The sequence below is a fragment of the Chionomys nivalis genome, chromosome 6, assembly GCF_950005125.1.
Source record: "Chionomys nivalis chromosome 6, mChiNiv1.1, whole genome shotgun sequence".
Taxonomy (NCBI): Eukaryota; Metazoa; Chordata; class Mammalia; order Rodentia; family Cricetidae; genus Chionomys; species Chionomys nivalis.
Genome location: NC_080091.1, coordinates 48,878,984 through 49,023,162, shown reverse-complemented (window position 1 = coordinate 49,023,162; position 144,179 = coordinate 48,878,984). Strand labels below are relative to the sequence as shown.

Sequence of the window (144,179 nt, the reverse complement as noted above, 5' to 3'; positions counted from 1 at the left end):
AAGGTCACACCCCAGAGCGACCAAAGCTTGGAGTGTCCCACATAGAAGGGCCATGTTGGGGGGCATACCACCTTTCCAGGCTTCAGTTTCTGCCCTCATGGGGTGTGGAGTCGGTAGACCTGATAGAAAATTGCCGTCAACTGTCTGGCCTATGCAACAGAAACTTAGTGCCTCTTAGCTCTGGAGGCTGACAGTGCTAAAAGGTGTGCGTGGGTGGCTTCCTTCTGAGGCCTGTGAGGGTGAGATGTGTCCCTGCCTCTTAGGCCACCATCTTCTCTCTAACTCTTGAGATCACCTTTCTTCTGGACACACCTATCCATGTGTCTGAATGTCCTTTCTTATATGAAAGTGGGGACAGGTGGTCTTGTAGAGAGTTAGGAGCCAACCACTTGACTTCATTTTAGTTTGGCAGTTACCTCCTTAAAGACTTTGTCCCTAAACTAGGTTACATTCTGAAGTCCTGTGACTGTGGACGTCAACATGTGAGTTCTGGGGTAGGGCACACAGTTTAAACCCTTGCCGTGGTGGCATGCCCTCAAGTTCCATTTGACATTATGGTCATTTGTTTCTGCTCTTGCTCTCTTTGATCCCACCTGGGTGTCAGCTCCATGAGGGACGAAACAGTGCCTCATTCACCGTTGACACTTAAGAGCCTGGCGCACAAGAGGTAGTTGAGAAACAACCATGAACAAATGATTGAAGGTAGATTTGTCGGTTTCACTTCTTCTAGAGTTGTAAGACGCTCTTCGTGGAGGGTTGGACAGAGGAGCGGTTGAATAGCCATTCTGTCCCACCTCATCATTTCGAGACTAGCTCTCCATCTCTCGCCACTCTCTCTCTGTCACTGTCTTTCCTTTTACTTCAGTATCTCTGTCGCTCTTATTTGCCATCTCCCTGAGGAGATTCAGTCCCTCCTAGGTATGTTCATCCCTCTTCCCTTGGTATCCAAGGGCGAATGATTTTGGGACAACCATGGATGCTGAAATCCATGAATGCTTAAGAATAAATAATTAAATAATTATAATTATAAATAAAAAATAAAATCTGTGTGGCACTCTCCTCTTGTGTGATTTAAACCATCGCTCCCTATACTGCGGAGAGAATATTATGTAGTTCTTTAGGAACTAGTGAACAGAAAGTAAAGTCTGTAGCCATATCTTTAAAAGATTTATTTTTCCTTATGTGTACATGTTGGTGAGAAACATGTGCTGGGTGCATGCCAGTGCCATGGAAGCCGGAGACTATGTGAGATCCCCAGGAGCTGGAGTTACAAGCAGTTGTGAGCCACCTGACGTGGGCGCTGGGAACTGAGTGTGTCCTCTGATCGTGGAGCCACCTCTCCTGCCCCACGGCCACAACTTTTCTGTCAGATATCTTCAGCTCACACTGTGTTGAGTCCCGAGATGCGCCTCCCATGATACAGGGACCCACTGTATTTTATTCCTTACAATACGTTCACTCTCCCTTGACTCTGGCCTCGGGGCGCCTCTGCCAGTGTCTTCTCCTCACTGTGGCTTTCTGAAAAGCTCATTCTTCATTAAACCCAGAACTCTCTGGTCTTTCTAGTCTCATGGAGACTCATTAACTTTTTTGTGAAACCATATTAAAGGAACTTAGCATTGGGATCCCAGCACACTTCCTTCCTACTCAGGTGAAGATGTATTTCATCTGCCTTGAAGGACAAAGAAAGGTTCCATTTGCACCTGGAAGACGGAATCTTAAGGGCATGAGAGAACATTTATGTCTCCAGGACTTTGCACATAACACATAGTCAATATTTGCTCAGCTGAACAAAACTCACTGACAGTCTCTGAGAATCGAGTGGGGAAATGGAAATGGATTTATATGTGCGTCACATGCAACAGAGAGCTAATGATGTCGTTATGCACTTTGGTCCCAGTGAGCCTCCATACAGTCTTTTCAGATGTGCTACCACCTCTGGTTCAGAGAAGTTAGATGAACTTCCCAGGGTCACACAACATGGATCAAGGTTTGAAGACAGGCACATATTTAACAACAAATTGGCCTATATTCCTTTAAATTCATTTGATCCCTATACATCAAAGAATTTAAAAAAAGAAAATAGCTACAAATAAATAGGCATGAGTTGGTAAGGCAGACTTTAATGTACCCAACCTTAAATCATCGTGTCTTAGTTCCCATCCTGCACAGTGTGTCATTTGCCACAAGATTAAGAATAATCTTATATAGTCCTCTTTTTGGATGAGGAGTCTCTGAACTACACAGACACAGCCCAGGAAGAATTGAATTATGATGTATATAACTCCATGCCACTCAATACTGATGCATGAGGGACATTTTTCTCAGGTATAGGACTGGAAAGAGGCACTCAGAGCTTCAAGGAACAAGGAAGAAAGAGAGAGAGAGAGAGAGAGAGAGAGAGAGAGAGAGAGAGAGAGAGAGAGAGAGAGAGAGAGAGAGAGAGAGAAAGAGAATTCATTACTATGATTCCTGTGCCTGTTAAGTTTATTCTAGAAAATCTTACAGTGTTATACGTAATCACTGTCATATTGAGCTCACCAGCTGCTGAAGCAACAGTTTAAAAATATTATCTTTAAAAACCAGGGCCTCACTGAAGTTAAGAATAGAAATACAGAGGGTACTTAAGAATAGGAAAAGATGGAAGGGAGTTTAAGGGTAAGTTTAGCTCACTGAATTTGGCTTGTCCTCCAAAAGGGGGAAAAAAGCCCACAATAGTTTTAAGTGTTGTAAACATCAATGCTATGCAAGAAAAACACCCTCTTGAGGGACACGGCCTGCCCTGGAATGGAGAAGAGCCCATTCCTTCTTAAAGGAATTCCTTCCATTCATTCTTCCACGGCGACACTTACACAAGGAAAATGAATGAGGTTTTAAACTTTCAGCTGTTCTCCCGAAAAAGAAAATGGCTCTAAAGTGTCTCACCTATAACCCCAAGCCACTGAGGCATTTTTAAAGAATGTACAAAAAAACCCACAAAAAAACACAATCCCCCCCCAAAAAAACAAAATAAAACATAAAAATCAAGACTGAGAAGAGAGACTATTTAATTCTTGTGATTCGTTTTTCTGAGAGAAAGGCTTTTTCATAGCAAATTAGGAAAATACAGAGAAACAAAAATGAAAAAGAATATTGACCCACTGAGCAGAGGGAAGGGTGTTTTGGTGTGCGGTTGAATTTTCTTTCTACTTTGCCTGCTTTCCCCGTAAACTTGGTTTTCATAATTTTTGCATTTGCAGTTGTTGGTTACTTTATTCTAAGCAACAGCAATGACCTTGCTGAGGGAGACACAAGCCAGCAGGACGCGGAAGCTGAGCTGCTCCAGGTTCTCTGACCGCAGATGAGTCCTTCCTCTTCGTCATCTCTGGGCCAGAGGCTTACATGGTCCAGTTGAGAAACTGAAAGTAGCCACGGTTGCTCCCTCCACACAGACACGCATAGACTCAGGCTGTGACATTCAAGGCCGTGTCCAAGCCTGTTAAGATATGATCCAGGAGGGCTGGAGAGACGGCTCAGTGGGTAAGAACGCTGGTGGCTCCTGGGTTCAGTTCCCACAGGGCAGCTCACAAGTGTCTGTAACTCCAGTTCCAAGAGATCTGACAGCCCCGCCTCCCCCCCCACCCAATGCACATAAAATAAAGAGAAGGAGAAGAAGAATGATGTATGGGTCTTCTCCTCCTGATTGCAGGGCAGTGGTGGCACACACCTTTAATACCAACACTCGGGAGGCAGAGGCAGGCTGATCTCTGAGTTTGAGTCCAGCCTGGTCTATAGAGTGAGTTCCAGGACAGCCAGGGCTACACAGAGAAATCCTATCTTGAAAAACAAAACAAAAAACGAAAAGAAAAAAGGAAAGAAGGAAGGAAGGAAGGAAGGAAGGAAGGAAGGAAGGAAGGAAGGAAGGAAGGAAGGAAATGATCTAGGTAAAACGCTGGTTTTTAGAAACACATTCTTCTGTAGCTGAAATTTATATGACCTTGAAATTTGCAAGTCCTTTCAGATCTTGCTGCCTCAACCTCCTGAGCTCTGGCCTTACAGATATATGTCTCTACCCATGGTTTATACATTACTGGAGATCAAACACAGCTTCGTGCTGGACAAGCAGTCTACCAACTGAGCGATGTCAGCCAGGATATTTTAAAAGGTCCTTTGGCGGGTTGTGAGCCCACCCTCCTATAGAAGCTTGCACCTCCCCACTTATTAAGTCTCTGTGAGTTCAAAAGAGGGGATGGGGGAGGAGTGGAAAGGACTTTAGGAAGCCCGACTGGTGCCTCTCCACTATAAATGGCGTAGGACGTGACCTTTGATGAGAAGGGAAGTCAACAGGTTCTCTCAGCACCATCCTGAGCCCACAAGCCAAGGGGCAGTCAAGCATCCAGAGAGCATTAACCCTTTCTCTCCCTACAAAACGATTCCGGCTCACAATGGACCTGACACACTTCTCGTGCCCCCCTGGTGTGCTCATCACGTCTGGAGGATCTGACCACACAGTTCAGAGTGTTCGGAGACACGGGGGCAGTGATATGCCCCAAGAGGGGCCAACCTCCAAACCATGTCCACTACAAGGTGGCGACATCTGTCCCCCAGCTGGGGAAACAGCCAACAACTGGCATTGTCGTTGGCTAAAATAGCAGAAGTGCTGGGTGCAGACAAGATGGATGGCTGCTTTTAGGGGTTGAGTGGGAGCATTAGAGAGCTCTTCCCTGGAACAAGCTTCGAACTGGGAGTCTGCAAGGAGCATGGGGCAGAAATGGACCAGTTAGCACTTTGCCATGCCCAATGCTATATTGTAGCAATTCTATTTTTTCAGCTTTTCAATGTTCATTTGAGGGATTATTCAGCCACAGATACACCAAACACTTTCTGAGGTTCCATGTCAGACACTGGGGCAACAGCAGAGACTGGAAGGTTAGTTCCCTGCTCTGGAGCTTGCTTCTAACAGGGGTCCCTGAGAAAGAGGCAGAAAGATGTGTGCATAAGGTCACTGCATTAAAGGAGAACACAGTGGCCCAGAGGGACAGAGAGTAAAGAACTAATAAGCAAAGGTCAGAGAGAGGCTGCTATGTGGGTATGGTGACGCTCCGTGCAGACACAGAAAGAATGGGTACTGAACGTTTAGGGGCAGTGGGGAGGGAGGGTGGCTGGTGTGTAGCTGAAGGCAGAAGGCGTGGGAGTTGGGGACAGTAGGCACGGTACACTTTGGACTTTATGCCCTCTCTTACAGGGCATAAAGTCCATCGATGGTTGTAGAGCAGAAGGTGACAGGATTCACCTTCCGTTTTGATAGCGTCATGATGGCAGTTTGGATTAGGTCTTTTTTTTTTTTTTTTTTAATGGTTTTTTGAGTCAAGGTTTCTCTGAGTTGTTTTGGAGCGTATCCTGAAACTAGCTCTGTAGACCAGGCTGGCCTTGAACTCACAGAGATCCTCTTGACTTTGCCTCCTGAGTGCTGGGATTAAAGGCATGAGCCACCCACTCAGACCACAAATGGACAAAGGGAAATGTCTGAGAACTCGCATTTGCAGATGAAAACTCACAGTGTATCTTAGGCATTGCCATAGCTGACCTACTCTTCAGACCCCTGCCCCTCCCCTTACAGTTAGGACAGAGCCTGGGGACCTGTGAGAGCCTGCATATACCATTCAGCATTTCCTCATGTAACTGTCATATACAATCTTCTCTTGACTCTCTGGAGGCCGATGTTTCTGACACCTCCATGGCCTTGCACACTTGCTCCGATGCCCAAAGCACTCTCCTCTGCCTCATCACCTGACTGAATTGTCCTGAGCCTCTGCATCCTCAGCCATCTTGTCTCAGAAGAGCAGCCTCCAGGTGAACTCGGTGCCCCTGCAATGCCTCACTTCCATTTTGGTCTACTTCTTACATCTAAGCATCCCTTCCATCTGTTGGCTTCCCCTTTTGTTCCCAACTGCTAAGAGCCAGTTGGAGTCCCTTTGTTCCGGAAAGCGCTTAGGCCTGGTGCCCAGGCTTATGAATCTACTGTCCAGAGTCTTTGAACATTTGGTGTCCAACACTTGCCCAATGTCATAGGAAAAATCAGGGCTAAAGCATCTGATTCTAATTTTCTGTTTGTCCCTCTGTTCATCCTCCCTTCCCCTTTGTGAGTTAGAGTCTTTTTCTCTGGTACAGGCTAGCCTAAAACTTACCACGTAGCCTCCATGAAACCTGCTAACCTTGAACTCTGGGAAAACATGCTCCACAACCTCCCACATAATCCTGCAGGTGTGAGGCGCCAAACACAGCTTCATTCTGACTTTTTTATGTCCCAGCAAGCCATGGTTTAGCCCTAGCTTTCCATAGTTGATAAATGAGATACACAGTTTTTCTGGAACTCAAGTTTCCCCAAACAAGTAAGTATTCCTGAATATTTCCCACAGCCTAAGACATTTCCAAAGAATACTTACTTCTGGCCTGGGGAGTTTGGCTCAGGTAGAGTGCTTGTTAATATACACAAAGCCCTGAATTCCAAATCCTCCGAACTGCAAAACCTGAGTGTGGTACTGTAATACCAGTACTCAGGGTAGAGACAGAAGGATTAGCCATTTGATATCACTCTTGGCTACTTAGTGAGTTTGAGGCTAGCCTGGGCTAGCCTGGGCTGCTTGAGACCCCCATTTCAAAGACAAAATCACAACAAACAAGCAAACAAACAAACAAAAGTATTTGTTTCTGACCCCACGCCAACCTATAGGACCATAGTTCCTGATCAGAACCATAGTTCCTGATCAGACTGGAGATCTGGATGATTGCTCAGTTATCATTGTCCTTGGGTGATTTCTGGTCCAAAGGAGACCCCAATTCCCCATACTCCAAAAGACAGACAAAATAGCCAGAACTGGGCTCAGTCTGAATTATAGAAGGATTTCTGGCAGTTAGGTAAAAACCAGCATTCCCGGGGAACTTATGAAGCCAGTTCCCTTCTACCAACCTTGTCCCTGGCAGAAGGGACACATGACTACCTGTGGTGCCTGTTTGCATAGCGAGTGCCTGCTGGCCTTTAGGCTCCCTCAGCAGCTACACAAATACAGAAGGACCTCCTACACTATACTAAAGCATAACTTTTCCTTTCTTGTTTATCCTCAACACTTAGCATTAGTATAACAATGGGAAACACAGTCCAACTTTAAAAGTTCCAACTTTTAAAGAATTGCAACACTTTAAAACTTTAATCCCTCTAAAGCCCAGGGTCTTAACCATGAGCTCCTGTAACACTTGAAGTAAATTAAACACTTTGTACTCCAAGAGAAAAGAACCAGGGTATATTTCATATCAAAGCAAAATCAAAGTCTCAAAGTGGGATTTACTGTTTTCTGGGGTCCAAAAGACTTGAACAGTTTACTTCTCTGGCCCTTCCAATTCCAACATATAGTTGATCTGCCTAGGATCAGGCTGGCTCGATTCTACACCGGCCACTGTTCTTAGCGAACATCCCTTGGTTCTAGAGTCTTCAATAGCCTTACGTTTCTGCTGCCACTGAGGCTACACCTTTCTCAGTGACCTCCCCAGCCTCTCTGCAGGGACTCCGATCCTGCCATACAGTGTCAAACCTCAGCTGCTCTCCTTGACCCCCTTCAATCCTGTAGCTCTCATGTGTCCAAAATCAGTACCATTTGGGAGACTCTTACACATTAAGAAATTTAGCTCCCAGATTGAAATGCAGCCTTGATCCTCCAGACCATGGTTCTGTGTCCTGATCCTGGGGAAAACACCCCAGAAGATTTCACCTTAACCATTCTCGGCTCTTATTAATCATAGCAGAATTTCAGTCACAACTAACCAGTAGAGATTGTCCTGGTAACACAAAGGTGTTACTTAGGTGGTTCTGGTCTCTTGTTAATCCCATTTGATTCTTCAATTCCAACAGACCAGAAAATGAGGGTTATTAATTTAAAATCTCACATGAACACCCCAGATATAATCTTTGAGGGACTCTCCAACTTCCCTCTATAATTTCACAAGCATCTAAATACTTTTTAACCTTCTTTTCCAAGTTCCAGAGAAACATACTCAGTTCTGAGTACTCAAAGCCTTTTCTAGCCCAGCGCTCTAAACACGTCACAATCTGCCCCCCAAAGCAGTAAATACCTACTTCTCTGGGACAAGTCTCAGTCCTAGTTGGCTTCCTAGCTCTGTCATAAATACCATGACCAATAGCAACTGAGCGGGGGCGGGGTGGGGAGGAGAGAAAGCATTTATTTCTACTGACAGGTTACAGTGCATCATCCAGGGTGGTCAGGGCAATGGGCTCAAGGCAGGGGCCTGGAGGCAGGAGCTGAAGTAGAGACCATAGAGGGAAGCTGCTTTCTGACTTGCTTAGCTTAATTTCTTATATTACCCAGAATGATCAGGGGTGCACTCATCCATAGTGACATGGACCTTCCATAGCTCTCACCGATCAGTACACCCCACAAGCTTGCCTCCTGCTGCGTCTGATGAAAGGAAATCCTCAGCCAGGCGCTTCCTTTCCAGGTGTCCAGTTTGTGTCAAGCTGATTACAAACTAGTCAGCAGAGGAGGCCTCGCGGAGGGCGGCTGTTTTCCCACCGAGTGTGTAATATCTGAGCACTCTCAATAGCACTGTCCTGTCAAGCTCTGACCAGGTCTAGATTAAGGTTATGAGAAAAAGAAAAGCATAGGAAGACATGCAGAGTTCATTTTAGAGCCCACCTGTGGTCCAGAGATGTTAACCAATCTACTTGAGGACACACAGCTGATAAGGTGGTAGAGATAGGCGTTCTGTGTTCTGTGTCCCTGACTTGTATTTTCCCTTCCCAGCTGTAAATGGTGGAGCTAGGCGGTGGGAGTTCCACACAGACAAATGTGGGGCCCATGCTACGTAGCAAATGATGCTTTATCCACCCTGCATGAGTGGCAACTTCCCCCAGGAGCAACCACCGATAACTGTCCTCTGACTGGCTAATTTCACCACTCCTCACCCCATCATGGGAATGGGGCATTTTTCAGACCTGTGGATCACCTACCTTGTTGGAGTAGCTCGATGCAATACATCAAATGGAGCTACACTGGATAATTAAAAAATATAATTCTAAATATAGAATACTGGCCCGACAAAGACAGACTCATCTTTAGTCTTTCATTTCCTTACCTCCTGACCCTCAGTTTTCTCATCTGGAAGCAAAAGTCCTGTCCCCATCATTGTGCAGTCAATGAGGGTTAAGTCAGACACTAAACAGGGCCTGGCAGAGGGTCACTCACTGCTGACTTAGCAGGACAGACAGATGCATGGAAAGAGGTGATGGGCTTGCTCTGCCCTGTTTGGGATCCCATCCTCTGTCCCTCCAGAAACTCTTTATTTCCTTCCATCAACTGTGGACCTGATCCAAGTGATGAATCTGCGGTTTGGGTGACAAAGAAATCTAAAATACATTACGTGAACATGTCTAACATGTGAACAAAGACAAAGGCTCACACAGAACCCTCCTGCTTCCACTGAGTGAGATACGCTAGAATTGCATTACTCATGGGGAACTTTGGTCGCTAGTAATAGAAAACTCTCCAAGACTGTGCCTAGATGCCTAGGAAGCTGGTCATTTGTGTCCCCAGCTGTTAAAAAAAAAAAGCCAGTGCAGGCTAGAGAGACTGTTGCCTCAGGCACCTACCATTTTCATAGGCTGGTGTGTGCGAAATTATTGTTTTCAATATCAACTGATGGGCCACAATGACTTTAGAGGTGCAGCCATCAATCAAGATTTGGATCAGCAGATAGGAGGAAGAACTGAAAGGGGTGGGGTGGGCTCTTTTCCTCTGAGAATTTTTCCATTTGGCCCGAATTTAGTTACGGGCACACTTAGCTGCAGAGAAATTTGGAAAATAAAATCTTTGCCCTAGGAAGTCTGCTTTGTTCTAAGTCTCTATGAACAAGGAAAGCAGAGAGAATGGATGTTGGGAGACTCGTCTTAACTACCTCCTTAATATATTTCGGTGCTTGGCTGCTAGCCAAACCCAGCGCTTTACTGATGCTAGTCATTTTCCGATGCTGAGCTGGAGGCACGTGACAGAACACTTTCTTTCTTGGGGAAAAATTGTGTTAGGAGTTTACCGTCTTTGTCTGACACAGCTGCATCTGACTGCTTTGAAATGAACTGGAAATCTGAGGATGGCTTCCCAGTTACTCTCCAGGGCTCTGTGTGGGGTAGCTGGCAGGTCACCCTCTCAGTGAGCCCTTCACTATGGAAATAGAGAAAAAGCCATCTCCCCCAGCTCAGTGCCCATGGTGCTCACCACTCTCGTGACCACGCAAGTCATGGCTTTGGGGAGGGCTGGGGGCATTTCCCATTGGCAATCAAACAGCTCTGCAGCAGCCTCCAGCCGAGCTCGTCTAGTCCAGTTCTGCTTTGCCATTCTTCATGATGACAACGACATCAGATCTCACAGGCTGAGGACCCTGTTCCCAAGACGTCTAGATCCTACATGAGCCCCAGCTCGCTTAGTCTGTACTGCTGATGATAGCCTACACATTAGCGATCCCTCACCTCTTTAGATTCTACTAACTTGCTGGAATAGTGGACAGAAAAAGAAATTTTTTTTATTAATTAATTTATTTAATTATTAAAGATTTCTGCCTCTTCCCCGCCACCACCTCCCATTCCCTCCCCCTCCCCCAATCAAGTCTTCCTTCCTCCTCAGCCCAAAGAGCAAGCAGGTTTCTCTGCCCTGTGGGAGGTCCAAGGACCACCCACCTCCATCCAGGTCTATTAAGGTGAGCATCCAAACTACCTGGGCTCCCACAAAGCCATTACGTGCAATAGGATCAAGAACCCATTGCCATTGTTCTTCAGTTCTCAGTAGTCCTCATTGTCCATTATGTTCAGCGAGACCGGTTTTGTCCCATGCTTTTTCAGTCCCCGGCCAGCTGGCCTTGGTGAGTTCCCGATAGAACATCCCCATTGCCTCAGTGTGTGGGTGCACCCCTCGCAGTCCTGAGTTCCTTGCTCGTGCTCACTCTCCTTCTGCTCCTCCTTTGGATCATGAGACTTCAGTCCAGTGCTCCAATGTTGGTCTCTGTCTCTGTCTTCTTTCATCGTCTGATGAAGGTTAATATTCAGGGGGATGCTTATATGTTTTTCTTTGGGTTCACCTTCTTATTTAGCTTCTCTAGAATCACGAATTATAGTCTCAATGTCCTTTATTTATGGCTAGAAACCAAATATGAGTGAGTACATCCCATGTTCCTCTTTTTGGGTCTGGCTTACCTCACTCAGGATAGTATTTTCAATTTCCGTCCATTTGTATGCAAAATTCAAGAAGTCATTGTTTTTTACTGCTGAGTAGTACTCTAATATGTATATATTCCATACTTTCTTCATCCATTCTTCCATTGAAGGACATCTAGGTTGTTTCCAGGTTCTGGCTATTACAAACAATGCTGCTATGAACATAGTTGAGCATATACTTTTGTTGTATGTTTGGGCATCTCTTGGGTATATTCCCAATAGTGGTATTGCTGGGTCGAGAGGTAGGTTGAACCCGACTTTCCTGAGAAACCGCCACACTGCTTTCCAAAGTGGTTGCACAAGTTTGCAATCCCACCAGCAATGGATGAGAGTGCCCCTTTCTCTACAACCTCTCCAGCAGAGGCTATCATTGGTGTTTTTGATTTTAGCCATTCTGACCGGTGTAAGATGGTATCTTAATGTTGTCTTGATTTGCATTTCCCTGATTGCTAAGGAAGTTGAGCACGATCTTAAGTGTCTTTTGGCCATTTGAACTTCTTCTGTTGAAAAGTCTCTGTTCAGCTCAGTGCCCCATTTTATAATTGGATTGATTAACCTTTTACGGTCTAATTTCTTGAGTTCTTTGTATATTTTGAATTTGCTACTTATTATAGTGGATGTAACGAGGACTACAGGTGAGAGACGTCCAGAGTGATGTCTGAGAAGATGCTTGGCATCCCAAGCCCTCCTTGCCTGCCACCCTTTGGGGACCTCCATGAAGTAGCATACTCCATGCTGTGCCACCCGTGTCCTTTCGGTTTCTGCGGGGCCTTCATTACGTACGCATAATTGAAACTTGGGCAAGTGTGCGGAAATGTGACTGACTGGACCAAGAGGATAACACATACTAATTGTAGAGCAAGTGAGAACAAGCTCAGCCCGCCTTCACAAGTGTTCCTGGCCTCTCCTTGACACTTTTCCCTCTAGGGTACAGGGTAGCAGTCCTTTGGAAATGGGAGCCCAATAACCAATTGGGCAATGGAGACCAGAGAAATCCTTTCTCACCAGCGCCCAGACAGAAGGATGGAAGAAGATTAGAATTTTCACGGGAGAGGGAAACCAAGACAAGAGCTATAGGCTTTGTGTGTGTGTGTGAACATATATGTAAGTAAATACATACACACATACACACGCACATGTAGCATCACACTTTCTGTGGATGGATGGCATGACAGGCTTTGCATGAAGAGTGACTTTTGCTGATGCATGTTCTTATAATGTGTTTCATTTCAAAGCTCAGAACTCGAGAACCAGGAAGAACAATCAATTTGCCTAACGTCATGGTTAGGTGCACAGTGTTTTTAATGTGTATAAACGTATTTAATACTTACAATATTTTTCCATGTCAGGAACTAGTTCTAACATATAGACTCAGGGACTGAAATGCAAAGAGGTTAAATAATCCTGTTTTGCATAACCATTTGACACTTTGATGCAATGTTATCCACAAAATACATACTGAATTGTACAACTGAGCTATCAAACAACAAAAACATGTCTCCCCATCTCATGTTTCAAATAAGTTTATGGTTTTGTGTTGGGACATGTTCATAGTCACCCTGAGGTGTGTGGATTTTGGAGAACACATTTTAGACATTCCTGGAAAGCCTTCATTTGAATGCTGGGGTTAAGACCAAGGTGTGACTGATGTCTTTATTCTCAGAAGTTCTCCAGGGCTCATGTTGGATCAAGGAAACTGAAGAGGAGGCAGAGATGGGTGAGCTAGAGGAGAGTGGGGAGTCCAGGCAAGACAGAGGCTCAAGACCATGCATCTCAACAGGTGGTGGTGGCACATGCCTTTAATCCCAACACTCAGAAGGCAGAGATGACAGGTGGATCTCCATGAGTTCAAGGGCAGCCTGGCCTACAAAGTGAGTTTCAGGGCTCCAAAGCTACAGAGAAACGCTGTCTTGAAAACAAACAAATAAACAAACAAAATAAAAAAAAATAATTCAAACAAACAAAAAAAAGAGAACATGCACCTTCTGAGAGCAGCGCAGTCGGCCATACAGTGGAACTATTGTGGGGACTCCCGTGCTTTCTGTGCTGGTAACACTGAAATGTGTGCCATGAGGAGACACGCACAAGAACACACAGTGTGCAGCGGTAGCCGTTTTGAAACTAGCTCAGTGTGGCTCTCAAAATCTGCTCTCCTTTCCACACCTACTCTCTGTCTTTATCTGCAGCCATTCCACAGAATACACACTTGTCATATGAAGACGTCTTCAAGGACCCACGTAACCATGCCTCCAGAGTGTGAGGTTTCTTACAGTGTCCTCGAACCATCATCAACAAGGCCATGGCTACACAAAACTTCATGACATACACAAAGCTAGAGTGGCCTGGAAGTCCCTGAAGAACGGGGTAGCTGGGTCGTATAATACAAGCTCGCACATAAATGATATCCAGTATTAACATGCTGTAACACCACGAGGTTTTTTATTTATGGCCCAGAACAAATGAAGCTGCCGAATAGCCCAATGGTGTCGTTTTCCAAATTAAAATATGCATCACAGACTTGCCTCAGTGTTATACTCACCTTGGAGAGAGGTGGAACATAAATTCCAGGCATGAAGAAGAACCCATTCCACACTCAGATCAGGAAGTGGATATCCAATGATCTTAGGCAGTTCTCTCAGCATCTGCGTCTGACCAGGGCCAGAGTCAGGCCCCAAACCTCCAGTCCCTGCCTCATTCGGCATCTAGCATTAGTCCAGAGCCCAGACAAAAGCAGACCCCACCCATGGTGCACATTGATCCTCATGTTGGATCAAGGAGGCAAAGATGGGAGAGCTGGAGGAGAGTGGAGAGTCCAGGCAAGACAGAGGCTCGAGAACATGCAACTCCCCGGTGGTTTATTATTAATTTATTCCCTTCCCTTTCCTCTGTGGTTGCTAGCACCATCTGCAAGCTTTCTTCTCTTCTGTTGGAATGCTGTATGTCCTGAACACTTGAACACTGGGAGGGATGTCCGACAAGCGTGCTCCATAAATGATTTTATAGAAGGAAGGGAGGGAAGGAGGGAGGGAGGAAGACAGGGACACAGGGAAGGAAAAAGGGAAGGAGGGAGGGAGGGAGAGAGGAAGGAAGGATGAAGAAACACCTGTTAGCACCTGCTGTGTGTTGTGTCTGTCCCCGTGATTGTAGTCATTCTGTTGATTCACCACTTGCTTTGTTTCTTCAGTTCAACTGCGTGCTTCATTTCCAGCATGGAAACACATGCAGAAGAGAAAAGCGATGGGACTAATGTGACTCAGCCATGCAGAGAGGAGAGGCTGGTATGGGTGCTTACGTCAACTATATTCCATCTACATGCCTCCTGATTGCCAGAGGTAAGCATTGCTTCATCCAGCATGAATTTACTGAGCTCCAGTTCTACATCGGGTGCAGTCAGTTCTAGGCTCATGGGGTATCCTATTGAACGAAACCAGATGAAGAGCCTTGTCCTTGTGAGGCAAGAAAAATGACAGTTTAACATTCCAGCAATGCGCAACAGAGGCAAGCATGATGGCTTTAAATTGAAATATGAGGGAGGAATCATCCCCTCTGAGGATGTTCTTGGTCAGCCAAGAACATCCTTTTCCTTGTACGCTCAGGCACAGGATGCTTTGCAGAGTGGGGCTTCAGAGAGCCTTCTGCCACAAAGAACTTCAGCTTTTGGCATCTTGGTGGGATGAACAACTGAATGCTGAACAGTTGTCTAAAGAAGAAATGGACCATGCGATTAATTAAGTAATTTCCAGCAGGACATCTAGTTCTACAGTGAGCTCAAACCCTTTAATGAAGGGAAGCAAACATGTTGAACACTAAGGTAGAACACGAGCTCCTGGGCTGAGGTACAAGAGAGGAAAGGCAGAGAGGAGACTGAGAACAGCAGAGAGGCCCAAGGCTTTTCTCTTGCCCATATCCGCATAAAGCTCTGGTGTTTGCTCAGAGGAATAAGATCGCAAGAGCAACAAAACCATGCCCAAGCTTCTTAGGAATGTTCCGGATAGTGCATAGGGGTCTTGACTTCTGAATTATAGGTCAGATCTGTGGGAGATTCTCTTCTCCCCACATCCATGCAGCTCCTGGAGCCCAGGACTCTGGATGAATATGTGATGGCTGTTAGCAGGGCTCTGAGTGTCCCAGAAGGTTCAGCGGAAACGTTCTTTAGGTGGTTTGGGGGTGGAGGTGCACAGATCTTAAGAACACAAACAATTCTGAGTGGTGTGCAATACAGGGGTGGAGTGTGAGTGAATTCCATGGTTCTAGACTTGCCGACATACCTAACAAGTACCTAAGAAGAAGGCCACACTCCTGCATACATGGAGATGGGGCAAAGCCATGGTCTCTGTCCAGTTGAAACACTGAGGTAAATTACATTTTATTGTATTGGTCTCTTTTGAATTGTTGTGACCAAATACCTGACAGAAAGAAGTCAAAGCAGGTTTTTGTACTGCTTTGCCTACAGTATCAAAGGTTCCGGCAATGGTTGCTGGACCCCGTGCACTTTGGGGAAACATCGTGCTGTAGGATGTTCCTCAGCTCACAGAGGATAGGAAGCAGCGTACAGGAAAGGTCAAGAACCTACTTCCTCAACTAGACTCCACCTACTGAGTTTTCCAGTCACCAGGAAGAGATTAAGTCTCCAACACAGGAGACTTTGAGGGCATGCGAGTTACCTTTCTCATTGCTGTAATAAAATACCCAGTGAGAGAAAAGGAAAGTAGGAGGAGGGAGGCGTTTGCTTAGCACACAGTGTGAGGGTGCAGTCATATCAGAGAAAACATGGCACCAGGAGAGTGAGGCAGCCGGTCGCATTGAGTTCACCTGCAGCCAGGGAGGAGAGAATGCTAAATTCTGGTGTTTAGTTAGCTTCCTTCTCTTTATTCAGTCCAGGGTCTTAGCCCATGGAGTGGGGCTATCCATAGCTAGGGTAGCTTTTCTTACTTTACCTAACTTAATCTAGGAACTTCTTCACAGACATACCCAGAGGTTTGTTTTCATGATGATTCTAAGTCCCATCAAGTTGACAATCAAGATTAATACCTCATACGAGCAATAAGTCACATCTAAGGCTTAACAACACTAGCTTGTTGTAATGAGTCTTTCTCTGTCATGCCAGCTTCCAAATAATGAGATGGAGACTTATTAGTTATGAAAGCCCAGCCTATAGCTTATGTTTGTTTCTAACTAGCTCTTATAATTTAAATTAAACCATTTATATTAATTTAAGTGCTGGGTATTACATTTTCTCCTGCACATTCTGCTTTGCTCTGAATCTCCTGGTGTCTTTTCTTTCTTTTCTTTGCCTGGAAATCCCACTTATCTCCCCTGCCTACCTACTGGCCATTCAGCTTTTTATTATGTCAATCACAGTTCTATACCTTCACACAGTGCACAAATATCCCACAACATCTTCCACTTTTTGTCTAAATGTAAGGAAAGGTTTTTAACTCTAACATTAAAACCATATACAGTAAGAACAGTTACCAAGTAAGAATTACATTCACAATGTTCAGTACATTTGCACCTTACAGAATGAGGCTTTTAAGGGTAGAGATGTTGACACAGTGTGGCAATTGTACTTTCTTTGCCAGCAGTCCAGAGGGGAGAGGTACAGAAAAGGTTTAATTGGGATTGTTTCAGGCTCCTCTTAGGACACCTCAGCTCTTGTGAACCAGGCCCAGGGACTCAGGTGTGTTTCCTGCCTGGTCCCTCATTCCTCACACTGCTTTTATCCTCCTTGGCCTCTTTCTGGAAAGAGCATTGTAAAACTGATGTCAAATCAGCACTGCCACACTGTAAAACCTCCTACAGGTTCCTTGTCACCTCGGGTGGTCCTGGTCCTTTGGCTTGACAAGTAAGCCTCCTTAGAAGTGAGTCCTCCATGCCGGGCGGTGGTGGCGCACGCCTTTAATCCCAGCACTCGGGAGGCAGAGGCAGGCGGATCTCTGTGAGTTCGAGACCAGCCTGGTCTACAGAGCTAGTTCCAGGACAGGCTCCAAAACCACAGAGAAACCCTGTCTTGAAAAACCAAAAAAAAAAAAAAAAAAAAAAAAAAAAAAAAAAAAAAGTGAGTCCTCCACCTGGAGTTCTGGATTCCTTTCACTCCTTATTTTCATTTGCTGCATTGTGTTCCAGCACATTGCTGTTCAGTCATCCTCTGTCTCTAATATATCTCTATATCCATGTCTCTTAAATAGACACAAAACTCCCTCCCTCCCTCGCCCATCAGGGACTGAACCTAAGGCCTTGTATATAGTAGGCAAATGCTCTAGAATCTGCCTACCTCGGCCTTCTTTTTTGCTTCCTATTTTGAGACAGGGTTTTACTAAGTTTCTCAAGCTGGCCTTGACCTCATTCTGTACCCCATTCAGGCCTTGAACTTGTAATTCTCTGCTTCAGCCTTGTTAGCAGCTGAGATGACAGGCCCGAGCCAGCAAGTACAGTCCCCGGGAAACGGGTTCTGATCCACTGAAGGCCAAACCTGCTACTCTGGTCTCTTGCCTGTCACCATGCACTCCTCCATGGTTGGTGCCTCTAAAGTTCACACTAGCATGTACCTGTTTTCCCTGCTGCACAGAGACATGTTCCCCGGCTAGACAGGAAGTATCAAACTAGACGACAACTGAGAGCCTCTCTAGTGATAAACTGTACCATCAGAAAGTCAGGGAATTGCAATAAATCACATGTGCCATGGTGAATTATGGGTGTGTCCAAGAGAGACAAAAGTGTTTGAAGATGAGGATTGTTGAGTTGTTTTGGAATAATCACCTTTACCTCCAGGATCAGATGTCATCACCCTCAGGTTGACCAGGCAATTGCTGGGTGGACTTCTACGTAGAGGTAACTGTGTACAAGGTTGTTGTGGCTTTTGTGCAAAGTCCTGGTTTTGACTTTGTTTTGAGGAAGTTCCTGCTATCAGACTGTGGTTGGTATCTGAAGATCCACGCTCTGTGGTTGGTATCTGAAGATCCACGCTCTGTGGTTGGTATCTGAAGTTCCACGCTCTGTGGTTGGTATCTGAAGATCCACGCTCTGTGGTTGGTATCTGAAGATCCACGCTCTGTGGTTGGTATCTGAAGTTCCACGCTCTGTGGTTGGTATCTGAAGATCCACGCTCTGTGGTTGGTATCTGAAGATCCACGCTCTGTGGTTGGTATCTGAAGATCCACGCTCTGTGGTTGGTATCTGAAGTTCCACGCTCTGTGGTTGGTATCTGAAGTTCCACGCTCTGTGGTTGGTATCTGAAGTTCCATGCTCTGTGGTTGGTATCTGAAGATCCACGCTCTGTGGCTTTTCATGGCTCCATTTTGTCAGGGGGTGTTATAAATGACTACGCTTTCACTCAGACAACCTTCACATTGCAAACCAGCTCCGTGTCCTCTTAGCAAAGCAGAGTTGAGCACAGAGCACAACACTAAAGAATCTGACGAGTGGATGAGTGTGTGAACGTGGTTGAGTGTTTCCTTGGGTCACTGTTGCACATGGTTGTGTAAGGGGCAAATGAGACACCCAAACTGGTCAGTAAAGGCCAATGGCATTTAATGCAGTTTTAAATGTTTTAAAGAACTGTTTATACCCAGATTCTGTTTCAGAGTGTTGGATAAAGCAGGACCTGGCTTCGAACCTGCGTTTCAGCACCCTTGCTGGTTCCAGGTCCTGGCACTGAGCCCAGAGGGAGAGCCCAGACATTGCATGTGCTGAGCAGCTGAATTAACGCCACCACACGGAGACTATCGAGCAAGGGCAGGATTAGAAAATGCAGTGAAAGAGCTGTCAGAGGTGTGTAGTTGTCAATCAGAGCTCTATAAAAGCCATTCCTAGCTTAACTTAGACTATGTCAGAAAGGTACTGGATCGCTCCAGGCCTAGGCTGGAGTCTGGAGGGTAGAATCAGAAACAAGCATGGGTACAGCCTGCTCAGGGACACAACACTGGCATGTGGTCCCACCCACACCTAGATCACCATGGCTATTGGTCAGGTTAGGTCACACATCCAGGGGCAAAGTCCTGTGTGGAAGTGGCCTTTGGCAGGATACCAAAAGGGTGTGAATAGGAAATTCATGGCTTGGCTCTTTGACTATCCAGTCTGGACTGGATAGAGCAAGTGCTGCACAAGGAGTTTCCTCCAGGTGGGGAAAGGGTCACGTTTGGGAGATGATGAAAATGGTAAAGAATGTAGAAAAGATAGAACTCTTCTGTTTGGCATCTGATTGAGGTCATTAATTTAAAAAAAAAAAAAAAAGACACCTCCAGTGAAAGATCTGTGGGGAGGACATTCTAGAACAAATTCTCAACAGAGATTTTGGTTTTCCTTTTGGAACGTGGAAATTTGCAGAAGGAAAATGCAGTTCTCCCTTGGGATCCGTGGAGGAATGGTAGCAGAAGCCCTCTTAGACACCAGATCTTCAGCCCCTCAGCCCCCTCAAGGAGAAGAAGGTAGTGGTTGAGCATAATATTCACACTCCCTCCTGGATCCAATCATCTCTAGCTAATTACAATACCAAATGCAATGTAAATGCCATGTAAACAGCTGTCCTTCCATGTTGTTCAGAGAACAATGGCAAGAAAGAGAGTTCAGAACAGACTTGGCCACTCAGGGAGACTGCACCGCACACTTCAGCAGAAGTATGGGTTTTTTTGATGAATATTTTCCGTCTATAATATTTGTAATATTTTATCTTGAATATTTCGATTCGGAGCCCATGGGTATGGAAGGCCAACTGCGCTCAAGTGCTTCCATTTTTAGGAATGTGTTTGGTACCATCAGTGCTTGTGAAGGCTAGAAAGTGTACGGGCCTGTTTCCTCTGGTGAGGATGGCTGTTGAAGGCAGGTGGTCCTCTTCACGTGGCCAAGCGTGGTGCAGCAGGAGGGATGCCTCCTTGGTCTAAGGCCAGAGCTCTCTTGACCCCATAGAGCTGTATCATCTTTCTGGTATCACTTTGTCCGGCTTCTTCCATCAGTCACACACTTCTAGGATGGGAGGAGGGAGCGGCCAGCAGCTGAGGAAAAGTCATTTTGTGTCACCCAGGTTGCAGGCCTCAAGAAGGTCTACTCCTATTAGACCTCTCTACCATGTTACTGCCGTTGCCTTGGGAGTCCAATGGGACACAGAAAATTAGGTGTGTCATAGTGAGAGTGAGTCCCAGGTTGGTCCGTTTAAAGACAGAGAGTAGGCTTATTTACTAAGCTCAGAGTGCACTTGACATTTTCCTTCACAAGAAATACTTTATGCGCTGGGCATGGTGGTGCACACTTTTAATCCCGTTGTTTGGAAAGCAGAGGCAGACAGAGCTCTGTGGTGAGTTTGAGGCCATCCTCGCAAGCAGCATGTCAGCCGGAACTACATAGTGAGGCCTAGACTCAAAAGAAGGGGCAGAGAGAAGAGGAGGGGAGACAGGGTCAGGGGTTAGAAGAGTACCCACACAGGTGATAGAAAGCAGCTTCAGGACAGCCCTCTTCTTGTCCCTGCCTTTGCTCTTTGACTCTAGATGACCTCTGGCCTTGCCTCCTTCCAGCTGCTTTCGTATCCCCCAAGTAAGCATTGGCATTCCTCAGGGTCCAAGTCACCCACTTTCCATATTTTCCTTTGTCTTTTTATAATGGCACATTTCAGAACTGTACCAAGCACCCCGGCACCCATTACCCAGGGTCAGTGATTTCTCTGACCCAAGTCTGACAGCTGTGTTCACAGTGTGCCCCGACATTCCCACAGAGCTACCTCTCCTTAGCAGGGGACTTCTGGACAGAAGCTGGTATTGGTTTTCCTTTCTCTGTGGTTCCTACCTCTTTGAGGTAAGCAAGGGATGAGGTTTTAAGTCTTTGCACATTGAGAATAAAACCAGTTCCTGAAATCTTACGCAGGATGAATGCCCATCAATGTCTCTAATGCAGACTCGTGACTCTCTGCCTTTGTGTTTCTGTTAATCTCTAGACTCCTCCAATCTCAGTCAGTTTCCCAAGGCCTTGGTTCTCCAGCCTGACAGTCATCACTGGGTTGCCTTCAGGCAGATCTAGGAACTAAGACAGATCTAGGGACTAAAGGAAAAATGTATTCGTTTGTTTTTATGTGGCCCTGGGGAACACACCCGGGGCTTGCTCCTACTAGGCAAGCGCCCTGTCGCTGAACTGTGTCCTGAGTCTACATTTTCCTCTTAAGTTATTAGCTTGTTTTTAATCTGCCGTTTAATAGAACTTAATTGATCAACTATAAGTGCATGAGTCTCCAGGCCCAAGCAATGAGTTTCTCATCAACATGGACTGACGTCACTCTGTGTCTCAGAGTGCCCAAGGCAAGGCCTGCCTGGCACATTCTGAGTGCTTCTTAAAAGCTAAAGCTTTCTTCCAGTCCAAGATTTCAGCTCCTCCATCTCTGTTCTTGTACTAAAAGCCTCCAACTTGGAAGTAAGAAGAGGGATTTGGAAGTGGATTCGCTGCTAATTGACATTGACTTGGGCATGCCTGCCATTCTCTGGCTAGCACTGGGTCTCGTGGGAGCTTCCAGGCCAGGCCAGCCTGCTCGTTCTCATGCCTTCTGCCTGTGGTTCCCTTCTTCCTGACCACCTGGTTTGCACCTCGTCCTCTGCTCATTGAGACCCGTTTCAGGCACCGTGCTCAGGACAGTGTTCTTTATCCTTTCAGCTCAGTTTTACAGCTTTTACCAATTTCTTCCAGTTTGAATGTTTATTGCCTATTTTCTTGTCTGGAACAGTGGCTCCAAGGAAGCAGAAATCATGATTTTGTTATGAATTGATCTGAAGGACTTGCATCAGGCTGGCAGCATATTATATATCAATAGATGTTGGTTGGATGAATAAACGTGTTCTCATGGTCACTAGGTGATAATTTCTGAAGTATTTTCCTCAAGACTTCTCTCCTTGAAAATTGGTTGCACACCTTGCTTAAAGGCGTGACCCATAGTGTCAGCCAGACTCGGAATCCTGCTTCAACTACTTGCTAGTTAGGCATCCTCAGGCATGACGACTTCCCAGAGAATTTAGATGCTGCAACATGAAATGACGTGGCTCTGGTTGAGTTGTGTGCTCTTAAAGGATGTCAATGTCCTTAGGCCTATACAGGGTATCATTTAAATGTAGGGTTTTTTTAAGATGGTCAGGTGAGGAGAGATCATATGGTCAGTGTAGTCCTTTCACAAAGGAGAAAGTTTAGATCCAAAGGCAGACGTGCACAGAGGGAAGGTGGTGGAAAGACAAATGGGGCATCTTACCTGCCAATCAAAGAACATCTGGGCTGAAGGGAAAAGAGGCCTGGAACAGATTCTCTTCACAGCTTCCAGAAGGAGCCCTGAGGATACTTGATTTGGGCCTCTAGGCTGTAAGACAGCATATTTAAGTCACCCCTTCTACAACTAGTGGAATCAAATGACTATTCGACATATTTCTGTTTAGTTTTGTTGGATATTCTTTCCTGAAATTATCTCAAATACTGTGTGTGTACGGTGCTTAAAATAATGGTTACCTCCACTAAAGAAGACTATTGATTTTATTAAGTAGGTCCTGAGTCTGTAAATCTCAGTTTTCTTCTCTGAAAAATGAATAAAACATCCCTCCTCCAGCTGTTAGGACTTAATTAAGAGAATGTAAGCAATTTGGTGCCTGGGAAATGCCAGTAGGTTAGTAAGTGACAGTCACAGATGCCTCCAGCTGCCCTGCAGAATACCCCATGATCTTCCAGGATGCTTTTGCTATTGCCAAAGTAGTTTGTCTTCTTCAAAGCTTAAGATTTCACTGTTGCCCCTTGGTTTTCTTCTGGGATTTATTGAAGACCTATCATGTGCTAAGTAACATCCCACTTTGTCCTCTGGAAATTTCAGTAAGAATTCTGATCCTTTTTTTCTAAGGGCCCCTTTGTTCAATCCTCTTAAAAAAAAGATAACATAGGGGGCTGGTGAGATGGCACAGATGTTAAGATCACCGGCCACTCTTCCTGAGGGCCTGAGTTCAATTCCCAGCAGTCACATGGTGGCTCACAGCCATGTGTAGTTGAATCTAATATCCTCTTCTGCCAGGCAGGCATACATGCAGATAGAGTGCTCATATACATAAAATAAATAAGTAAATCATTGAAAAAATAGTGTGTATGGCTTGAGGAAAGGCGCGGACAGGTGTGGAGGTTTGAAGACAACCTCGGGGACTGGTTCTCTATTCCTCTTGTTTACAGGCAGGGGCTCTGTATATACCAGGTGTGTATACACCACTGTGTATACCAGGTCAGCGGGTCATCTAACTACTGTTACTGTTTCCAAGCATGACTCCTACAATATCTCCCTCTAGCAAACTGGCTTTGATACCCTTTGGTCTTCATGGGTAAGGGCATCTATTCAAATACTGGATACTGGTCTTTAAGAACCAGTGTACTGCCAAGGACTGTGTTGGGGTCCGTGGTCCTACTGCAGCTGGGGTTTGTGTTGATATGTGTGTTGCCACTGAGAGTCATTGGGATGCCTGTGGCCTGTGCTGCCGCCTAAAGCCATGTTGGTGTCCCTGGGCAGTGCTGCATCTGGGGACCATGTTGATGTGAGTTGTCTGTATTGTCACCTGGAGCTATGGTGATGTCTGAGTCTGAGCTGCTGCCAAGGGCCATGTCTGGTACCAGAGTCCTGCTGCAGCTGGGTCTGTGTTGATGTCTGTTGCCCGTGTTACCACAGAAGGCCAAGTGGCTGTCTGTGGCCTGCCCCGCCACATGAAGTCATATTAGTTTCTGTAGGCTGTGCTGTCTCTGGGGACCATATTGTTGTGAATAATGTGTGTTGCCACTAAGGGCAATGCCGAAGCCCGTGGTCTGTGCTGCAGGCTGAAGTCATGTTGATGTTGGTGGTCCCTGCTGCCTCCGAGGGCCTTGTCTGGATCCGTGACCCTACTGTAGCCAGGAACTATTTTCGTGGTCTGTGCTGTAGCCGGAAACCATGTGGAAGCCCATGATCCGTGCTTCTGCTGACTGTAGAGCAAGGAAGCCATTTTGGTAGTGATAGCAATAACTGCAGACGCACAGTTGAGAAACAGGCACCTGGAAACATCCATGACAACCCCCACCTCCCATCCCCCCCATAGAGTAACAGCCTAAATAGGAGGCCATCAAAGAGAACTCTGAAAATCTGTGATAGGATGCTGAAACGTAACTGTCCACATGGATGTCTTCCGGTGGGGGTATGGGAGGGGAAGGACTCAGCTCTACTTAAGGGGCAGGCCACTGCGGTTTTGTCCACACTCCAGTGAATATATAGATAACCCAAACTGGACTTGTTTTTTTCCTTTTGTTAGCAAGAGGGGGTCATAAGGGTGGAAAGAGCAGACATGAAAGGACTGGGAAGAAAATGTGAGTAAGGTCTATGATGTAAAATTCCCAAAGAATCTATAAAGATACTATGCTGTCATAAGCACAAAAAGAACCAGCTTGCTTTAAGAACTTAGCTGCTTTCAGTTGCTATGATAAACACCACAGCAAAAAGAAACTTGGGGAAGAAAGGGTTTATTTATCTCACACTCCCAGGGAAGCAGTTCATCACTGAGTGAAGTCAAAACAAGGACTGAAGGCAGAAACCTTGAGGCAGGAATTGAGGAAGCCAGGAGGAATGCTGCCTATGGGCTTGCTCACCCTTACCTGCTCAGTTTGCTTTCTTATAAAACCTGGACCACCGGCCCAAGCATGACACCACCCACAGTGCTCTGGGGTCCTTCCACGTCAGTTATCAATCAGGTAAATGCACTACAGACTTGCCTGCGGGCCAATCTGACGGATGCGTTTTCTCAACTCAAGTTCCCTCTTCTTAGATGACTCCCGCTTGTGTCAAATTGACAAAAACCCAGCTGACACGCCCTTCATGTTTTCGCTGTGCGGCTTAACATGCTGAGGTCCTGGCTTCCATCTGTGGTTCCACAGACGAAAACTGGAAACAGCCATCATGCTTGCTAGTTAAAAAGAAAAAAATCATTCTGTGTTCTCCGTAGCCAAAGGGAGCTCATTGGAGTCTAGCCCTTCCGCTCTGTCCCTTTGCCTCCAGCAGCTGCTTCCAACACTGAGCGAGAGACTGTCCTGAACGTGGCTTCTGTGGGAGAGACTTAGATGGAAGCAGGACTTGGACCTCTGGTGTGTACTTGCAAGAGTTCCGCCCCAGCCAAGAAACGGCTGCTATAATCCCCGGCCCACGTTAGAATCTCTTGAAACTTTGTTTAGCAGTAACCATGGGGTTCAATTTCTCTGTGCATAGTCTAACTTTAAAATTCAGTTGTATAATGTTTTAAACTTTGCTATTTGTCTCCCTAGAGATAAGAAGTCCCATTAGGGCGCCTATGTTATAATTTTCAAGGAATTAAGAAACATAACTCCCATGCAAATATCCTGCAGGTGAGAGCATTTGCTGGGCTCGTAGATTAATGCGGCAGCCACCAGGAGGCTGTAACTGGACTGCTTTAAGGGATGATTTGAGGAATGACATTTCTATGGGCAATTGGGAATGAAGTGAATATCTTTTTTTAATAGATGAAAAGCTTATCAACTTTCGGCTGTCAAGAGGGAGCACTAATTAGGAAGTCTTTAAAGGAATGGGGAGACACATAGCTTAGCACAGGTGAGAATTTTGCTTTGTGTTGTTGAGTTCCTGGCTGAACCTTGAGTGGATTATGACAGCTGCCTGCTTTAGGATTGGTAGTCATGGTCTCGCTTCTACTTCATGTAGCCGTTTCTCTCTCAGGTGGAACTGCTTCCTTGCATAGTCAAGTTTGGTGGTGGGATGCCCTCATACCTGGTAACTCTGGCTTTCTGATGCTCTCCTTGTCTCCGTGGGTTATTAAAGATAAATTAATTGGTTATTAGAGATAAATGCCCCATTTGATAGAGCGCGTATTGCTACCATCTGAGATGAGAACCGTCTCGAAGGACCAGGAATCTGAAACAGTTACAGACTGGAAGGTCAAGCCCCAAAACACAACACCTCACACTCACTCCTGTTAAACCACCGACTGAACTTTCACCACCGCTCCCCGGCTGTCTTCCTCTTGCTCCGTCTGGCTCCTCCCTCTGCTTTGTTTTCACTGCAAGCTCTCTCTCTCTCTCTCTCTCTCTCTCTCTCTCTCTCTCTCTCTCTCTCTCTCTCTCTCTCCCTCGAGTTAGACTGTAGACTGGGCCTGGCCCATCAGGCACAGATCACACCTGATAAACAAGAGAAATTTTTTAATGCTTTTGGTTATCAAATGCCAGTAATGTTATTCTTGGCAGCCCAGCCCGGCAGGTAGAGAAAAGCAAGAGGAGCAGGAAACCCAGGCAGGAAAATATTTACAGGGAAATGTTGGCTTGCTTGAAGCACTTTTCTTTTTGTCTTTTTTCTTCTCTTCTCACTTCCTTCTTCCTCACTCCTGGGTTACATGTTACATAAATTCTAATCTTAAGAGCAGTGTTAAGATGCAAAATTCTATTATCTAAACGTATGACGCCCTGTGTTTGAGTCACAGAAAAACATTATTTTAATTATTGAAACTGTTCATTGCTATAATCAATCACAAAGTCCCTAGCAGTTCCACTTTGCCTAGGCTCTATGCCCTCTGGCTTCACTTCATCTTAGGGACATGCCTTCTATGGTCTTGTCCCAGGACTGCTTCCAAAGCTGGATGACCAGGTAGTCCTTTATCCCCAGGGCAGGCTCAAAATAGTTGATCCAGACACTTCAGAATCAATGGCCCTCTTAAATCCCAAGTAAATGGGAAAAAAAGTAAGCTCCAGGGTGCAGGGAGCAAAGGGTCCAGGGCTGAGCTACTCCAGCCTCTCCTAGACCCCTTTGCTCAGCTTTGCCGTGGAGACCACTGTCTTCAAACCCCTCTAAAGCGACACTGCCCAGGGAAGGTGAAAAGTGACATTGTTCCTTTCAGAACACCTTCATTCATGGTAGAAATGGGCAAGTTAATTAGAATAATCATTCACAAATATATTTTACTTTAGTGACTGCAAAAGAAAATACCTAAAACCACAAGAAGGTTTTTGTTTTGTGTTTGTTTGGAGACAAAGTTTCTCTGTGTCACCCTGACCCTCCTGGAACTCACTTTGTAGATTATGCTGACCTCGAACGCAGAGATCTGCCTGCCTCTGCCTCCGAAGTGTTGAAGATTAAAGACGTGTACCACCACCACCGGGTTAAGAAGTATGTTTTCGAGGAAAGGACTACGTAATATTGATCTTGGTGTATTCTGGCAATGGCTTTGGTAGCCCATGCTGGCCTTGACTGCCCCAGTCCTTGCAGTGCTGGGGTTATGCCTATGTTTCACTATTTCTGCAAGCCTCCTCCTTCTCTCTTCACGTGGTACTAGAACCTGAACCTCAGACTTGCTAAGCACATGCCCTTCTACTGAGCTATAATGCCCCTGATCCAATGCTTCATTTCTAAAGCCATACAACCCTTGTGACATTTAAAACCTATTTTAGTTTGTATTGTATGTGTCAGTATGTATGTACACCTGAGTGCAGCTGCCAGAGGAGACCAGAAGGTGACATTACAGGAGACCCAGAGCTGGGGTTACAGGCAGTTGTGAGCCATCCACATGGTGATGGGAACTAAATTAGTATCCTCTGCTAGAGCAGTAGGAGGATGTAACTGCTGAGCTGTTGTTCTGCTTAAGGCTATCCACGATACATCTTACTGTTGCGTTTTGTGCTTATTCATTTGCTGAGGCTGAATGTATACAATGGTTCCGGCAGAATAGGTGTTAGGGTCGAATATGAAAATGCAAGGAACTGTTGAAGCATTAAGTGTCCTAGGTAGTGTGAAGGCAGGTGGTTATTTGGCCATTTCCTCTGACTTGACAGAGCCCTTTTTACAGGGAGGAGGGTAAGCCTCAGCAAAGCTCAAAAAGTCAACGGCTCCTAAGGCCCCACAGCGGCATTCATTACACAATTGCTCCAGTCTCTAGCAGAGTTGCTTGCAAGCAGTGCAACGAGCTCCAGCAATGGAGTTCTCTCATGAGCTGCACCCATGCTAGGATGGGCTTTCCTGTTGCTGTAGCTACCTTTGAGTTCTCCATACCCCTGTCTTTAAGGAACCCCTAACTTGTATCCCTATAAATAATTCCCCCAAGATAGATTTAGGAAGAAATGTTTCTTTGGTTTATTCTCAATGAATGCCCTGTTTGGAGTGAACAGCAATTTGCTCACGTCTCCTCAGGAGAGTCACACGCAGTGGTCACCCATTTCATTTCAATGTCAGAGACACTCTCAGGTCTTTTCTAGGTGCTGGAGGATAGACCTGGGTTCAGATTTGGGGCTTCACTCACTCAAGTTATTAAACCTACATCATAATCATTAATCATTAATAGGGTATCAGAACACTCGTGCTGCTGAGATTATATAAAATTCATTCAGAGCACATGGTCTGGAGCCTCATCACACCACTGTTCGTGCTTTGTGAATGTTACTAGGCTTGAAAGTGAGTATGTCACCCCTGTGACTTTCTGCAGACAGAGGAACTGAGATTCAGAGGGACGAGGCCACCAGTGTCTTACGCTGCTAAAATAGGCAGGCAGCTAGGGCCAAATAGCTGCTCTCAGGAGAGAGAACTGCCTCCCATAACCCCAGCCTCAGTGGAATGTCTGCTTCTGAGCAGAAAATCTTGGGGTTGGGGTGAGAACACCAGAGACCAAAAAGGAGGTCACTGGCAGTGTTAACACCTGTGGTACCCCAACATTGGGGACCACAGCTGTGAGGGATTTTTCAGGGATCTTTCTGAACTCCCAATTCTAGACATGGAAATATGTACACTCAAAGTCAGTCAACTTTAAGAATTTTTTTCACCTCCCCCTTTCCCATCCTCAGTTTATGCTAGATTTTGAGGTGAAAGGATTACTAAGTGAAGGTTCATTTGTGGGGGCCAGAGAGATTGACTGGCTGTCTTGTAGTGGACCTGAGTTTCATTCTCTGCACCCACATGGTGGCTCATGACCGTTTGTAACTCCAGTTCCAGGGAACCCAGAGCCTTCTTTTGCTTTACATGATCACGTGGCACACATACATACATGCAGGCAAGACATTCACACACATAATATACATCTTTTAGAAAAGTTCATTTGTCCCTATAACTGTACTACTTTCATCCAAGCCCCATTCACTCTTCTATCAGTCTGTTATCCTACACCCCCCCCCCCCCCCCCACATTTCGGAAGCATCTTTGGTGGTAGAACTATCCCAATGGTGCTATTCTTCCTATTCCCCCACCCACCATTGGTTGAATCCAGGAATGTGAGTCGATAAAGAGTAGTCTTCATCCCTGATAGTACAGCGGTAACATCCCAGCCCCATAATTTTTCTTTAGTTTAGTTTTTAATGAAATGCACTGGGCGCCAGTAACCAAAGAGACCAGGGAAAAGAAGCGTGGAGGAGAGAGATTTTAGGAGCTAGCCTCCTTTCCAGGAGCCACTTCGGATTAAGTGATAGAGAAAGGTGTTCTGGGGCTGAGCAGGAATTTCAGCAGGAAATACACGCTGTCCGGTGGATGGCCCCAGGGCGTTGTGGCCGAGCTGTTCAGAAGGTCCAATCAGAGAGCGCTTAGAGCCTTAGGCTTAGTGCTCTTTAAGGTACTGAGCCGGGTAGAGACCCCGGCACCTGGCCTTGAGCTCTGCCACGGGTGAGTCCTTTTCTGAAGGAGTAGGTGTATCCCTTAGTTCCAACCCTAGATGTTCGCCGGGGTATCCAGGAGGACGCAACAGGTTCTCAGAGTTCTGGGGTCCGGTAATCCTGTTTCTAGCGCCCCTAGGCAACCCGGGGCGGGACAGAGGGGCGGGCTCTCACTCAGCAACCAGGGTTGTGTCCGGAGACTGGATTTAAATAATTCATGAACCAGGCGGTGGGAGCTACCCGGGAGGCGTGGGGCTGGAGAGCGCCGAGACCCAAGCAGGAGCTGGAGCGGAGCGGTGAGTAGTTTCGAGTGCGAACCGGGCTGAGCTCACCCTCTTCCAGAACACCCAGGACAGGGAATGGGAAGTGGAGGAGGTCGTCCAGCGCCTCCTACCTCCTCCACAGCAGGTGGCGGGAGCCTAGGTTGCATTCCCAAAGCTGGAGGGGCTGCAAGGTGGTTTGGATCCCGGCTACCGGGCGATCCCGGGATCTGAAGAGCGTGCAAACTTTTTCCCGTGGTGGTGACCGGCTCCGTGCGGTATTGCTTTGCTCGGGTGCTTCTTTCATCCTATGGAAGGGGTGGAGGTCCCTGGGTTCCGGAGTAGTGAGCAGGCGGCGAGACTCCCAGGCCCTCGGCCGGCTATCGGAAAGGACGGCGAGAGCAGAGGAGGGTTGAGTCTCAAGACTTAGCCGCCCTCAGTCCTCGTCTTGAGAATTCTGCGGTAAGGAGAGCCCCGGGAAAGGCCCGGGGGACGTGGGACTCCCAGCCACTGTCTGCTACCTATGTACAACGCACAGTACTACTGGCTCGAGTGGGAGGGCGGCGGGGGTGCAAGAGCAAACCGCCTCCCCGCGGCCGTTGCAGAGCGCTCGCACCCGGGGCTAGAAGCCCTGGCTTCAACCAACCCTTCGGGTCGCACAGAGCCGACACTTTCGGCTTTCCTGGGGATGGAGACCAGGGGCGCTTCGGGTACACCTGGACGGAATGCGGGGTCCGGGGACAACAAAGAGGAGTGTGGACAGACCAGAGCGTCTTGGCTGCTGGAAGATCGGGACTCGGGTTGAGTTTCCGAGAACGGGTCGGAGAGGGACTGTGAGGAGCTCGGCCCCAGTTCTCAGATCCTGTCCTACAGGGACTCGGAGGGGAAACGCCGCGGTGGCGCTCGGGACGGCGGGTCTCAGGGACGACCCCCTCCCCCAGGGCGACAGCGGATTCCTGGAGGCTCCCAGCTTCGCGCGCCGCCTCGCAGCCGGTTCTTTTGTGTTCAGCAGTCCAGGAGAGGCCCCTGCGAAGCCGGGAATGAGGGAGGGAGGGAGGGAGAGCACCGATCTGGTGGCAGCTTGGAGGAAAGGTGCCCGCATTTCCTGCAGTTCGTCCTTGCTCCGGGAGCCCACTCTGTTGCTCTCTTGTTCAGTTGTGCACTTTTCTCATGCCCGGGCCGAGAAAGGTTTGCTCGATGTCTTGTGGGCGGTTGCTGGTCTTTGTTAAGCGAGTGAAAGATTGAGGTCCTGCAGGCCCCTCCACCCCAACTCAGTAGAGACCCAAACAACTGGAACAATGAGCTGCATTGAACCATAAGAAAAACTTTTTCCTTTTGGTTGGCCAATTGAATATTGGCAAATTCATACGGTTTAGCTTGAATGACTACTTACTTTTCTCATTCTTTTGTGAATTTACCTCTTTGAATCACCACGGAGCTGACATCTGCCTACATGAACCTAGGAGTCAGAGTTGTTGGCCGTTAAAGTTTATGGACAGCACAGGTTGTGCTAACTTCTTTACCTGTAAGCATGTTAATCTGCCCACCCCACGCAGAAGCCCGTTTCACGTCAGAGAACGTAAGCAACTGTCATTCTCGCAGGATTAGCGAGTGGGACCAGAGAGACCTGGCCCAATTTGAAAACTTGGCATTTACTTGCTATTTATCAGGGCTCTTTAGTTTTTTCTTTTAAGTGTTCCGTAAAAATTTTTATGGACTTCCTTATGATTTCTATATTGAAGTATTTCTCTGTGTTCTAGTTCAGGGAAGTAAACCAACACACCAAAGGACAAAACACATCAAACACACTAGGAATCAAAGAAATGACTCAGTGGTTGGGAACACTGGCTGCTCCTCTACAGGGCCCGGGGTTCAATTCCCAGCACCTACATGGCAGCTCACAACTGTCTGTAACTCCAGTTTCAGGAGATCCATGGCAACAGACATGCACGTGGTGCACATACGTCATCACGAAGGCAAAACACCCATATAAAAGAAAAAAATCTTAAAAAAGAAAACAATATTTTACATGTTGTTGATTTTGTTTATAATTTGAGGGAAATAGGTTTTCTCAATTGTCAAGAACCACCTGCTGGTTTTTAAGAACCAGGAAGCTTTGTTACAAACAATACAAACTAGTCCAGCATGTGTGTAACAGACAGATGTTTTTTGGGGGGACAGCAGCTTAGAGGAAGTGGCAGGAGGGTTGGATAGTCAGCTTTAGCGACACAGGATGGGTGACAGGCCTCCTGGTTGGTGTATACTTGTGATGGGCATGGCAGATCTTGGATATGGCTGCTGTTCTGCCACCAGCAATCGTAGAATGAATTCAGCTAGAATCCACTCAGCTTCAGTGTCTACCCCAGGCTCAGGGCCAAGATAAAGCGTCTCACTGACCTAGATGGCTCACCCCAGGACCCATCTGGGCACCCCATGTGGTCTCACAATGAGAGGTAGGGCTGCTCCCCAGAGAACTCATAAAGGTGGGCTCAGAAGTCAAGCATCCCCACCCTCACCCCCAAAGCAGTGCCCCTGAAGACAAACATTTACATCTACCTCGGAGATCCTTGTAGAAAAGTGAGTACTTCCTTCCCATCAAAAGAAAATGGCGTGAAGCTAGTGGTCACCCCGTTTACACATGCAGAAATGGAGCTATCCAGACTTCAGACTCAGGATCATGGGAGGTACGTGCTTAACACTGACAGTAGTGGACTCAGATTCCAAAGCTTGCAATGGTGAGGCTCAATGGTGGATCAATAGTCCTGCGGGTTGGGGGGCAGTGAAGAGACGGCCTGCTGATTTTAAAGCAGCCTTAAGCGATCATAGTGATCATAAGAAATCCTAAGGGTGTAAGATTGCCAACAGGTAGGTGCCTGGCTCAGCCGTAGAAGTAAAGATGATGACCTTGTGGCAGCCTCATTCCCATCTTATTTCGGCCATCCTTTACTGGGTATCTCCTCTGTACCAAGCCCTGGGGTACCTGGAGGAGTCAGCATCCCCTGCATGTCGCACTTCATCTGGTGCAGATCAGGTCAAAACCACAGGTACAAGGTATTCATAGCTTAGTCTGTTGTCCTGAAGCTGCATCCAGAAAGCCTGCACGCATTGTCCTGGGAAAGAGGCAGGAATGAGGAAGGCAGGCAGGTATTCTAAAAATAGTGTTGGTTTCAACCTTTTGCTACCTTCAGGGATGTTGGTTAAAATGCAAATTATGACTGGCAAGATGGCTTAGTAGGGCAAAACCAAACAAAATAAACAACTGTCAAAGCTACGGGTTCAGGCTCAGAACCCTTAGTAGGGGGAGAAAACGAACCCCAGAAACTCCTTAAAGTTGTCCTCTGACTTAGGTGCCACTGTGTATATCACCTTGCCCCCACAATAAAAAAAAAATATTAAATGCAGATTTAAAAGCTCCATCCCAGCAGTTGGGTTTGGCCATCAGTATTTTAAGTCACACCCCCTTTTTAAAAAAATAAAAATTATTTTATGTGTGGGAATGTTTTGCCTGCATGTCAGTACGCATATCAGGTTCATGCCTGCTTCCTGTGGAGTCCAGAAGATACTGCATCATCTGGAACTGGAGTTTTGAATGGTTGTGCACTACCTTGTGGGTGCTGGAAGCTGAACCGAGGTCCTCTGCAAGGCCAACAAGTCAACAAGTACTCTTAGCTGCTCAGTCATCTCTCCAGCCTCAAAGCCTACTTTACAGAGACACAGGATATTCTGTGCCCATGGAGCCGGTCTCAGCAGTGGCTCTTGGCACCTGAATGGGTCCTAAAAGCTCTTTCTTTCTTTCTTTCTTTCTTTCTTTCTTTCTTTCTTTCTTTCTTTCTTTCTTTCTTTCTCTCTTTCTTCCTTCCTTCCTTCCTTCCTTCCTTCCTTCCTTCCTTCCTTCCTTCCTTCCTTCCTTCCTTCTTCCTTCCTTTCTTTCTCTGTCCGTCCCTCCCTCCTTCCCTTCCTCCCTACTTTCTTTCTTTTTTGGTTTTGTGAAACAGGGTTTCTCTGTGTAGCCCTGGATGTTCTGAAACTCACTCAGTAGAACAAATTAGTCTCAAACTCAGGGTTCCGTCTGTACCTGGGGTTTTCACTTTCACTAATATTGAGGAGAAAAATATTTTTTTACTATCTTTTTTGCAACTGCCTGCTTTGTAACTGTTGAGACTTTGATATGTTCTTAAATTTTAATACTGAAGCGGGATCTACACTTTTTGCAGGGGGATATGAAGAGATGTGTGCATTGAATCCCACATGGCCTCTGAAGCCACGGGCACCTCCATCTCTGCCTTGGTGAGCGGAGGTATTTTCTTTCCTTTGGGATTTCCTCTGTTCATTTCCACAAAGGGAGCTCAGAAGCTTGTTTATTCATAGATCTCAGGGAGATTCTATCTGTGGCTTCGTCTCATTACCAGGAAGTGTGCCTTTCTCAGCACCTGAGCCTTTAATCCGTCCAGCTTTGAGTACCTTCAGCTAAGAACAAGCTGAGACATGTGTGTGTGTGTGTGGGGGGGGGTGTTCAGAAGAAGCCCTTAGGAACCGTCACCAGGGTCACAGGGCTAGGTGTGGCTGTGGTGGAGCTTGATCCCAGGAGACACCTGGAGACCCAAGCAGTCGGTAGTTTTCCAGAGGAAGACTTCAGAGGCATTCTGTTGTAGCTCTGGACAGAAATGATTGAAGCAGGATGGGCGGTAGAAAAGAAGGTGAAATCTGAAGGAATTATAGATACATACATACAAGATATATAGGAATTCGCATTCCTCATAGATAGGAGTTTGCATCTCCATTCAAACTGCTCAAGAAATCCTACCTCTTGTCTGGGTTTTAAAGTGCACTTGTTCTAAACTTTGATTGCAAATCCCATTCTGCGCTGTGTGCTGGCACCTCTCCGCAGGGTCTGACTTAGAAAACAGGCAGTTCTTGATTGTCCCCAGGCTGGCCTAGAACTCACAGAGATCCACCTGCCTCTGTCTCTCAAGTGCTGGGACTAAAGGTGTGCACCATCGCTGCCCAGCACCCAAGAACTTCTTAATGCAAATCTGGAAATATAGGCATACAAATTAAACATTTACTGATAATAGATGATAAATAATTTTATTTTAAAACTATTTTCGCATTATATATTTTTTACCATTTTTTTTAAAGGAAACTTACATGCTGATAAGGTGAACGTGCTTGTTTAACACAGTACAACTCAAAGATACACTAATTTGAAACATGCCCAGAAATGACGGCAGGAAAATATTAAAGTTCCTTATTTCCTGTAATCAAACCATTATGTCTCTACGCGCACAATACTGCTTGTATGTTGGTAAAAACACTGCACTCTGTAAGGTGCAGCAGTCTGGAATCTGCACTAAGGCATTTCTGGCCGTGTTCACTTGTGTTGCACAGCACGAAGTGCAAAGCATATGTGCTGTGTGTTCAAAACTAAGGCTACAGTGAAGTCCCACAAAGCACTGATGAGCTGTGCAACCTACAACCTACGTCTAGGTTGCTTGCTGATTTATTTATCCTTATGAGATGGTATAGAAGTCAGAAGTCAGGTTTTTTGAATTTTTTTTGTTTTGTTTTGTTTTTTGCTTTTCGAGACAGGGTTTCTTTATGTAGCACTGGCTGTTCTGGAACTAGATCTGTAGACCAGGCTGGCCTCAAACTCACAGACATCTGCTTGCCTCTGCCTCCTGAGTGCTGGGATCAAAGGCATACACCATTACCACCTGGCTTGGGTTCTTTATTTCTTATATTTACCTGCTGAATAGAGATGCCTTCTGGCAGAATAGAAAGAACCCGTGTTGCTCTCCATCATTGCTGTGTCCCTTTCCCTTCCCAGATGTGGTGGCAGCCATCATTAGGATTCCTGTTTCTTACCATCTCTTCAAAGATGGACAGGGGCCTCTTTTGGCCCTGCTTCTCACTTCCTCGGTGACTAGTCACTGGAGACTGTGACTTGGAATGGAGGTCTCATAGGATGACCTGTGGAGATATCTTGTTTATGCTCTAACAAATAAAACTTGCCTGGTGATCAGAGTGCAGAGCTAAGCCACAGAGGCCAGTAGTGGTGGCGTACACGTTTAATAACCCCAGCTCTCTGGAGACAGAGGCAGCCGGATCTCTGTGAGTCCAAGGCCATCCTGGGCTACATGAGACTGAATCTGTCTAAAAAAGAAACAGCTCTCACAAAGATGAGCCTAGCACTTGGGGTCACATACCTTTAATTCCAGCTCTAGGGAGGTGGAGACAGGAGTGATATGGCTGGGGGGAGACGGAACTATAAGGCAGGAGGAGACAGGAACACAGGGCAGTCTGAGGATTCATAGAGATGAATGCAGTCTGAGATGCAGCCTAGGGGTTCGTAGGGACAGGACCGCCCCTTTGATCCGAGCATTGGTAGAGGTTGCTGGCCACCCGGCTTCTCTGATCCTTCGAGTTTTTATTATTAAGACCAATTAGAATTCGTGCAACAGTGTCCTGGTGGACTTATCAGAAAAGTAGATTTCAATTTCTGTTTGTCTATGACCATGCCTTTCGGGTTTGAGTTAGGCGCAGTGATGGATGTCTGGAATTTGATCTGTTAGCAAACAAGCAGAGTGTAAGTTATGTCAGCTGCATCTTCAGTGCAAAGAGGGTGGTAGAAACTTAGACAAGCTAAGCACAGTTTCAAGCTGGGGGCCAATGCGGCACCAGTGGGAGCTTGGGAGGGTGGGTGAGCCTGGAGCATCAGAGCTTTGCCGAAGGAAGAAAATACCGAGTTGGATTCTGGTCCTACTGTGCCTGCGTGGTGCAGGTTACTAAAGTTTCTTCCGCATGAGTTCCCTCATCTAGAAGGTGGGATTATGCCTTAGGAACATGTAGGATAGTTCCTGGAACACAGCAAGAGCTCTGTGAGCGTCTGCTTCCAAGAACAAACAGCTTCCTGATCCCTGCCTGGTGTTCCCAACCCTGGAAAGGACTGTGTTCCAGATCAGTCCATTCCCCAGCTTCCTGATAGTCCCTACCTGCAGCTCTGGAGCAGCTGTGTGTTTGGCTTCCACGCACCTCAATTAGGCCTGTTTAACTCTAAGTCACGCCACATACCTCTGGGGTGGGCTCCTGGCGCAGGCAAGGCCGTCTCTAAGTAACCAATGTTCTTTCTCTCCCTACCAGGCATGGTCCTTTGAGTGAATGACCTCCTTGGAGACCATTCCTCTGCTCCTCTTGCTACTATCCAGGAGGCAGAAGATTCCACAGGTCCAGGAAAGGCCCATTGCCCCCAACCTTCAAGAAACTACCTCATGCTTGGGGAATTAGGATGACCATGGCTCTTGTATTCAGTGTCCTGCTGCTACTGGGGCTGTGTGGAAATATTGCTTCAGGAAGTCAGCCTGTGTCCACAAGCACTCCTGGGGCTTTGGATTATGAATTGCCTACCTCAGAGTATGAGACCCCAGACACATTTAATGCCGGGACCGTTGGCCCTCTCTACCGAATGGTACACATCTTCCTCCAGGTGGTCCAGCCGAATGATTTCCCCCAAGGTAAGTGTCGACCATGGGGGAGGATGGATTTGTCTCTCTTGGTTTCTGAATGACCACACCACCCACACAGAAAATATTCAGCACTGTACAGTATGAGGTTCAAAAGCATTGGCCATACAGGAGCAGAAAATATTTATATAGAATTTAAAAAGATATGTATCTGGTTAAGCTAGGTGAGAAACAACATTGAATCTTTCTGCTTGGTTGTTTTTTCATTTTAACTTGCTTTATTTTGCCTTGAGCAATGCGTTGTTCCAAAGCATACACATACCCAAAGTGAAAATTAGGGTAAAAATGCAAGTTCTTTGTTGTGGAATGAGAGATTGATAATTATCTGGCAGCTGTTGCTTGCATCACTCAAAGATTTAACTCTTCCCTGCCCACCGCCAACTGCAGTCTTTGGGCAAGGGCAGACCCGTCTTAGACCTGATTTCTGACTGAGGTTTTCAGTACTAGGAGTTCAGTGTGGGGGTGTGGGGGTGTTGGTCACTTCAGAGGGCACAGCTCTGTGGTCACGGCCGTTCTCTGTACACAGTACTCATGTTTCTTTGGGCTTCTTATAATTCTTTCACCTGGAAGCCCCCTGCTGTGTGTGTGTGATCCCAGGGACAGCACCATTAAGAGGACAGTGTTCTGCCTTGTCAGTGAACTTAGTTTAGGTTTCACCTCTGCTAAGCTTGACAGAAATTTGAGCATGGTCATTGGTTATAAAACTTATGGCACAGGGCTAGAGAAATGGCTCAGCGGTTAAGAACATTGCCTGCTCTTCCAAAGGTCCTGAGTTCAATTCCCAGCAACCACATGGTGGTTCACAACCATCTGTAATGAGGTCTGGTGCCCTCTTCTGGCCTGCAGGCCTACATGGAGACAGAATATTGTATACATAATAAGTAAATAAATAAATATTTTTTAAAAAATAAAAATAAAGCTTATGGCAGTCCAAAAGATGAAAGTAGAATACAATACAATGAGGAGAGTGTAGATGGTCTTGGCTAGTGTTTTAAGAGGCGTGTGTGTGTGCGTGTGCGTGTGCGTGTGAAAGAGAGAGGGAGTACTTATCACCTGCTCACATTATGGGGCTGTGTTCGTTAAGCTGTTTTGATTTTTAATCATTCATTTGTTTTTATTTTATGTTCATAGATGTGTGTGAGAGTGTCAGATTCTCGGGAACTGGAGTTACAGATAGTAGGGAGGCACCATGTAGGTGCTGTGAATTGAACCTAGGTTCTCGGGAGGAGCAGCCGGTGCACTTAACCACTGAGCCATTTCTCCAGCCCAGACTGGTTAGGTTTTAAATGCCAGCTTGCCAGTCTGGAGAATGACAGATTACCTGGATCAGGCTGGCCTGCTGGTATGGGCATGTGTGTGGGATTGTGTCTTGCCTGCCTTACTGAGGTGGGATGGAAGACCCACACCTAATGTGGACAGTATTGTTTCATTTGTACACAAATGAACAAAGCTAGCCAAGGAAGCAGGAGCAGTGAGCAGGCAGGTGGTTGGGCGTGTTCGTTATCTTTCCTCTGGACTGTGGATGTGATATGATTGGCTGCTTGCAATCCTGCCTCAACTTCCCTGAAATGCTGGACCATAACCTAGAGTTGTGAGCCAAATGAACCCTCTCTGCTCCCATGCTGCTTTTTGTCAGGATTTTTTTTTAAATCATGAATTGAATGAGAACAGGGCTGTTTATAGTTTCATTAAATGCATGTTCATTGGCATTTTTATTGTGTTTGGGTTAGACTCGCTTGATACAGTCTGAAGTACTCTTGTCAAATTTCTGTTTAAATTTCAATTCTAAGAAGTAAGTCAGCCTGGGCCTTTTGTGTCTCTGAAGATGACTTTGAACTAACTCTGTCTACTGTTTCTGTTACTGCTTAAAAGAACAGAGTTGGAAATCTGTATGCTGAAATGAGAAAACAGGAGAGGTTGGTTGTTAGCATTGCTTGCATAGTATCTGTTTGGAATAGCTATCTTGATTTTTTTTTTTATAGACTTACTATGAAAGTTACTGCAGAAACCGGTCACTCCTACTATTCCTAGTCAGTTTTTAGTTTTGTTTTTCGAGACAGAGTTTCTTAATGCAGCCCTGATTGTTCTGAAACTCGCTCTGTAGACCAGGCTGGCCTTGAAGTTGCATATTGACTGCTCTGCCTCCCGAGTGTTGGAATTAAAGGTGTGCACCACTACAGCCTGGCTCCTGGTTATTTAAAAATTTTTATTTGTGTGTGTATCTCTCGTGATTGATATGCATATTTGCATATGGGTGAAGGTGCGTGGGTGTGTGGAAGCTAGAGGCTGATGTGAATATCGTTTATTGCTTTTCACCAGCTGGATACATGCTGCCGCACCTGTCTTACACAGCTATTAGCAGTCCAGTCTCAGGTCCTCACGCTTGTGTGGCAGATATTTTCCAACTGGGCCATCATCTCCACAGCCCCCAATCATCTTTTTAAAAAAGTGTGTAGAAAGCTTATAATTCAGTTGTTTTGTATGAATTTACAATGAATTCAGAAGAGTTGAAACTTGCCATGTCTCACTCAAAGGCATATTGTATAATTAGCTTATTCTATAACTCTTTCCACACATTCTTCCCCATTACTCCCTCTGGAGTAATTTCGTAGGGAGGCTCTTCATACTTTGTAAGGCAGTGCACATTCAGAGCCTTCACTTCAGTGACCAGGCTAGCTGAGGGTGTATTTGCAGGTTTTAGATTCCAACAGCAGCATTGTTAGGTTAGAAAAGAGCTGTCTGAAGAGTAGAGATCTGAGCATTCTGAGGTTGTTAGCCTACTGGTAGCTTGGGCTCATCGTAGTGAAGAGAGACATGCCCGCATTACAGCAGCAGGCCTAAGCAGGACAATTTTCCCTTTGAAGGGGAAAGTTATTATAGTGTCTCATATTTCAACATAATGTTGAATTTGACAGTTGACACCTTAGGGTTTCAATTCCCTTCTCTCATCCCAGTTTCTTTTACATTGTTCCACCCAATTACCAGATTTCATAATAGTCTCCAAGTGTCCCTGAGTGCTTTATATTGTCAAGGACATGAATGAAATAGACTTGGCTTTCATCTGGGGCCCATACATTCCATAGGTGTCAAACCATGCGGGATACCCTTAGAATATTAACCCAAACAGAAAATTTTGAGACAAGTCTAATACGTTGATAGATGGTATGCTTGCTAGTTTTATGTCAACTAGACAGAACTAGAGTTATCTTCTGAAAGGAGGGTAGTTTAATTGAGAAAATTATAGCCTCCATAAGGTCTAGCTTCAAAGCATGTTCTTAATTAGTGATTGGATTGGGGAGGACTCAGCCCATTGTGAGAGGCGCCACCCCTGGGCCGATGGTTCTGGGTTCTAGAAGAAAGCCATGAGGAGTAAGTCTTAAGTAGCACCTCCCCATGGCCTCTGCATCAGTTCCTGCATCCAGGTTCCTTCTCTGTTGGAATTCCTGTCCTGACTTCCCTCAATGATGTACTATATGATGCAGAAGTGTGAGCCAAATAAACCCTTTTCTCCACAACTTGCTTTGGTTACACTGTTTCATTGTAACAATAGAAACACTAAGACAGATGCTGTTATCCATAGGTCTGTGCTTCTGCCTGAGTTTAGTGTAGACTGAGGAGTGGTGGAGAAAGAAACGACACTGAAGTCTGGGTTCTCTCTGCTTGCCATGCATCCATGTCCAACAAAATTAGTTTACTGTTATCATTTGAAGTTCATGAAAGAAGCCCATGTTGCATACTGAAGAGGGTAGAGATGGAACAGCTTTGTTCTGTTGGGACTTGAGACACAGTTTTATTTCTTGGACAAAAGAGAATAGATATGAATAGATCAAGAATGTGGGTAACTAAGCCATAACACAGTGTATTCCACAACCTGGCATGGTTATCTCATGAACATCATCCTGGCTTGGAGTTACTCAGACAAGAGATTGCATGCTAGCCTGAGGCTCACTAAGAAGAAAGCTATTCATCACCTTGGGTGTCCCTGTGCTGAAGGCTGAGAATTTCGTTTTCTTGCTGAGTGGCTACAGACCCTTTCCTTGATGTATGCTTGGATATAGAAACAGACAATTAGGCCTGCTGTGGTGGCTCACACAGGTAGGATTTGCTGAAGGCAGAGGCAGGAGGATCACAAATACGAGGCCAGTCTGGGCTACCCATTTAAAGAAAAGAAAAGAAAAGAAAAGAAAAGAAAAGAAAAGAAAGAAAAGAGAAAAGACATAGTCAGACATGCATCCTTCCTCTCGTCCTCTCTTCACCAGATACAAATCTCACCATGAGGACTCTGCCTATATGCTTATATATACTATGTACCTAATAACTAAACCTAGTTATTTCTCAAAGGCCATACCTTCAAAGGCCAACATATTGTATCTTGGCTTATGAATTTGGGAGGCACAGAGACAGCCTGTACCAGTGGATGTCTTAGTCTTCGTTCTGTTGCTGTGAAGAGACATCATAACAAAGCAACTTTTATAAAAGAAAGCATTTAAATGGAACTTGCTCTCAGTTTCAGAGGTTTAGTCCTTTGTGATCATGGCAGGGAGTATGGTGGCACAAAGGCAGACGTGGTGCTTGAGAAGTAGACGGGAGTTCTACATCCAGATTCCCAGGCAACAGGAAGAGAAAGCCACTGGGCCTGGCTTGGTCTTTTGAAACCTTAAGGCTACCCCCAAAGACGCCCTTCCTTTAACAATGTTGCACCTACCCCTGCAAAGCTACACACACCTCCTAGTCTTTCTCAACCAGTGCCTCTCTTTGATGACTAAGCACTCAAATGTATGAGCTTGGAGGGGCCATTCTTATTTAAACCACCACAGTGAGCAAGAGAGCATGCTCATGGAATAATCTGGCCACGGCCAATAAGAGTCAAAGCTGGAAAGAAGGAAGGACAGGCAGCATCCATTCAGAAGCATTTATTGATCATCCCAACTTGCTGAGGTGCGCCTGTTGGATGTTGTGAGCCAGAGTCTAAGTGGAATTGGGGTTGGGGAAGAGTCTCATCAGTGCTTGGAGGGCAGATCACATGGAGGTGGATGTCCCTCCAGTGGTCTAGAGGGATAACTATGAACATACAACGAAGTGGAAAGTCGGGAGGAAGGCACGCGGTGAATGTAGTATCCATTTCATGGCAAAGGACCGTGTTTATGTCTTAGCTTTCACAGTGTCCCGCAGGGATGATCCAGGTCAAGTTGTCAACTCTCAGGTCTTTGTTTCTTGTAGATGGAATCTGAACCACTTTATGGATCTTATTCCTGAGGCTTAAATGAGATGTTGTATGTAAAGCCTATGTTTAAAACCGTGCCTGATGGGCACCATGAAGAGACAATAATTGGGGTTTCTATTAACTTTATTACCTGAGAGGAAAAGTTGGCCAAATATGATGTGTAAGTTGATGTAAGGAGGGGACGTGGGAACAAGATGACTCCCTAGGCATCATTTTTGTTTTTTTATTTAACTTCCTTATTAACTCTTTGGGAGTTTCACATCATGTACCCCAATTTTGCTTACCTCCCAGTCCCCCCATATCTTTCCCTCATTTCTGACATTTCCTCACAAAAGGAAACAAATTTTAAAAAACAAAAACATCCCTCCCCCAGAAAAAAGCAAAGCAAAACAAAAGCCACAACAACAGAAAAATCTTTTTGCTTCTCCAACACCTCTTTTGTTCATCTTGGTGGCATTGGAGTCTTCGGGGTGCCATATAGCATACCTTTTTGCTCCATCAGTTTTGTGGGCAAATGTTCATAGTAATGAGTCACTGGTGTGGTTCAAGGCCTCTGGTTTCTAGGACACCATTCTCACTGGATCCTCACCAGAACTCCTCTGAGATATTCTGTGCTGACCTGAGTCTTGGAGATCTTGCGGGTATCCAACTCCTAGGCATCATTTAAATGCCCTTGCTTCTGCTCCCTCGCGAATATTCTACATAGAATTTCCCTGGTGAAAGCAGTTTTATTACTTCCTAGGGTGTCCAGACCATGTCTGGTTGGCAGGCCTCCCAGTGGCAGAATGGGTGCCAGGATTCAGAACTTAGTCCATTCTGAGTGGTCGTCTCTCCTCACAAGGATGTCTGCCTCTAACAGGCTCTTGGATTTTCTCTGCTTCTTTGTTCTTTACTCTGTCCCCAGCAATCAACCGCAATGCTTGCTTTGCTACCTTTGAACTCACAGAAATCCTCCACAATTTATGGAGGTAGGTAATGGCCATAGGTGGAGTATCCGTGATAGTCGTATGTCTTTTCACAGGTTGGGAAACTCAAAGAGTACATGCTCAAGTTGTTAGAAAGAGGCAGACTGGGAGACCTTTGTTTCTGAGGCTCATTGTTTGCTCAGTTGTCCTTGGCTTCCTATGGGTAATTTGCTTTTCCTTTTATTTTAATATGGTGTTCTTAAAATAACCATGGGCTAGGTATTGTAACAAAACTGCAAGCAATGTAAAGAATAACACCTAGACTTTTTTTTGAAAAAGGAGTTAACACAACCATAAGAGAATATGAGAAGTTACAGCCTTTGCATGTAGATTGTGGGCACTGCAGACGGTCCACTGCACGTGTTAAATAGTGCCTCGTCCAATTCTGTGTGGTAACAATGTACTTGTTCTAGACTCAGCCATTCTCAGCAAGAAAGCAAAGAAAAAACACAGACTTGTCTGCATTTAGTTTTATGAAATATTGTAAAATAATTGTTCACCCTGCTTTAGCATATTCTTAATTAGATCTTAGAATAGTTGGTCTATTTCAAAAAGTATCTCAAAACTAATATGATTCGACCCTGGGATCTGGTGCATTGACTAGGAGGTAGAATTGGTGCTTGAGGGGGAGTGAGGTTGGGTTCCCATGGAGTTGGGGATCCCCTTAGGACCTTAGAGTCTCGAAGCTCTCCGTCTTGTAGTTAAATAAGCTCATTGGCTGAGTGATCAAAGAGTTGAGCATCAGGGCAGAGGGCTGTGCCGTGGCGCCCAGTGGGGCATGAGATGGCCTTGTCGAGATTCCCTCTGCCTCCTCTTAAAAGACCTTAGTGTCTCCTGCCTCCTCCCAGTCCTGCCTTTTTGCCCTCACTCTCAATTCTTACCGTTTTTGTTGTGTAGAATTTATTTACCCGTGTTATAGGTTTCAGATTAGTTTCCTGGAGAAAGCTGGGGGCAGCTCATCTCCAACTCTAAACCCCTGGGGAAGCCAATCAACCATGGAGCCTCTCAATAACCATGGCCAGATTGGTGCTGAGTGGCCTGGCTGCTTTGACCCATTGCTGTCACCACAACATCAGAAGCAGAGAGAGGCGGTTCCAGGAAAGTTGCTTGACCCCGGGGACAGTCTGACAGGTGTGTCTGTACTAACATCTAGGTACTAGATTATAGCACCTGTACTAGATGACACACTAGATTATGGCACCTGTATGTTCTCACCTAATTCATACAAAGCAGTCATTGTTCTTTATAGATCGTGTGACTCACGTTGGCACTGGACCTTGCCAAAAATAAGGTCACCAAGGCAACAACCGAAGTGTCTTTTTCCTTGTTCCCCAGTCTCTGCTGGGAGGCCTGTACCTCTCCTTCCATCCCAGCAACCTTACAGGATGACAAGCTGCCCACTTTGAACTCTCTTAGTGTCTGAGGAGCTGCGGTTGAGGCTGGAGCACTGCGTAGATTGCCCAGTGACTGCAGCTTTGTCCCTCCCAAGGAGTGAGACTCAAAAGGCTTGAGAGAACGCTCCTATGGCCCTTGTGCTGATGGCCTGAAGACCACAGAGCATCTGTTTTACATTTATTTCTATGTGGGTTCATGCGCATGCCTACCTATGCACTCCATCCTCAGCTCACGTGTGGAGATCAGAGGACAGTTCGCGGGAGTAGCTCTTCTGCTTCGGCCATGAAGGTCCCAGGGAATTGAACACAGATTGCCGGGTCTGGTGGCCAGCGCCTTTACCCACAGAACCATCTTGCCAGCTTCCATGCTGACCTTTGACCAACGTCCCTGACTCTGTGGATAGAGATGTTTCCTTCACACTGGGCTTGCACGGTCCTTAGTGCCCTGTGTGTGTGCATATTGTGTGTGTGCATATGTATGTGTGTGTGCATATGTGTGTGGGGGGTTGGGTGAACAGTGAGTGTGTCACAGTATGACCAGTATGACATGCACCTCAATTCTCTGTGTCTGTCTCCCCCTTCATTGTACAACCATGTAGCCAAACTGCAAGATACGTCCTACCAACTATTGCCTTGTTTCCTCGTACACACAGAGTTTTTCTGGCTGAAATGCAATCTTTTTGTAAGCTACTAGAAAGCAGCAGGAAACGTCTTTCAAAAGGCTCTAGAAGCTGGGCTTCCTGGTCCGTGGGGCCCTGCCCTGACTGGAATGCTTCAGGAGTTTCCCCCAGGAAGCAGGAGATTAGTGTGAGCATAAACTTGGGAGGCACCTCAGCAGCTGCAGGCTGAAGCCAGCCTGGTGGGGAAACAGGCCCTCAGCCCCTGGAGGAGCAGCTGTAAAGTGTGGTCTGTGTAGGGCAGTGCCAGGTCAGGATGCCCAGCAGAGTGAACATTCACGTGCACACAAAAGATCAGAACCCCACGGTGTGTCTGGGGTCTAGATTTACAAAACCCCGGCCTCTGAGTGACAGTAAAGAGCCTGTGCCCGGATCAGCCTTCTAACTCTACTAGCTCTGTGACGGTAGACGGTAAGAATACAATCTACTCTGGGTTCGCTGTATTTAAATATTAAGCAAGTAGTATCATAAAGCCCTTAGAATAACACTTGATAGTAACACTTATCGACATTTATTTGTTTATCAAATACCATAAGAATGTTTATAATCTGTATTGGTTACTGTCAGGTTTTGAAGGTCACAGAGACAAGAGAAGCAGTTATATGACCTGTGCTTATTGGCTTTGCAGGGTGGTAGTCACAGATGCTCACAGTATGGGCACTCACACCAGCCCTGGAATAGTGTATCATAACCGGAAGCCAAAAGTCTAAAATCAAGGCATAGACACAGCTTTGCCTTCTCCTTAGACCCTAGGAAAGAATGCTGCTGGCTTCCTCCAGTCTGACAGTGCCAAGTGTCTCTTGGCCTGTGTGGGGTCCCTGCCATCTGTCCCTCCTCCTCTTTTTAGGACCCTACTATCCCAGAATGCAGTCCTCTCTGGATCCTTAACTCCTAGTTAAATGTATGTAAAGATTTTCCCACAGATAATATTTGCAGGTTCTAGGGTTGGCACTTGGATAAATGTCATTTTGATGGTCCCCATTCAACGCGATATACTTTTTCCTTCTTCCTTGGTTCTCTTAATAACCCTGTGCACCTCAGAGACGCTAAGCCTCAAGTTCTATTCTTAGAAAGTGAACCAGATTGTAACCTGGTTTGTCGGATTCCAAGCACTCACATTCCAGCTCTGCAAAGCCTTCCTTCGGGGCAAGAGCCTGGTGCTGTCTGGCTGAGAGCTTTGACTGCGTTGCCCACCTTTTAAAGACCTAGAAGCTGATTGGGGCTCCCCTCCCTCCAAATCAGCTCTGCTATAGGCAGACTGGGCCACGGTCACCCCGAGGTTTGAATAGTGCACTCGTGGCAGTTCTGATTGATAGTGGCAGAGAAATGAGGGGAGGTTCCCCCTAAGAGCTAGAGTTTGAACTGAGCTGAGAACGTGTGGTTGAATCACAGAAACAGGGAGAGGCTGAGTGATGCTAGCTGACAGATGGATTCAGGAAAGGACCCAGAGAGCAGGAAAACGAGTTGGGAGGGCAGGGTTTGTAGGTAGATGGATGTCAGACAGGCTGTGGAGTGTCCACATAAGGTTCCACAGACAGTAGGAAGTTAGAGATCACTAAGAAAACCTACACTCTTGACCATAGATAGCTATGTGCAGGAGGCCACAGAGAAGTGCGTGGTTCCCCTCAGCCTTCTAAGAATCCCTGCTACGTCTGGAGTAGGGCTAGCTTGTTCTTACTCCAGCTTCAGTGTTACCTGGGGGCTTAGAAGAAACTGTTAATTATAGTAATTTCCTACTTTTTAAAAACAGTAAAAAAAAATGACAAAGTAAAAATATGTGTACAGACCAACATGGATAAGCTATCAAATTGACTTTCCACAAATATCACACATTACAGCAGAGAAGGGACCTGTCTCCCACAAGACCACACCTAATACTTGCTTCCTGGTCACTGTCTACCAAGAGTAACTAGCTACTCTGCCAACCTGTGGTGGCAAGGACTGGTTATTCCTGGTGGAGTCTCACCCCAAATGCCATTGGTTCCGGCTTCTCATTTATGAGGCTATTTGTTATATATAGTTGTAATGTGTACATATCAAATTTTGTTAATCCAGTCGACTTGGTGTTTGAGAGTTTCTGGTTGAGTCATTCTGTAATGTACTGCCACGCAAGCACTTCTGAGGACTTGCGTTCAGCTCCTCAGAACTCAGATAAAAATCAAGCACATGTTTGTAAGCCGAGAGCGGGGGTGTGGGAGAAACAGGCAGGTTCTTTCATCTTACCTGCCAAAACAGAGCTTCAAACTCACTGGGAGACCCCATCTCAACAAATGAAGGGCAAAACAATCCATGAAAGAGGCCAGATATCAACCCGTGGCTTCCACACGTACCACACTATAACACACTAAGACATGTGCCTCAATACACATGAAAAAGAAAAAAGAAAACATTTGAGGTGCACACAAGAGCAGGGACAGATTATGACGAGACCCGCCCCTTTTCTGAAACACTCTCCTCGGGATACCCTTTCCCTAGCCTGTGACTCTCTTTTTATTTTGGGGCAAATTCCATGATTCCCAGCTGGTTAAATGCAGTAATGCAGAATCCGTGAATAAGGTGGCTTGATTGTATTTATAAAGATCAAGGTTCACATGTGAGATAAAACCATCTGTAGATGTTGACATACATTCAAAGCAAAAGTTAGATAATGTTTGGTTGTGTCTTTTTTAGATGCTTCTCCTATGGTGGCCCTGATGGTTGGGGTCTTGTTCATTCAAATTTTGAGAAAGAATGTGATACTCTGGAAAATTTTGTGACCTGAAATTTTCACATATCAAGGGCATTTTTCCATGCTTGTTATTATAATGTTTCCTAGGTTTAAAAACTTATTTTAATCAAAAAATTTAAACCATCCACTGGACAATCTTTTGATGTACAGCCAAGACTTAAATTTTGTTTTTATTATGAGTTAATTGAAGTTCCAAAATTAGTGTTTCTGATATAAATCACACTCACATCCCTTATAAATTTAGACTTCTTTGTTTTTATTTCTTTGAAGTATAGCAAAAGCAAAAACACTTGCATCTCAGAGTTCCAGATCTGTAGTTTATTTTTTCCTCATACATCCAAACCTCTGGCCTTTATTAAGGCTTTACATTTGATGTGTGTGTGTGTGTGTGTGTGTGTGTGTGGTGCTGGGAATTGATCCCAGTGACCTCCCATTGAGCCACATCCTCATATCCTTGACTTATTTTTTAAAGCACTCAATGTCTTTACATTCCTGTTTCTTTACTTCCGGTGATATTTGGTTACCACACATTAATTACTATATTATTAGTGTATATGAAAAGCAGACAACAGTTGGTCAGCAAACTTGGTGTTATAGGCTGAATTTTATCTACACAATTCGTATATGGAAGTCCTAACCCCCAGTACCTCAGAATTTGCAAATTAGGATCAATGAAGATGTAATTTATGGTTAAGATGATGCCGCACTAGAGCAGGCTGTTGGGTGTGTGTGTGTGTTGTCTTGTGTGTATGTTGATGCTCATATCTGTGAGTGTCTATGTGGAGGCCAAAGATCCATATGGGTACCTTTCTCTATCTTTCTCCACCTTGTTTTCTGAGACAGGATCTCTTTTTGAACTTAGAGCTTGCTGTTTGAGCTAGACTGGCTGGTCAGTGAGCCCTCAGGATCCTCTGTCTCTGCTGCACTGGTCTACAGTCACAGATGAGGGCTGTGCCTGGCTCTTATCTGGTTGCAGGGGAATCTAAGTCGAGGTCTTCATCCTTGCACTGAAACATCTCCCCAGCACACAGTGTCTGTCCTTTCAGAGGAGAAAATCTGTAGACAGACACAGGGAAAATGCTGTATCTGGGTTGCTGTGTGTTCCCTGCTAAACAGGAATAGACCCAGTATTTATAGCTGGCCTTTACCAGCTCCTGGGGTATAACCGTCCTGGTAGGAATGAAGATACGAGAAAAACTTGTGCTAGCAAATGACTTGGCTGTCAATGGACCTAAGGAAACTGGAATCCCTCAGGAGTCTTAAGCTGGGAGAAGGAAAAGGCTGAAGCTTAGGGTCTTCAGAAGAGGAACTTGTCTCCTAGGGAAAGATGCACACAGGTTATCAGATACCTCACTGTAGAGACTGGGGCAGACAGTGATGGGTCAATGGCAGGCAGAACCACTCTGTGTCCAGGACTGACTAGTTATGCGTACGTTCTGCCTTCTATTTAAGACCAAATCTCATGTCAGGACCCGAGCTGTACTTTGGAGGTCACTTGACCTCTTTGTTCCTCTTCCTTCCCAGTGTAGTTACACTGAATAAGTTTCCCTTTTTTACCTTTTTGCTATTATTTGTTTGTTTTGATAGATGAGTGGCCAAGCCTAGCTTGTTGGGGCTGCCAGGGCCTCAGCTCTGACCCTAACAACCCCAGTAACAGATAACTTTTAAAGGAAAAATTAACACCTTTTGTTCAGCCTCTCTCTCTCTCTCTCTCTCTCTCTCTCTCTCTCTCTCTCTCTCCACACACACACACACACACACACACACACACACACACACACACATAGTTTGAGACAATGTCTCCCTTTGTGGCCCAGGCTTATCTTAAATTCACTCTGTCTTCGTTACATTTCGATTGCTGTAATAAAACACCACAATCAATGCAACTTATAGAGGAAAGTTTATAATTGACTTAACAGTTTCAGAGGGTTAGAATCCATGACGGTAGAGCAAATACAAGACACCAGAAATAGCCCAGAGCCTACGTATTGATCGCAAGCAAAGCAAGAACACTGAGAATGGCACAAATCTTTAGAAATGGAAAAGTCCACCCCCAGTGACACACTTCCTCCAGCATGACCACACCTCCTAATCCTTCTCAAACAGTTCTACCTGCTGGGTCCAAGTATTCAAACATGAGCCTATGGGGACCATTCTTGTCCAAATCACAACTATGTAGCTCAAGTTGACCTTGAACCTTTGATTCCTCCTGTTTCTGCTTTCTAATTCCAATCCTGTTCCACCCCAACTAGCCTGATTGAATATAGTTTTAGTTAATGCATTCTAGTTTTAAAGGTTTCATTGCTTTTTAAATAAATTTTGAATTGTATCTATTTTAATTTGATTCTTAATTCCTAAAAAAAAAATAAAAAAAAATCCCTGAGGCCTCGTCCTATAGATACTGAAATGTGATATTCTTAAGTTTTTCTAGTAGTTATTTCAATTTTGATCTTCCCTTTTCCCTAATATGACTAATGCCATTTAAGTATCTTTTACCCTCTTAAAAAGTTGTGATGACAGTGGTTCCACCTCTGTTAGAGGAGTCATGGTGAGCTAGCCCTGAAGTTGTGAGCGTGGGGGAGATGTCCCTATCCCTCATCTGTCTTGTGGCAGCATGGACGGTGGAATGATGCCCCCCTCAAGGCACCAACACTTGAGGCATGTGGCAGGATTGGCCTGGTGTTCTTAAAAGTGGAAGAGCTATCCCTGACCTCAACCAACAGCAGCCCTCGGGAGGGTATACCCTGCACCTCACCAGGGCAGCACATAGAGCCAACCCTATTAACGCGGTGTGGGTAAGCCAGTCCCAAAGTAGTAAGCATAGGAGAGTGTCGCCACTTCTCATCTGTCTTGTGGTGGCCTGGGTGGGGGAGAGTTGCCCTCATCTCCCACCCATCAGTGCCTGGGGCAGGTGGGAGAGCTGGTCCTTTGGTCCTAAGAGTGGGAGAGCCACCCTAGGAGCACAGGTATGAGTAAGCCAGCCCTGAAGTTGTAAGCATGGGAGGGCTGTCCCCATTTCTCATTTGGTGGAGCAACCCTATAGCTGCCCAGGCCCAGACTCAGGGTTATGACTTGGCCTGCCACAACATCCACCCCATCGATGACCTGTCAGAGCATGTGAAGGGACCTGACCCACAAACCCAGAGCTGCAGGATCTCCACAGCACAGGACAACAATAGGATGCTCAAGAAGAATCCTAGCTAGTGAGGGCCCGGCGTTGGAAGTGTAGTAGAAACCAGAACTGCTACCTAGAACTCTTTGCAGGGAACACTTCCAAGTAAAGATTATAGGCAAAGGGGTCTACGGTGTGACTTACTGTGTCATACTGTAGTTTCCACTATGAGATTTATAATTTTTTTCCATTTTTATATTTTTCCTTTTTTTTCTCTTAAATTTTGTTTTAGTTAGGAGGGGGCACAGGGGCAGTGGGCAGATTTGAAGGGATGGGAAAATGAATGGGATCAAGATACATGATGTAAAAAGACACAGTATAAACTAAAAAAAAGTTGAGTTGTGATGAGCCGGGCATGGTGGCACAGACCTTTAATCCCAGCACTCAGGAGGCAAAGGCAGGCAGATCTTTGAGTTTGAGGTCAGCCTGGTCTGCAAAATGAGTTCTAGAACAGCCAGGGCTGTGTAGAGAAACCCTGTCTTGATAAATAGACAGACAGATAAATAGACAAAAAGTTATGATAAAGACTAAATACAGTTGATACGGTCTATTCATTTAAAAATGGTAACGTCATCAACAGCACGCCTTCAAGTACACACAGACGCACCCTTGGTCGTGACCTGTGTGTGGATTTCATTTGGAACGCCCCTTAGGCATTGTCTCTCCTTGCCGTCCTCTGAACTGTGTGTGAAACTTACCCTCTTAGGCTATTGTTGCTGGGTGTGCGTTAGAAGGAAACAAACCGAAGTGGCTTCTTTCCAGGCTTTAGAGTTTCTTAAACAATTGCCCTGAGTAGTTCCACGTGTCTGCTGGGAAACCGGAGAGCAGTGTCCGCTTAACCACCAGGGCAGGACTTTCTGCTGGGGCTTTCTTCACGTACTTCTTTTCCTGCTGGTTTATGTGAATGGGTGCCCTGGGGTGGGCTAGGGTTTGCCAGCACAGGACTCCCAGATATGCTTTGATGTCTGATCTGGCTCTTCCGCCCTTTTGTTTCTCTCTTGGTCAACTCTGGGATCCCAAAGATGGTCATGTGACAGTATGTTCACAGTCAATCTTTCTCTAGCAGGAATCTTTTAAGCTCTTGGATCTTGGCTTTACAAAGTCTCAATCGGATGCTGTTAGTGATTGAAAACGGTGGGTATATTAACTGAGTCAAAGGCTCTCTTTGTATGGTCTAGGTGAGGGGATAAGAAAAGGTTTGTGTATGCTTCAATATCCTCTTAGGCATTGGCTGACCCAGAAGCCCAGCCTAATGAGATTTGGACATGAGCATCTGGAGGGTAATTGAGCGAAACCTGTTGAGGATGATGTTCCCGGCTTACTGACACCGTCTTGCATTTCTTTAAAGAGACTGCCCCATCCAGATATAGCTTGTGCATGGATGAAACTGAGCAGAAACGAGTATGTGCTTCTGACATTTAAGCCAAATCAAGTTTCCTGACTTTGGAAACGGCAGCTTCCCATGTCCATAATACAGCAACAGGGTGGTCCAGTCTATAATACAGCAATAAACAGGGAGCTCCAGTCTATAATACAGCCACAGGGAGCTCCAGTCTATAATACAACCACAGGCTGGCCCACTCTTACTGGAGGTCAGCTCGCTCACATGGAAGTTGGAACTGTCTGAGGAGTATGTGTCATTCTGTCCCTTCTGTCTGGCAGCACTGTCTTCTCCCAGCCGAGGCTGTCACTCACCTGGATTATGGGCCAGATTGGCCCCTTCAGCATGTGTAGCAAAGACTGTGATGTCAGGCTAGGTGGCCTCCCTGCTGTCCCTGAGACTTGCTGAGCTTTCCCCTGCCTCAGGTCCTGTGCACCTGTATTTCCCTTTGAACCATTCTTTTGGATTTGCTTATTTCCCTTTTCCCTCCAATCTTTGGTCAGATTGCATCCCTTCGGGCCATCCCCTAACTCTCTTTCCTTCATTCTTCATCCCATATGCCCTAATATTGCAGTGGTACCCCCTTCTCTGGGGTTTTACTATCTGTGGTTTCAGTTTTCCATAATCTAAAGTTTTTCATTGAAAGTTTCAGTTATGCACAATTTGTAAACTTCAGGTTGTGTGTTTAGAGAAGCGCGATGAACTCTGTGTCTTCCTGATCCATTCTGCTCAGGACATAAACCATCCCTTCATCTACAGCATCATGCTGTATAAGCTACCTGACTGTTAGCCATCTCTGTAGTCACCTTTACTGGTGTGGTGTCGGGCAATGCTTGTGTAACTCTAATGAACCTGAAACACAAGAGTAGGGACGTGGGTGGTTTTATTGCACTAATGTGTTATGGTTCTATTGTACTATTAGCTATTGTTCATCTCTTGCTGTGCCTAACTTAGATTGCATATATTTGAAACAGTTTATCTAGGGCTTAGTGCTATATGCAGTTTTAGGCATCAGCTGAGGGGTCTTGAAAGATATCCCCTGAAATAAAAGGATAATACCTGTATAGTATTTGTCTGTTTTATTTATCAGAATCTAAGCATCTTATGGGAAGGGCTCTAATGTTTGTATTCATTTAACTCTACAGTCCTGTATCCCCAGAGCCTGGTATGGTACCTAGAACTTATTGAGAGCCCAGTAAACATATTATTGGCTGTTCAGGAAACATTTCTGCTCGTTTCTGAGTCTGTCTTCAGCTATTCTGTCCTGGCTTTGCTGGACTGCAGCCACTCTGGCCTTTCAGTTTCCAGAAACTGTGAGTTCCTTCCTGACATTGAGGGCTTTTGCATAAACCCAGCCTTAGTGGGTGGGTATTTTCTTGCAGAGCTGGGGTAGGCAGGCAAGTGGGTTTAGAGTGGTAATTTGTTCTGGGAGTGATCAGGTGCTGGATGCATTAAGAGAAAACGGAGACCCTGAGACATTGAAACCGGCTCTCCAGCGGCTCTAGGGCCTCTCCTTCTGCTTGCATCCTCCCTCCTTGGCTCTAGCGCCTCTCCCTCTTGCATCTTCCCTCCTCTTTCTCCACCTTCACCTGAGCCCCTCTCCACCAATCGTGTTCACAGAGAACAGGAGTGAGATCATGGGAGAACTGACCCCCCCCCTTTCATTTTAGTTTTACACTAGGGTTATGCATGCATTGAACTTTTCTTTGCACTTCAGATATTTACCCCCAGTAGCGTTATTAGTCATAAGATGCTATTTTCAAAGGTTTTGAAAGACTTCCAGTGCATCGGAAGGTCGTAATGCTTTATGCTCCCTGTGTAGTGTGGTAAACTACTGAGCTGTAAACGGTATGTATCGATTGTAGCACATGTTTCCGTTAACTATGGAGAGGGAGCATTTCCCCAGTTGTTCCCCTTTTGAGGAGTTCATTTGTGAAAGGATTTTGTCTACTTCTGCACTTGAGGCCGTGGTTTTTTGGCTTTTTAATTTTTTTTTTTATTAGCGATTCCTCCTCAGCAGAGCTTTGTATAGAACTCTGTGCCTCGCTTGGTCCTTGAGAACTGGCACTAATTAGGACTCTTGGTGTGAGAGGACTTGTTATTTAGGGAATTCATAAACATTCGTTGCTTTCTTTTATAGAGAACACTAAGGCTCTGGGAGATGAAGCTTGCTCACTTAGGGCTATGCAATCCATGTTGGCTAATGGGACAAACATGTGGGGTGTGGGGAGGACAAGGGGTGAGAAGGGTTGAGATATGGGGGTGCAGGTGGGGAATGTTGTGCTCTGGAAAACTCTAAGCCCACAGAGGTGGGGCATCTCCTCTGTCATTCCCAACTGACTTCCTGGTGCTTGGCATACAGTTAAAACTCCTGTTACATTGAAATGCCTTCCTTTTTCTTTTCTTTTTTATTGCTTTATAAATAATACCATTCAAAATTTCTACTTCCTCCCCTCCTCCCATTTCCCTCCTGTTCCCCCACTTACCCTCTCTCCTCCCCCTCCAGTCCTAAGAGAGGGCAGGGTACCCTGCCCTGTGGGAAGTCCAAGGGCCTCCCCCCTACATCCAGGCTTAGGAAGGTATGCATCCAAATAGACTAGGATCCCAAAAAGGCAGTACACTGTCTCAGTGGGTGGATCAACCCCTCGTGGACCTGACTTCCTTGGTCATCTTCTCCCTCCTTCTGTTCTTCAACTGGACCTTGGGAGCTCAGTTCAGTGCTCTGATGTGGTTCTCTGTCTCTATCCTCCATCTGTCTCCAGACAAAGGTTCTATGGTGATATTGAAATGCTTTTTTGACCACAGAAGCTTGATGCTGAATTATTTCTTGTGATGTTATTCATCTCAAGCACAGCAGACCTATCTACTTTATTTCCATTTTATAGAAAGTGCTTTTCCTATAAGAAACAAATAAGAAAGGGTACATGTTTACCTGTAGATAACTGTATACATTTGGTCTGCTGTTTTGAAAACTATTGTGTTGTTGGTCAGAGTTTAAATCATACCATATTCCCACATAATATACAAATTCAGATAGGACCTAGAGAAAAAAATGGGTATCTAAATTCATCAAGTTTTGAAACATTTACCTATAGGTCCCCCCTGTGTGCAGATTATCTAGAACTGTCTGCACTCGAGGGTTCAATGATTTTATTATTATTATTATATACATGAAAGTTTTAGAAAAGGCTCTGCCCTTACAAGCCAGCCTAAAAGCCCATGCAGAGGTTTAAGGAAACCAAGTTTTATCTGATGTCAAATGCCTGGGGTTCAATGATGACTGCAGTTGTGTTTTAAGTATGTAAGAAGCTTTTGATCATCCATTGCACCCCATCCACTTTCATGGCTTAATAAGAAAGCTGGAGGAAAGGTATACAGAAACAAAATGAAGGAAAACCTCAAATTTAAGTGCCATGCTTATATTTCTAGATTTTTGTTGTTGTTGTTGTTCTCAGGGGAAACTCTATACTCCCACTTAGACAGATGCTAGTTTCTTGGATCTCATTCACTTCTTGTCTAGGGCTTGCAAGTTTTACAGAGCACTTGGCACAGATGCAGAGTCCTGGTTTGGTGCTATGGGATTTACGTGGGAGAGAGAACATTTTCTTCCTTAAGGAAAGAGCAGTTTCCTTGATGGCAGAAACAAGAAGTAATGACACTAAGTCTATGTAAGACAGCAGGTTGTTATATGACACACGTGGGTAATGAGGTATAAGCATCTGATGTTAGAGGAGTCTGCTACCCAACTCAGGTTTAGCCTAGAGGAATAGGGAGGATGCAGTTGATGGAGGTATAACATTGGCAAGTCTGGGGCGGAGGGGGATGAGTGAGTCTGTTTGAGGGCCCAGATGTGAGATGTGGTCACAGGGTTCAGTTAAAGACGAGCTAAAAGGGGGCTAGAAATCTGAGGGTAAAGAAGTCTACTCACAGTGGGAATGGTCACAGGGTTCAGTTAAAGACGAGCTAAAAGGGGGCTAGAAATCTGAGGGTAAAGAAGTCTACTCACAGTGGGAATCGTCAGTCCATGTTTCTTTATTCTTCTCTTCTCCTTCTCTTTTTTTCCTTGTTCTACCGGTTACAAACATTTCCAGTCATATATATCCTTAAAACCAACAATTTCCCAGTCCTAGCAGGTTCCAGGCCAGAATTCTTTTCCCCCATAGAAAATCAGATAAGGGTTTTCACACACACACACACACACACACACACACACACACACACACACAGTGAGAGAGAGAGAGAGAGAGAGAGAGGAGATCCATGAGAGTGGCTGAACTCCTTAACGGGGAAAGTTAGTTAAGAAAGGAATTAAACCATCAGGGAATTCTAGAGGGAAAAGTTAGTGTGCTATGCTAGATTTTTAGGTGGTTAGTAAAGAGCTAAAAAGTTTATTTTCAGTCAAGTTATGAATAGGGTACAGATTGTTTAAATCAGCTCTCGGCTTCTTTTCTCCCAGCAAACAGAGAGGCTACCAAGTAACAAGGCAACCTGCGTAAACAGTCATGGAGAAGTTAATGATCAAGCTCTTGATTAGAAAACACATACGGGCCTAGGTCTGGGTTAGATTTACTGCTCTAAGCGAAGGGACCCAGGCCTCTAAATGATCAGTTCTGGGCTATGCTGTTCTGATGATGGGTGCGGTGGGTCTGTCTCTGGGCTGCAGTTAATTATCTCTTCTGCTGTCCTTGAGAGTAAAACACAAGTTGCAAATTTCCTGAATTAGAATCATCAGTAAACCGAGGTGAAAGTGAGTATAAGGAGTTAAGAATCTTTTAAGTAGGGAAAAACCCAAACAGCTGCTAATTCTATGTCCTTGGAGGTCTGTGAATATCTTTTTTTTTTTTTTGTATATGCTCTTTTTTTTTTAATATTATTTATTATGTATACAATATTCTGTCTGTATGACTGAAGGCCAGAAGAGGGCGCCAGACCTCTTTACAGATGGTTGTGAGCCACCATGTGGTTGCTGGGAATTGAACTCAGGACCTTTGGAAGAGCAGGCAATGCTCTTAACCACTGAGCCATCTCTCCATATCTTAAATGGGATGTTCTGTGCCTAGACCCTAAGCACTGACATGTAACAAGAAGGGAAGTCAGCTACAGCAAAAAAGCTACAGCAAAGGACAGCCACTTATTCACAAGCAATAACACCAAAAAGCCTTGCCTTTGGCTTTAGCCTTTATCAGATCCCTCGATTCTGATATATTGCTTGTGAAATGACGGCTGAGCAATTACTGTATAATGTTGCGGCTTGTAGCAATGCGGCTGCATTTGAGCGAGTTTTTAAGGATTTGTAATTACAGCAATTGTCTGCTGTGTTCTTTTTGTTTGTTTGTTTTGAGTCAGGGCTTCTCTGTGTAGCCCAGGCTTTACTAGAATTCATACCAGGCTAGCCTCGAACTCAGATTCCACCTGATTCTGCCTGCTGAGTTATGAGATTAAAGATGTGAGTCACCACCACCCAGCAGTCTGCTGTGTTCTTACTAAGTACCAGACATCTCGCTAAGGTCTTCGGCCTTTAATGATGCATATTATCACCTCCATGTGACGGGCTTAGGGAAGTTAAATGATGTTCTAAGTAGTACCACATATATAACACGGAAAGTCAGCCCTGAGATTTGAATTCAGAGTTACTCGGTTACAGTGACTGTATGGTTTATTATATGCAATGGCACAGGTTAAGAGGGGAAGAAAGTGTTGGCAAGGAACACATCAGGACAGTGACTGTAAACCAGGACTGTCTGCATGAACCAAGTCCTAACTTGGCTTTTTTGATCCTTCCCTACAAAGTCTATACTCACTTTGATTTGAGTTGGCGGGCTGTGGTCACGCTGTAATCAGCTTCATGGCAATGAAGGGTGGCAATTGATGTATCTGTGAGCACTATGTGGAGCAGAGAGGAGAGAGCAGGCTAAAGGAGTGGCAGCAAGTGACTTCATTAAATCAGTCAGCTTGGTGAATGTCTGGACTGGATGACAGAGTGTGAGGGAAATAAGTCTTCCGCTAACTTCTGACTGATATGTTTCAAGCTTCCCCAAAGCCAGCAGTAAGAATAATACATTCTCAGACACCACTTACCCAGATGAAAGATGCCCTGAGTTTGTTTCCCAGTTATCTCATCTAGCTTTACAGCCTTGTTTCCCTTCAACCACAACACGCACTCTGAAAGAAGTGAGATTTTGTATTGTCCTTATCATTCCAGCCATCAGTAAGAACTCTGAGTTCTGCTTTTAATTTTCACACCCACACTTGCTCAGTTACCTCTTGACTGGTTCCCTCTTTGCCTTAAACCAGAAACCAGCAAGCAAGGAAGGAAACCGTAAAATAGACTCAGAAAGTTCTGAACCTGATAAGCCAGGAGGCTTGCCCCTCTGGCTAACGGAGCTGAGAGCAGGATTTGGAGGAGTATGTCTGTCGCTTCCCTCCTCTCTGGGACAGACTCCCTGCCACAGAAACCTAAGGAAAGAGAAGTTTAACTCGGCTCACAGTTCAGCCATATATCACAGCAGGAAGGCAAGATGGCCGACTCGTCCATGTCGGTGGTATCAGGTGGCTGCCTTCTCACATCCTGATAGATCAGCAAGAGGATGCCAGAGCTTAGCATTCTGCTTTTTTCCTTTTTATTCTGCCAGGGATCCCAGCACATGTGACGGTGCCACTAACGTCCATGGTCTTCCCCCACAGGTAATCCTCTTTGGAAAATTCCAAGGGCAGTTTTGTCTTCTATATTTTTCCATAGTCTATCCTGCTCTCCAACAGCCATTGCTTTTTTTAGTGTCTGTAGCTTCCTGTTGCTTAAATAAGTCCTCGCTGATGCTACTTGCATCTTGACTGTCCCCCAGAGCCTACCATAGTCAACAGCTTGGTCCCAGGATAGAACGTGATAGAGGGTACTTGCGATAATAGTAGACAACCGACCGGCACGGCCTCTGCTGTGGGTGTAAACTGGTGATTTCCCCGTTTCCCGCCTTCCTGTGTGTCACGGGCATCCTAGTACTGTGCTACAGGAATGCAGAAGCCCTCAAACCTCAGTGTTTCCTGAGAACTGTGAGTCCTCCAAGCAGGGCTCGGGATTCTGGAGTCTGAGAGTGAAGTGAAGGAGGCTGGGGGCCTTGAGCTCTAGACACCACAGGAAAGAAAAGACCATGTGTGTCTGGGTTTCAGGAGGGCTTTCTCAGGCTAGGTCACCTCAACAGCTGACAGGGGTTGTGCACCATTTCTCCTCAGCCACACTCGTTTTCACTGCACAGCCAGTGCACAGGCCTAATAGCCGGATAGCATCCTCCTGACGTTGCTTGCTTCTGTTGACACCACAAGAAGGTGGCGGCCCTGACCCTCCCTTTCCCTCCCTTCTCTTTCCCCCTCCCCACTTAGTCTCTCCTTCCCTTCCCTTTTCCTGTCCTCTCTCCTATCCTACCTCTCCCTGCCTCCTTCCTTTCCCTCCCCCATTCTCTTCTTTCTTCCCTCCTCTCTTCCTGCTTCCATTCTTTTTCTGGCCTTGTAACACTATGCACACACTCTGCCTCAGAACTGCATCTCCAGTACCCTTCTGGGTTTGGTTTGTTTTTTTCTTTTTCCCACGACATTCAGGAACTTCTTGTAGAATTGAAAATATGATGGTGTTACACCAAGAAGTTGCCACAGGACCACCAGGCACCTACTAATCCATGGTTCCAAGCAAACTTGTGTTCTCAGCACCAGGAGGAATGAACAGTTGGAGGATTTTGTGTAGACGCTGGCTCACGAAGTGGCATTCATCTCACCTCTAAAGACTGTCCTCGGTCAAAGCCACAGTGGCTTTACTGTTGGCTGCAAGGGAGAAGCTTGTGGGAGCACACCCTGGGGATGATTTACTTGTCCATGTGACATCCTCCCTCAGCCTCTTAGGACATAGTCAGCCTGTCTGTGCTCAGTGAGGATCTGACACATAGCAGGGTACACTCTACACTCCATAGAACTTTTCAGAAGTTCAGAGATAATCATTAGATGATGGTCCCCAATGCCCAACAGGATGCTGCTAATAACAACAGCTTGGCATTTGCAGATGAAGAAATCAAAACCCAGAGTAATTAAGCCCAAGGCCCACCTGCCCAAGGCTGCACTGCCATTAAGAGGAAGGACGAGGGTTCTTTGCTTTCAACTGGGACACTAGTTTCCTGCCTTTCCCTTATCTCCTGTGTTGGAGTGTTACTGAAGCAGTGCCAATTGCTTGCAGTCCGTTAATGTTGGATGTCATGTTATTCATCCTTGTGCCTGCTGGTCCCTGTCCCTCAGCTTCCTTTTGTTTAGTTAACACATTGAATGCTTTACTTCTCTTTCCGGATGCAGTGGCTCTCATATCTATCTGTCCTAGCAGATGCTTCTCCTGCACCTGCTCATATTGAGCCGCGTGTGCTTGGCTCTTGCTACGTAACATTCCTGCTGTTTTATTTGCTTATCTGTCTCGTGAGCACTCTGAAAACCCACCAAACTTGGATCACATCTCTTCAACTCTGTGGCCTTAGCACCCAGTACAGGGTCTGAACACATTTGGGCCAATTAAACATTTTCAAGAATGATGTTGGACCATGTCATTGTATGTGTGAGAAACTTTATAGCTCAAAGGGGAAGCGACAGTTTCATCCACAAGGTTACAGGAAGGATTCTGAGAGATGGCCATTGTCACTTGCGATCTTTCTGATAGCAGTCATAAGGTAGCAGCGAGTCTCTTCTTACTTCAGAGGAGGAGAAGAGGAGCTGGGGAGTGTCTGTCATTTGACACATATTCCGACTAGTCACATAGTTAGAGCCATTAGTGCTGGAGGCAGAGCTGGAAGCCAGTTCTGGCTCATGTCATGTCACATGCTCTGCTTCCCCTGAAGCCTGTCTGAAGCACATAGCTTGGTAGGTGGTTGGAGGTGCACAGCAAGGCGGGACTTTGGCACACCAGGACAGGTACTTTTGGTCCTTAGAAACTTTTAAGTGGACTGATATATGGTTAAAATACTCTCCCATCTTTCCTTTCCTCTATCCCTCCCTTCTTCCCTTCCTCTCTTCCCCTCCACATCTCCATCTGCATATGGATTAATTTAAAGAGCATAAACTCCTCTTACACAGCACGGCTGGGCTGTAGTTATCACTGGCACTTGGTTAGGTTTTATGGCAAATGGCATGCTTTATGCTGAGAGACTGTGACGATTGTAGTAAGGAGGCCGCTTGTTCATTTCCCGGCTGCCCAGACTCCCAAAATAAATTAAATCACTGCTTGGCCTATTAGCTCTAACTTCTTATTGGTAGCTTTTACATCTTAATTTAACTTATTTCCATTATTTTATATTTTATCATAAAGCTCGTGGCCTACCTGCAAGGTTCTAGCATGTCTGTCTCTGACAGGGCTATATGGCTTCTCCCTGACTCTACGTCCTTTTGCCCAGCATTCAGTTTAGTTTTCCCTGCCTAGCTTTACTCTACTCTATCACAGGCCTAAGAAAGTTTCTTTATTAACTAATAATATTCACAGCATACCGAGGGGAATCCCACATCAGATGATTGTTCCAGGTCACTTATCCTGCACACAATACGGTAAAATCTGATTTTATATGTACAGGAACCAGACTTTTAACCACATTTTTTTTGTCAGGAATTATATTATGATATTTTGTTTTCAGTCTGAAGTTGAGCTGGATATAGAAGAAAATGCCAATAAAATTCTTTTAAAAACCAAAAACTTAAAAAATTTTTCATATGACCTGGAAATATATATAGACCCTCCACGCTTTCTCATTAGAATACACTTTGTCTCCAGGAGGCCATTCTCGCCGTCAAGCCTCTGTTGCAATACAACAAAATGAGTTTGCTTGATTCACGCTCTTACAGCCTTGTCATTAAAGTCATGTGGTCTCTGGTGCAGATGAAACACGTAACTGGAACCACATGTCTTTCAGAGGTCCGCAAAACAAACTTTTTCCCTATGAAGAAGAGAGACAAAGGCTGAAGTGGGCTTGTCCTCTTGCCACGTCTAGGGGAGGACCGCACACTGGCAGTGGGCCTTAACTTCTGGACTCACCATGGGCTGCCTTGCCAGAGCCCAGACAGCATCTCTTAGGAGGAGTCAGCCCCGGCAGCTCCTCCATAAATTACAGAAACCCCTCAGTCCTCTGTGCTTATCTAAGAGGTAGCCTTGTTAAGGATTCCTAATCCAGCAGACATCAGAAACCTTCGAAAGGCCTGTATAATATCATAGCTTCCTTTGAAGGAGGTGGAAATGACTGAGGCGTAGCCTCGTAATGACCTGGCTCGGGTCAGACAGCAGGCAGAGTGAGCACAGGTAGAGTAAATCACCGTCCATGGATTGGCGCGAGTACACGGTTGGCAGAAGCGAAAAGGGCGAGATTGGTCCCAGATGACATCACAAGCACAACTTCCTCTGTAGCCATTTTTCTTAATTATCCATTGTACTAACTAGTTTTATGTCAAGTTGACACAAGTGAGAGTCATTGAGAGGAGGGAACCTCGATTGACAAAATGCCTCAGAAGATCCGGTCAAGCAAGTCTGTAGGACATTTTCTTAATTAGTGATTGATGGGTGAGGGCCCAGCCCCTTGATGGTGGTATCATCCCTGGGCTGGTAGTCCTGGGTTCTATAAAAATGGAGGTTCCACAAACTCTGGGCAGCAAGCCCATACGCAGCTCTCTTCCACAGCCTCTGCATCAGCTTCTGTCTCCCAAGTCCTGCCTGGTTTGAGTTCCTGCCTTGGCTTCCCTCTGTGCTGTAGTTAGGATATGTAAACCAAATAAACCTCTTTCTTCTCAACATCCTTTTGGTCATGATGTTTTATTGCAGCAAGAGTAACCCTGAGACATTCCTCTAAAGAACAAATGTTGAAGGAGGCTGCTTGGCCACTTGTTTGTTTCCCAGCCACTCAGACCCCAGAAATAACCACACAGAAACTGTATTGATTAAACCACTGCTTGGCCCATTAGTTCTAGCTTCTTACTGGCTAACTCTTATACGTTAATTTAACCCATTTCTATTAATCTGTGTATGGCCACGTGGCTGTGGCTTACCAGCTAAAGTTCCAGAGTCTGTCTCCAGCAGGGCTACATGGCTTCTCCCTGACTCTGCCTTTCTTTTTTACAAATGAGTATCTTTGTTAATCTAGTAAAAGCCAATGTATGTGCAGCGGCTCTCCAGCCAGTGAAAGGTGAAGAATTAAATATGTTCATTAGCTGGCAAGAGGAGAAAAAAGTACTCAAAAGTAGCTGTTGTTGGCACACCCCTATCTTCACCCCCAAGTTGTTCTGACTGCTTCAAACTCCGAAGCTGAAGGAGTAGTCCTGCCTCAGCCTCCTGAGTGCCAGGATCACACATGTGCATTGTTGTGCCCCGTTGTATTCTAGAGAAAGGGAAGAAGGCTCTCCCTGACCAATTCCATCGTGAGCTTAGAAGTGAGAGCATATACTTCGTAAGTCTGATAAACCTGACTCGGCTCGTACATGTCTGAATCACCAATCTCTTTATTAAAAAGCAAACCAAAGATTTAGTTAGGTTGCTATTGGGGTTTGATTGGTCTTTCTCAGGCATTTCATCACACAAAATAGCGAAGTTCAGTAGGGCTGGGGCAGGGGTTCAGACCAGGTCTCAGGAGTCCAGTAGCAGATACATAAATCATTGAAAGTGATGGCAGACGAATTTAACCTATCAGAACTGCTGGAAGAAGACATTGACATTTCGCCTCAATTCCTCAAAATAACACTTAACCTTTTCAGCAACATATTTCTTTAGCCCCATCATTTCCAACGCAAATCTTTGCAGACGCCTTTGAAATCAGTGCCCACCAAGCAGAGATCAACACTATTGAGTTTAGCTCTTTTCCAAACTGAGTGTCCCCTCCCAGCCTTGCACTGCCTGAGACCTGGCTGCTGCCCTTGCCTTGGTGTGGAGAAATCGCATTGCCAAGAGATCAGCCATTAAGAGCACTGGCTGCCTTCCAGACAACCAGGGTTGATTCCTAGCACTTCCATGGCAGCTTATCACTCTCTTAACTGGAGTTCCAGAGGATCCAATGCCCCCTTTTGACCAATATGAGTATCACTTGCACACAGTGAGCATACATACTACATATATACATACACATACACGCATACAAAACCAGATGGATGCAAGCCATTCTTCACAGTGTTTGGATAGTAGGGTGGAAGAGTATAGAGTTCAGTAGAAGCCTGATCCGCTCACGCCAGAGTCACATGATCTCATCCCTTGGCTCTTGAATATGATTGGTCAATGCTTCTGAAATAAATTTTTAAAGTTTCAAAAACGAATTTTCTATCAATGATGCTTTGCTTTTCTGCTTTGAAGCAGGGATGCTCTGAGATGTTCTGCTTGGTCACACCTGCTACACCTGTAACTGTGGTGATTCCCCTGCAGGCTTTACAGCAGGCAGAGAAAAAACAATCCACCAAGAGTCCAGAATGAAACTCGGTTCAGCCCGGTTTTATTGTAACCAGTGCTGGACCAGGACTTCCAGAGTCTGGCCCAGATCACTTTGCTTTAGCCGTTTAAGCACAGCACAATTTTTTTTTAAATATTTATTTATTTATTTATTTATTTATTTATTTATTTATTATGGATACAATATTGTGTCTGTGTGTATGTGTGCAGGCCAGAAGAGGGCACCAGACCTCATTACAGATGGTTGTGAGCCACCATGTGGTTGCCGGGAATTGAACTCAGGACCTCTGGAAGAGCAGGCAATGCTCTTAACCACTGAACCATCTCTCCAGCCCCGCACAGCACAATTTTTCATAAAAGTATTCGGATAACAGTTAACTCAGCCCCAAGTGCACAATGATTTAAGACATATTTACACTGAGATTCTTTACGAAGTACATCTGGCTTCTCTCATAAGAATGGGTACTGTTGGCTCAGAGACAGTGCCCAAGATTTAGGGTCTAGGGAGCTTGACTGAGGTAAACTTAATGCCTGTGGTGTCAGGATTGGCCTGCTCCTAAGATAACACAGAAGTCACTTGGGCTGTTGTAAGGCATAAGTGACCTTACTCCTAAGAGTGGGTTTTATGGTCTAAAAGCAGTGCTCAAGGTTTAGGAGAAAAGGTCCTGGATAAGTAAAAACATAAATTCTGGGAGATACAGCAGAGCCTGTCTCATCAGAGGGCAAAGGATCACCAGGTTGTAAAACCACACCGTCCCTGGCATTTTGGGAAGAGCGGTTGTGCTCCTCATTCTGTTGAAGAGGTAAACAGCTTGCCTCACTTTCCTGGCTTCCCCGGTGCTTGTCTGTGTGCACAAAGCTGTTTTGCCCTCTGCAAATAACTATTCTGCTCACAATAAGCAGCAGCCAGTTCCAACAGAGCAACAATTTTCTGTATGCAATTTAGTCAGATTAAGGTATCTAGTAACTCTGTCTAACACTAACATGTGTGCATTTTGTAGATGGGTTTAACATTGACTATTAGTTGACTCTGTGTTTAGGTGCTAGAGGTCACACTGGGTCCTGAGTATGCTAAGTGTGTACTTAGTAACTGCAGTTTGCCCTCAGCCTGCAATGAGTTGATAATATAGATGGGCTTCATACCGCAAGTTGAAAACATTAGGAGCAAAAGTTAAACGAACAAACAAATACATTAGGCTTCTCAAGAAGGGAGTTTTGTCAAGATGGACTTGGCAGTTTTACGTAACGAAGTGCCTGGTTGAAACCAATCAAACCTTAACATCAACACTGATGATCAGCCTGCCTGGAGATTCAGGTTTGCCAGTAGCCATGACACCGTACAGCTAACCTCAATGTTCCTGTCTCCATCTGTAGATAAGTATCTCTATCCCTCAGTTCCCTTAGTCGTTTTTTGGTTTCTGGAGAATCCAGATGGAGACGTGCAGTCTGCAGTGTTTGGAGATTAGAAGAACGCTGTCTTAGTGAGGGTTTTTATTGCTATGAAGAGATACCATGACTGCAGCAATGCTTTCATTTGCTTGTTTTTTGTCTGCTTGTTTTGTTTTTCGAATCAGGATTTTTCTATGTAGCCCTGACTGTCCTGAAATTCTCTCTGTAGATCAGGCTGGCCTTGGACTCAAAAATCTACCTGCCCCTGTTTCCCTAGTGCTGGGATTAGAGACATGAGCCACCACCACCCTGCAACCATAGCGACTCCTTTAAAGGAAAACATTTAATTAGGGATGGCTTACAGCTTCAGAGGTTTAGTCCACTATTGTCATGGCAGGAAGCATGGCAGTGTGCAGGCAGATATGGTGCTGGATAAGGAGCTGAGAGTTCCATATCTTGATCCACAGGCAGCAGGTAGAGACTGAACCACGAGGCCTGACCTGAACTTCTGAGACCTCAAAGCCCACCCCTTCATGACACAGTTCATCCAGCAAAGCCACACTTACTCCAGCAAGGCCACACCTCCTAATAGTGCCACTCACTATGGACCTATGGAGGACATTTTTATTCAAGCCAGCACAAGTATAGAATTCAGTAAAAGCCCAGCCTCTCAAATCAGTGAGTTAAGGAAACTTGTCTCTTGACTCTCGAGTATGATTTATGATGCTTCCGAAGCTCCCATGCTGCTTGGACATGGCAGTCCAGTGAGCCTGTGAGGTCATGCCCACTTCCCTTGAGTCTTTCGGGTTTGGAGGTGGGCAGGTGGCATAAGTATGCCTTTATTTTTGTGCCTATGTTTTTAGGTACTGAAGCTCAGACTCAGGACTTGATGCTTGCTATGTAAGCACTCTTCCTATGAACACTCCTAGCCCACTGATATACCTTTGCCAAAGATGCTATATCGTGCAAGTGTGGCTGTGTGTGTGTGTGTGCATGTGTGTGCCTGTGTCTGTGTGTGTGTGTGTCTGTGTCTGTGTGTGTGCCTGTGTCTCGGCACGCATGCTCAAGTGATGTGGTGTAGGGCCCGGGTCTGTGTATCTTTTCTTTCCTTCTTATTCTGTGTCTGACCGTGTGACTGGGTGGCTGTTCCCTAGCATCCTCCTTTCTCTTGCTCCTCAATTTCCTCTTCCCAGATTTCTCCTATTTGTTTCCTCTGCCTACCAGCCTCACCTGTCCTTCTCCTGCCTAGCTATTACCGTTCAGCTCTTTATTAGACCAGTCAGGTGTTTTAGACAGGCAAACTAACAGAGCTTCACAGAGTTAAACAAATGTGACATAAAAGAATGCAGCACATCTTTGCATCATTAAACAAATGTCCCACAGCATAAACAAATGTAACACAATATTCCACAATGTACAAGCTTCCAGGGGTTCTCCTTATCTTTGCTTCCCATCTCACTGCAGGAGTGCTGGGATTATAGACACACAGCAGTGTGGGGATTCAAAGGGCTTCACCCACCAAGATGTCTCCCTGCTCCCACAGGTGCTATCTAATCAGCGATTCATTTGGAGAAGGACTCACTCTGCATCAAATGATGAGCAATGAATGTGCATCAACAGATGCAGGTGTTAAGCTAAAATTCTAGGGCGTGGCTGGGCAATAGTGCCACACAAATTTGATCTCAGCACTTAGGAGGCAGAGGTAGGTATAATTTTGAGGCCAACCTGGTCTACAAAGAGAGTTCCAGGACAGCCAGGACTGTTAACAGAGAAGCCCTGTCTTGGGGAAAAACACCGAGGGTTTGGTTCACTTCTTTTGTAATGAACTTGTCAGGTTACCAGAACCAGTCATACTTATTCTGACTGAATCAAAATTTAAAGATTTGAGAAAGCAATTGACTTTTTAAACTTAAAAAAAAAATAGTAAACTGAAGTAACCTACTGAGCTAATCAGAAACTTCTGTATTTGTTTGGAGTAGTGAGATATTTTCCTGTTGGGAGTTTTCATTTTAGAATTCTGCCTCAGGAAGAGCATCAACAAACACAAGCACAGAACCTAGCACGCTGTGAGCTATAGTGAGAAGACAGAAGAAGAGAATTGCATTGGATTTCTTTTTTCAGTAATCCAAGATCTTTCCCCTCAGGGAGGGAAGTGCTAGGGACTATACACGCGCACACAGGGATTTATGTTTGCACCACTTGGTGCCGTCTTGATTTCAACCTGCCTTCTCCTTCAGAAAGAGCCGTGTGGGTCTGCAAGCTGGTGCTCATGACTCATCTTGTGGGCCATTTTGTGCATGTAACTCTTGGGAGTGTAATCAGAATCAGGTTAGCCTCAATCTCCATCTGCCCAGAGTAACGCTGTTCAGGATTTAGCAGTACACACGTACTTGAGACAGTCGTTTACTCTGGTTATGAGCGTGCATTTTGTAGAGTAGAAAAATCTGGTGGGTGGGAGAAAAGCTTTAGAAGGTGTTCGTATGTACGAGTTTGCTGGGTGGGGTAAGGCGTCTTGGAGCTTTGAAGACACAGGGATGAGAAGCAGATGTGAGAAATATTTTATAACTAATCTTTAAAGTGATTTTTATGGTTTTCAATGGACTTTTTTTTAATGTATCCTTTTTTATGATTCCACGAGTTCAGAGTCCAGGTGAAGATGACTTTTGAAGTCTTAGTTTGCGTTTGTGCGGATCTGTTGGTGTCTTCCAAGTCTGTATGCGGCACATCTGCGTATGCTATCTTCTGAGAGAAACGAGCATTTTCTCAGCCTTGTTTTGTCAGGACTGACAGAAAAATTACAGCTAGAGAAGGAACCTTAAGAGCTACTGACACTGTATCACAGTCTGGATAACTTATTAAGAAGTTTATTTTGATTCCTGATTCTGATCCAAGGTTGAGTGACCTCAGATGGACCTGGTCTTCATGCTGGCAGAGTATGGAGTTGAGGAAAGATTTCCATGGCAAGACACAGGCAGCGTGCCAAAGAGCAGAGTCCCAGTCACTTCTGAGAGCTTCTTTATCCTAGCATCGTATAATGGGGTCAATTTCAACACAGATTCGGAAGGAGACAAGTCATGTTCAAACTGTGGCAAGAAGCACCCTGGAAGAAAGACTCGAAGGGATACAGCTTATTTAGTTAGACACAGTGATGCCATACCAAAAGCCTCAATTTTAGCGGTTCTTCTTTTCCAGGAGAGGATTTTTTTTTAATCGTGTGTGTGTATGTGTGTGTGTGTGTGTGTGTGTGTGTTTGTGCACCATAACATGGGTGTGAAGGTCAGAGGGCACCTGGTGGGAGTTAGTTTTTCCATCTATCATGTGGGTCCCAGAGATCAAACTCAGGTCTTCAGATTTGGTGGTCGGCACCATAGTCTCTTGTCACCATCCTCTCTTTTCTCTTTAAAGATATGGTCTCACTCTTTAGCCCAGGCTGGCATGCATCTCATTGCTTAGCTCAGGATAGCTCCAGTCATCTTGCCTCTGTCTCCCTCGTGCTGTGATTATAGGTGTGAGCAGAAATCATTTGCTTCTACAGGCTCAGGCCCAGTGTCGAGGGAAAGTCGCCTGGGGTTGCTAGTTTGTCTCCCTGTGGTTCTGGCATGCTTCTGGATTCAGGCGTTCCTGTGGGATCCCTTATACTCAGCATAGAGGTGAGGACTGTGGTCACCAATGATGAAGGCTGTAGGGAGATTTAGAAGCCACCCATATACATACATCTTTCACATTCTACAGTCACAGTTCATATCATAAGCTGCTACCTGATGACAGAGGATCTAGGGCACAGAGTTAGCGAGTGGGCCTAGGGAGAAGAGGCCACATAGCAATGCTGCCATGCTGCTGGGCACCCGTGTTCTGTGTCTCTCTTTGAAGATCCAGAGAAGGCTGAAGGTACTAGAGTGGTGGTGAAAGATGCTGACATGCTGATGTAGTAGGTTCAACACCAGGCTGTGCTGAATCCGTCTCCGGAGTCAAATACCCTTAGTCTTCCCCTTATGCACAATAGCAGCGCTTCCAGGAAGTTAGTTTTTGGGAGTTGGGATGTCTTAGTTAGGGTTTCTATTGCTGTGAAGAAATACCATGACCACGGCAATTCTTATAAAGGAAAACATTTGACTGAGGTGCTGGCATACAGTTTCAGAGGTTTGGTTCATTATCAGCATGGTGAGATATGGTGGCTTGCAGGCAGACATGGGGCTGGAGAGGGAGCTGAGAGCTCTTCATCTTGCAGGCATCAGGAAGTGGTCTGAGATACTGAGCGTGGCTTGAATTTGAGACCTCAAAACCCACTCTACAGTGACACACTTCCTCCAACAAGGTCATACCTTCTAATAGTGCCTCTTCCTTTGGGGACCATTTTCTTTCAAACTACCACATGGGCTCACTACTGGGCATTAAGCCTCCTTGTTATGCTAGGCAGGTGATCTACTGAGCTATAGCCCCAGCCCTCAGCACTACCCCTCCCATTGTAGTTTTTACTTTGAGACAATGTCTTCAAAAGTGTCCTAGGCTAGTGGCTAGCTTTGAATTTTCTCATTGTCTATGTAGGTTTTGAACTTGTGATCCTACTGCCTCATCATCTTGAACAGCTGGAATTATAGGCTTGTGCCTTGAAGCATGACTACATTAATTTTTGAACGGCCCAGGTCTGTGTCTGGACTCAAGCACTTGACTTACCTGTTTGCCTCTCGTCCCTCTAGAATTAAGGGCCTGTGGAAAGACTTTCCTTACATTGTACTTGAGACTCATTGTATTCAAATGGGTACGAATGAGGCTTTCCCTTTGATCAGCAATGATTTAGCACACAAATTAACACAAGTGTGTGTAAGACAGTGGCACTGAAGGCAAAAGGGGCTCCAGCCCATGCATCCTAACCCTACACTCTGAGAATTGAGACTTCTCTGTCCCCCTTTCCCAGTGAGGTTGCTTGTGGCAATTAGTTTTGTGCCTGATATTAGACACTAAGCATGTGTCCCCACACCTTTGTATGTGTATATATGTGTGTGTGTGTGGTGAGACTGGGGGCGGTGAGTGAGGCTGTGTGTGTGTTCACGGGCATGTATGATGTGATTGCGCATGCACATACATGTACTCATAGAGGCAAGGGAATAATCTTGATTATCATTCTCAGGAACACCATCCACTTCTTCTGAGACCAGGTCTCTCAGTAGGGCAAGGACTCACCATTCTGCTAAGACTGTCAGACCAGTGAGTCCCTGGAATCTTCCTGTCTATGCTTCCCCAGGACTGGGTTTGCAAATGCATGAGTGTCTGCCTAGCTTTCCGCATGGGTGCTAGGGCTCGTATCTGGTAAGCACTTTACCAGTTGGATCCGTCTTCCCAGCCACTGGACTAATTCTTCAGGTGTTGCAAATAGAACTTGGGTCTTTGAACCTGCTCCATTCTGTTATTGTGCTATGTTCCCCTCTGAACTATTTCAAGAGCCCAGTGCACATAACTTCGGAAACATATTTAATACCTAGATGACCATTAATTGAAAATTTTTAGTCAATAACAGAAACTCTTCAGTAAAATTCTACCAGAAACTCGAGTAATGTTGCCTGGCAGCAGAGGAGAGAGACTGGGGTGGAGCTGCCCACAGGGAGTAGGAAGGAACGGACACAGCTTGCCAGAATTCTAGTCCTGTTCCCACAACATGGACTTCATACCTTGGTTTGGGTCTCAGCTGTGCACAGAACAAAACTGCTTTCCAGAAAGAACTGTCAGGCTCATGGAATTTTGCAGCAAGTGTCTGAACATCTTTGTTTTCATGGTAGACTTTTAGTGGTTAATGCAGTTCAGCATGAGGCCACAGGCAGAGAGAGCCCTGAAGCTCAGCTGGGCATGAGGGACAGTGGGTGTTGATGGGACGAGAAAGAGCCTATCCAGAAGGAAGACCTGGCCCTGGTCTGACTTTTCCATCAATCACTTTGAGATTCTTCTGCAAGTCCCTCACAGTCTGGACCTCGGTTGTCTCAAATCCTGCCTTGGTGGAGCTTCAGAGAAAGCCATGGCTCTTGTCCGGGTTTGATCTGGCGCTTGTTATTTGAAAATACCCCCAAACGAATGTGGATGGAAAAGTGAAAATTTTCCACAGTGTATTTCTGGGTTTTCACATGCTGCTTAGGAGGAGGGAGTTCTCATGTTAACAACCCTCCGGTCAGGCTGGCTTTTAGGAATCATTTGTAAATATTACAAATGTTGGAACTACGTTGTATATAAATTAGCAACTTCAGGCCCGGTGGAATGGCACTGTGGGTAAGGGCACTTGCTACCAAGTCCGATGACTCAAGTGTGAGTCCCAGAACTCATGCAAGAGGGAATTGACTCTAGCAAGCTGTCCTCTGACCTCCAGAGTGTGCTGTTGAAGGGTAGAGCCCCTGGCCTTGTCCATACTGTGTACCTGTCCTACCCCTTCAATAAATAATGCTGAGAAACATCAGCAACTTTAGTGTAATGTTAGGCTCATTAGCTTAGTCCTTTACCTCCTTTAGGAAATAGGATGCTATGTCCACCTAAAATAATTTATAAGTACTTAGTAAACCTATGTATATGTATTGTATCCTTTTACTGAAAAAATAATCTTAGTATTTTGTTTTTTTCTTTATAGATATGATCAAAAAAATCATACAGAGGAATTTTGACTTCTCAGTTGATTCAAAGGAGGTAACGTTTTGTTGTTATTTGTTATTAAAAATAGCAAATATGAGAAAAGTCATGTCTAGCTTGAACACGGGTCTTTAAAACAACCATTGTTTTATCTGTAGTTTGGAAACTTTTTTTGACTAAGGAATTTTTTATGGGAAATTGTCTTATTTAATGGATCTCATTTGAGTGGCAGCAGAAACTACACAATTGGTGATTGAGGAAAACCAAGTTTTGTGTCATTTGAAATTTTCCTGAAAAAAATATACTAAGATTTTTGTTTGGTTGGTTGGTTGATTGGTTGGTTTTCATTTTCAGCTAAGGGAGGGAAGTTCCTTAAGCAGAAATGCTCCAGAACTCTTAGAAGCTAGATGCCAGGACAAGGGAGCTTGTTTTTGAGAGCAGTTCTCTCCATGGCCGCTTCCCTCCTGGCTCCTTGTTGCATTGGCTGAGCAGCTGTTCAGTGTGTACACGGCTGGAATTAGAAGAATGATGGAGATAAGGAAGGCTGCTCTTGGACAAGCCCCGGCAGGACCTTATGGTTTCAGGGCAAAGGACAATGAGAAAATAAGTAGGTCTGATGAAACATGCAAAGAAACAGAGAAAAATCAAGTAATTCTGAAAAGCCCCAATACACGTAGTGACTCTCACTGAAGGACAAGGGAACGGGCCAGGTAGGAGACGGCTTTGGGAGTGCTGGGGGATTGGGTGAGCTCTGAAGCCAAGTGTGGAAGAGAGAGAAAAGCAGTTGGTCCAGAGAGAGAAAAGTGACCCTGGTCAGGTCAGGAGGTGAGAGGTCAGGGTTTGCAGAGAGCATCAAGGGATCTCACTGCCCTCTGTCAGCCCACGAGGCACTGCTGCCTCTCTCCCTTTCCTTCTGTGACCTAAACAGAAGAATAGATTTCGAGTTTGGAGAGTTGTAAGTGTAAGGCCTGGGAAACACACAAGGCATATGCAGGGTAGTGGGTGAAGGGTGATAAAACCCAGGGAAACGTGTTTGCCGTGCTCTTAGCCCTCCACAAGGTAAGTAGGTTGTGTTACTCGCCCCTGCTCTGAGGAGCCAGGGGAACAACGAGATAGCCAGGACAGGGCTGAACGTGAAGGCCCACTGCCCCAGTCTGCTAATGAGTTCAGACCCTCAAGTTAGAAACATCCACTTCAGAGCCTCTGTTTGTGGTGACACCCGGAAAAGGCTGAGTGGAGATGCTGAAGAGGGAAGCTGCTTCGGAAGCCATTTTCATCTGTCCGACCATGGGACAGTTCAGGAGGAAACCACCTTGGCTTCTGCTCACTGCCCTGCTAGGACTCTGCAGATCATTTTTTTTTAATGCCCTCACATCATTTTATCACCAAACTCTTGTCCAGATTGGTTCATATCTCTAGACAAATGCCACGGCTGCTGCTTTCCATGTGTCTTGAACGTTAGCATGCCTGACGAATCTGATAGCCTCAAGGGCAAGGGCTCCTCTTCTAGGGACAGGTAGGAATGGGGACATGAGCTCACTTGGGTTCAGGTCCGGAGACTCCCCGAGAGTGGTCTAGCTACCTCTTTGCCACATCCCCAGTGGGAGAAGACACACTGCTCATTAGAACTCACATCCCATCTTTTGCACAAGGAAAGTGCACACCAGGGATCCTGGAGGACATTTAGAAAAGAGCGCCCTGCAGGAGTCATTGGGTTTTACTGTCTGTAAGAGGCTCTGGCCAGCATCTGTCTTGAGTATTTGCTCATCCAGAACACAAAGAAGCACTGATGGCAGAGTACCTACCCATCCTGTCACATGCTGTCATTTCCCTTATAGTTTTTCAAACACTTCGCCAGGTACTGCTCTCTGCTTATCCTACCTGTTAGTAGCAACACCGTGGACGTTCCCTAGAGATTTTGATATTGTTCTTCAGGGTGGGCTAGTTCCTGGTATTTTTAAAAGCTCCCTTGATGGTTATAACGGGCAACTGAGTAGAGAACAATGGGACACCAGGGTGTGGAAACAAGATTTTAACTGCTGTACACCACAGAAATAAATTTTTTTTTAATATTTATTTATTTATTTATTTTGTATGCAGTTAGCCAGAAGAGGGCACCAGACCTCAATACAGATGGTTGTGGACCACCATGTGGTTGCCGGGAATTGAACTCAGGACCTTTGGAAGAGCAGGCAATGCTCTTAACCACTGAGCCATCTCTCCAGCCCTACAGAAATAAATTTATCCGGTATTGCCGCTCATTTAGAAAGAGAGGAGTGAAAATTCACCCACCCAAGTCAGTGGAGGTTTTTGCTGTTACCCTGCAAAATAGATCAGACAGGTTGACTCTTAGGTTAGAGAAATTACAAAAGAATCAGTCATTTGTTATGGTTTATAATTAGAGTGACCTTCGTGCGTCCAGCGTGACCAGCTACAATAACCAAGTGAGGACAGATTTCCCCAGATTACTCATGTGTAATTATCGTATGTAAATATGTAAAGATACCTGGCCTTACCCAGACCTGGGCTCAAGTACCATAAGGGAAGAGGAGACTGGAAATTAATTACACGGGGAGGTCCTTACGGTTGGTGGATATGTCAGTGGATCAAGCTTGGCTCTTAGACTCTAGGCTACCCTCATGACCTGCTTCATGAAGATCATTGTAACAAGTGCATTAGTATCTGTAACTGCCCTGCCATTCTCTTTTTCCTAACTGTGATCATTCAAACCTTCCAAAAACCCAAATGTGAAATCCAGAACTTGACTCTAATCCAAAACACACATTCTCAAATAAACACTCAAGAATCTGTATTCCTTTCTCATGTTGATCCTTCTGCCTTGATTTTTTTTTCAGTGTGGAATATGGTTATGGTTAATGACTCATGTGACTTTTCTGTTTTATTTTGATGCATGCTGCCTCTGCTACACACAAACTCCTCAACTGCTTTGATTTCCACAGCCAGAAAACATAGTCTTGGCTTTGAAGGTAAACTGCATGCCTACTGTTTGTCTGAAGTCGGCACTTTCTGCCCATCCCTGGTGTCGCCCCGTGGTAGTGTTTAGATTGATTGTTTTGTCTGTGTCTCAGCTGTCATATTTAATTTTCCCTTTGTCTGATGTCAAGATAATCTACAATGTGCTCAAAGATCATGACCCCTGAAAATTAATCAACAAATGGCCAGAACCTGTGGTCTAGAAATCAGCTCTGAGAACACCCTAGGACCAGGAATATAGTTCAGGGGTAGCGCACCCGCCTCTCTGATGTGTGAGGCTCTAAGTTCAGTTCTCAGCACTGTGGCATGTGGGAGGAAAAGGAAGGAAGGAAACAATGCATTCTCATTCCCAACATTGTCTGATATTTAGTTGGTAACATTGGAAAGGTTTTATATAACATATAAACATTTTGCTTGATGCTAAAACTAATGCACTGTAAATATTTCAACATATCCTCTCTCCTGGGTTTGAGTTTGGTTCGGAAAATATTTAAAATTGCTTTCAAATACTAAATAATTTTGTTTGGTGAGAAATGGTAGAGAACTGTATAAGTATGTGAGAATTTGTAGTGTCTGGGCTGGTTTCTTAATTGACCGATGATATTAGTCCTCAAGGAAATGCTAAATAGTTAATAATGGGTGTTTGTAGACAGGCGAAAGGACACACACACACACACCCTTGGCAACTTCTCTTGTCTTTATTTCCTAATTTTTTTAGCGTCAGCAGTACCCCAGTTCATACCCAAGTGCTCGTCTGTAGTTAATTGCTATCTATTGACTGTGAGCTGTTGTCTTCACTTTGTTCATCCGTCATGCCCGTGAGGCTCATCACGTTGATGGGCAACTTTCCTAGTGTAAGGGGACCAGGAGCTCCCAGAAGGATGCAACTGACTTCAGTTTTAGTGCTCTCTACCAAGGCATCGCATTTGCTTCTGGCACTGTCGCCAGAGCCCAATAATGCGTCTATCTGTACAGCAGGCCATTTAAGAGAAGAGACCGGCATCGAGGCGAGGAAGGCAATTGTTGAGAACCAGGTAGATGGGAGGATGGCAGGTTTGTCACCAAGTTCATTTTGCTGGAAATTCAGGAGTGATCACAGGGGCAGTCGATAGGGGTTCACCGTCCAATGGGTGACTCCCCACAACAGGTGGCCAGAGGTGCACAGGATCACAGTTTTCCATCAGGAGATGCTTTTTGCTTCTGCAGATTTCAAGAACAAAGGTCTTTGTTTTCGTCAGCTGTTTTTTGTCATTGCTATATTACACGGTTTACAAGCTAGAGGGAGTGGCGGCCCTGAGCTCTCTTTCCGATTGCCACACTCACAGTAATGCAAGAAAACACACATTGTCTGATTGGGGAAAGATAAAGTGAGGTGGTTGAACAGGAAGTTGGAGGTGAGATCAGGTGTCAGTGTGCGCCTGCAGGAGCAAGGCTCATGTCTTGATTTACTCTCATCATCTTAGCTGCTACATCAGCCATTGCTATCTTGTTTGCTCATCAAGCATCAGCCTGTGATTTTCCACCATTCTTTAGAAACGTGAGGAGGGACTTGGTGCTGAGGGTGTAGCTCAGTTGACAGAGTTCTTGCCTAGCATTCAGGGATCCATGAGTTCTAGCCTCAATTATATCTGCAGAAGCTAGGCATGGGGGCACACATCTGTAATTGAAGTATCTAGGAGGGTCATTCATTACCGCTGAGATCAGCCTGGGATACAGGGAACTTTGTCTCACAAACAACAGGGGAGTGAGAAACCAAGAAGAGAAATGTGGGTGACTTTGCATGCGGACTGGAGTGAGATATTATTCCATCCTCCATGTCATTGTTCCATGTGCCCCAAGAGCAAGCCAGCAAGGACCATGAAAACATATTAAGGTCTAAAGATTCCATGTGGGAGTTGTGCTGGGTCTTAGGCAACCCAGTAGGAGGAAAGGGTCCCAAAAGCAGGTAACAGAGTCAGAGACAGCCCCTGCTCTCACTGTTAGGAGCCCCACAAGAGGACCAAGCTACACAACTGTAGCATATGTCCAGGGGCCTAGGTTAGTCCCATGAAAGTTCTCTGCTTGGCAGTTCCGTCTCTGTGAGCCCCTATGAGCTCACAGGTAAGCTGATTCTATGGGTTTTCTTGTGGTGCCCTCAGCCCCTCTGGCTCCCATAATCCTTCCTCTCCCTTTTTGACAAGATTACCCAAGTTCTACCTAGTGTTTAGCTGTGGGTATTTGCATGTTTCTGTCAGTTGCTGGGTAAAGCCTCTTTGGTGACAACTGGGTTAGGCAACTATCTAGAAACTAACAGAATATCATTAGGAATCATTTCATTGACTAGTTTTGTTGTGGTGGTTGTTTGGTTGGTTGGGTTTTTTTTTGCCAGTAATTTTTGGTTCTATCCTTGGTCTCTGGGCTTTTCAGCCTCTGGTTCTGGCCCTCCAGGCGGGGTCAGGGGTGGGCTCTCTCTCATAGCATGGGTCTCAAGATGAACCAGTCGTTGCTTGGCCACTCCCATAATTTCTGTGCCACCTTTGTCCCAGTATATCTTAGATTCTTTTTATAACCATTGAGTTTGTCACTAGTCAATCCCATCTAACATTGTTCAAATCCCAGTCTACTAGTTCTGTTTTTCTGATGTAGAGTACCCTGTTTGTGTATGACTCGCTAGGTAGAGCTATTTTTAAAGCCATCTGGAAAGGAAAATGCCTTTGAAGTTGAAAGTAAACCATTTCCCACTCGACCTTGCTCTTAGGTAACTTCCAGGAAAATGAAAGGGATATTAAACTCTTGGCCAGAATTCTAGTAACTCAGGACTCCACTTCCTTCAAAAGCTCAGCGAGCTTCTAAATGGAAAAACACACCAATGCGTGCATACCGAGCTACTCACGACTGTGGAATGTTCTTTCTGTTTCGTTTGACATGTACTGTGTCTTTCCTTTACGTTGCAGATTGCCTACTATGAAATTGGAATCCTTATCTGCACCATCCTGGGACTGCTATTTATTATCCTCATGCCTCTGGTGGGCTACTTCTTCTGTATGTGCCGCTGTTGTAACAAATGTGGCGGAGAGATGCACCAGCGGCAGAAGCAGAATGAGTCGTGCCGGAGGAAAAGCTTTGCTCTTTCGCTCTTGGTCATTTGTCTGCTCATGAGGCAAGTCGAGTCTTGGATCATAGTCACAAGGGTGTTGCAAGGTGATTGGGAAGGCCTCTTTCTACCTTTATGTCCATGAGTTTATTTTACTTTTCTCTTTATTTCTTCTTCTTCTTCCTCCTCCTCTTCCTCTTCTTACTTCTCCTCTTCCTTCTCTTCCTCCTCTTCCTCCTCATCTCCCTCCTCTTCCTCATCTCCGTCCTCCTCCTCATCTCCCTCTTCCTCCTCTCCCTCCCCTTCCTCTTCCCCCTCCTCTCCTCCTCTCTTCTTTTTGTACAGATAGGGTTTCACTAAATAGTTCTGGATGCCCTGGAACTCACTATGTAGACCAGACTGGCCTTGAATTCACAGAGATCTGGCTGCTTTTGCCTCCCAATGTGCTAGAATTAATATTAATAAAGGTATGCACCAGTGCCCACAATCTTTTTCCCTCCAAGACAGGATACCAATACATAGTTATGGTTAACCTTGATCTTACACATAGTAAGGACTGAAGAAGTCCTGGCTGGCTTTGAACTTCTGATAATGCTTACTCCGGCTTCTGAGTCCTGGGACTACAGGCATGCCCCTACCACACCTCCCTGAATCCATGCATTAAAAGTGAAACAAAGCCGAAAGGGACATCAGAAGCATCTCACAACGCTGCCACTGTGCCTAGAAGGTGCCGTCGTCTGGAAGTGGCCCCACCTTACTCCACGTGCTCTCCTTTAGCAGTTTTCTCTCTCGTAGGTATCCTGATAAACTGAGTGTGTGTGTGGGGGGCACATTGGTTTTAAGTCTAATAATGTTTGTCCTTAATTGAGACTTTAAGCACAAAGCAGTAAGTTTTATACTTAAAGTTCTGGGTCCAAAGCCAGAGAGAAGTGCATCAGTGTGGTCATTGATAAAGGCCTGCCCAAGATGCATGACGTTTGAATATACCCACCAAAGAATCATAGACATCTGTGGCTGAGAGATGACAAGGAAAAGCAATTTGCAGATCTTGTAACTCTGATAAAAACAGAAAGAGGGGAGTACCAACACTTTGTTTGTTTTTGAGACAGGGTTTCTCTACATAGCCCTGGCTATTCTGGAACTCACTATACATATACCAGGCTGGCCTTGAACTCATGGAGATCCACCTACCCCTGCCTCCTGAGTGCTGGGATCAAAGGCGTGTGCCGACAAACCCTGCAAAACACCTTTTTATTTTTGGAAAAACATGAAACATGTGAAATGATAGAAAGAAAATCAATGGCTGCCCTGGAAAAGAAATTGAAGGTTGCTGGGCAGGAACTGTGGAAGGAGCTGCAGTTCAGCTGTTTGGTTCCTGAGGTTCTATCCCAGGCTGGGTGTCACCTCTGAATTAGTTTAAACATGAACAAAGGATCATCAACAAAAAGAAGCCAGTTCATTACTTTTTACCCCAGAGGAGTGACCATGGAATTAAAGACAGGACTTCACATTGACCATATATTAATATCTGCATAAACAGGACCTAAATGCAGGTGCTGTTAGCCTCCTGCACTGTCAGCTATCCAGAGGACTGCTTACCTTCTCGCTTGTACCCTAAGTGAACACATCCCTTTTGCATCTTCGACTTTTCCTTCACTGTCTGTCTGACTGACTCTCATAACTCAAATCTATTCTTTCTCGTGTAATTCCTGATGTGTCTGCTTCTCCCCACTTCCTTTTGAAGCCTTCTCAGGGTGGGTAGGCCCAGCAGCATAGGGGCTAGCTAGTTATCAAAGAATGTAAGTTACAGCCTCCAGACCTCTCAGACTCAATAGGGCTTCACTAGTGTTTCCTAGAAGCTAGCAACACACAAGCTTCCTTCACGCACAGACTTGGCCAGCATGGTTTTCATCTATACCCTAGGCCTTAAAGGCCAGACTCAGACCAGAAAGTGCCGTTTGAGCACACTGCCTCTCCTGTTAGAATGATTCCCTTCCGAGCAAGCAAATCATTTCTTAAGAAACTTACCTGGTATATATGAGTGTTGTGTCTGCAAGTGTGTCTGTGTACCACATGTGGGTCATGGCCAGTACTCACAAAGGCCAGAAAAAGGCACCGGATCCCTTGGGACTGGAGCTATACATGGTCGTGAGCCTTTATGTGGTGGGTGCCGGGATCTTAAAATGGGTCCTCTAGAAGAGCAGCCAGTGTTCTTAACCGATACACCATCTTTCCAGGCCCCCAAAGCTAATTGCATTTTTTTTTTTGCTTTATGAAAAACATGTCAAAATATTATGAAGATTCTTTATTACACACATTTATTTATCTAACGCAATAAATATTTGCATATATAAAGGGATTTCCATTTTTAAAAAATAAAAGAACAGTTTTTTCTATATTGGATTCCTCTTTTAAGTTGGATTTCTGTTTATGTTGCTATAAATTACTTAGGACCTCATTCTGAATTAACTGAGTTTTTTTACTGTGCTTAAAATACCAAAATATGTAAAGAAAGCTATAAAGTAAGATATAAATCTAGTTTCCATTTACATATTTACATATAGCTCAGCTAGCTTTTTTCCTGAGATGCAGACCTATCAAAATTTTTTTGCTAGTTTTTTATTTTTTAAGTATATATTAGTTTGGAAAATTATTTTTTAAAAATCTCTTGATTCTCAGTTTTTTACACATTTAAGTTTTTTTCTCAACCTAAACAAAACGTTAGTTTTCAATTCATAATTTCAGATTTCAACATAATTAAGCCAGAGATAATCTCTTGTTTAAGCATGTGGCAAATTTAAAACTAATTAGATATTATGTTGTATATTAAACTTATCTGTAAGATGGGGTGTTTTTTTTTCTTTAAATTCAGACATGTAGACTGAAGTTTCTGTCCTGCCTGGTCCCACAGCTGTTCAGGCCCAAAGAAACTCACAAAAACTACATTAATCTATATTAATTGTAACATTGTGTACCTATTAGCTCAGGCTTCTTATTAATTAGTTCTTACAACTTAACCCATATTTCTTATCTATGTTTAGCCACGTGGTTTGGTACCTTTTACCATAGAAGCATTCTCATCTTGCTTTCTCTGCCTCTGGCTGGTAACTGTGACCACCTTCCTCTTTTCAGAATTCTCCTAGTCTGGTTGCCCTGCCTGTACTTCCTGCCTGGCTATTGGCCAAGCACTTTATTAAATGAATATGAGTGACAAATCTTTACAGTATACATGAGCGTTATCCCACAGCACAGACAGAAATTTAAACTTCTTTGCCTCGAACCTCTCAATTTACTATAGGTATTTTGACATCTTCTCTTTGAATCCCTTATCACTTTTGATCATGATTGAGTACTTGCTAATATTGTTTGCAAATAATCAGAACAGCCAAGAAGTTTACGAGTTAGAAGTGGAAATGTGTAAAAGGGAAAGCAAATGACAATGGGAAGAAATTATGTCACCAAAATCAGAGGTTGGGTGGAAGGAGACAGAAGTTGGAAGCCGCATTAGAAAGGAGGTAAAAGAAAAGCCTGCAGGAGGCTGGAGGAGGGCCCTTCTGGAGACAGGAGGAGGCCCTGCTGGAGGCAGGAGGAGGCCCTGCAGGAGGTTGGAGGAGGGCCCTGCAGGAGGCTGGAGGAGGCCCTGCAGGAGGCTAGAGGAGGCCCTGCTGGAGGCTGGAGGCAGACAGAAGGCTGTGCAGGTGGAGTCCTCCCTTTCTCAAAAGCCTTTGGCTTCTGCTCCAGCAGAAATTGCATACCATTGCCTAGACGAACATAAATCCTTCCCCTAACCCTGAACACGCCCACTTGCCTTTGACCAGACTCAGCTCCATTCATTGATTCTAAATCTTACAATTTAGTACAGTCCATTTTAATATTAATCCTGACCTCTCTGTTTTTCATGCTATTCCTTTACATTTTTTTTCTAGTCTCCTAGCATTTTGGTTTTGGGAAAGCCATATGTGTTGAGGAGGCAGACTCCCCAGTGTGCGGGGAAACACGGGAGGTCATGCTTTCTCTGAGCTTTCCCATAAGGCAGCTTAGGAGTTAGAACCTCGGAACCTGACCATGTGTTCTGTCGTCTGTGGAGGATTGCATCCCCACTCAGATGGATCTGCTGCTGAGTCAGTCACAGATGTATTGTACTCGGAAAAGGCCAGCTCAGGCCAGCTCTCCTATCTCATTACAGATGGTTGTGAGCCACCATGTGGTTACGAGAATTGAACTCAGGACCTCTGGAAGAACAGTCAGTGCTCTTAACCTCTGAGCCATCTTTCCATCCCCCCCACTTGGCTTCTTTACGCTCATCATCACTGCGACATCAGTCAATATAGTAAAGTTTTTATCAGTTGCTAGCATTTACACATTGCGAAGTTTTATGTAAGAACTAAGGTTTGCAGTGTTTGTAGTTGCTGAGAAGTTCCTGCAATACTACATATATATTTTCACAGAAAATTTGCTGGGAAAGTCATTGAGTTCGTTTGCCGAACTCCTTTTAGCACTAATTTTTGTTAAAGTTATTGGTAGCATGATTTTGATCATTTTTTAGCAAGACTTTCTAGAGCTGTATTCTGGGCAGTCGGTGTTGGATCAAAAGCTTATGTGGCAGTTCCTTGATCTGGCTGATGATCTTGTGAGCAAAGCCTTTGTCTAATAAAGTACAAGGACAGCTTTTGCTTCCACACCCTGCTCGCACAGCTACTATCTAGGCAGATCAAGGTTCGAAAGAGCAAAAAGCTCAGTCTCCAACCACTTCCTGTAAGACCCTCTGTCTGGAGACAGACTGTATTAGATGAAGTAGGCAGGGAGGTAGTCACTGCCTCGCCTCAAGGACACTGAACTTAGGTCGGAATAAAGATGAACTCCAGCTGGCATTGCAACACAGGCCATCAGAGATCCCTGTGGGGACTCTTCCATGGTGTGTGGAGGGCAAGGGTCAAGAGGAAGCGGTGGACTTCTGGGTCTACTTTGACTTTTTTGTGACCAAATGGGTCTGCAGCCCAGTAGAATAAACTCTGAGATAATTCGGAGACTGTGGGGAGAGAAACCGAGATTCTCCCAGGGCAGATATCAGGACTTTTTAAGCGTGATCTTGACTTGTCACAAGCATAGATGTTTGAACCTGGCTTAAATAAAGACCCTGGAACAGTTTTGGTGTTTCGTTTGCGTGTGCATGTGTGTAGTGCTTCTGCACCTAACTCTAAAATCATTGAGTCACTTGACATTACTTAAGATGAGGGTGTCACGCTAGTCAGTGGTTATTATTACTGAGGCACAATGTCTCCTTTGTATACAAATATAAGCTTGGGACAGACAGTAGTAGCTCATACTGCAGTCTAAATGGTACAGAACATTTTGTCTTCTTTTTCGGAGATTGCCCTAAGAAAGAACTCAAGCTTAAGAACCAACAAGTCCCAGGGAATTTGCAGACATCCCCTAGCCAACCGTCTCCTTTACAGCTTGGGCGGAGCTTATACAGTTGAGGCTGAATTCAAACTGGTTTATATCTTCAGATCCAAACTGAGCTGTGTAATGGTTGCTGAGGCTCAGGGAGGAAAGGGGTCTTCTCAGGACTGGTTGAGGAGGAACGAGGGCCAAGTCACACGTTTCTGCTCACCCGCTCATTCTGCTGCAGCTAGCTAGGCAGAATGAAGTACTGTTCAAAGTTATGGGCCATATAGGCGTGTTAGGGTCGCTTTGGGAGCCCTGAAGGGCCTGTGTATTTTTTGTTTTTGTTTTTGTTTTTTTGCAGCATGACATTTTTCAATATAATCTGTCTATGTGTGCATAAAACTGAAGTAATTGCTTGACAATCTGAGAAGCAACTGCATCTTATTTTTCCAAAGTTTGCAAACTGTTACTTGCAAAACTGTAAAACCTATCCACGTTCGGTTTCATAGTTAAAAAATAACAATTTTGGTCTTTTGGGTCTTTGCCGGAAACGTTTTGAGCTATTTATTAATTCCTTACTGCCCTCTAGTGGTCATATCTAAAAATACTTTGGGTTTTTAGCACCTGTGCTTTTTGGTAATGTTTGTTTTGTTTTGTTTTAATTTTGAGAGGTCGATGCAGTCAGGTTAGCCTGGAACTCTGCGGTCCTCTCACCCTTCTCATTCAAGGTTCGGGATTGCAATCGTACACCACCAAACCTGGAATTTACTCCAAAACTGAAAATTTTGATGTTCGGGGCTCTGCCTCAACAAATGAATCGATTAGTGTAATTTAAGTCAAGAGTTGACGGTGGCTAAAAAACAAAACCTAAGAACTTTTACTATGTTTAAATTCAGTCTTTTGAGATCAAGAATTTCTACCAGCCATGGAAAGAGTCCTCAGCCTTTACCACAATAACCATAGTGGTTTTAGCGCCATCATTTGGTTTGGCTTCATACTTTATATAAATGAGCAATGAGAGGTGTAATGCCTGTATGTGTCATGGTTTGTTTCAAAATTGTCACCTGGGCACAGTATTGTGTGGAAGGAGATCATCGAGGGCATATGCCATCAGTGCAACAGGAAATGAAGCCAGACCTTCCCGTCATGCTTTAGTGCTGAAATACTTTATTTCTTTCCAATCTGGACGAAATAGAAACTAGCAGTCAATTGAAAAACTACCAGAAAGCCTGAGTCCCTCTTACCTGATCGCTAGTTCCCTCTTCTCTGGTGCATGAGGGTGTTTGTGTGGGCACAAGACAGCATACACATAGGGTGTACGTACACACAAGCCTCTGTACTGCCCCACAACTAGACAGCATATACACAGGGTGTACACATGTGCCCCTGGGACTGCCCCACAAGACAGCATACACACAGGGTGTACACACTTGCCCCTGGTACTGCCCCACCAGACAGCATACACACAGGGTGTACACACAAGCCTCTGGTACTGCCCCATAACTAGACAGCATACACACAGGGTGTACACACTTGCCCCTGGTACTGCCCCACAAGACAGCATACACACAGGGTGTACACACGTGCCCCTGGTACTGCCCCACAAGACAGCATACACACAGGGTGTACACACGTGCCCCTGGTACTGCCCCACAACTAGACAGCATACACACAGGGTGTACACACGTGCCCCTGGTACTGCCCCACAAGACAGCATACACACAGGGTGTACACACGTGCCCCTGGTACTGCCCACGACCTTGCAACTTTCCTCCAGAATTTGTTGCTCATGTACGAGAGTCATAGTGCAGTACTTCATCCTGAACGGAGTCTGTCCTCAGAGACGTCTTAGTCCTGTTCTGTGTCCCCATTTTGGTGGTGTGCTGATGGTGGTCTTAGTGGGTAGGCTGCAGAGGCACGGGACAGAGGTGGCCTTTCTGTGGCCCCTGCAGTGCCAGTGACAGCGGATCTTGGCCAACGCTCTTTATTCTTCCCTTTCCCTGCAGCCTTGGCATCGTGTATGGTTTTGTGGCCAACCACCAGGTAAGGACCACGATCAAAAGGACCGAGAATCTGACAGAGAGCAATTTCAGAGACTTGCAAACATTCCTGAATGAAACCCCAAAGGTAAAAACCTGCAACCTGCATGTTCCATGGTGCTTGGTGTCGGCCACTCTGAATCTCTGTGCACGTTTGGAAGCTCTGCCAAACCTTTTAAGAAGCCAGTGAATCCACATAGAAGGGTGTTGCCCTTTAATGCTGAGGATGAAGAAACAAAACCAGAGAGCAGCTCTCGAAAGCATAGTTTCCATAGCGTCAGGATTTACTTGGCTTATTTTGCTTCAATTATTTTATTTGGGCATAACAAAATCACAGCACATATAAAAGTATCTCATAATTTTAAGAGTCTCACTGGGGTATTTGGTTTTGTTTTTTGTTTGTTGTTTGGTGTTATCCTTTCTTTTTGGTGGTGTAGTTAACCCGTTATTATTGCATAATTGCTATTAATGATGGAATTCTTTAGCTTTATGCACACCTGTTTGATATCTATGTAGATGAGTCAGTCTCCTTTGGAAAAACTCTCTCTCTCTTTCTCTTTCTCACTCAGACACACACACACACACACACACACACACACATCATTTTGGACGAAGTCAAACAGAATAACTGAAGGGCCATGACGAGAAGGACTTCTTTCTGTCCTTTTCCTGGGAGTGTGATTTGAAAAGTATATGAGCAGGAACTGACTTAAGCGTGTGGTGCTCTTGGGTCCCCCAGAACCAGATGTGGCCTTCAGGTTGATTTTTTTCCTCAAAATCCTGCTCAATTAAGTGCGTCACACAGCTGGAAGCAAAACAGAACCACATGGGGAGGCCTTTGGGAGGGCAGAGAGTAGAGAAGTTAACTCTGTCTGACTCTACAGTGTAGCACAGGTAAAATGACTTTCCACACCTTGTAAACAAAAACTCATAATGTCTTTCATGTACCATCCTAAAGATTCCACAGGTAGCCCTCTTTTCACTCCCCAAATGCCAAAAGTAATAATGGTGATTCGTGACAATTGGAGTGGCTTTCTTCATCTTCTAAAGATGGTAAATTCCTGGCTTTGGGGACACTTACCTGATCACACATATATGAAGAGCTCTAACAAATAGAAATTATACAGCTAACTGAATAGGTAACTAAAATGGAATATAACTGTCCCCAAAGAGAGCAAGGTGTTTTACCTCTAGCAGCTAAAGAAATGAAAATTTAACACTGCTGCAGGCTTATTGGGTAGGTTGGCAACTCTAGAAGAACGTTAACCTGGCCTTGCTGAGAGGTCGGAAGCAGGCCCACTGAGCCACCATAAATAAGAAGATGAATACTCCTTTAGAAAACCAGTGGAGAGTAATCAATACCGTGGACTCGTGTGTCAAACTTCAGGTGGCTGTCAATTCTTACTCATTGTGTTTTGGGGAACATCTATCCCTTTGAGTCTAGGCTGTCCCTGTGACCTGTTTGTGACCAGGAAGACACAGTGGACACGATCTTGGGCTGGTCGGGAACTTCAGCTCCTAGGAGCTGTGTATCAGGTGTTATTAGGCTCCCGCTGTGGTGATCCTGAGGAGACCTGGTGAAAATACCCAGGCTGTCACTAAGAAGCGGCAAGAGAGGGGGGACCCACTTGTGCGCACCCTCACAGTCCCCATCATGGTCCACCTAGCCAGTCCACAGAACCATGACACATAAGCGGTGACCACAGCCAGTCAGTTTATTGTAAAAAACACGATGGATAAAAGTCGGTGTTTGGCCAGTAAAGCTGGGGCGTGTGAGGACTGGAGTACTGGAAAGGACGAGTGTCTGTCACCTTCTAGCTATTTCAAAGTGCTCGGAGGGGGTTATTTTTTTATATCTTAAATCCTTACTGTCTTTGTATTATGACTTTGCACCTCAAAGAGCAAGTGTCATGAAATTTTCTTTTCCAGCAAATTGACTATATACTGGCTCAGTACACCAACACCAAGAACAAGGCATTCTCAGACCTGGATGGTAAGTAGCGTTGAAAGTTAGTTTGCATTTTTGTTTGTTATGGTTCAGAAGATTCCTTAACTATCTCCTATAGCACAGAGCAAAATGGGAACCTGTTGAAGGTAGGAGGAAGACAGAAGAAGCTCAAGAGCTACTGGGTGTTTGTCACTTGTCACTGGATGATTAAAACCCAGTTTTAGGGACTGGAAAGATGGCATAGTGGTTACTAGAATTTGGTGCCCTTGCAGAGGACCTGGGTTCCATTCCCAGTACCCACGTGAAGGCTCACAATCCATAACTCCAGTTCTGAGACATCCAAGGCCTTCTGCTTACCTCTGTGGACACCAGGCATTCACACGGTGCACAGACATACATGCAGGCAAAACATTCATCCGCATAGATTAATAGATAAATCTAAAAAAAAAAAAAAAAAAGCACCAAACATTCAAGTTCAGTTTCACAAGCAGAGGGATTTGGGCTTCTGTTTTAAAATTTTACCTCTCTTATGGTAAAGCCTTACTCTCCTGTGATCATTCTTCATGCAGAAGAGCATGTGTGGCCCTACTAAGTGCCCTGTTCAATGGGCTGTAGAAACAACCTGGCCCTGTTCCTTGATGGACCGTGTCTCACTAGAGCTCATACGCAGCTTAGTTAAGTTGTTTTCAACAAAAGGTGACATTTTGGAGGAATATATGGTTGGCAGGATTGGGGAGGGGCAGTGGAACTGCTTTCTGTTGTCCAAGGCCAAGGATGCTGCTCATCATCGTACAAGGCACATACCAGTCCACCCCTCAAAAGCAGTATCTGGTCCCAAAGGTCAGTGGTACTGCAGTGGAGAAACCCCAGAGTAGATGAGTTAGAGACAGTCGCTATGTAACACAACTCAAGATCACAGATGCCATGTTCCCTCACACAAAGTATAAGGGTCCATGAGACTAATTTTCCAGGGGTAACTACGAGTTTGAGGAGTGTGAAGCAGGCAATGGCATCTCCTCACATTAGGGCCCACAGTGAATGGTCTGAAGTGGAGGATGGGACGTGAGGACGGGAAGAGGGAAGACGTTTTCCAGGCGTCAACTTGTGGGGCGTGAGCAGAAGGCATGAGAGCTGAAGGAGAAGCCGGCTTGCCCTCATCAACCCCTTTCCTTTGAATCCAGGTGTCGATTCCTTGCTGGGAGGCAGAATAAAGGACCAAGTAAAACCCAAAGTAATCCCCGTTCTCGATGAGATTAGGGCCATGGTGACAGGTAAGCATGGCGGCACAGGTGATGGAGGATAGCATCCTGGATTCCTGGCTTCCCAGGGTCACTCACATTGGCTTGGATTCCTACAAAGGGTGGTTAGAGACAAGAGTTCTAGTCTGGCCGTGCAAACAGGCCTGGCAAAGACACAGACTGTCCCAGTATGGGTGTTGTTTTTAAAAGTCTGTGCTTTAAAAGCCCATGATACTGGAAAATATCATCATTTGAAGTAATAGTGACCCAAAGTTATGTTCACGTGTTTCTCTATGGCCCATGGCTGGTTTTGTGCTGAGGTAGCAAAGTTTTGTGTTTGTTGAGGAGACCAGGCCCACAGAGCTTATATGATCTCACCTATTATCTGGAGTTTCAAAGAAAATATCTGTTGTGGTAGCGCATCTGTAATCCTAGCAATAGAATGGCTAGAGAACCGTGACTTAAAGGCCAGCCTGAGCTACTTAGGGAGTTATGTAAGACCCCAAACAAAAAATTAGAATGAATGAATGAATTAATTAAAGGGGTGAATTAATGAATTAAAGGCCTTTGAAATCATCAGATATCAGTTCTGCCCATCACCAACCATTTCCTTTCCAGGTTATGCAACCCTAAAAGACACATCAACTTCCACCTCCCCTCTTTCTTTCTTCCCTTCCTTCCTCCCTTCCTCCCTCCTTCCCCCCCACTTCCCCCTCTTCCATTCTTCTTTGCTTACCTCACCTGGTCTCATTCCAATACTATTTCTTGTGGTAAATGTCCATCTCTAGCTTCCCTTCCTTTTCTTTAAAAATTTATTTATTTATTTATTTATTCATTTATTTATTATGTATGTGAATGTATGTGCATGAGTGCAGGTGCATGCTAGACACTTGGCACATTCTTGACCATCAGAAGACAACTTGTGGGGTTGTTCTCTCCTTTTACCTTTAAGAGAGTCCGAGGGATGGACCTGAGTTTGTCAGGCTTGTGTGACAAGCACCTTTACCCAGAGCTACTGTGCCAGCTGCTCTTTCTCTAATAGAAAAGATATCAGCTGTTTCCAACCTGTACCCTACCCTGAAGATCTTTTTAATTAAAATTCTTTTATCTGTATGAGTGTTTTTGCCTGCTTGCATGTTTGTGCACCATATGTGTGCTTGATACGTGGGGAGTCCAGAAAAGAACATAAGATCCCCTGCATCCTGCATTGTGTAAGCCTCCATGTAGGTGCTGGGAACCAAACCCAGGATTTCTGCAACAGCAGCAAATGCTCTTAACCCTTGAGCCATTTCTCTAATCCCCACCCCCCTTAATCTTAATTCACACTCTCTGGGTTCTTATATGGTCATTTCGTGGGTTAAGAATTCCACATACTAATCCAGTCTATAGCCATCAGCTGGCTGGAAAGGGGTGGACTTGGCTTTCAGACTTTATCTAGCGAAAGCCCACATACCCAGCCAGCTTTGGTAGATGGCACCGAGAACACCGGGGAGAGTTTGGAAGTAGGGTGTTGCTGTACCATTTGCAGGAAGGCCAAATAACAAGGCCTTCAGGAAGACTTGGCAATCTTTGTCTGTGGGGGAGTGGCTGTAGGTGGATTCTAGGCATCCCTCACCCCAGGCCCCTGTGTCAGTATGTTTATGCCGTCACCCAAGATTCTCTCCAACCCCACAATCTGAAGGTGCTGAAGGCTGCACAAAAGGAAAACCACAAGTCAGTGTAGTTGGTCACTGCACAATGCGCACAATCCCCGTACCCAAAGTTTTTAGTGTTTTTAAATACTGTTTTAAATATTTTTTGGATTTACATTTGTTTGTTGTGTTATGTGAGCACACTGGATCTGTGTGGAACCCGTGTGGAAGTCAGAGGTCAATCTGCGCGAGTTGGTCCTTCTTTTACTACATACATTCCAGGGAATCAAATTCAGGTTGTCAGGTTTGGAGGCCAAGGCCCTCCCCTACAGAGCCATCTTGCCAGCCCCCAATATTTAGTGCTTGAGTTATGTAGTGCTTTCTAGATAAGGAACCAAGTGTGTCTTATTTTTCTTTGTGATTCAGATATTATTAAAGCTCTCTTTCAAGCCAGCTTGCACAAGTCAGTGGGTTAAGCTTCCACTGTGGCCAGAGATGAGCCTTAGACTGTGCTCAGTAAACCGTTCCAGCGGTTTATTTTCATGTGTTGTGAGGTCCTGTAGAGAAGACCACTTGGACATGGGTTCAAGCCAGCACAAGTCTTTATTAGCTGTCTACTGACTACCCTGAGTGTCCAGCACCCAAGTGCAGTCCCAAGCTTGCCTCAGAGTGAGCCTACTAAGTACAAAAGTCACATCCTGGGTTGACACCTCATTTAGCAGGAACAGTTAGTCAGAAGCAGAACTACAGAAGTCAAAAGGCAAGGTTAGTTTAGGGATGTTTATGGACTTCGATAGATTGGGTCTTTTTTTTTTTTTACTTTGGTAGCCCACTTGCTGGGTTCTGAGGTCTGAATGGGTATTTCCATCATGGTGGCAGTTGTGTCAGGGTCTGGGGGTCTGTAACACAAAGACTTCGGAGAGAGAAGAAACGTAACAGTTGCCTGAGCACGTTACATGTGGGCTGCAGGGCAGTCCACGAGAAGAGCTTTGGGCTGGCGAAATGCAGTTGACTGAAATTAAGAATTAAGCCAGAGTTGAGATGAGAGAATCAGAAAGGTCTTTTCCGCTTTCTTCAGATGCGTACAGCCTGGGATCGTCGAATGACTCTGAGTCACAGCCCTGCACATATATTAGAGGCATAATATGCTTTGGAATTTTTAGAAAGTTTATATTTATAGCTAGTGGGTTCTTGCTGGGCCCAAGAGAACAGTACCATAGCCCAGAACGTCTCTAGACGATGACTAAATAAGCATGTGTTTCCTGGGCCTGCAGCTGTTTTCTCACTCGTCTTTCCCTCTTTCTATTGTTCTATGAACTAAAATAGCTGAAATCAATGGATAGACCAGCGAGACAGAACTCAGGCGCAGAAACCAGCATGTGTGCTCTCTCATTTTCCTCTGTGTTCTGCTCTGTTTGCTCCTTTGCTCGTTTTGCTTTTCTGGTGATAAACAATTTTTACAGAGCTTCTATATCCCATAGAGCACAGTAAAGAAACTGCCAAGATGGCCACTCCATTGTTAGGGGGCAGGTTTTTCTTGTGGGTAGGAGAGAGAAGATATCCAGAGGCAGCTGGAAGAGTCCAGAACAGAGAGAAAAGGAAGTAGACTGGACGTGGCCAACAGACTGAATATGGGCAGGGCTTTCTCCAAGAGCATCAAGAGAGCAGGGATGGGGGTGGAGGTGTATGTGAAAAAAATCACGTGGGTTTTAAGAAGGACAAGTACCTGGGGAGAGAAGCCCATGAACAGAGCAAGGCCTGCAGTTCTAGGGTAGAGGAGGAGGTCAGAAGGGCCAGGATGCTAGTGCAGGGACTCTGCCGCCAACAAGTACTGCTGGGTAAGGATGGAGGGAGCCTGGCAGCCAGCATGGACTTTGACAGACTGATAGGCACTACAGGTATGTGTCAACGGAGGGCCATATGTGCCTTCTGTCAGAGGTAAGGGAAGTGATCACCTTTTGGGTACGGGAACCTGTTTCACAAGTTCCCAAGGAATACTGGATTTTAGCTAAGCTGCCAGAAATCCCCCTCTTGTCCAGCTTGAACTCATTTCCGGATAGATGGGCTTTCTAGATCTAACCATCCCTACTAGGGGCAGGGTCTAGGTAGGTGGGAGCGGTGCAAAGCTAACTTCTAATGTGCCCTTAGAGAAACAGTTTGCTACAGATGCTGTGTTAAGTAGATGGAGAACTGTGACCCCGGGCTGCTTTTAGTGAGATCCCTTGAAAAAAAAGAACATTAATGTTCCCCTAACCCCGTGTGTGTGTGTGTGTGTGTGTGTGTGTACAGCTTTATCACTCACATTTACCTGCTTGCCAGAGAAGAGCGGAGTCATGGATTTTTAAAGGGAACTTGCCCATTTCCTTGTGTCACTCATTTACACCCAGATGTTCTCACATCAGTGTCATGATCACAGAGCAGAGACCTGTCCAGGAAGACTTAGTTAGCCAGCAGATGGCTGCTCATTTAAAATTCTTGTCTTTATGTGGCTTTAAGTCTCTGTAGAAAAGAGATTTTATACCTCCTTAGTCTCTAGCTGGGGCTCCACCTTCTAAACAATCAGGATAGTAAATAATTAGATTGTATTCTAGGCTGTGGGGCTCACAAAAGAAAACCAAGGCTCATTGCCTCTGAGGAGTTTCAGTTTCATTCATCATTCTAACCTTGTCTTTGTCTACTGTGAACTTGGTGATAGCCTCAGCATTTTAACACGAGAAATTGACACAAAGACTTTCAGTGAGTCTATACCTAGAATCCCAGGAAGTACGGAAGCTGGGATCTTGATCTAAACTTGACTGAATCCAAGACTGCCCTCGGTCGCTGCTCTAACTTTAATTCTAACCCTTTGCCTTGGTTAGTTTTCATTTATTTATATAAAAATAGTAGGTTGGTTGGATGCTCACCTTCCTGGGCCTGGATGGAAGTGGGAGGACCTTGGTCTTCCTGTAGGGCAGGGAATTTGGACTGCTCTTCAGTATCAAGAGGGAGGGGGAATGGACTGGGGGGAGGAGAATAGGAGTGGGGATGGGGGAGGGAAGTGGGGGGAGGGGGCAATGTGTGGGAGGAGGGGAGGGAAATGGGAAACGGGGAGCAGTTGGAAATTTTAATTAAAAAAGAATAAAAAAAAAATAGTAGGTCGGTTACTCTTCTCTCGCTATGATAAAATCCCATGATCAAATTCAACTTGATGAAGAGATCATCTGGGCTCGCAGTTGAAGAGATAATGACAGGGAACATGTGATGGCTTCACATCTTGTCCACACAGGAAACTGAGAATGAGGGACAAAACTGAGAGACTTTACATCCTCAAAGTCCCGTAGCTTCCCCAAACAGTGCTGTTCACTAACTAGTGACCAGGTTTTCAAATGCCTAAAATTAGAAGGAATGTTTGCCATCCAAACCCCCACATTGCATTCCTTGGCTCCCACAAATTCATGACCATTTCATAATGCAAAATGCATTTAGTCCAACTTAGAAGTCCCCAAGTCTTGAACAGTTGTTCAAAAGTTTAAAGTGTCTTCTAGGACTCAAAGGAATCTCCTGTGATCCCCTGTAATATTAAGAAACAAACCTAGGGGCTGGAGAGATGGCTTGGCGGTTAAGAGCACTAACTACGGGGTTCAATTTCCAGCACTCACATGGCACCTATAAATCCAGTTCCAGGGTGATCTGACAGACACCTGCACACCAATGCACATAAAATAAAGTTAAAGAAGTCATAAAAAAATTAAAAACAAACAAACCCACCACCAACAAATTTCATACTTCCAATATCCAATAGCACAGAATATACATTCCCATTCCAAAATGGAGGAATGGGGCATAGCAAGTAAATAAAGGACCAAAGCAAGACTGAAACCTAGAAGGGTAAACTTCAAATCCTGTAGCTCTGCGTCTTCTGTTCAGGACCTCAGTTCCATAGGGCTTGCTTAGATAGCTTCTCCCCTTGATATTTACATACTAGAGGGTTTTTTTTTTCAACTTTTAATTAAAAAATTTTAAGGCTGAGACTCATTTAGATTCCGGCGTCAAGATGGTGGCTGCCACTGGCACCTGCGGAGCCACTCCAAGGAGCCATAGTGGCCCTCGGAGGGGTCTAGGGGAGGCACGGAAGAGGAGGATAAATCTGCCGATTATGAAGTATCTCTGGAACAACCAGTAAAAGGCAGGTCTTATAGGAAGACGCTTTTAAAACGTGGCCTCATGAACCTGGAGATAAAGATTGCAGAAAGGAGCCGGGAAGAGAGAAGGGGAGCTAGAGATGCCGCAGCAGCGATAGGTATGGGAGCCTGGCTGCAGGAGACAAAGGAGCAGGTCGTTGCGGACTACAGTTAGTAGGGTGCTGTGCCAGTCTGGAGCTCACGCGGGTGCTGCCCAGCTACACAGACACCCTGGCTCTGTGCAACAAGATACCCGAGATGGAGAACTGTTCATTTTCTGGATTAAGCCTCCACGAAAGACTTCCAAGGTCCGTGCTGCCTCCGCAGGCCATATTGATGCCCGTGGTCAATGTTGCCGCCAGAGGCTTTGTGGATACGTGTGGTCTATGCAGCTGCTGGCGGTCATCTTGATGTCCGTGGTCGGTGCGGCTGCGCGAAACCATGTGAAGTTCGTGGTCCATGCGCGGCCGCTGGCTGTTACGGGCAAGGAAGCTTCTTTGGCAGTGGTATTGATAACTACAGTCTCATAACTAAGAGTAAGAGATTGAAGGCCTCTGTGATAACCCCTCCTCTAAAGAAAGGAGAGAAAAGAAAAACAGTCAAGACAGGAGGCTATTAAGAGTCCTTAAAAATCATGATAAAGATGCTGAAGTGTAGCTCTTCACAGTTGATGGCTCCTGGCCAGGGCAGGGGGCGGTGGGGGGACGGGTGGGAGTAGGGAAGGACCCAGATATCCCTAATGACCACTAGCTTGACCATGCTCGAGTGAGTATTTGGGCAGCGCAAATTGTACTTGGTGTATTTTTTTTGGGGGGGGGGGAGCCCGAAGGGTTGAAAGGTAGGCCTGGGAGGAAAGGGAAGTGAGTGTAATCATTGTATGAAATTCCCAAGCAGTCAGTAAAAATATTATGTTGGAAAAAATTAAAGCTAGTGTAAAGATATTGGCTTCTCTTATACCTCCCCCCCTTTCTACATTTAAGTATGTGTGGTTATACTTGGTTCTCATTTCTGTTTGGTAAATGCTGGCTCTCTTAATAGTCATAGCCCACATAAGGGGATAATTGATTCTTATGTGGATCAGTCTGCTTTGCTGACCAGGTAGTGGCACTCGAGGTGTCCTGGGTTTATGCTTAACTGCTTAATTAAGAAGAACCGTGGAGGAGAGCTAAGCTGGGTGAAGGGGCTGGCAAGGAGTCTTTCGTGTGTCCTGCCCCACCGCCCTTGGCAGCTGTCTGAGCTCACCTCCCGCTTTTTTGAGGCACTTATGTGGCCCACTGTGATTCTGGCTGTGTTCCTACAGCCATCAGGCAGACCAGGGATGCCCTGAAGAGCATGAATGACAGCCTCAAGAACATAAGTGACGGGAGCAACCAGCTCAGCGCCAACCTGACCGATGTAAAAAATAGCATGGAGACTGCGCTTGAGAACAGCAATGACTGTGCTTCAGAGCCGGCCAAAGATATCTGTGACAGCATCAGATCAGAGCTAAGCAATCTGGGGAGCAACCTCAATGACAGCCAGGTGAGCGGGCATGAGCTTGCCGCAGCCAGGAGAACTAGCGGAGGTCCAGTAGGGCTAAGACAGGGGCCACCTATCTGGTGCACAGGGGCTGGAATGGAAAACAGTAACCTCCAATGCTCGGGGAGTCTTTTGGGGGGCATCTAATCACTGTGCTGGAGTGGATGCAACGGAAGTTTTAAAAAATGTGGGTGACGTTTGAGAAAGTCTGTGCCATTTGATGATTTAGCAGGGTAAATTCAGATTGCAAAAGAAAAGCAGACTATATGCTCTTCTTTAAATGTTTTTTAAAAACTGGGTGCATGGAGATGTGGGGAGATAGCTCAGCAGGTAAGAGCCTTGCTGCTCTTGCAGAGGACTTGAGCTCAGTTCCAAACACTCCTCAGATAGCTCACAGCTGCCTGTGACTCCAGATCCAGGGGCTAAAACGCCCTCTGCTCATGTGTACATACCTCCATATAGATATATGATACACATAAGTAAAATAAGCTATTAAAAATGCCAAAAGCTAGGCATATTAGTCATATATGCTGGAATAGACAGTTCCATTATTTCCCCAAATTTACCCCCTCATTTGAGATGAAAAATTTATATTTATATTAATTATACTTAATACATTGATTTAGTTGTATTACCATTCACATTTTATATAAAACAATATTTTAACATGCTTTTTCCACTTTCATTTTTTTATGAGTCAGTTTTTTTTCAAGACTTCACATGTATTATCATTGTATGTATATCTACTGAATTACTTTATGAGTCATCAAATGGACTTTTAGAAGTTAGTTCTGTGTTAATGGCTTGAAATAAATGTTTTGAGAGGGTGATATTGTCTGCTTTGTTGTTGCTGTTTGCCTTTGTGAGACAGTGTCTCACAATATTCTCACACAAGCAATCCAGGCAGACCTCAGACGTCACCCTCCCACCTTCCCCACCCTAGGACTGGGAATACATGTCTACAGGTATGCAGGAATACAGGCATATACCACCACACCTGGCACTGTTGCTTTTAAATGTGGTTTTTTTTTGGGGGGGGGGGAGTTGTAAATACATGCCACTCGTCCCATATCCTTGGACATCTTCTCCACATGTTCTGGTTTCTTCTGTGCTGTTGTGATACAACACTGACCAAGAGCAACTTAGAAGAGAAGCATGTTTCTTTGCCTAACACTTGTAGGTCACTGTCTACCCTTCAGAGAAATCAGGACAGGGACTAAAGCAGGAATATGAAGCAGAAACCATGGACAAATATTAATTGCTGGCTTTCTCAATGGCTTGTACTTACCTAGCTTTTTTTATACAACCCAGGACCACCTACATAGGGAATGGTGCCTCCCACAGTGGGCTGGGCTGTCCCACATCATTTACTCATCAAGACAACACCCCAGAGACTTGCTGAGGGTCAATCTAATATGGACAGTCCCTGAGCTGAGGTTTCCTTCTCAAACGACTTGAGTCTCACATTCACCAAGTGCCTGCTTCAGAAGTGGTGCTGTGTCCCTGATGTGTCCTGTTGAGAGCCCCAGGGCGTGGTCCCAGGTGCCAAGATCTATTTTGTATAGTTTATACAAATTTGTATAATTTATGTGTAATTCTGGACATGGAAAACTGGTTCCAGACTTCTAACGATGTAACCACGAGATACTTTACTTAATTTTAATATTATTTATTTACTTAGGTAGTTAGTTTGGTCTTGAGACTCCAACCCAGAGCCTGGCACATGTATTTCACCTCATTTACACTGTAGCCTAAGCCCCTGTTTTACTTTTAAGAGTGATTTTTACAGGTTTATTTATAACTTCATTCAACAGTGTTCTGTGCTAGCAATTGTGCAATCAACACATACTTTATCTGTACCTCATTAGCTGACTACAGTAGACCCACAAACTCTAAAAATCAGGGCTCATGGGCCCGGCGGTGGTGGTGCACGCTTTTAATACCAGCCCTCGGGAGGCAGAGGCAGGCAGATCTCTATGAGTTCGAGGCCATCCTGGTCTACAGTGCAAGTTCCAGGACAGCTGATACTGTTACACAGAGTAACCCTATTTAAAAACTATAATAATACTAAAAATTAAATCAGGGCTCACATATGCCACTCTGTACAGAATGTGATTTCCTCAGACCATGTTCTGTTTTCAAAAAAAACTGAAGTCAGGTCCTTCCATGTTGGCACCCTGGGATCTGGATGTAAGATGACGTCCCTTTTTGTGAGTGTTAACTTGGGGATAATTACCTTTTCTGACTCTATTTCATAAACGTTCAGCTCCAGTCTGTGGATAAAGAACTCAACAAAGTCAATGACATCTGCAAGACTGATCTGGAGAGCCTCGTCGACAAGGTGCGCTCCTGGGTACAAGTCAGGTGGCTTATGTCATACCCAGGGCAGTTTAATACATAAGGACATAGGAAACAGCGAAATCCCGTGATAGTCTTGACCTCTGCTTTCTGGGGCTTAGTTGCGGGTGCAGGGTAGCCCTGACAGTATTCCTGATAGAGAGTGCTGTCCCGCTCCACCCAGGCCCTGCTGTGTTGGTTTGGTTTTATTTCCTTCCCAATTCAAAGCTTCTTCACACACTCAGCCTGGCACTTCTTTCTCCCTCTCCTTCATCTAGTGACTTAGTATTTTCAGCCTTCATACACCACTCTTTCTTTTACTTAAAAAAAAGTTCACTAAACTGATTTTATTGTATACATTTCCTGCTTGAAAGTCTTTACTCAATATCCTCATTGTCCCAATGGCGTGTGGTTCTTATTTCCTTGGTGCAAACAATGGCTTTATCTTTCTTTGGGTTCTCTGCACATTTCAAATTATTTGTGTCTCAGCTATGGTCGAAAAGAGTTTCTTCTAGGGTGAAAAGCCTTTAAGATCAGATTCCACTCTCCAACACACACACACACACACCCCAGCACTTTTTTTCTAAAAGGGATTTGCTTTTAGACCCTTGATGGTTATGTTAAGGTAATTTCAATCTTAAAATAAATATTACATTTTAATTTTACTGCTCTACTTGATATAAAATAAAGTATAAGCCAACTGACCTTCAATCCGTTTTGAACTATTTTTTAGGGGTACGCGTCGATTGATGAAATACCTGGTAAGGTAGGAGAGCAAACCGTGGATGTGGTCGCAGGTGAGAGCCGCAGCTGGAGGTCCTTCTGTTTCTCTCCTTGTCCGTACTACGACTGGTGGATACAGAGGAGGAGTTTGTTAGAGATTCTATTGTTCTTTCTGGTTAAAATAGTTTTAAAAAGATTTTATTGTTCTTTTCTTGTTAAAAATAATAGTCTACGGAATGAATATCAGATGTTTTGATTATGTTATCTTCAGTCAGCGGTAATGTAGATTAAGGAATGAAAAACACCAAGCCTCACATTTAATGTTTGTTGGTGTATGGCCAGGGTGTCACCAGGTGGTGACAAGTGCCTGCTTCAGAAGTGCTCTTCTAGGCCTTACAACAGCTGCAATTTGGAAGGTCATGTTCTAATTGTCTTCCCGGAGAGGGAGACCTCCAACCCCAGATTATTGTATTTCCTAAGTGAATTTAAAATGACTCTTACTTATTTTTAAGAAGACACTACCCACAGAAGAGTTTGTCTTTGGGGGAAGTATTTTCTTTATGTCCGTGGCCCTGAGGAGACAGTCCTTTGGGCTCTATGGCTGCTTAGAGTTTTAGAGACACAGTCTATGCTGAGGGCATCCTAAGGTTTGAAACTGCGCTACTTTAGGGTGAGGGTGCTTGGTAGTCAGTGTGCAAATCAGTGTAATGTAAACAGCTCTGTATGCCAAGAAGGGGTGCTCTTAGGCTTATTAGCCTGAAGCTGAGTAAAAACACAGCCTCTCTTTAAAGATCTGCTCCGGGTTGGAGAGATGGCTGAGCAGTTAAGAGCACTGACTGCTCTTCCAGAGGACCTTGGTTCAATTCCCAGAACCCATATGGCAGCTCGCAAGTGTCTGTTCCAGGGGACAGGACACCCATGGCGAAACATCAATGCGCATAAAAAATAAATTTAAAAAAAATTGTTTAAATTATTTTTCAAAAAAAGCTGCCGTGAGTCTACGAGGGCGACGCCAGCTAAGACCAGCGACAGCAGTGGGCGCATGGCCTGAACTGGCCACCCCCTGCGATCGGATTGGCGACTACCCCAGTTGTCATCAGAGAGCCTTCATCCACTGACTGCTGGAGGCAGATTCAGAGACCCTAGGCAAAACACTGGCTCGAGCTTGGGGAATCCTGCTGAGGAGAGGAGAGGGGGATTGTAGGAGTCCGGAATGGCTAGTCTGGCTCCTGGGAACTCAGAGTCTGAACCAACAACCAGGGAGCCTGCATGGGACCGACCTAGGCCCTTGGTCTACTTGTGGGACTCCTGGCAGTGGGAGCAGGGCTGTCCCTGGTGCCTTGGCTGCTCTGGGGAACCTATTCCTCATGCTGGATGCCTCGCCCAGCCTGAGTACAGGGGGAGGTTCTTGGTCTTATGGTAGCTTTATGTGCCATGCTTTGCTGATGCCCATGGGAAGCCTGCCCGTTTCTGAATGAATACGGAGATGAGGTGGATGTAGGTGAGCAGAGGGGCAGTGGGGGGAGGGAGGGGAGGCTGTAGTTGGGATGTAAAGTTAATTAAATTTAAAATAGCTTCTTCCCAGGGCTGCTTTTATCTATTTATCAAGTGGTTTTAAAAAGGTTGCATTATAGAGCTGGAGAGCTGACTCAGTGGTTAAAAGCACTGGCTGTTCTTCCAGAGGACGAAGGTTCGGTTCCCAGTACCCACACGGCAGCTCACAACTGTCTGTAACCCTAGTTCCAGGAGGTCTGACACCTGCACGCAGACAAACATGACACCGGTGTACATACAATAGCAATACACCATTAAACAGACAAAAATAAAACCATGCATTATGTCTTATAAACTGGAGAGATGGCTTAGCAGTTAAGAGCACTGACTGCTCTTCCAGGATTTGGTCCTCAGCAACCACATGGCAGCTCACAGCCATCTACAGTTCCAATCCCAGGGCATCGGATTCTCTCTGTTGGCTTCTTTGGGCACTGCATGCGTGTGGTGCAGACGTGACGCAGGCAGAACACCTATACACAGAAACTAAGTAAAACTTTATTAGAAGATACTAAAGATAAGGTCATGCTTTCCTTGGGTAACATCTGAAGGTTACTTACTGCATGCCAGATGTTGATAGCTTCCTGCTTACTAATCTCCGTGTTTGATTTCTTGTTTCACCCCCTCTGGACCTCTTCTGCCCATACGAGCTGCCCTCTGTTGTAAGTGTGCTGCATGCATGAACAAACCCCACTATTTCTGGTGCCATTGCTTAAACACAAGTCAGCATTATCCCAGGGCCAAACAAGTGCCTGTCTATCAGTCCGAATGTTAGTTTATATTTCTGTTCTTAGCTCCCACACTTCAGGCCTCCAGTCCTCGTCTGAATATTTTTCTTTTAGTGCCTACTTTGTGTCCCAGGCTCTTCCAAGTTTTGGGGATGTGAGAAGCACCGGGCCTGGCCACTGACTGCCCTTAGGCCAGTCATACACACAGGTCACACTGTGGCAACGGAGTGTGTGCAAGGAGCCACCATGGGGAGGCGTCAGGAGGAGCCTTCCTCAAAAAGACGTCCTGCACACTGAAGCTTTTGACTGGAAGGATTTGATTGGAAGGTGCTTCGGCCACCTGTCAGTCACCAAAGCTGACAAGGCTGTGCCTGTGCCTCATCATGTGAGAGGAAGGGCAAGACAGGCCCTCAGGGAGCTGCTCAAAGCAGACCTGGCCTTTGGATCATGTCCGTCAAAGTGGTCGATGGAACCTCACAGTTCAGATGGTTTTACACGAGAGCCATTTGGGGTGGTGGGGAGGCAGAGTTCTCCAAACATGGTGTGTTTTGCTGCTCTCTGTTTCTAGATCTCAAACCTGTATGGAAAACACTTTGGAAAAAATTCCTACCTATATATATAATCATATTTTGAACCAAGCCCCCAACCTCTGCCTTTGTCTAGAGCCCAGCGGAGCCTGAGATCCTTTTTTAGAGAGTCCTGTTTGCCATTGCTTAGCAGTTTCTCTGCCCATCAGATTCAGTAGACTTAACAATTGTGTTTCTTCTTAACACATCTGGATCAGAACCTAACCTCTGGACCTGTAGGATGCTGGTCAGGTGACTGAACAGGCAGCTGTGATCCAGGGTCTGTTGGGACAGAGTAACGCATTTTAGAACACTGGTGTCTGGAAAGCCACACACGGATCTGAGTGAAAGCTGGTCCCGAGAAGTGTGCTGTCCTTGGCGTGTAGGAAACACAGATTGGTTCTGGGATGGATGAGTCAAGGAACTGATTAATACATCAACTGAGGTCACTTTTTCAAGAAGCAGTGCAGGAAAGTTATGCCCATGAATGCCGTTTCTTTTTATTTTTAGTCTATGTTCTCCCCCCACTTCCTTTCCCCCCTTTTTTCTCCCGTTCCCTCTCCCTACTCTCCCCCCAAACACCCCTATTTCTCTGACAAAGGGTCTCCCTATGTGGCCTAGGCTGCCCTCAAATTGACTGCAATCTCCTGCTTCTGCCTTCCCAATGCTGGAATCACTGTATGCACTCCCCCGCCACACCTGTCTTTTTTTTTTTTTTTTTTTTTTTTTGGTTTTTCGAGGCAGGGTTTCTCTGTAGCTTTGGTGCCTGTCCCGGAACTATCTCTTGTAGACCAGGCTGGCCTCGAACTCTCAGAGATCCGCCTGCCTCTGCCTCCCGAGTGCTGGGATTAAAGGCGTGCGCCACCACCGCCTGGCCTCACGCCTGTCTCTTAAGACCACTTCTTAAGTAGTGGGGTTTCTATTTTTACCATTCCCAAAATCAAATAATAGGACTTCTTCTTTAAAACAAACAACAACAAAACCCAGTACTTCCTAAAGAGAACTTAACTCACATGAGACTGGGTCACAGTAAAGTGGGAATTAAGGCAGATATTGCATTGGTGAGGAAGTAGATTAATATTGACAGAAGGGCTTGGCACATGGTAGGCACACCTGAATATCAGTCACCTGATCCCCAACAATTTTTTTTTTTTTGCAAAGTATTAGTCGAGGGAGCCTGACGACTTTAGCACCATCTCACTAAGTCTGTGCTTTCCTTCACTGCTCCGTTTGACTGTTGCTTGTAGGTGGTCTTGGCTCTACTGGGGCTTGGTATAGAACCTCACCTTGTTAGAAACCTACACAGAACATGGGGAAACTTAAGTGACTTTTCTTTGTCCCCAGACAAGGTGTCTATGGATGTTTGCAAGTAACTCTGCTCCCTTTGCTTTCAGACGTCAAAAAGGCCTTGGATTCCGTCAGCTCCACCGTTCAGAATGTGAGCCAAAGTATTCCTATTGAGGAGGTGCTGTCTCAGGTCTCCCGTTATGTTAACGACAGCAACAATTACTTCCACCAGGAGCTGCCCAAACTGGAAGAATATGACTCATACTGGTGAGTGACTCTTCGGAGCTGGCGGATGAGGGGCAGGAAGCTTGCTTTGTAAGGACATGAGAACGTGACGTCATTCCCAGGATAGCCTTATAATACAAAATGGAGCAAGGAGGCTGTGCCTGTGTGAGCAACACCCAGCTACATTCATTTATGAAGAAATCCAAAGGGCTTGGTGAGATGCCATTGCGGTAAATCTCTGGCAGTACAAGTGTGAGGACCTGAGTTCGAATCCCCAGCACCCACGTTAAAGAAAGCAAAGTCAGCCAAGAGGGGCAGTGTGCATCTGTAACCCTAGTACTGGGGTGGGGAGGGCATTGGTGGAGCCCTAGACTTGCTGGCCAGCCAGCCTAGCCAATCGATGAGCTCTGGCTTCAGTGAGACACCCTAACCCAAAAATTAAGGTGGGCAGTGATTGAGAAAAACGATTGACAACAACCTCTGCCCTAAAAGCATGTTCATACATGGGTCACGTACCCCAGCACACATATCTGCACACACATGGTCTAAGTGCCCACTAAGGCAGCACACAGAGTGAAACTGGATCCGTACAGAGATAGTTAGAATGGCTTCTGAGTAATGGTGACGTGCATATTCAGAAGACACCCCTTATTTAAAAGCAAAAATCTGGGGACTGGAAATCCTCTAGTCAAATGTACAACAGTTTAGGATTTTGATGTTCATGTTTCTCAGATCTTTGCTGTAGTTAGTAACCCGAGAGTGTGTGGGGTGTGGAAGCTCAGAACTAATCAAGTAGGGCATTTGGAAAATGTTCTCATTGGTTTGTGAAACAAATTCACAGGGGTTGGCATTTTCGGAAGGAACCTGGTGTTTTGGTTTCTTTAGCTGTGCTACGAGGTCACTAGGTTGGTGTCTGAACTAGGGTATGTGTGTGGAGGGGTACGTTGGCGGGCAGTTGCTGTACCCAGAGCTTAAATAATGCAGGCCATGGTGTTTGGCCCTGGAGGGTGATGATGGACATTCCAGATGGCATGGAGAGGGACGGAGTTAGGCATCCATGAAGTAGAAGGTGTATTTTCATCACTGAAGGGCACGGCTTTAGGACTGCCCGCTGGGGAGGTCAGCTGCCCTCTCTCACCTGGCTTACTGTTTGCACAGCAGCACACGACAAATGCTATAGTTGTAACCTGGGGAGATGTTCAGCATGCTCACTAAGCACTTTCTTTAGGCACGATACTTCCTACTCGCTCCTGACATCTGCTCAGTTATGTCTGTCACATGATTGTATTGTAGACAAGGACTTTGGGGTCCAGAAAAGGGAAATGGCTCCTTTAAGGTCACACCATCTGGCTGTACAACAGATAAGCTTCCAGGGCTCATGTCATGTTTCCATTGTGGGGCTAAGACACCCCAGCAGACACTGGCACAGACATAAGACAGAATGTCTAGAGACTGAATTTCCCAAATGAGACAGCCTAGTTCATTTATCTGCCCCTTTTTTCCTTCCTTCCTTCCCTTCTTTCCCTTCCTTCTCTCCCTCCCTCCCTCCTTTCCTCCCTCCCTTCTTTCCGCCCTCCTCCTCTCCCTTCATTCCTTCCTTCCTTCCACCCCTGTCTGGAGACCTTAAAGCTTTTATTTTTTTCAAGAAAAAATTATCTGAACTAATCATTGGATTCATTAACTCTAAAATTTCTCTGAACCAGGCTCCAAGGTTTATTTAATTTGGCCTCCATGGTTTATTTAATTGGTATCTGGAGTGAACATCTCATTGAGTGGCTGCTGTTAGCTATTAGTGTAATTACAAAAAATGCTTTTAATTGAATGAGAAGCTGCAGTGGCTGCTTCTGTCAGGAGGCCTCAGAGGAGCAGATACTTCTGTTGTTTTAGATACTTCTGTCTACAACGTTGGGGAGCAGTCTTAGCCTTGAGTGCTCCTCAGCTGCAGGGAAGTGGGTGTGCATTCCGAGAATGCCAGGAAGACGTAATTGAGGCTCCATTATCCTAAACTGTCTCCCAGGACCATTACAGAATTAAGCTGTGCATTCTGTAACATTTGATTTGGGATGCTCATAAAATTCTAAATGTCTCGTGTATCTGCCACACAGAGTATTTCTGGTTCAGTAAGGAACATGATGCCCCAGAATATTTTTTTAACCCCAAAAGAGTTTTGAGAAAGGAGAGGAGCTTGCTATTTTTCCCCTGTCATCTACCCAGACCCTAGCCACAGCTTCCAACTCTAGGAAACTTGGACAGGACTTGAACATCTTGGGTGTGTTTTGATCAGGCCCCTGAGGAAGCTTAGGCCTGTGATGAACCCCATGTGATACTGTGGGTGTTCACCATCACCCTTGAGAAAAGGCACTATGAAGCCAAGAAGAAAATGTATTGTAGTTATTGATATTTTTACTCTTTGCTCTTACTCTTTTGGAGGACCCACCACCCAAGCCCCGAATGAATCACACAGAGACTTATTATTTCTTATAAACACCTGGCCTTAGCTTGGCTTGTTTCAAGCCAGCTTTTCTTAAATTATCACGTCTACCTTTTGCTTCTAGTGTTTTCCTTTTCTTACTTCTGTATATCTTACTTTCACTCTGACTCTGTGACTGGCTAAGAGGCTAACCTTTTCTTTTCTCTCTTCTTGTCCTTCCTTGCTCCTTCTATTTATTCTCTCTGCCTGCAAGCCCCACCTATTTTTTTCTCCTGTCTCGCTATTGGCCATTCAGCTCCTTATTAGACCATCAACTGTTTTAGACAGGCAAGGAATCACATTTTCGTAAAGTTAGACAAATGCAGCATATACAAAAGCAGCACATCTTTACCTCATTAACCAAATATTCCAGAGCATAAACAAATGAAACACACCTTAAAATAATATCCTACTGCGATGTATTGCTTTGTTGGGTTAAGAAGCAGGGCCTTGCTTATTATTGCAAGGGGTGAACTAGCCGGGGCAAAGCTGGAGAACCCAACCTGGTGGCGAGGATAGGGTAGACCTGGCAGACTGACCAATCCTGCGAGTACCCAGGCCCAGAACCACGTTATGTGTTGACCCCACTCCAACAGCCACTTCATCTGTGGCCTGCTGAAGCACAGGGTGGGGTTGGGGAGGTGAGTCCTGTGGACCCAGGCTGCAGGATCTCCACGACACAGGGCAGCCATGGGATGATCAGGAAACATCCCATGAGGGCCCAGCATCAATGGTGTAGCAGAGACCAGCAGCCTCAAACCAGACCAGTGATTCTTTACAATGAACTCCTGCATGTAAAAATATATGGACAAGGGGATTTACTGCGTGACTCACCGTGACACCCTGCAGCTTCCATAACAAGGCTTTCCCCCTTCTTCCTTCTTTCTTTTTTTCCCTCTTTTTTTCTTAAATTTTGTTTTATTTTGGGGTGGGAAGAGAGAGGGGTGTAATTGGAAGGCGTGATGTGAAAGACACGAAGGAAGGAGGAAGAGCGAGGGTGAAGGGGGCTCTTGTCATGCAGTCTTGTTTTCTGCTGCTTGATGAAGGAGACTACTCCAGCCTTAGCCCACGGTCAGATGGGATCGCCACTGCCTGTTTGATGTATAACAACAGGACTGGAGAGGCGGCCCTGCCACGGAAGGCTAGGCTCACAACCAAAAGCCGTACGATAACGCTGTCCTTTTTCCTCCAGGTGGCTGGGTGGCTTGATTGTCTGCTTCCTGCTGACCCTCATCGTGACCTTCTTCTTCCTGGGCTTGCTGTGTGGTGTGTGTGGCTACAACAGGCATGCCACCCCAACCAGAAGAGGCTGCGTGTCCAACACTGGAGGCATCTTCCTCATGGTGTGAGTGTTCCATCCTGTCACTCAAAGGAAGAAAAGCGAGGACGCGCGTGGTGCTGAGTGCAGTATTATGGAGCCTGGGGCCTCTGGTTCCCATTGAAGCCTCCAAGTTCACATTGCTTCCGTACAGTGGGCTCTTTTTTAACCCAGCTGTCATGAAAATCATCCCCAAGTTGTTTAATACCCATTCCTGCATTAACATCACTCGTTTACTGATTCGCTCACTCGTGAGAAGCAGAGACACCATTGTCTACTGTCAGCAGTACTGCTAACTGGAAGCTCCAGGAACTTGATGTAGAGCAAGATTTGCCAGCTCAGCACCCTTGGTGTTTAGACAAGTAACCTGAACCAGGGACAAGAGTAGGCGTTAGGTCCCTGACAGCGTGGAACCTGCGGTGGTAGGCGGGAACGGAGATCCCTGCTTTGAAGATATCTTCATATTTATGGCACCTTTACTGTAGGATGTTGAGGAAAAGCCTAGTGGGCAAGAGCAGTGCACAGTGCTGGCAGCAGAACCTCAGGCTGGGACCCAGGTGCAGTGGTCATGAATGCGCCACAGAGGAAACCAGGTGGCCTTCACGTTCTCTTATTGAAAATACTGTAAGGATGCGTAAGCAGGTTCCACAGGGAGTAAGGGCTAGAAACTTTTCTTTGGGAGATGGAGAACCAAACCATCAGCCATGTGCCGGGATGAGTAGGAGGACTGAAGTTTATGAAGGATGCTGCCCTGCGTTTATCTGCCTCTTTAAACGTGGAGTTCCTGACATACTCAGACTTCTTGTGATCTGTGTATCGAAGTGCTTCCCACCCCCCAAACAGGCCCCTAGTATCACATGCCTTCATTAACGTTAACGTCCATAGGTCTAAGAATATCCTCAAGTGAACCTAGAAATTTCCAGAACCTGAGAAAGTGCTCCACACAAGAAGTCTACACACACAGATTTCAAACATTTTATTCCAGGATTGGGGAATAGAATGGTTTAAAGGTAGAGTCCTTGCCTAGCATGTGCGAGAGTCTGGAAGCAACCCAAAGGGAGGTCTCCACAGGCACCTCTCCTACTTAGTGTCTCTCTACCGTCTCCCTGCTTAAAGGAAGAATTGATTCTCAGCTGATCCCAGAGCACAGGCTCTGGACCGTGCAGGACTCCTGGTAGACCCAACAACCTCATTGTCAGGGTTCTGTAGACATTTGCCAAAACTCCAGTGGTGACCACTGCCTCTCCTCACCATGGAAGGTCAATACATTTTTACCCACAAAGTACTGAAGGTTGCAGGTCCACTGTGTATGGCCAGTATGTGAAATTCGTGAGACCTAGCAACTCATGCTGTCTGTGTTTTTTTTCCCAGCGGGGTTGGATTCAGCTTCCTTTTTTGCTGGATATTGATGATCCTTGTGGTTCTTACTTTTTTCGTTGGTGCACATGTGGAAAAGTTGATCTGTGAACCTTATGCAAACAAGCAATTATTACAGGTAAATATGGTTTTCTTCTTAGGAGGGAGGCTTGGGCAGACTCTTGGGTCTTACTGTGTCCTCTGTAGCTTGTGGCTTGCATCAAGTGAAAAACGATAGGTACTTTGCTGAAATTCAACAAGTTGAAATTCTGCTTGCAATAGCTAGTGCACACTCACACACATACACGGTAGAGACTGAGGAGGCACAGTGAAGTGTTGAATTTCCCCAAGACGCCAGGACTCAGTCTGCACTTTCACTTTCTTCATTTATATAGAGCTTTGGTTCACATGCCTGGCTGCTAGTTGGCTTACTGGTATTTTTCTGTAGATTTTGTTTAGTGGGGTGTGTGGTGTGGTGTGTGTGTGTGTTGTAGTATTGGGTATACATGTATGGAGGCCAGAGGTCAATGTCAGATATCTTTTTCTATTCTACTTTCTGAGACAGGGTCTCTCATCTGGGGCTCATTAGTTGGCTATACCAGCTGGCCAGTAAGCCTCTAGGATCCTCCCTTCTTTGCCCTCTGGTCCTGGGGTTACACACCTACATTCATCCTTTCCATGGCTGCTAGCATCTGACCTCAGGTCCTCATGATTGCCCAGCAAACATGTTACCCACAGAGTCATCTTTCCAGCCCCGGAGTCTGACACTTGGAATGTATTTCTACTTCCCTCTTTTATTGTGTATACGTCTTCCACCTGGCATCTGTTATAAAAAAACAAGTGAATGACTGCACAGGTAACCAATTCTACCTTCAGTTATTAGAATCAAGGGCTACTAAGTCGAGAAGATCCATGGATCACATCATCTCTATTTGGTTTCCTAGAAAACAGTGGTAGAGCCTTACCTTCAAGTTATGTGTGTAAGAAAATAATTAAGCATAGGTGAACTTCATGTTTGGTCTTGGGTCCCATCCCTTGGGTGTCTCTTTATATTATATGTGTGTGAATAAAAAAAAAATCTAAATCTGCCCCACCTTTGGCCCCAAACATTTGAGAAGGGAGATGCTGAGCCTGTGCTCAGGTAACAAATGCACAGCCACACACTGGTGTGCTTTTCTTAAATTCATGTGGTAGAGTTAGAAAGTGAGTATATCTTTGTTTTGTTCTTAAAACAGGGTCTCAGTAGGTAGCCCTGGCTGTCCTGGAACCTCACAGAGATATTCCCTCATTTGCCTCCAGAATAAGGGGTTGAGGGCGTGCACCATTATGCCCTACTGGAAAGAGTTTTAACTCACTTTGTCCTAAGATACTGAGTCTATTGCTTTATGTCTTTTTCTTAATTCTTCTGAACCAAATAGTCTTGTCCTTCTTATTCTAATATGTTTAATAAATTCAAGTTGCTTGAAAACCAGTTTCAGTGGTTCTGATCCATGTTCCTCAGTGAACACCCCATTTATCCTAATTGTGCTATTGTTTTCTAGTTCGGGCTTTGTAATGAATAAGGAATAGCACAACATTAAATACCTCAAATGTCGAACTGGTTAATCATTATTGTATGAGTTAGTGTTGTGCAACTGTCGTTAAAAGCAACTTTTGTGTTTGTTCCAGCTTTTGGACACTCCCTACCTGCTAAGAGAAGACTGGCAGTTCTATCTCTCTGGCCTGATGCTCAATAACCCAAACATTAACCTGACATTTGAACAAGTTTACAGGTATTAATCCTTGCAGGAGACATTTTCCTCCTGAAAATTTTGTTGTTATTGTTAAGAATGAGCTTTTCACTTTGAGCATTTTTTTTAACTTAATGGTAAGAAGTTCCAATTAATTTCAGAGCTAAACTGTTTTCTAGTCTCAGCAAAATATGGAAAAGACACCTCTCCCAAAGGTCACGTTTTCAAGCCTTTATGACCTAATCTTGGTATTTTCTCAAGCCCTGTCTAGGTATTCCCTAAGATTCCCTGCCTAAGGTAACAATAAGAGTCATTAACAAAATCCATTAAGAACTCAGAGACTGGCACATATCACAGATACCACAATAGTGAGCCAGCTTTCGGGCTAGCCTGTGCATGCAGTCAGATCACCTAGGTTCCAACAGTGAGCCAGCTTTAGGGCTCGCCTGTGCATTGTGCAGTCAGATCACCTAGGTTCCAACAGTGAGCCAGCTTTCGGGCTAGCCTGTGCATGCAGTCAGATCACCTAGGTTCCAACAGTGAGCCAGCTTTCGGGCTAGCCTGTGCATTGTGCAGTCAGATCACCTGAGATCTTGTCTTGTTCCTGTGGCCCTGAACAATTTGATTTCTCTCCATTTAGTGTGTTGCATAACAGTAGGAATCTCCCCTTGGGGTTTTAAGAACCAGGTGAAATGCAGGTGTTTGGAGTAGTGCCCAACACACTATGAGAACATGATAAAATAGTGTTTGGTGATTGTTCATTGACATGCATTTTCCACCCCTGACATGTAAGAACATTGGTAGAACATCCTGACTCCCATCGCTAACATCCCTGCTATACTAAACGATACGCGGATTTCTCTAACCCTTTTATAAACTTAAATCTTCAAGCCCCGCAGCAGACAGATCCTTCTTGTGTGTAATGGACATCTCGTTTCAGAACACTTTACTTTCATTTGCCCCCTCCTGGGCAGTGAGCTGGCTGAGAAAACATTCAAGCTGCCAGCATCCTGCCCTTGGAAGCCACTTCTTCACCAGAGTGTTCCTCTCAGGTGGCAGACCTGGTCACGTTCATGGTCCCTTTTGGGTTTTTCCACCTTCCTTAGTAAATGTCTTTTGATGTTCAACAGCCACATGAGTGCACACATGAAAGTACCAGGTGGCTTCTGGGGGTCTTGCTTCAGCACCTCGAATTCTAGGTTACCTGACAAGACCAGAAATGGCCTGACCTCAGTCCTGAGGAACTGAGGACTCGTTGTTTAATACCACTCAAGGAAAAACTGATTTTTTTCTTTGGTTCAGCTTTTAGAGTAAGTATCTCAATAGTGTGTGCTATTCCCTCCCCTCTAGGCCTGGGGTAAGTGATGTTGTACTCATTTCCCATCGTGTATCTTTGCCAGCTAGAGAATTAGTCCTACTATCCTGGGGGGTGGCTAAACATTCTCCTCATCCTTAGTGAAAGTCAGAGATCTCCAGCGTTGATCTGGTTCTTTCTTCTCTGTTTCTCCCTATAGTGATTGCAAAAAAGGTCGGGGTGTATACGCTACCTTTCAGCTTGAGCATGTCTTCAACGTCAGCGAGAATTTCAACATTGAGAAGGTGAGTCGTTAGATCCGGTCATAAACTTGACCGCATTTTACTAAGAGACCCAGGTGCATTTCTTCCCTTTGGTTAAGGCTGATGCGAAGCCCACAAAAGATAAAACAGACCATTTGAATGTGACACTGAGTAGGTTACGATGGGTACAAAGCTCGTATAAACCTGTCTCATAGAAGCTCTTCACATTGGAAAGCTGCAAAGCCATCATGGCTCCCTTAGCTCCTCTAAGGACCTTCCATGATACCAATTGAGCAAGATGTGGGCCAAGACCTTCTCTCTTGGTCCTACTTAGGATCTAGTCTTAGGATCTACTCTCTCTCTTTGCAAACTGTTTGCCATCCTTACCTTTATCTATTAATCTTAGAACACCTCCACACCCCCCAACCAGTTGTCTTTCTCTTTTTCACACATTGAGTTTTCTCAATAGACTGTGCAAGACCTTCCAAAGAGATCTCCCATAAGAGACTTCTCAGGGAAACTGTTAATTTCTCTTTTGTTTGTCTATAGATTTCTATGTTTTTAATTTTTATTAATTAATTAATTAATTTGTTTGTTTGTTTGTTTATTATTGATTTTTATTGAGCTCTACATTTTTCTCTGCTCCCCTCCATGCCTCTCTTTTCCCCTTCACCCCTCTGCCAAGGTCTCCATGCTCCCAATTTACTCAGGAGATCTTGTCTTTTTCTACTTCCCATGTAGATTAGATCCATGTATGTCTCTCTTAGGGTCATCATTGTTGTCTAGGTTCTCTGGGATTGTGATTTGTGGGCTGGTTTTCTTTGCTTTATGTTTAAAAGCCACTTATGAATGAATATATGTGATAATTGTCTTTCTGGGTCTGGGTTACCTCACCCAAAATGATGTTTTCTAGCTCCATCCATTTGCCTGCAAAATTCAAAATGTCGTTATTTTTTTTTCTGCTGTGTAGTACTCCATTGTGTAAATGTACCACATTTTCCTTATCCATTCTTCACTTGAGGGGCATTTAGATTGTTTCCAGGTTCTGGCTATGACAAATAATGCTGCTATGAACATAGTTGAGCAGATGTCCTTGTGGCACAATTGAGCATCCTTTGGATATATACCCAAAAGTGGTATTACTGGGTCTTGAGGAAGGTTGTTTCCTAATTTTCTGAGAAATCACCACACTGACATCCAAAGGGGTTGTATCAGCTTGCATTCCTACCAGCAATGAAGGAGTGTTCCCTTTACCCCACAACCTCTCCAGCATAAGAGACCATTAATTTCATCTAGTGGACATGCTCTTTAAGAACAAGCCTATTCATTTCCCAAGGATGTTTGTCCTTCAGGCCAGTTCCTCTGTTATGCCAGGTTCCAGACATGGAAATCGGGCATAGAGAAGTGTGGTTACCCCATCCTTATTCCTAACAACTTAAGCACTGTCATCCCAGGACTACTGAATGGATTATGTGAGCACTACCTACCTGTGGCAAGAAGCAGAAAGGATAGAATCAAAAGGAGCAGAATGACCATCTTAGCTGTGCTCCAGCCCATACCCTTGTCATGTCTTATTCCAGAGACACCGAACAGAAGAAAGAGCAATAGGTTCTGCTCCAGGTCTAGAGAGCGATTAGCTTAGATATCCTCAATCTCCCTGCTAGGAGGCCTTTTTTGGTCTTTTCAACTTCCATAATAAGTAGATAGATCTCAAGCAAGACCAAGGGAGAAGGTCCTGGCCCACATCTTGCTCACTTTAACAGTATGGAAGGTCATTAGAGGAACCAAGGAGACCACGATGACTCTACAGCATACCAATGTGAAGACCTTTTGTTTGAAAGGTTTGCATTGAGTTTCCCTTAAATATTCCCATAAATAAAACTTCATCTTGTGACCAAGTCCTAAAGAGATTTTTCTGTACTCCTTTGCCCATCATGCTATGGGCCATCTTCCCTGCACCATGTTAAGTAACATTTGAGAGTGGTAGCCAGGCACTGTATGTCGACGGAAGCTATTGATTGGCTGTTAGGACAGCTCCATCTCAGCAACCACATTCCCAAGATCGTTGTCTCACAGAAGGTATCTCCCATGCCTTCCCTACTATCCAAGTGCTTGCTGGTCCCCTTCCTCTCTTTCCTCTCAGCCTCCTATGTCAGGACTAGACGTCATTTCTTCTCTCCAGTCCACTTCCACTGAGTCCTCTCTGCCTGGTCTTCTGATGGAGTTCATGAACCCCTCTTTTATGACTTAGCCTCTTCCCTCTGAGGGCTTCAAGTGGGGAGATACAGTCGTACTTTACTTTAAATTCCACCTCCAGAGAGAATACTTATGGAGTCTGAGGAGGAAGTAATTCAAAACAAAGTATATGCGTCCCTTTCAATCCAGTGCATTCTCATTCCTCTTGAAGACATTGAGTGTGTGACCTTCTTGGAAAATAAAAGGATTCTTTTGTTTCACACAGCACACTGGAAAAATAATCAAGGAGTTGGACAACCTGAATGTGGATATTGATAACATTGAACTGTTCAACAAAACAGGAAGGGACAATCTGGAGAACTTTATAACTTCTGGGATAGATGCAATCGATTATCCCACGTACTTGAAGGAGGTATGAGCAAGATACACATGTGTATGGTCTTTGGGGAGAAATTAGGATATCATACATGTGTATTTTTGTTGTTGTTTATCACAACAGTGGATTCCCATAGCATAAAGGTCAGCGTTTTAAAGGCCAGCAGTTTAGTGGCTTTTAGCATATTCATAGTTAGCACCTCCAGTCCCAGAATGTTTCCATCACCCACAGGAAACACTGTACCCAAAAGCAGTTGTTACCCAGTCACCCATCTACGCTCTCTTCTGTATTATCCACATAAGTAGCAACATACACTTTGTGGCTTACATTTCTAGATTCTTCCACTGAGCATGTTTTTAAAATCTGCGAATGTTATAGTGTTAATGGACGAGTGAAAAATAATCCATAGAAATAGAAATGCAAAGGTTCTAGCCTGTGTAGGAGTTTCTAGCCTTCTTTGGTTACCTGATGGCTGTGGCCCCATGTTCAACGTGCTACCTTTCGATGGTGTTCTTGTTTCAGAAGCCCATGACTGTAACATGGTTTTTTCATTTCCTCCCTGTTAGGCTGAGAAATCTCCTACCATAGTAGATCTGCTGGTGTTTGCTTCTTCTCTGGAAGAAAAGACAGACAAGTTGGTGAGTTCAATGGTCTTGTTGAATACTGTCATAGTCAGAAAGGCAAATATTGATATCATTGTTTAGGAAGTTACAAAGAGGTCCCTATTACCATGGCTTGACTTTGTCTCACATCCCCTCACTAACACATTAGAGACCCCATTGGCAACTGTCCCTATGTGGTTTAGAAGGCTAAAAAACTTTACCTCTGCATGGGCTTTCACAGATCAACATCTCTACTTCAAATACATGTGCACATGCATGCATGCACATACACACATGCACACACATATACACAACATGCACATGAGCATGCATGCATACACACACACACATATATATAGGTAGATATACACATTCATATACACACAGATATGCATACATGGGGACACACAGTCGTATACCTATACACAGATGCATACACAGCATGCAGACAAACATGCATGAAGACATGCACACATACATGTACATATAGACACATGTACTTACTCATATACACAGACATGCACACATACATATGTACACACACATTTACTTGCAGTGTAAAGGAGTAGTAACTGAGCTGTGCCTTTCATCACCAACAGTAAGCATATAAGATTGAGCAGAGGCCCTGTCATAGACTTGCCCACCATGCTCTTCTGCATGGCCCAACTGGTCCCCTCTAACAAACAGCTGACTGTGGTGATCAGGAATACACAGGTTCAAATCCTGACTCAGCCTCTTCCTAATGCTAGTAGCCTAATCCAGGTGTCTCACACATCTGTACCTGAGTTTCCCCATCTGTAAAAATGGAGAAATTATACCCACCTTCCAGGTTTGCTATAGTTCAGATGCTGACCGTCATTTAGGTGTGAATTAACTTGAACAATCTTCAATTGAACCTTGGTTTCTCTCAACTGTAAAACAGGGAAAATGACTGGCTCTATCATTTGGAGGCAGGGGAAAGGAAACCATAGCATCTTGTGTTTAGGGAGTGGTTTTGAGTGTGAAGTGTTGAGTCTGTGGCTCTGGAGTTCGGTGCAGTTTGTGCTGTGTCTCCAAGCTAGCTCTGAAGCCCACCCATCTTATAACTGTCTACAAGGGGATCCTGTGGTCATGTGGTGTCTTCTGGTGTCCTTTATGGCTAAAGAATCTGTTCTGTGGCCCAGAAGGATGGTGTTGATCCTATGTCTTCTATTCCTTGTAGCCTGACGGAAACCTGAAGCAGGACTTGAAAACACAGGTGCAGAGAATTAAAACCATTCACCAGCAGGAAGTCCTTCCTCTGCAGCAATCACTGGTAACAGTCAACAACCCGTCACATGTCTTGGCAGCCTGAGTGAAATCTAGCACCAGTTACCTAGTTCCCCTGCAGATAACCTGAAGACACGCACTTGTCTGACGGAGATCCCAACCACTCAGCCTCAGACCTGGCTGTGGAGCTGGGCTCTAAAATCCACCACCTTACCTCATGCCTCCCTTCACTGTGCTTCCCCGTGTTCCTTCCATGAGCTCATGAGCAGGGAGGTACGCCCCACCCCTGCCTGCAGTGCCTCGCTGTAGCTTGCGCTCCTACCATAGACCTCCCAGGCAGTGTGATTGTGCTCTGGGCTCATGCTGACATACTGTCCAATTCTTTTTCTTCAAACTCTGCTTAGAAATATGTGAAGGTGAGGGTCAGTGCTTCTGTTTCCAGCACCCTCCACAGCTACGCTCTCTTTCTCCTCTTCTCCACCCCAGCTTTCTGTTCCCCTTGCTTCTAATGTCACAGAGGTGGTTTGTAGTTTGGAACCACACAGATCTGGTTTCAACCCCCCCCCCCCACTTGGTCCTCATCAAACAATCAAGTTTCAAATAATAGAAGCAAAGAGAAGGATGGGATGTTAGGGGTGGCTATGACGTGGTCCGCGGAAATGGACGACTTCTGACTCAGAAACCGGAAGAGCCATGTTATGCTTGCTCCTGTTTGTGACTGTGAAAGGGAGAGCCGTGTGGAAACCGGGTTCCTATGCCCGCTGCATAGGCTTACAGACCTGTGCGAGTCCATCCTCTCCAGCACTGAAGCTTGTGGATCTGGTTTCCACTCTGCTTGGCTCTGTCTTCTCCTTACTTTCTGGTTTGCTGGAGTTCCCCAGGGTTCTCCACTGGGTTCATACTCCGTGTACTGGCTTATGACAATTCTGTCTTTGTGCACACCCGGAGCAAGCTTGTTAACACAGTAAGCATGCTTATTGCTGTTGTTTGCATTTTCTGTCTATGCTTTTCAAGTAGACAGGATATCCTGGGCTCTTCTGAGCCAGAGCAACCTTGTCACAGATCTATCATATAAACCAGGGACTGGCAAACTGGCCCTTATCGTCGACAGACTGACCCAATCCAGCCTGTTGCCAGTTAAAAAAAAATGGGACAGCTATTGCTGTTTATTAGAAAACTATGGCCATTTTTGGCTATGAGTATAGAATATGGCACCAGGCGGTGGTGGCACATGACTCTAATCCCAGCACTCAGGAGGCAGACGCAGGCAGGTCTCTGAGTTGGAAGCCAGCCTGGTCTGCAGAGAGAGTTCCAAGACAGCCAGGGCTATTATGCAGAGAAAAACCTGTTTCAAAAATAAATAGAATAGAATAGAATAGAATAGAATAGAATAGAATAGAATAGAATAGAATAGAATAGAATAGAATAGAATATATGGTCCCTGAAATCGGAAGTATTTTACAGTGTGGCTTTTTACAGGTAAAATTTTCCACCTTAACCTAAACCATTCAAGTAAACCACACTTGATAGGTAGGCTCTGTTTTAATGATGCTCTTCCCACTGATTGAACCTATTTTGAAGGCATTCTTGTATGCTGTGTGTGTGATATGCTGCCATTCAAGCCTTTGAATATGACCCTATTTTTCTTCCATGGGTTTTCGTACACACTAATGGTGTATAAGGTTCATGTTGTGGCTCCTGTCTGTTGTACTTTCAAGAATGCAGCCATTACACTATATAGTCAGATTTGATGTCTGTGTTGGAGAGAGGCTGATAGAAGGCCTGTGTTCTTGATGCTTTGGATAAGCTTTTCTTTGAAATGCCTTTCTTTTCCTCATCAGAATACTTTAAAACAAAGTATCCGGACACTTGAGCGCATAAGCGAGAAGTTGCGGGTAAGGGTTTCATTTTCTTTCATGAAGTTTTGTTATCAAACATCACACCTAGAGTTTCAGAGGTATTGGTTTTCATAAGTAGTTTAAGTTAAAAGGAGGTGTTGGGAGAATTTTGAATATCAAACTTGGTTTTCCCATGGATTCCCTTCTCCCAAGTGCTTCTGTGAGTGCAAGTTTCAAGAGTCTGGGTCTTGCTGTGTAGGAGGTGACTTTAAGCATGGTTGCTTTAGATTGAGTTGCATATCAACGGTGGTCTCAGCCCTGTTGACCACACGTGTTCACCATCACTGCTAGCCAAGCCACAGGTTTTCTAATCACCCTCCCCTAAAACCTCAGCCTGGAAGAGCAGGCTCTTGTCGCAGCTGGTGGGAGCATGGCAATAGACAGATGGGCTTGGTACTGGAGCTTACATCTGATCCACAAACATGCAGAGGAGAGGGGGGAAAAAGAGAGGGAGGGTGGGAGGGAGGAAAACACAGAGAAAGTGCTAACTGGGAAGGGCATGGGTTTTTTAAACTTCCCACCACCAGTGAAACACTTCCTCCAAAAAGGCCACACCTCCTAATCCTTCCCAAAGTGTTCCAGCAGCTAAAGACCACATTTTCAAATATATGAGCCTATTGGGCCAGTCTCATTCAGCCCACCAAAAGGGGCCACCCCCAGAGAGATTTACTGTTTGTGGTGTTGAGGAGGAGCATGTCAGTTATTAAACAATTAACAGCCGACACAAGCTTGGGGCATGAGCAAGAGCACGGATTGGCGTAGGATTGCCTTTAAGCTGCTGCTCAGAATACTGCCATTGTCCTCCATTCCATCAGCTAAAACAAGTCACTTGGCCACAACCATTGTCATCATGAGGTAGAGAAGTAGATGGCTTCCAGGACATGCTATGAGTACTCAAGTCCCTTTCATCAACTGCACAGTATGTGTGCCCAACACTGGTACACCTTCTGGTGTACTGAAACCATCTCTAGTTTCCTTACAACACTTAATGCAATAGCAACATGGTTTAACTAGCTGCTGTCCTGTATTCTTTAGAGGGAATTGGTCAGAAAAATTTTCACACATTCAGTAAACCTCCCCCTTCCTTGCCACAAAAGGTTAATTGAGCCAGATGGTGGTGGCGCACACCTTTAATCCCAGTACTCAGGAGGCAGAGACAGGCAGGTCTGAGTTCAAGGCCAGCCTGGTTTACAGAGCGAGTTCCAGGATAGCCATAGTTACTCAGATATTAATGTGCCCAAGCATATGGCATGGGCTGTGTGATGGTACTGCTCCATTATACAGAGGAGCATTCAGAACCTGAAGATTTTGAGTAAAGGGAAGGGGAAACAGCCTCCCTAGGACTCTAATTGATTTGCAAATTGCCTAATTAATTAATTGTTCCCCTTCCAATTGGTATGTTTTCCAGGAGAGAGTGAACAAGATCATCATGTCTTTGGATTCTGCTCAGAATTTCCTCATCAGTAACATTTCCTCTATTGTTATTGAAGTAAGTTTTCTTTTTTTAAGCACGTGTGTAAATAAAGTGCCGTGTGAGGATTCCAGGATGAAGGAGCTATATCCATTAAGTATGCGCTAGTCACTTTAATAATGGTCCTGACCTTTGATTTCTTCTAGGAAACGAAGAAGTTTGCGAAAACAATAGTAGGCTACTTTGAACACTACCTGCACTGGGTCTTGTATGCCGTAAGTAGCTGTGTCTTTTATGAACACAAAGGGCGCCACCATGCAGGAGAATCATTGTCTGACATAAAATCTGAAGGAGATTAAAATCCTGGAGATTTTGGTTGGAGATAAGCAAAAGTGTCTGCCCGGACTGGATACGCCAGCTCCTCCATGTTTTGAATGAGGAATCACATAAATGAACGGAAAAATAGCTAGGATTTTACTCAGTGGTACAGTGAGCGCACAAGATGCTGCGAGGAAGCAGCAGGCTGTCCGAGGCAGGCTGCCCAAAGTGAGCTGGCTACTCGTTAAGGCGTCCTTGTATGGGGTCCAGAAGGTAGAGTTAGTTGCTAGGGTAGGGGAAGTGATTTTCTATTTTAATTGAAGGTTTAAAGTCTTTGTTCACTTCTCACGTCCTTTTCCATGTTGTGTCTGACTTTAATCATGTACATTCCAACTATGCAGAAGCATAAGAAGTAAGGGTTTCCCTTAGATGTTCACTCAGAGGATGCGGTTCCCTGTATTGTGCATACGGTTTGCCATTTTGTGCACACGGTTTGCTGTCTTGTGCATAAAGTTTACTGTCTTGTGTACACTGTTTGCTGTGTTGTGTACATGGTTTACTGTATTGTGCATGCTGTATTGTGCATATGGTTTGCCATCTTGTGCATACAATTTGCCATATTGTGAATAAGCCCCAAATCAGCCCAGGCTGGGTTCCCATTTCTACACCACTTCTTTGAGTCTCAGGGTATGTTCTAGGACATTTCTGAATGAACACAGGGAGTTTACAGAAAGGTTGCTATGGTGGAGTGACACACTGTTGTTTGGGGTGGGGGTGTGTGCACAGCTCAGCTGATGCAGTGGGGGTCCCAGGCGACTAAGCGCATGATGAGGGAAGGGCTAGTGTATAGTTCAAGCCAAGTGGAGTCCTGTATTGCCAAGATTTCCTTTATACTCGCCTGCCTCAAGAGGGTTTGGATAAGGGGAACCAGAACCTTAGGGGCCAGCCTTCCCATGAGGGAGAACACCGCTCCCTAATCCCCTTGGCTCACTTTTGCTATTCGGTTTCTTTCATCTGATGCCCACTCCTTCGCCAGATAAAAGAACCCTGCAGCACTAGGCTGGGTGTGTGCATGTCTTCATTTCCCCAGAAGTTCTGCAAGATGAGTCTTAATATTCTAGACAACAAATGGACTGAGGGTCTTGCTATAAATGGCTATAATTGTACTAGCTGTAGAACTCCTCATCGGCTCATCGGCTGCCAGCTCCAGGGCTTCCAGGACTCTCCCGTGATGCACACTTCTGGATGCTCCTCTGAATCCAGTCCAGGGGTCACATCTGACGGCATGAATTTTTGTGAGCCTCCGTGCACATTTGCCTGTTTTCCTCCCCACAGATCACAGAGAAGATGACATCCTGCAAACCTGTGGTCACTGCGATGGACTCCGCTGTTAATGGCGTTCTGTGTAGCTATGCTGCTGACCCTCTGGTAAGAACGTCACCTTTCAAAAGGAGAAGACATATTGCGTAAATGTGCTCCCCTCCTCCATTATGTTATTAGTAGTTCTCTGCATTTTCCGCCTTGTTCAGAGAGTTTTACAGCTTTATGACATCACTGTTCCTTTTCTGAAGATTAGGAGCCAGAGAGGTGCCACTGTCATCTTCCCTTTCCCCCACCTATCACTCTGCTCACCTTCCTCTTGATCTAATGGTTTTCACTGGGGTTGTTTCCAGAGACATGGTGAAGGGTTATTTAGAGGACTGTGGAAATCCTTACCAGTGGTATACCACCAAGGAAAGTGGTTTTTCTTATCCCCGTCAAGCATTAACTGCCTATAAATTCCCAGGGAGGCCTGGGCTTCGTGAGCCCCACCCTCTCCATGGCAGGATGCTGACGGGTCCAGCCTGGTGCAGTCCTGTGCAGGGAACACAGCTCTGCTTTGTTGGAGACTGTCACAGCCATGTCATGCGTGGAAGGCAGGATTCCACAGCACCCCACACCATCTGCTCTTCCAGTCTGTCTTCACCTTCCTCTGAGAGATTTCCTGAGCCTTGGTGGGAGTGATCTAGGTGCAGCATTTATGGTCGGACATTCAAAAGTCACATTGTGATTTTGGTCAATTATGACGATCTTTAGCTACCTTTGTTCACTGAAAGAAGAAGCCTCTCTGTCCAAAACTGACAGTGGCACCAACAAATAAGGATAAATATAATTATTTGGAAGGTAATTTTATGAGCATACCATGTCCGTTTAGCCCAGCTATGGCAGTAGCTTCCTCATCAGGGCCTGTACCCTCCCAGGCACAGGCCCTGACTGTGTTTCCAGGATTACATATAAATTATCTCTTGTAGAGCAGGCTTCCAATCCAGTTAGAAACAGGTTGGTTGCCCCATCCTGGACTTGCCACTCTTGCCCCTATGGGTACATCTGCTCTGGTCTGCGACACACAGGAGCCACGCAGAATAAGGCTTTTGATGACAACGCTCCCATAGCAGCCTGCACAGCCTCTCTGGCACTATGAGGGTTAAGTTCTAGTCCAGTTCCAGCCTGCTTTCTCTATGTCCTATAACCGGTGTATGTGGCAGTAGCGACGGAGTCTTACTGTTCAGTCTGGTTTGCCCCCAACAGCAATGGCAATTGCCCGTGTTGTTTTGGTGATCTCAGGAGCCTTTCTGACCAGCTCTCAGGGAGGTAGTCGAGCCCTAGCTCTGTAGATTGAAGTTGCCAGTGTATTGACTATTCAGATGTAGAAAAAAATCAGAAAAGCCAACTGTTCGTATTTACATTGAACTATATGGAATGACAGTTAAACCTGAGCTTGCTGGCTGCCAGCTGTCTTGGTTAGACAGCCAGCCTAACAAAGATACACTATGTGATGTGTGATTAGGTGCTTTCTGACTGTGTTAGACCAAATCTTAGTTTCACCACTAGATGCTTCTGTTCCTCTCTTAGAAAATAAGCATGAACCTAGGCTCTCACCTGCTTGCCCTGCGGAAAGATTACCTCTGTTACAATAACCTTTCCCAGTCCCCTTTGTGGCTTCCTGCTAGGTTCACCATTGATTTTGAGAACTGAATAAAAGTTTTAAAAATTGCAAAAAGAATTCTTCCCATGGCGAATGGTCTCTCCTATTATCTGTCCCCAGCATTTATTTCTCCTGACTGTTGTTGTTGTCTTAATCCCCAGAATTTGTTCTGGTTCGGCATCGGACAAGCCACGGCGCTCTTGCTTCCCGCTGTGATCATCGCTGTCAAGCTGGCCAAGTACTATCGCAGGATGGACTCAGAGGACATATATGACGAGTGAGTGTGGGGTGTTTGTGTGCAGCACTGTCCCCTGAGAGCCACCAAAGGCCAGTACTCAAGAGAACAATTGGCTTCTGCCTAAGTCCTGGGCTGTCCCTTTTCCGCTGCTGTTGGTGGTGGTGGCGGTGGTCTTGTTTTTGTTTGTTTATAACCAATCTTATGATTCTGTTTCCTTCCTCTTTATTCAGCGTCCTTAACCAGCCTTCTTCTGTTTCAGCTCGCCTGTCTCGGGAACATGGCATTTCACTTTATGATAACCGTTGTCACCACTTTTCCCCGGCGCTGCCGCCTGCCCTTTGCTTTGTGTCTGTTGAACACGCATGTTTGCTTTTTCCTTCTCGTCTTCTCTCGTCATCTCTGTAATCTGAACTGTCAGCCCGGACTGCAGTGAAAACACTGGGAATGGGGGGGCGGGGAGGAGGGTTGTAGACCATGGCCTTCCTAGTGATCAAACAAGTAAATAACCCTGTCTCCCCTTTTTATATTTTATAGTGTTGAAACTGTCCCCATGAAAAAGTAAGCCTTTTTAAAAAATTATCTTCACAGATGGGATGGGGGAGGTTTCTACTACATGGTAGACCTGTAGTTAAGTTAATAGTATGACATAAGAACAACAGAGAAGTCTGGGTGGAGATGAATCGCGGCACCTCTTAGAAAGAGGGTTGGTGCACAGAAGGTGCTTACGAATGGAGCAGATGAGCGTTTTATACATTAGATACATCGCTCTGGGAAGCCACTGTTGCCATTTGTGGTTTCGAAAGAGGGAAGATGGGCATGTAGCACATCCTCAAACCACCTTTGCAGACCCGACAATCTGTGACCCACGTTTTGTAGCCTTTACGTTGTCTTTGTGATCCATAGCATGAATGCTTCACCCTAGAGGTAACTTGGTGTTTCTGGTGTATTTATTTTTGTTGCAGTTTGGAAAACGGTAGTAATGGTTATCATAAAGATCACTTATATGGTGTTCACAATCCCGTTATGACAAGGTAAAAGAAAGCCTGGAGTGCATGCCTTGCCTGGGGTGAGCCTTCTTGTCTCTGCTAGACCTCACACTGAGCCTTCTGCATGCTCTGATGCCCTTCACCTCCCTCTGCATGCCACTGCACTGTCCCTGGCTAGCTCTGGTCACACTCCGCATAGCATTCCACAATGCTGATTGTCTAAATTTTCAGTGGATTCCTCTGCAGTGAAATGGGGTAGCCTCTAGACGGAATGCCATCTTCAGATGCTCTGAGGGACTCTAGACCCTAATGGGTTGCATGCATGCACACCTTTACTTAGCCCTTCTGCCCCAAATCACCAAGTAGTGACTTAAAGACCTTCTCTGCCTTCCTCCCTCCTTCGTTTCCTTTCTTTCTCTCTGGAAAATTAACTATAATCAACCAGAAAAAGAACTCAAGCTTTTCTTTCAAAATCCTTGTGCTTTTATGCTCCCTGGAGTTTCCTGTGAGTCTGGATTTGCCGGATAACTCTGAGTATTACCTGTCAAATGAATTCTGCTGCACCCTACTAAAATTTCAGACAAACACGTCCACTAGGAGGCAGACTTCCTGTGGTCCTCCCCATGTCTACCCAGTTGGCACCAAGCCAATGGTCAGTTCCCCAGGGGATGTTGCCCCCACCCCAGTAGCAAAGGAGTGAGTCAGACAATGGTACACGGGGAATCCTGCTGTCCTAGAAGCCCTATGCTCCACGTGGGACATTTCCCCTTAAAAAAATAGACACCACACTGAGGGAAGTCACCAGCATGGGCTCCTCATCAGGTGCTGCCACATAGGACTCCCCCTTCTAGTCAGGGGCATCGTCACTTTAGTCACGTTTCCTAAAGACAGTGGATGTGCTGGTTTCAAGAGGAATGGGAATGAGAAAGTCAGTAGAAATTCTCCTTTCAGAAGGATAAAAGGGTTTTTCCCCCCTCCAGCTTACAACTTGGAACACTGCAAAAGTTTAAAATAAGAATCTCTTCTTTCAGCTTGTCATATGCGGGGAGAGGTATCATTTCAGTGTCTGAACTGCTATAACAAAGCACAGTAAGCACTGTGGCTTATAAGGAACAGAAATTTTTTCCTCATGGTTCTGTAGGCTGGGGAATGGGCGGTCAAGGCGCCACCACATTCCGTTTCTGATAAGGACAGATTTTTCATAGATGGCGTTTCCTATCCTCACTGTGTCCTCATGTTGTGGGGGCCTGTGAGTTCTCTGGGGTTTCATGCCCAAAGTGGTCCTCCCACCCCAACTTCATGTTATTATCATCCGGATGGTCAGAATCTCTATTTATGAATTATTGCTGTTCAGATGTTCCAGCCGTAGCTGAAGTGGTGATGATAAAGCGGGGGTCAGTAAGGCTCTGAAGTGGGGGATACGCATCTGTTTTTCTGACAGTGTGCTGAACTTGGATGCTAGGATGCTGTGTTGTAAGGTAGCTTCAGGGCAAATCTCAGTTTACCAGGCTTGGTTCAGAGCACATAGACAGTGCCATGGCTGCCCTGAATTGTGTACTGGCCTCCTCCTTCCTAGCATGGAGAGCCTAGAGGGTGTCTCACATATCTTAGCTGAGATTTTGCAGGCCAGAGGTGAGCTCTTTTCTACCAATGACACCCCAGCATCAGTTCTCCGAGGACCTGCTGAGTGTGCAGAACTGACTTCTAGTGCTGACCTCCCAGGCATGACATCACCAAATGCCTGCTCTCAAGCAGACCATTTCATTGAGGCTGCATGGAGGGTGCTGGAGAGAGACCTGTGTGAATGGGTGGGTGTGGAAGGCTGGGTCTCTGGCAGAAATGCCAAGACGAAATTTGGGGTGCAAATGTGTACAAGGGTCCATAGTTGTGAAAGGAAGGAACAGAAGTCTAGGAAGACCTGCCACAGCCTCATCTCAGCAGCGGGCTATGAGCTCTGAAGGAAGTATGGCATGTTAGAAGTCACCCTCAGGGGCCAGATGTGGCCTTTGCACCTCATCTCCCTCCGTTGTGGGATCTGGAAAGGCAGAGCCCCTCAGGTGGACCAGTTGGCAAAAAGTCATGCCGCAGGAGCTCTGGTGGAAGGATCCTCTGCTGACTGCCCTGCGGCTGGCGACAAGCCCGTCTTAGAAGAGGGTATAGCAGTACAGCGCCAGGAGCATGGGACTGAAAGCTCTGGGAGGTCTGGCAGAATCCACCACATCTACTCAATGTTTCCAGTAGGGAGAACCGACTCAGCTTGCCAGTGGGAGGATTGTCTCTGAGAGCCAGGAACCTCTTGGTGCTCCTATTCTGCTGTGAGCATTTTGCCATTTAGACATGATGTCAAAGTCTGCACACAAAAGCGTTCAGCTTTTTGTTACTGACATGATCCTCATCTGCAAAGTTCACACTCAAGAATCACACAATCGGTTCAGGTGGTGGTGGTACACGCCCTTAATTCCAGCACTTGGAAGCAATGTTAAATACCTAGTTCTTCTGGGTGATTTTGTGATGATTCTGCTTTTGGTATCCCTTTGAAGGTATGTCTGGGAAGGACCCAGCATTCCACACTCCTGGGAGAGGAAGCTAGGGCTGTGTTAGTGCCTGAAGTCCTTCCTCTGTGCTCTCTAGGCAGTAAGATGGCTCCAAAGACAGGTTGAAGATATTGTTTGCTTTGTCTTGATTTTCAATAATGTAAGTCCCCCAAACTGAAAGGTCCTTCATATGTCACAGAAGCAACGTTTTCAGTGACACTCACACCAAGACCTACCCTCTTTCTCGAGTGCCCACTGTCCTGGGGACCTGGCGGGTCTCCTGATCCTGACTCCCCACTTCCTGTGGGGACCTGGCGGGTCTCCTGATCCTGACTCCCCACTTCCTGTGGGAACCTGGTGGGTCTCCTGATCCTTACTCCCCACTGTCCTGTGGGGACCTGGTGGGTCTCCTGATCCTGACTCCCCACTTCCTGTGGGGACCTCGCGGGTCTCCTGATCCTGACTTCCCACTGTCCTGTGGGGACCTCGCAGGTCTCCTGATCCTGACTTACCACTGTCCTGTGGGGACCTCGCAGGTCTCCTGATCCTGACTCCCCACTTCCTGTGGGGACCTGGCGGGTCTCCTGATCCTGACTCCCCACTTCCTGTGGGGACCTGGTGGGTCTCCTGATCCTGACCTCCCCACTGTCCTGTGGGGACCTGGAGGGTCTCCTGATCCTGACTCCCCACTGTCCTGTGGGGACCTGGAGGGTCTCCTGATCCTGACTCCCCACTGTCCTGTGGGGACCTCGCGGGTCTCCTGATCCTGACTTACCACTGTCCTGTGGGGACCTCGCGGGTCTCCTGATCCTGACTTACCACTGTCCTGTGGGGACCTGGAGGGTCTCCTGATCCTGAATGCCCACTGTCCTGTGGGGACCTCGCGGGTCTCCTGATCCTGAGTGCCCACTGTATGTGGGGATCTGGTGGACCTCTTGAGTTGCCGGCTCATTGGGGCAGGGAGGAGAACATAGACTAGGCCTGGTCTATTTTCTGAAGATGAGAGAGCGGCACTTCAGAAGCCCTATAGACGCAGTCATTCCAGCCTCAATGAGACCCCCAACCCCTGTGAGAAGTCTCTGGGGTCTAGATTGGGGTAAATTTTCACTGTTTAACTATGCCGTCATGAAATGCTAATGACATCCTTAAGTCTCAGTTTCCACATCTGTAAAAGGTGTTAATGAAATATCTACTTGCCTAGAAACTACGAGGGTCAGAGTTCACTCATATTAGTGCAGTCCCCTATCCTAGAGCTTGTAGTTCATGATAGCAGGAATGCTCTTATTACATGGCTGATTCTGATGGAATCTAAACGTGAGTCAAACGTAATAATAAAGGTGCCTTGCCAACCTATCAGCCGAGCCAGTGCCACTCAGCCTCCCCTCATGACCCACAGAGCCATGGATCATAGGGAAGACCCCTAGAAGACCTTCTATAACATAAGTATGGCTACCTACTCCCTTCACATGGACTTGGTAAGGTGATCCCACTTCAGGCCTGACACGCTGCCTGTAACCTGGGCAAAGAGAGGTTTGAGGGCAAGCATGGTCAGTGCTTCATGAAGATGTGTGGCCCTTCAGGAGATCCTTGTGTCAATCAAGGCATGCACTGACACTTAACCAAGACAGGGTCAGTTTGACCACGCTGTTATTACTCTATGGGGAGCTGGGCAGGGAAAAGTCTTCATACAATTGCACAGGCACACTCACAGCCTCTACTAAGTCATGGCCTGCGGAGGCTCATGTGCTTTTGCCTACAGAAAAAAGAGCAATGGGCTTTGCTATACGCACTGAAGCCTGAGGTGTTCTTCATAGGGCTAATTCTGCCTCCTACACGGTCTGCACCAAGGAGAGGCGTTTTCCTCTGGGGAGGTACATCTGCTGTAACAAGTTCCCTGGCCCAAGTAACTTAGAGAAGGAAGGATTTATCTAACACTGCCAAGGTACAGTCAGTCCCAGTGGCAGGGATATGGGGCTGCTGGATATATTGGATCCACGGTGAGGAAGAAGTTACATGAATGTTAGTATTTGGCTTTTGTTGTTGTTAAGGACTGTGAACCTGTAGCAAGGTGCCACCCACATTTAGGGCGGGGTCTTCCCACCTCACTTAACCTAATCTAGGAAATCCATCACAGACATGGCCAGAGGTGCGTATCCATGGTGGTTCTAAATCCCATCAAACTGCCATCACAGCAAGTATTGGGCTGCTTAACTTTCCAACAGGTCTGAATTTTGAAGCCCCAGCTGGCCTGGAACTCTGGCAATCCTCCTGCAGCAGTTTCCCAAGAGCTAGATTATCAGCATTAGCCACCACACTCTGCTTGATGTTTTCCCATCTAACACTAACAAATCACATTGGGGAACATATACCGTACTGTTTCTATGAAATATGTCTTCAAATTTATGTCCTGTTGTTGAGCTGCAGAGGTTAGGCTTTGTGCAGTGTGCTTGCAGATGCTTTAGGAGAAGTGGGAAGGGCCCAACTGCCGTATCTCTCCTACAGTGTCCCTGCCTACAGCTGCTCCATCTGTGCTGGTCTTCTGCTGTGTGATGAACTGGGTGTGCCAGACTAGAAACTCACACCCTCCACATGGGGTTCTCCTACCCCCTCCCCTGCACAAATTCTTCATGGGGGTAAAGGTCATGGTCTTGAAGAAATGAGAGAGGATGGTGGGGTTAGCACTGGTTGATAGTTAGAAAGCTGCTTACGGGATACGTACACATCTGGGCTCATACATACAGAGTCCAGCAAGATCCCTGCAGAGCTTCAGGAATCCGTTTGTGGCCAAGAGTCATCTGCCATCATCTGCTTTTTGCTATTCTAAGTGTACTGCACACAAGTCCCCAGTGACTCTTACCACACACACGTTCCTAATGACTGTCACTTCTTCGCCATAGAATGAATGGATGTGTCTGAGATTGTCTCTCTCTATCCTCATCTTCCTTAAGAATGCAGCAGAGATGGTTACTAGAGCAACCTGCCTTATCTGGCATTCTTTTTTTTGCTAAACTTTCTGGGGTTTAACCTGTATTCGTCTGTGACTCTAGTTGCATTCTGCTTCTGAGCACGAAAGTGACAGGACCACCTGCAGCCTAGCCCAGACTGCTATAGTTCTCTGTTTTGTTTTTGTTTTTAGCCCATCTCGCTACTGACAATTGAAATGGAAATCGCTTGAGGTAAGTGTGATGCTTTCATATCAATGAATTTATAGGGCTGTTGATTTCAGTTTTTAAAACACCAAAACACAGATAATTCTAACATGTTAAGTGGAAAATCTAAATAAGTATTGAAATTCTATAACATGACTTTAATTACACAGAATCCAGTTACATGACTAGATAATGTATGTATGTAGATAAATGTAGATATACATGCATACAGTGATTATGTCTGGATGCATAAGGTATAAAATTAGATATTTTTAAATGTACCAAAAATAATAAGCTGTTAGATATTCACATGTACATTGAGGGTTTTGGAATTGAGAGGTTTTTATATGTGCTAACACACTGTTTTACAATGAACACTTCTGTGAACATGTATTTCCTTACTCTATGTCTGAAAGTAAACTCTACTAACGATGAGATGATGCCCACAAGGCAAGCCCACCTACCTCTTGAATAAGTTCATGTTTCCTGCAGTTCTTTGGTTCCTGACAGAACCATTTTAGGATTCTGCATTCTTGCTTTCTTTTGTAACTCAAAGCCAGTTTCTAAAATTATGTTTGATTCCCATTTCAGCGTCAAGACAGTCAAAGTGGAAAGGATCCCAGACTTTGGATAGTCTCTGAGTCTTCTAGAACTTTCCAAGTCCAGAAGGAATCATGGTGGCAAATGTGGAGACTCAGGCGGGCACTGAGAACATGGCACCAGTGGTCTTAGGGTAGCACTTTGTCAGGGACGAACAGTCATGGCTATAATCCACATGTCCATCGCTATCCAAGAATGACTCTCCCCTGTTTTTAACTTTTTTTTACACTGAATTTCTATTAGACACTAAAATATATGGGGCTTCTTGGTCCTTCTGGATACATTCACCTTTGAGCCAGCTCTTTGGATGTCATCGCTGCGTACCTAACTTACTTCCATATATGGAGTGTGCTAAACACAAACCAGTTTACAAAAAAAAAAAAGGTGTATTTTGCATATAGTAAATTGTATATATTCTCTTCTACCACAGTCGGGGTTTTTTTTTTTTTACACAAATGAATACTCTAGATTTTTCTCCTAAATGAGGTTCCCTTTGGGTTGGGCTGTAGAGAGGACTCTGTATGCATCGAAAGCGTGTGAGCCCTGCAGCAGGCACGTGAATCTCCCTCTGCTGGTTGCCAGTCTGCCTGTTGGACAAAAAGATGCCTGCTTGACACCACTGGCAAATTCAGAACAGAGAGAACTCGAGAGAAGGAAGCATTGCTCAGCCGGAAGCGGAATGGTTTTCACAGATGCCAGTCCTGGTTCACGGTTTAGTGGCACACTTTCTGATTTGTGAGGGTGGCCGTAAGTTCTATGTCTTCTGACTATTAGTGGGGTTCTAAAATGAGGGGCAAGAACTCCTATCATGATTCTGAGATCTGAAATAAAGCGTGGATGAATGGAGCCTCTGGAGTTTGGTCAGTTCGCATTTGTTGTGGGTTGTACTTGCTGGCGGTGACCTTTCCAGAAGAGATCAGTGAGGAAAGCTGGTCGAAGTGAGTGTGACCGCAGTGAGAGGCATAGCTTTATACCAAGCCTTTCCACATGAGACCGCAGCCCTGATTCATGTCACTATAAAGGAGCTTGAGGAATGTGGCGGGAGTGTGACTTCCTTGAGTAGCCCAAGTCTGCACTGTGCCTGGAATGGAGCTGAGCTCTTGTTGCATTTTTTTTTAAAGATTTATTTTTTTATTATGTATACAGCATTCTGTCTGGATGTTTGCTTGCAGGCCAGAAGAGGGCACCAGATCTCATTATGGATTGTTGTGAGCCACCATGTGGTTGCTGGGAATTGAACCCAGGACCTCTGGAAGAGCAACCAGTGCTCTTAACCTCTGAGCCATCTCTCCAGCCCCCTCTAGTTGCATGTTTATCACACTGCTCTCCAGGATGAACTCACCCACCACACAGAGTTGATAGAGCACAGGCAATCTGCCTTTTCAGCCTCCTGGCTTTTGGGATCTCAGATTTTCAGCCCTAATACAGGCACTGTTTTACCAGGCGTGGTGGTGCATACCTGTAATCTCAGCACACAGAAAGCGGAGACAGCCGGGCGGTGGTGGCGCACGCCTTTAATCCCAGCACTCAGGAGGCAGAGGCAGGCGGATCTCTGTGAGTTCGAGTCCAGCCTGGTCTACAAGAGCTAGTTCCAGGACAGGAGCCAAAAGCTATGGAGAAACCCTGTATCGAAAATCCAAAAAAAAAAAAAAAAAAAAAAACAGAGACAACAGGGTGGCAAGTTCAAGACCACTCTAGGCTACCTAATCTGACACTGTTATGTTTTTTTTTTTTCTTAAAAAAAAAAAAATACATTTCTTAGGAAACAATCCAAGTCTCTCTAGACACCCAAATACCCCCTTATACACACACCTTCAGAGGGGCTCAATGGCAGACAACTGTGACAGGTGCAGTAGGATCCTTTACACTGAATCAGACATTTCAATGTCTTTTGCTTGTTTAAGGACAGTGACAATATTTAAAATCACTTTTCTGCTGCATAATTAAAATTCAGTGCCTTTCCTTTGAATTTAAAATAAATCTCGTGGTCTGAAATAAATTTTCGGCCACATGGGGAACAGCACTCATCATACCTAGTTGGGTGTCACTCAGTTGGTGCTGAGCTCTGCTGTGTAGAGAACAGGATGTCCCTCTCAACCAGACCAAGTGCTGCTCAGTGCTGTGGGTGTGGCTCTCAGTCCTGCCTGTACACTTCATGCCCCGTTATCTTTTCTGTCTCCTTTGTTGTTATACTTGGGGATTTTTGTTTGGTTTTCTGTGTGTCTGTTGCATTTGTTTGTTTGGTCCTCTCAATGACTTGAACTCACGGGCTTGAGCATCCTTTAGATAAGCTGAACCCATGGGCTTCCAAGAAAGATACCACACAAGAAACAGTGGGAGCTCTGGGGCAACATTCCTGTTGAGAAATCTCTGGGGGCTGAGGAGATGGCTCTGTGGTTAAGAGCACTGGCTTCTCTTCCAGAGGTCCTGGGTTCAATTCCCAGCAACCACATGGTGGCTCATGAGATCTGGTACCCTGTTCTGGTCTGCAGGCATACATATATTCAGGCAGAACATTGTATACATGATAGATAAACAAATCTTTAAAAAAAAAAAAAACTCTGCTACATAGCCTACTGCTGATAAAGAAGGCTGTGCCCATACAAGAGGCAATTAATTGTAGAAAAAAATCACTATAGTTTGAAAAATGTAAACTACTCAAGCCCCAAACCTGTGTGTGTGGACACACACATACACACACACAAACAAAATGACTGTAGGCTGCCTCCTCTGCTTCCCTCTGTTGTATTCCCTTGTCCTCTGAGCAGCTGGCACACACACACACACACACACTGACCCTAGGCTGCCTCCTCTGCTTCCCTCTGTTGTATTCCCTTGTCCTCTGAGCAGCTGGCACACACACACACACACACACACACACACACACACACACACTGACCCTAGGCTGCCTCCTCTGCTTTCCTCTGTTGTATTCCCTTGTCCTCTGTGCAGCTGGTGCACACACACTTCAAACACAATATAACAGTAGAGAGAGAATCACCCACAGTAGTCCAGCATGCAGAGATAATAATGTCAACTCTCAGGAGTGCATCACTGTGTACAGAAGCAGATGCAGTCTTCAGGCTGACAAGTAAAGCTCTGTCTTTATCATGTATCCTTTGTGCCTGTGGCTCCTGCATTAACTCCCTAAACTTTCCAAGGCAAACACACCACAGGCTGGATGACTTAGCAATGGATTTCGTTTCTCACAGGTCAGATTCTGGTGCTTTAAGGCATCATGTTAGTAAGCTGGTGTTGTGTGAGGCTTCTTGCCCTTGCATGCAGAGGGGTGCTTTCTCCTAGTGTCCTCACAGCTCTTTCCTTTGGGTCTGTGTCCCAGATGCCTCTTATGGAACACCAGTCAGGTAGGCATCCTATCTCCCTGACAATGCCATTTTAATCTCTTATCTTGACCACTCCAAAAGTATCCGCTTCCTTTAGAGCCCCATTCCATCTCCAAAGAAGCACAGCTTGGAGCACAGCTCAGGGTGTCTTAGGGTTTCTATTGCTGTGAGGAGACGCCATGATGATGGCAACTCTTACCAAGGAGAACTTTTAATTCAGGCTGGCTCGCAGTTTCAGAGGTTCAGTCCATTTTCCTCAGGCAGACATGGTGCTGGAGAAGGAGCTGAGAGTCCTACATCTCCATCCACAGGAAGTGAACTGTCTGCCGCACTCGTGAAATTTGCACAAAGGATACCTTAAAGCCCACCTCTGTAACACTTCCTCCGAGAAGGCCACACCTGCCCAACAAAGCCACACCTCCAAATAGTGCCGCTCCCTTTGGGGGCCATTCTCTTCCAGACCACCACAGACAGTTTGGAAGGAGCCTAAGTCAAGGTACAGTAACAGTTCTTTGCTGTCTCCAAATACAAACAACAATCTCCTTCTATGTTGTGATACTTCCTATCCGGTGTTCTCACCTCGGATGTGTAGTTTCAAATCACAACAAGCTATGCAAACTTTTAATTTACAGAATGTACGAAGACTGGAGAGGAGAAGAATGCATATGTAAACACACACACACACACACATTTAAGGAGTTCAGTGACCATCCCCCCCCATAAACATCAAATGATGGGGATATAGTTCCCTTACTGACTTCTTTGGCTGACAGTCCAAGAACGATGCAGGATTTCTATCTCTATGTTTCAAAATCTAGACAGTCATTGATCATCAGGTTAGCTTTCTGAGCAGGAAAGAAATGTGTCACCCTTAGTTGCAAAGGGAACACAGACTTTTTAAACAAAGTCCAGAAAGGAACAGTGTGCACAAGGGAATGACTTCGGAGGGGTGACAGTTTGGGTCTGGCGTGCTGATGCATGCCTGTCATTTCAGCGCTTGGGAGGCAGAGGCAGAAGGTTCACTGTAAGTGTGAACCAGCTTGGTGTACACAGAGTTCCAGGGAGGGAGAAGGAATGAGTGTGTGTGCCCAGTACAGTGTTCATTCTGACAAGGCAGAGTGGCATCAGGACGTTATTGACAGTTAGTGGGGTTGAGCCTGCGGTAAGTAAAGCCCCAGCATTCTTAGTGGCGTCCTGGGAGTAGACGCTAGATAACTGTCTCTGTGGACTCCTAATGATGTGGCCTTAGCCTTTCTGTGTAAAGAGAATTCTCTGAGGGCTGGGGGGGGGGGCATCGTAGTCAGTAAGAGCATGTTGAACAAACATGAAGGCCTGAGTTCCAAGCCCATATCCTAAAAAAAAAAAAAAAAAAAAAAAGGCATGATGATGTGTACACTTATAAAAGCCAGTCCTGAGGAGCCAGGGAGAGAGGCAGATCCCTGGGTTTTGCTGGTGTCAGGGAAAAGGGAGAGGCTCTGTCTCAAGAAACTAAAGTAGGCCAATGAGGAATGATGCCTGAGGTTGACCTCTGGCTTATCCATGCACATGTGTACATGTACACACACGCAGGCAGGCAGGCAGACAGACAGACAGACAGACAGACAGACAGACAGACAGACAGACAGAAGGTGGGATGTGAGGAAGAACCGCCGCTGCTCTGCTGCTGCTACCACTAATCTGTGGGACTAGACTTATCCTTCTGGAAAGCTTCATTCCTACGAAATATAAGAAATTAGCTGGTGTACCCTACTCCGTCATTAGCATTCAAGGGGCCCAGCCCAGCACAGGGCTGTCTGAGTGAAAGGGTAACTGGAGACTTTCTGCTTCTGTGAGTGCCCAGCAGTGCTCCAGCGGGTTTCTCTGGTGGCTTTTATGGAACTGTGTCAAGAGATCCAAGTCACAATGAGTAACTGAAGGCAGAGGCTGTACCTGGGCCAGGGGCTCCACTTGGTACAGTTATAGCACAGACCTGAAATTCACGAGACACCTTGGGGTTCACGGTCCCCAAGAGAAATACTGTTGTTCCGCATCCAATGCGCCTGGTGCTAGGCCCTCAGGTAAATTAGGATGAATTTCGAACTAATTTGCAGCTAGAGCTCAAAACAATATCTGCCTGAGGTGCAGCTTATCTCTTTTTCCTGATTAGTCCAAACAAGTTCAAGGCTTCCTGTGTCAGAGGTAGCTCTGTAGGGTGAATAACGTCCTTGGCTCTCTCAGGAATAAACCTCTGGTCCTCATTCCAAGGGCTTTCTATGAGTCCCCAAATGTTTGGTTTTGCTATGAAGTAACCTCTGTGCTTTTCTATAGGACAGCAGTTACTCTGGAGTCTGTCCCCTGGATTTTGGTGGAGCCTGTGAGCAGGGTATCTCTCAAGAGAATGGCTATCAAATGTCTTCACCCATCCTTCCATGATAAATAAGAATACTTTAGTGCTTTGGGGGCAGGCCAAGTTTGGCAAGTTCAGGAAAGGAATCTTTGACCCAGGGAGATGGGGAATAGGCATTGGTCATAGTCATGCCGTACAATCAAACTAGCCGCTGTCTCAGTCTGGCTGGTTGCTATTGACAACAGATGTGTTTAGTGATGGCTAACCGTGGTCTTGGATTAGAAACATCCATTCTGGAGTTCATGTGAGGCAGAAGGAAGTCTTCAGTGTGCTAAGACCCCAGAACTTGGGGTTTATTCATTTCTCACATGGACTGACATGATATGACAATGTGCTCCGCCACTTCACAGGCGGAAAGACTTGTCACATAGCGCAAGCCTATTGGGACATGTGTAAGCACTCAGAGAGCATTTGTCAGTGCAATAGAACTGAGGCATTTAAGTATCTCCTCATGTTCAGCAGCTCAATTTCCTTTGAATCTATGTGTAGGCACTGGTACGGTTGACCCTGTTAGCAAGCACCAGTGGTTCTCTACTTTCCCAATGCTGTGACTCTTTAATACATGTTCCTCATGTTGTGCTGACCCCAACCATAAAATCACTTCAGTGTCCCCTGATATACAGAATATCTGATATGAAACCCCTGTAAAGGGGTCTCTTGACAACCCCAAAGGGGTTGTGACCCACAGGTTGGGAACCTCTTGCTTAAAGGAAAGTTGAGAAACTGGAGAGAAAGCATCCAGGGAGGTTTGAGTGTGGTGACTTTGAATGAAAGAGCCAAGCTAAGCACAGACTTGGAAGACTTTGCAGTATGCTCGCTGCAAATATGTGCAGATCTGTGTTCCCGGTGGTGATTGCAGTTGATTGACACAAGCATCCCTTTGAAAGATATCACCTATCTGAACAGCTTCCGTCTGACGTCTTCCTGGGGCATACAAAAGGTCAGGCAGCTGCTCCTCTAGCAACATTTGATTTTCGAGTTTCTCTGGAACTATTATGTATCTGTGGGCACCTTAGGAATTCAAGTTTAAAAAGATGAAGAACTCGTAAGTGACGGTGACCAGTTCATGCAAAAGTGTATTCTTCATCACCTCCCCAGGCTTTGACTCACCCTCTACTTCACAGAAGAAAATGTCTCTTTCCTTCCTCTCTGTCCTCTGCCCGCTCTGCTTCCAGAGGACACACTGGGTGCTCTAAGCTGGTATCTCTGCAGGATTTTCTCCCCACAGCTTTTAGCTGCTGTTTACTTAGCTGGACAATGTTGAGCCTCTTTTAATCTTTTACTGCAGAGCAAGGACTAACTTTATGCCTGGAATGGGAGAGTTATGAGCAGATTTGGTGTTGCAATAAATATCGTGTGGCTTCAGGGATGTTGCGTAGAGCAGTTTTTTTCTTCATTTTCAATCCAGGTAGAAATAATGGCCACTTCGTGAGAGTGTTAAAAAGATCGGGGGTTAAGAGCACTTGCTGTTCTTACAGAGGGCCTGGTTTCAGTTCCCACCACCCACATGTTACCTCACTCTCACGGCATCCAGTTCTGACCTCTGGGGACATCAGACATGTGCATGGTACACACACATACATGAAAGCAAAATGCTCATACACACAAAATGAAGTACATCAAAAAACACAACGATAAGCAAAAACGCACAGTGAAGGACTTTAAGCATGGCATTGTGTTGTGGGAGCTGCGGGCTGTGTTCCTGCCACCCAGCTCACGGTCACCTGGCTAGCTTATGCCCCAAAATAACAACACACAAACTGTATTCATTTAAACACTGCCTGGCCCATTTCTATTAATGTGTGTAGCACCAAGGTGTGCTTACCGGGAAGATTCTAGCCTACGTCCATCCTGGGTCGGAGCTTCATCGTGTCTGCCCGGGAGAGGGGAACATGGCGTCTGAGCTCACTTCCTCTTCCTCCCAGCATTCTGTTCTGTTTACTCCACCCACCTATGTTCTAACCTATGAGGGCCAAGCAGTTTCTTTATTTTTTAACCAATGACCTTCCTCCATCAGCATTGTGCCACACGGCATAGGACAGGGACCAGATGAAGATTAGCAGCACTGGAAGTTATGGGAGTTTAGCTGAAGGAACCATGAAAGGCTACTACAGCAGACAGGTCTAGAGGAGAGTTGTCCAGGCAGGCAAGCAGAGAAGGGAATCTAGGTGACTAAGGTTGGCCAAGACAAAGTCTTCCGAGAAGTCTGACTTGTGGGGAGAGCAGTGGACAGCCAGGAGGAGGTTGAGCCCCAGGGCCTGTGCACAAGATACAGAGAATGAGCTGAGAGCAATTGGGATTAGGAACGTCTCTAGAGTAGCATTTATAAAACTATGGACTTTCCTGTGAGGACAAGTTCAGAGAGCCGAGGCAGCCTCGGAGCTTGGGAGGGATAAGTAGTCCCCAGTGTGTCATGGGTCAGAGAATGAGCCTGGAACTCACGTGGCGGGACAGAAGCCGAGTCAGTTTCACCTTTGTGTTTAAATGCCCGTTTCTGTGCTTTCCACAGAGTAGCTGCTGAACAATGGCGAGTCAATGGCCCTCCCTTTTCTCTGCATGCGGAGCCACCCTCGCACAGCTGCAGCAGCTCACACCACCACCTGAGGTCCTTTGGTCACAAGGAAACAGTTCCATCTGTCCAGCATCTTGTCTAGTCAAGTCACATAGCTCATTCCCTCGCAGGCACCAACAGCTGAGGGTGCTGAGGTTGTAAGACACGGGGCTTATCCATTAGGACGCTGCTGGTAACCTTGTGTCCTGGGCAGTGCAGGATCAGCTAGCTGTGAGGAAAGCCATGTGCTCTAAAGCATGAGTTAGCTCTGTCTCTGTCTCGGCGCTACCAGGACTCTGTGGCCAGTATCTGCCATTCACGGAAAGCAACTCTATGACCCTGTGCCACGGACGCCTACATTCTAGTGGTAACCACCAGATGGCAGCAGAGCACCAAATGTTCTGTTTAATAGGCATAAGGAGTACAGGCAGAGTTAAGGGGTTCTTGTTCATCCTGAGACAAACAAAGCAACTACTGACAGACACCACCAGTCCTGGAAGAGTATTTCAGTCTCTAGGGCAAGCACTAGAAGCCCATTTTTGAACTCATTGTGTTGTTGGTCAATTGCTATCCTTAGTTTAATAGTGATGTACAGACTCCAGCCTCTTATCCACTTATTGGATGCACACTCTTCTCATGGATATCCTTAAAGGTCTCTCCAGGCTTCAGGGGCAGCTGTCTGGTTGGATTTTATTGTCAACTTCACATAATGTACAGTCACCTGGGAAGGGTCTCACTGCAGAATTGTCTAGATTGGGTTGGCCTGTGGGCATGCCTGTGAAGGATTTTTCTTAATTGAGTTATAACTGATGTGAGAATAGCCACCCTGGATGTTTGGGCACCATTTAATGGGCTGGGTCCTGGACTATATAAAACAGGAAAAATGGGACGAAGCGTTAGCACACATGAAGAGCACTGGCACACATGAGGAGCACTGGCACACATGAGGAGCACTAGCACACATGAGGAGCACTGGCATGCATGAGGAGCATAGACACACATGAGGAGCATGCACAAGGAGCACTGGAACACATGAAGAGCACTAGCATGCATAAGGAGCATAGACACGCATGAGGAGCATGCACAAGGAGCATTGCACACATGAGGAGCACTAGCATGCATAAGGAGCATAGACACACATGAGGATCATGCACAAGGAGCACTGGCACACATGAAGAGCACTGTTACACATGAGGAGCACTGACACGCATAAGGAGCACAGGCATGCATTAGGAGCACTAGTACACATGAGAAGCACTGGCATGCATGAGGAGCACAAGCACGCATGAGGAGCACTGGCACACATGAGGAGGACTGGCACATGAGGAGCACTAGCACACATGAGGAGCACAGGCACGCATGAGGAGCACTAGTACACATGAGAAGCACTGGCATGCATGAGGAGCACTAACATGCATGAGGAGCACTAGCACACATGAGGAGCACTAACACGCATGAGGAGCACAAGCACGCATGAGGAGCACTAGTACACATGAGAAGCACTGGCACACATGAGGAGCACTAGGACATATGAAAAGCACTGGCACGCATGAGGAGCACTAACATGCATGAGGAGCACTGACATGCATGAGGAGAATAGGCACACATGAGGAGCACTAGGACACATGAGGAACACTAGCACACATGCATTCTTTGCTCTCTGTTGTTGGTTATAGTTGTGACATGACCAGTTCCCTCGAGCTTCTGCCACTGTGAGTTCCCCTGCTGTGGTGGATTATAACTGAAATTGCGGGCTAAAATAATCTTTCCTCCTAAGTTGCCTTTTGTCTGGGTATTTTATCATAGTGACAGAAATGGAACCAGGACAGTAGAAATGGGGATAACTGGATCCTGGAGAAGAAGACCAGCAGGTAGCATTCAGTCATAGAAGGCAAGGTGGAAGGAGAGACCTCAAGGGACAGCAGAGGCAACATGGCCACAGAAGCAGCTGACTCTCGTCACCTGTGATGTTGATTAGTTCATGGTGATTTTAGGAGTGAAAAAGATGGGATGTCCACAAAATCTTTTATCTACACCTCAAAAATGCATGTATATAATAACCGCATTGAGAAAGGACATAATCAGTCCTTTCAGGAACCAGTAGACATAGGCTCTGAACTAACAGGGATCAGGAGATTCCAAATGCCACTATGCCCTCTTCCCCCCAAACCCTGGGTCAAAGCAGATACTAACAGAGGTCAAATGAGCCACAGAGTTTCACTTCACATTCAACTCACAGTCAGCACCATGGGTTCCTGAATCTGCACCAGCAGAGGGCACCATAGAAGGCTCTGGCGCTAGATATCCTGTCTTGAGCAGAATTCTCTATTTGAACAAATCAATCTCCCTTTACTCTGGCTGGCAAAATAGTCCGTGGTATATGGGGGGTCTCCCTTCTGCTGGCAGCCCATTGGGGACTGGTGCTGACTCACTTAGGCCTCTAGCGCTCCTATCCTCTGGAGACATTCCCCATTCAATCCCTAGTGGCTGGGAGCCGCTTCAGGACCCTCCCATGGAAAACAACAACTCCTAACTTTACAGATGGCTTGAAGGGCACTTGTCTTTGTTATTGCTTGCTTTGCCACGGTCATTAGTCCCTTGTCCAGGAGGCCTCACATCCATGGGTAAAAGTGACTCAGAGTCTCACAATGAAAGCAAAAGGGGAAACTTTATTCCTGAGCTCTCTGGTGCACCTGGAGAGTGTTCCTAATTTGAAATAGTTTGTCAATCTCCTGGCCAATGCGCTGAGTCCTCCTGAATCCACCACATATCAGCATGCTAAGATACTCGTCTTGAACTATATTGTTCATATAGCAGAAGGCTGCAAACCTTGCCTCTTGAGGAAGACACTACTTGCGGTAGCCAGGAGCTTAGTGGGTAAATGGCTAAAAGATAAAGTGGTACAGAAAGGAGACAAAAGAAGGAAGGGAAGGAAGGAAAGGAGAAGGAAGAAGGGAAGGAAAGGGGAGGAAGGAAGGGAAAGAGAGAAGGAATAAAGGAAGGAAAAAGTCACCACCCAGGTCACCATGGGGTCCTCACCAGCTTGCTCATTTCATGTTACCTTTACCTGTCTTAACTGCCTCTTGAAAAGATCCTCCTCCATGGAGATTTATGGACACACAAACGGAATATTTATTGAGGTTTGAAGTGCTCTGGTGGCAATGGATAATTTAAATGGTTATTTCAAAGGAAAAGTTTGGGGGTACTTCTTGAGCTTTTGAGAACTCTAAGTGTGCATGCTTTATCAATCTCTCATGCCTCCTAAGGCTACAAAGTGACAAATGGTTCTGGTGTAAGAAACTACACCATAGCAACAGAAACACTCAAGATATGAGCACAAAAATGAGTTTCTGAACATATGCCATATACACCCAAGAAATAAGCCAGTCACAGAGTTAAGAGCCGACCTACAGAATGGGCAGAAATCTTTCTTCACATCTATCTGACAGATGTTCATTCTCTGAATATTTAAAGAACTAACAAAATCAAATATCATAAATTAAGTAATTCAATGAATAATTGAGTAAATGTACTGAATAGACCCTTTTCAAGAGAGAAAGTATAATTGACAATAAATACATGGAAAAAAGGCTCAGCATATTTAGCCACTACGGAAATGCAACTTAGAATTCCTCAGAACTATGCTGGGATTCTGTCTGCCCATCATCTCCTTGGTTGTCATCCAGCCCTGGTGAGGTTAGGAAGGAAACCGATCCTGAGATACTGTTGGTGAGACAGCTGATTGGTGCATCCTTTATGCAAATTACTTTGAAGATTCAAGTTAGACCTATTATGTGACCCAGTAGCCACTCTGGGTATACATCTAAAGAAAGCAGTCAAAATATGATAGAGCCCCACATTCCCATGAGGAATGTGACATCATTCATAGCCCTCAGAATATGATAGAGGCCCACATACCCATGAAGAATGTGACGTCATT

At 45.5% G+C, this 144,179-nt stretch overlaps 1 protein-coding gene across 1 annotated transcript; it reads left to right on the top strand.

Annotated features, from left to right (window-relative positions):
- Positions 1–30,419: 30,419 nt before the first annotated feature.
- Positions 30,420–132,789, top strand: Prom1 (prominin 1). Its single transcript, XM_057771689.1, has 28 exons — positions 30,420–30,576; positions 34,329–34,401; positions 37,255–37,625; positions 73,602–73,657; positions 79,528–79,733; positions 87,062–87,182; positions 89,024–89,087; positions 90,224–90,313; positions 97,372–97,592; positions 99,856–99,930; positions 100,660–100,723; positions 104,889–105,048; positions 108,669–108,821; positions 110,166–110,289; positions 111,819–111,922; positions 113,395–113,479; positions 115,899–116,045; positions 116,576–116,647; positions 117,813–117,905; positions 119,701–119,754; positions 121,166–121,246; positions 121,375–121,443; positions 122,822–122,914; positions 124,613–124,728; positions 125,224–125,247; positions 125,652–125,720; positions 131,346–131,385; positions 131,950–132,789. Exons 3-27 carry the CDS (start codon positions 37,400–37,402, stop codon positions 131,359–131,361), a joined length of 2,583 nt encoding a protein of 860 aa, XP_057627672.1. The 5' UTR covers positions 30,420–30,576; positions 34,329–34,401; positions 37,255–37,399; the 3' UTR covers positions 131,362–131,385; positions 131,950–132,789.
- The last annotated feature ends 11,390 nt before the right edge of the window (positions 132,790–144,179 follow it).

What these genes read in the sequence shown, in the direction of transcription:
- Prom1 (XM_057771689.1), top strand. Translation starts at nt 37,400, where the DNA reads ATGACCATGGCTCTTGTATTCAGTGTCCTGCTGCTACTGGGGCTGTGT. An exon ending in GAAGAATATGACTCATACTG is followed by an intron (nt 105,049 to 108,668) that starts GTGAGTGACTCT and finishes TTTTTCCTCCAG; the next exon opens with GTGGCTGGGTGGCTTGATTG. An exon ending in CAAACAAGCAATTATTACAG is followed by an intron (nt 110,290 to 111,818) that starts GTAAATATGGTT and finishes TGTTTGTTCCAG; the next exon opens with CTTTTGGACACTCCCTACCT.